At 39.8% G+C, this 144,179-nt stretch overlaps 1 protein-coding gene across 1 annotated transcript; it reads right to left on the reverse strand.

Moving 5' to 3' along the window:
* Window positions 1-3,446: 3,446 nt before the first annotated feature.
* On the reverse strand, window positions 3,447-114,776 carry WLS (Wnt ligand secretion mediator). The gene is made up of 12 exons (XM_079133549.1): window positions 114,415-114,776; window positions 78,021-78,293; window positions 50,819-50,943; window positions 45,620-45,781; window positions 44,377-44,513; window positions 41,212-41,380; window positions 39,708-39,805; window positions 39,087-39,150; window positions 36,989-37,132; window positions 35,278-35,361; window positions 28,637-28,790; window positions 3,447-4,409 (listed from the first exon to the last, which is right to left on the reverse strand). Exons 1-12 carry the CDS (start codon window positions 114,518-114,520, stop codon window positions 4,300-4,302), a joined length of 1,626 nt encoding a protein of 541 aa, XP_078989675.1. The 5' UTR covers window positions 114,521-114,776; the 3' UTR covers window positions 3,447-4,299.
* Window positions 114,777-144,179: the final 29,403 nt, after the last annotated feature.

Consider the following 144,179-nt stretch of genomic DNA (forward strand, 5'->3'; position numbering starts at 1 on the left):
ACTGTTGAGTGCTTTATTTCAATTCTGAGAAATGAATTAAAACCACCTGGGGGTCATGCTTGGAACCACTTATTTCATTATGATGAATATTTTCTTCCCCTAAGGGAGAACATAAGAATAACACAGAGTGAAATCCCAATGAGATTAACCAGTATGAAACTGATTATGTTTTCTATTTAAAATAGCAATTGCACTTTACTTATTTGTTGATTTATTGGTGAATTTTATTTTTTTTAAAAAAAAGCAAATAATTAGAAAATTTTAGATTTTTTAATATCCTTCAAAGCTATAGGAAAGGATTCTAATGGTAGTGTATATGTAATGCTGGTATATATAGCTAATAATTTTTTTCTGTAACTTGATGGTCCTTAATAAAAGCTCTTTCTCAGCTCTTGGGGAGTTTCCATCTTACTTTTCTCAAATGCAACTGGATGTGCTCTGTCTTGGAGCTGGGGAACTTTTCTTTTGATGGAACTCCAATACTCATTTCATGTTTGTGGGAGAAGACAGGACACCCAGAGGGACAGGCTGGACCCCTATCCTTTTGACCTCCATCTTCTCTTCCACTGTTCATCTGTCATTTCTCCTGTGTCAGGATATAAGTGTCCCTTTATTCCCTCAGAGCTAACTTGTCATCTTGGGTCTGAACCCCAAGTCTCCGACTTCCCTTGTGGCTTGTTACCTTACTGTCTCCTCTCCCATGGTTGGACCTAAGCCCTCTGGTTCACGAACTCAGTCCTGTTTTCTCTCGGACTAAAACCCTAACCCTTGCCTTTACTCTGGTTCCACCTTACTTCCTCCCTTTCCCACTATGACCATGAACTGACTCTGCTCTGCCTCTCCATCTAGTGTCTGCCCTCGTCACTTCAGAAGATCATACACATCCAAACCCACCAATTCCAATAGGTCTAACTCAGTCTGTTGCTCAGGAGCTCTAATGCTGTTCTGTTTTCTTTGCTTTGTTTCTACGAATCTTTCCTTCCATAGCTTCTTGGACAGCCTATTCTTCTGATTAATCTACCTCATTTTCTTTTTCTCCTGTTGAGTGTGGCCATCCCTGGCTTGCTACTCCTCTTGGTGATTTTCTTTGATGCTCTGCTCCAAGTATACTTCTCACTCTCAGATAATGTGGATGGCTTTTAAAACTCAGTTCAGACAAATTCAAGCACCATCTTGCCTGTGGTACTAGATCTTTTCTGGTTGCTTTTCTAACTTAAAATGGATTCTTCATTCATTGGAAACTGACTCCAATTCACAGGGTGAGCCCCTCGCCACCATTTGATCTGATTCCCTCCACAAGCTTAATGGCACAGGGTCATCATTCTCTGTCTAATGGTTTTGAAGTGAGAGACAAAGACCTGAACTAGCTGGAAACTAGTTGGAGTAGTAACTTGAGGCAAGTCCATGAATTCCTGGTGTTGGGGTCCCACAGAGCTGTTCCCATTCCCACTATTTCTCAATAATTCAGCTCTTCCATGTATCCATGATATATTCCAAGAACATTCTAGGTAAGCCCCCCTTTCTACTACGCTTATTAGAGTTGGCTTCCAGTACTTGTGGGCCCACTAGTACTTCTCATGGAGGGATCGCTCATTTGGTCAGAGGCCCTCCCATTCCTCACCCTGTAAGGGCTTGAAATTTGACCCTTGCTTTCTGTGAAATCCACATGTGGACCACTCACACAATGTCTCTTTTTTCTCCAAAATAACCTTCCTCTTCTACTCTTGCCTGGTTCTGGTCTTTGTGATTTTTTTTTTTTTTTTTTTTTTTGGGCTGGGCTTATCTAGCCTGCCCATGCTCCAGTGGTAATCCTGACCATGTCACTTCTCTGCCTAAAATCTGAGGCAGTCTTGTAACTCTTACCATGGCACTAGAACACTGCTTCTTCTGATTCACAGAAGCACAGGGCCCATCTTCTGTTGTTGTACACTTATGTGCCAGTCAGGTTCAATGACCAACATGATGCAAACATTCTCTGTACTTCACTCTTTCTGTGATTTTTGTACTGTGGGTCCCTTTGCCTTTCGACTCTGAGAAAACCTTGCTTCTTCTTTAAGACACTCTCAGGTTCTTGCTCCATTGCAGAGGACAGAGAGACACTTTCTCTATCCTCTGGAAGATATCACTTTAGTGTTTGAAGTCCATCTTCCCGGCTAGACTGGGAGGCAGGGGCTACATGTGATTCCTCACACCATGGTGGATGATCAGTAAGTGGATGCTGAGTGCACTGGATCATGCAATGCACCATCTAATGCTCACCACATTAGGAAAAGGCCCAAAGAGAACAGTCAAGACCAAAGTATTTCCTGCCATCACTGTTTCTCATGGTTTTAGCCAAAATCAGGGGAAAGAAAGGGTAGGGGGAGCTGGTGAGTGGATTAAACTGTGTAACACAGACCTTCAGGCAGCAGTATCTGAGAAATCGCTTTTAGACTCCAGGAAGAACATACTTACGTGGATTTATAGTTGATAAAGTGCTTCTATGTACATGAAATGATTTTATTTTCACTGTGACCCTGTAATGCGGACACGTTTATATGGAGACCCATTTGTAGGTGAAGAAACAGCTAGGTCAGGTGGCTTGGGCCAGGTGACACACCTGGCAAATGACGGACCATCAACAGTTTGTTCTCTCTGCTGTGCCATTTTGCCTCTCCAACAGAAGCATTCAAATGCGATGACACAGGCTTTTGAGGAAGTGGGACTAAGGTGTGTGTGGCATGGGGCAGTGTCTACTTCTGAAGTGCACGACTGTGCCCCACCCTTATTACCAGATCTGTAAGAATCCTTTGCTGGTCTGGGAAGGTGTAATGATTTGGATGTGAGGTGTCCCCTAAAAACTCATGTTGTGACAACGTTAAGAAGGTTTAGCAGAGAAATGACTGGATTATGAGAGCCTTAACCCAATCAGTGAGCTAATCCTCTGGTAGGGATTAACTGAGTGGTGACTGGAGGCAAGTGGGGTGTGGCTGGAGGAGGTGGGCATTGGGGGTATGGCTTTGGGGCATATATTTTGTATCTGGTGAGTGGAGTCTTTCTCTCTGCTTCCTGATCATCATGTGAGTCAATTTCCTCTGCCACACTCTCCGGCCATGATGTTCAGCCTCACCTCAAGCCCTGAGGAATGCAGCCTGCTGTCTATGGACTGAGACCTCTGAAACCTTGAGCCCCTGAATAAACTTTTTCTCTTCTGGTTGATCTGGTCAGGTCTTTTAGTCAGAGCACATAAAAAACTGACTACAAAAGGTGAGCCGCCCAGTGCAGTAAATGTTATCTCATTTCCAGGAGTGGATGCTGTCCCCAAATGCTTTGCTTTGATGGCAATATATTTTAATTTTCTCATAAAGTTATTTCCCTCAACCAATGCCCACTTATAAATTCAATGTGGAATTGAATCTGCATTCATATACATTGGTTTGAGTAGGCAGAGGGTGTGCACATACATGTATGCATATACATACTGGTTTATTTAAATGATTGGATCTACACTTTTGGAGGCTGTTTGAAGCATCTTATCAAAAGAAAACACATTTTAAGCAAGAGGTTAAAAAAGCTTTTCAGACCCAAAGGCCATTTAATACCATAAATCCTACCTGGGTAGTTTAGCAAACATTTTTTTTTTTTTTTTAAACCCACATCCAATGCACTGGTTAGTATTGGATACACAGATTTGGTTTCAAAGCTGAAATGCCTGTGGTGGAATAGACCTTCTCATGAAATTCAATTATTTTATATTAAGCCATAAAAAATAGGGACACATATCTATTGACAACTTAAATATTAACTCCGTGGGCTAGGCTACTTGGTGATATAAATAGGGGAAAAAAAGTGGTCATGGACGAGGAGTGAGACTATGACACCAGCGTACCTTTAACTGCAAAGAATGTTAAATTCTATCCCAGAATCTAAAGCAGGAGAAAAAAAAAAAAGAGTCATATTCCACTTGATATAGACCCCATCCAACCCAAACCATCCCCCAAGGAGTACACCCCCCCCAACACATGAGGTTTACTAACCACCTGCTACAGATGTTACTATGTCACTAATCAACAATGATCACAGAAAATGTGTCATACCAGAGTTTTTGTTATCATACACAATGCATTAGTGGCTGCAAGAATTCTCCTCCAAAAGCTACCGTCAGAAGGCCATCCAATAAACGTCCAAGTCGCTGGTCTAAGAAACTGCAGCCAAAAGACATGAGGCAGCGTTTGTACATTGAGCACTGTCTGGCAGCCTCCCTGCTCCAGTGAGAGGGCCTGGGTGTGGAAAGATGGTCCCAGCCGGGCGCAGCATCCTCTACTCCTGAGCCTCCTTGCGGGTCAGCTTGTAGATCTCGGTGGGCCCATCCACGTGGGTGATGGTGGTGGTGAGCTGGAGTTCTTCCCCACTGTGGACGCCCAGATCACCTGAAACAGGGTTTTTGGCGTTAGACGTGTTCAAGAAGGAAGGGGAAACAAACAATCTGGGAGTCATCTCCTGGAACAACTGCTTTGGGACTGGTCTTCTTTCACCTTCTGAACTCCTCGGCTAACACCCCACCCCTTTCACTTGGAATTTGCAGTATCTTTAATATCGTTTTTGGCTCTCAGAGAAGTCATTAATGATACATGAGTTAGCTCACTGCTGGTATTATTCATAGTAATTATTAACATTTAATGAGAGCTTACTTTGTGCATGACGCTATTCTAAATGCTTTATGTGTGATCTTTTTTTTAAAAAAATGTTTTCATTATTGCACTGTAGTTATTCATAATAGCAGTGGAGTTTGTTTTTACATAATCATAAATGCATGGAATAGAATTTGTTCCATTTCAATCCCCAGTGTTTCCTCTTTCTCTCCCCTCCTCCCTCTACTCTGCTGGTCTTCCTTCTATTTATTTATTGTTTTCTAAAACTGATACTTTATAGATAGAAATAAAGGTGGGATTCATTGTGGTATATTCATAAATGCACTCAGCATAATTTGGTCAATTTCATTCTGCAGTTCCTCCCTTTTCCTGTTTCTCTTCCCTCCCTTCAATCCCCTTCCTCTGCTCTACTGATCTCCCCTCTACTTTGGGAGGATCCACTCCCATCTTTTTCTTTCCCTTATTTTTCTCTAACTTTCACATATGAAAGAGACATTCAACCACTGACTTTCTGAGTCTGGCTTATTTCACTTAGCACGATGTTCTCCAGTTGTATTCCTCTACTGGCAAATGCCATAACTTCATTCTTTTTTTCTTTTTTATGGCTGAGCAATATTCTACTGTGTACATACACATTTTCTTTATTCATTCATCTGTTGCTGGGCACCAGGGATGGTTCCAAAATTTAGCTACTGTGACTTGTGCTGCTATAAATACTGATGTACCTATATCATTAAAGTATGCTGATTTTCAATCTTTTGGATAAATACTGAGGAGTGGGACAGCTGGGTCATATGGTGGTTCCATTCTTAGTCTTTTGTAGAACCTCCATTCTGCTTTCCAAAGTGATTGTACTAATTTACAGTCCCACCAACAATGTATACACTCCCACACATCCTCGCTGGCATTAATTATTATTTGTATTCTTGATGACTGCCATTCTAACTGGAGTGAGATGAAATCTCAAAGCGCTTTTCTGATTGCTAGGGTTGTTGAACATTTTTTTTCATATGTCTGTTGGACACCTGGATTTCTACTTGTGAGAAATGCCTGTTTAGTCTTTTGCTCATTTATTTGTTGGGTTATTTGGGGGGAGATTTGGTGTTAATTTTTTTTAGTTCTTTCTATATTCTGGCTATTAATCCTCTGATGGAGATCTCCTATTCTGTAGACTGTCTCTTCATGCTTTTTTTTTTTTTTTTTTTTTGCGGTGCTGGGGATTGAACCCAGGGCCTTGTGCTCATGAGGCAAGCACTCTACCAACTGAGCTATATCCCCAGGCCCCTCTTCATGCTTTTAATCATTTACTTTACTGTGCTGAAGCTTTTTAATTTGATGCTGTCCTACTTATTGATTAATGGTTTTACTTCCTGAGCTTTAGGGGTTCTGCTAAGGAAGTTGGTGCCTATGCCAATGTGTTGGGAGTATTGACCCTATGTTTTCTTCTAGTAAGTGCAAAAGTTCCTGGTCCAATTCTGAGGTCTTTGATACACTTTAATTTGACTTTTGGGCAGGGTGAGAGAGGGATATAGTTTCATTCTTATACATATAGACATCCAGTTTTCCCAGAACCATTTGTTGAAAAAGGCTATCTTTTCTCCAACATATTTTTGGCACCTTTGTTGTGTATCAGATGACTGTTAACTGTGTGGGTTTGTCACCATGTCTTCTATTCTATTCCACTGGTCTCCAAATGTGTTTCAATGCCAATTTCATGCTATTTTTTGCTACTATATTTCTGTAATTTAATTTGAGATCCAGTATTGTGATGCCTCCTGCATCACTTTCTTGCTCAGTATTGTTTTGGCTATTCTGGATCTTTCATTCTTCCAAATAGATTTTAGGATTGTTTGGGGTTTTTTCCTAATTTTGTGAAGAATGTCATTGAGATTTTGATGAGGAGTGCACTGAGTCTGCATAACATTTTTGGTAATATGGTCATTTTGACAATATTAATTCAGCCAATCTAAGAATGTGGGAAGCTTTTCCATCTTCTAAGGTCTTCTTTGATTCCTTTCTTCAGTACGCTATAGAGGTATTTCACCTCTTTGATTAGACTTATCCCCAAGTATTGTATTTTATTTCCATTACTGGAGTGTAGGAAAGTTCTTGGTTTATAATGCTGATCTTGTATTCTATATATGTGATCTTTTTAATCCTCAAAGATGCTCTCAAGGATGTGGGCACCATGATTCTGCTGTTGCCAGAGGAGACACCTGCAGAACCTGAGCCAGGCACTAGGGAGATCCTGCCTAATTCTTGTGTCCTTGCTTGAGAGGATTTCACACTAATGAAGTTATTAGAGTAGTAGTAAGAGGGGGAAAGGGGAACATGCTTGAGGTAGCAAGTGAGTGGTCTCAGAGAGGAAAGGGATGGTGTACCCATCTTGTCCTCCAGTTTAACTGGGAATTCCAAAGTTTCCCAGAGAGTCCTACCCAGGTCCACCTCTTGACTTTTAACTAACATCAGGACTGTATTGACTTCTAAGTCCCCACTGTAGATGGTAAAGGTCCAAGGCAACTCTGGTCACTTTGGCCCATGTTGAACAGTTCTAACTGGAACCTGTTCTTACAGATTTCTATGACTAGGGAGAATTATCATTATCTCCCTGAGGTCTGGAATTTGGTCTGTGTGAGGGTCACAGAAGTCCCCTTCTTCAGGGTCATGTCACAGGCTGGAGCCTTTTGGGTCTGCATTTCTTCCACAGATAACAGGTTGTTTGCTGAGAAGTGTAAAATATCCTATTGAGTAAAGCCTGGCAACTTTACAGATAAATTACTTTTTAAAAGAAAGCATGTGGGAGCCAAAATAGTGAGCCCATTTTATAGAATTATTCCTTTAACCTCTTTTTTTCCCCATGTGTGTCTGTTGCCTATCATTCCCCTGCAAGCACTTTGGAATTCTAAATTCTTTTAGGGTATTTAGGTATCAATTCAGTTTAGCTGAGAGAGAATGAACTTGTGGGGAGTGACCCAAAGTCCCTGTTTTATTTGGTGGGGCAAGAACAGTGAAGGGTATTTAGCATCAGGGCAATCCAGAGATCCTTGGTGGCAGTGGTAAGTGACTGGATGAGGCATACATAGAGCAGGGACCATGCCAAGGCAACATTAGACCAGACAGCGAGGCATTATTTTTGCACGCAATTAGCATAAAAGCAATTAGTATTATTAGCCAGGAAGACAGTAATGAAATATATATGGATCATGTAGTTTTGTAGTGGTGCCCCTGACCACCCCTCCTTCACAATTGGCCCTCGGCCCTCTGGTTAGCAGACTCAGTCCAGTTTTCTCTTCTCCCTTACATGGGTCCTGTCATTCCCTGGAGCCTGGCTGACCTTAGATGGCAAGGGCCAAAATATTAGTTACTTTTGTCTTAGTCCTTTTACCTCCTTGTTGTTGGTCTCTAAGTTTTGGCTTCAAATATTTAGAAGGTCAGTTTCACCAGCCTGGAAGTGGGAGTAATGGGTTTGAATTTTTAATGTCTACAATTTTACAATTACTTCTATTTATTGGGGGTCAGTATTAGTATAGGGAGTTAGTATTATATATCCACTGTCCTGTAATCGTGATGGCTTATTATCTCAAATTATCTCAGATTGTTAGAATTAGTATTTCTGCAAAACACTAACATGCAAAATTATAAAGGTTTACAAGGAAAATAAAAATGAAAATGAAATTAACAAGAGCAAAAAACATGTTCATTTGCATAATAGCTTTGAACCAAGAAACATAATTTTTATAGGAACACTAATATATCTTTCTAGCTTCTGCAAAACCTAGAAATTTATCAATCACATATGAAAATCTTTGTTTTACTTTCTCTTAAAACTCTTTTATAGGGGTTTCAAGATGGCGGCCTAGAGGGTGGCTGCATTTCATGTTGCTCCAGGACTCAGGATTCAAAAGAGGAGATATTGAGACACTTGGGACCAACTCAAAGCAGCCGGGTGACTCTCACCCGTTGGGAAGGCGTCCCGGATGGGACGGTGGTCCCGGAACGCAGGAAACTTTGTGAAGTAGAGCTGCCGGCGAGACACCCCTCCCCCAGCTGGAGCAGTGAACTCGGACAACTGGGAGCGCCGTAAGGGAGGCCGCTCGGCACAGCGCTGGGACTCGGAGCAACCACTGGGGCTCGGGCGACTGCCCAGGGGAGGAGTGGCAAGGAGAGCTGTGTGGACTCAGAACACCGGGGCCTGCCCTGAGGAGGAGGAGGAGGAACGTGGCCACTTGGATTTGGAGTGACTGCACCGGAGCTACAGGCGGTTGCCAGAGGAGAAGCTGCGCAGCGAGCTGTTTGGACTCAGAACGACTGCTTCTGAACACCGGGGCCTGCCCTGAGGACGAGGAGGAGGAAGAGGAGCGCGGCCGCTTGGATTCGGGGTGACTACACCAGAGCTACAGGCGGTTGCCAGAGAAGGGGCTGCGTGGTGAGCTGTTTGGACTCAGACTTCTGAAACCCGGGGCCTGCCCGGAGGAGTAGGAGGAGGAGGAGGAGGAGCGCGGCGGGTCGTGTGGACTCACAGTGACTGCATTAGCGCTCCAGGCGGCTGCTTAGAGGAGAAGGCGACTGGTGAGTTGTTTGGACTTAAAGTGACAGCACCTGAACACAGGGGGGCTGCCTGGAGGAGAAGCGGTGGGTCACTTGGTCTTGAGTGGCCGCACCAGAGCTCCGGGTGGTTGCCCAGAGGACCCGTGCAGCGGGTCACGTGGATTCAGAACCACTCAGAGCGACCGCTCCTGAACACCGGTGGGGGGGTTATCTGGAGAGGGAGGAGGAACGGGGAGGGTCACTTCGACTCGGAGTGATTGATTGCCCAGGGCTACGGTGGTTGGTGGGAGGTGGAGGCACGCAGTGAGTTTTTTGGACTCCTAGTGACCGCACTGGAATACTGGGCGGCTGTCTGGAGGAAGAGGCGTGTGGCGGGTCTCTGGGACTCAGAGCGATTGTACGGGGCCCCAGGTGGCTGCTCAGAGGAGGGGCCGCATAGCCAGGCGATTAGGTGCAGAGCAGGGTCCCAGGATCTAGGAGGCTTCTTGGTGGAAGAGCCGCACAGAGACAGGCTTAGGGTGGAGCGAAGGTTCCAGGCCTGCGGGCAGATTCTCTTATGAGGGGCAGCCTAAGGAGATTCATCTGTGAAGGGTGAGGCTCCCAGGCCCAGGAGGTAGGGCCGGGCCCCTGAGAACTTTGCAGAGGAAGGCAGCCCAGCCCAGGCGGTAGCTGTAAATTGAGGGGAACCTCTAGGAGGGAACTGACCAGCGAGACCTCCCCACCGGGTGAGTCGTCCCTGCTGGGTGAGGTTTCCCCACAAGGACGGTGAAACCAGAGACTCAGGCCCAAACAGGCCTTGCCTCAGCCCACAGCCTAGGTCCCCTTTGGATGACCATTGGTCAACAAGTGGAGGCACCTCTGCCCACTAGCAGGGATTATACCCCACCTGAAGGCCACCACTCCTAGAGAGGCAGCTTCCTTGTGGAGCACCGCATTATCAACTTCCTCCAAGACTTCAGCCTACTGAAGGCTAAGGGGGTATATATATAGAAATCTTCAGGGACATTGTAAGTCAATAGAAAAAATCTGCAATATCTCAGCGGTCCACTGATACCTGAACAATATGAGAAAACAAGGAAAGAAAATGCTGCAAACAAATCTAGATGTTACATCAATAAAACCCAATGACAGCATGGCAGAAGAAATGACAGAAAAGGAGTTCAGAATGTACATAATTAAAATGATCAGGGAAGCAAACGATGAGATGAAAGAGCAAATGCAAGCATTGAATGATTGCACCAATCGACAGTTAAAAGAGCAAATACAGGAAGCAAAAGATCATTTCAATAAAGAGTTAGACATATTGGAAAAAAACCAAACAGAAATCCTTGACATGAAGGAAACAATAAACCAAATTAAGAACTCCATAGAAAGCATATCCAATAGGATAGAACACCTGGAAGACAGAACCTCAGACATTGAAGACAAAATATTTAACCTTGAAAACAAAGTTGAACAAACAGAGAAGATGGTAAGAAATCATGAACAGAATCTACAAGAACTATGGGATATCATGAAAAGGCCAAATTTAAGAATTATTGGGATTGAGGAAGGCCTAGAGAAACAAGCCAAAGGAATGAACAATTTATTCAATGAAATAATATCAGAAAATTTCCCAAATCTGAAGAATGAAATGGAAAATCAAGTTCAAGAGGCTTATAGGACTCCAAATACACAAAATTACAACAGACCCACACCAAGACACACTATAATGAAAATACCTAACATACAAAATAAAGACAGAATTTTAAAGGCTGTGAGAGAAAAGAACCAAATTACATTCAGGGGGAAACCAATACGGATATCAGCAGATCTTTCAATCCAGACCCTAAAAGCTAGAAGGGCCTGGAACAACATTTTTCAAGCCCTGAAAGAAAATGGATGCCAACCAAGAATCTTATACCCAGCAAAACTTATCTTCAAATTTGACGATGAAATAAAATCCTTCCATGATAAACAAAAGCTAAAAGAATTTACAAAAAGAAAGCCAGCATTACAGAACATTCTCAGCAAAATATTCCATGAGGAAGAGATGAAAAACAAAGAAGCAAATCAGCAAAGGGAGGAATTATCCTAAAGGAATTGTCAAATAAAGGAGGAAACAAGTTGTGTCAAACAAATAAATAAATAAAATTTAAAAAATGAACCAAATGACCGGGAAACCAAATCATTTCTCTATAATAACCCTGAATGTTAATGGCCTGAATTCATCAATCAAAAGACATAGACTGGCAGACTGGATTAAAAAGAAAGATCCAACAATATGTTGCCTGCAAGAGACTCACCTCATAGAAAAAGATACCCATAGACTAAAGGTGAAAGGATGGGGAAAAACATACCATGCACATGGACTCAGCAAAAAAGCTGGAGTATCCACCCTCATTTCCGATAATGTGGACTTCAAGCCAAAGTTAGTCAGAAGGGATAAAGAAGGTCATTTCATACTGCGTAAGGGAAGCATAAATCAGCAAGATATAACAATCATAAACATCTATGCCCCAAACAGTGGCTCATCCATGTATGTCAAACAAATCCTTCTCAATTTCAGAAACCAAATAGACCATAACACAACAATACTAGGTGATTTTAACACGCCTCTCTCACCACTGGACAGATCTTCCAGACAAAAATTGAACAAAGAAACCATAGATCTCAATAACACAATCAATAATTTAGACTTAACGGACATTAATAGAATATACCATCCAACCAAGAGCGAATACACTTTCTTCTCAGCAGCACATGGATCCTTCTCTAAAATAGACCATATATTATGCCACAAAGCTAATGTTAACAAATACAAGAAGATAGAGACACTAGCATGTATTCTATCAGATCATAATGGATTGAAGTTAGAAATAAATGAAAGAGTAAAACACAGAAACTATTCCAACATCTGGAGATTAAACAATATGCTATTATATGATGAATGGATAACAGAAGATATTAGGAAGGAAATTAAAAAATTCTTAGAGGTAAATGAGAACAAAGAAACATCATATCAAAATCTCTGGGACACTATGAAAGCAGTACTTAGAGGGAAATTTATTTCATGGAGCGCATTTAATAAAAGAAGTAAAACTCAACAAATAAACGACCTAACACTACAGCTCAAAGCCCTAGAAAAAGAAGAACAGAACAGCACCAAAAGTAGTAGAAGACAGGAAATAGTTAAACTCAGAGCTGAAATCAATGAAATTGAAACAAAAGAAACAATACAAAAAATTGACAAAATAAATAGTTGGTTCTTCGAAAAAATAAACAAAATTGATAAACCTTTAGCCACACTAACAAAGAGAAGACGAGAGAAAACCCAAATCACTAAAATTCAGAATGAACAAGGAAATATCACAACAGACAGGATTGAAATACAAAACATAATTAGAAGCTATTTTGAAAATCTATACTCCAACAAAATAGAAAATTTTGAAGGCATCAACAGGTTTCTAGAGACATATGAATTGCCTAAACTGAACGAGGAGGACATAAACAATTTAAATAGACCAATTTCAAGTACTGAAATAGAAGAAGTCATCAAAAGCCTACCAACAAAGAAAAGTCCGGGACCAGATGGGTTCTCAGCCGAGTTCTACAAAACCTTTAAAGAAGAGCTCATTCCAATACTTCTCAAAGTATTCCATAAAATAGAAGAGGAGGGAACCCTCCCAAACTCATTCTATGAAGCCAATATCACCCTGATACCTAAACCAGACAGAGACTCATCAAGGATAGAAAATTTCAGACCAATATCCTTAATGAACATCGATGCAAAAATTCTCAACAAAATTTTAGCAAATCGCATACAAAAACATATTAAAAAGATAGTGCACCATGATCAAGTTGGTTTCATCCCAGGGATGCAAGGTTGGTTCAACATCAGGAAATCAATACACGTAATTCACCATATCAATAGATTTAGAGTCAAGAATCACATGATTATTTCAATAGATGCAGAAAAAGCATTTGATAAAATACAGCACCCCTTCATGCTCAAAACACTAGAAAAAATAGGGATAGTGGGAACATTCCTTAACATTGTAAAGGCCATTTATGCTAAGCCCATGGCTAATATCATTCTAAATGGTGAAAAACTGACAGCATTCCCCCTAAAAACTGGAACAAGGCAGGGATGCCCTCTTTAACCACTTCTATTCAACATCGTTCTTGAGACTCTGGCCAGAGCAATTAGACAAACCAAAGAAATTAAAGGGATACGAATTGGAAAAGAAGAACTCAAACTATCCCTGTTCGCTGATGACATGATTATATATTTAGAGGAACCTGGAAATTCCACCAGAAAACTCTTAGAACTCATAAGTGAATTCAGTAAAGTAGCAGGTTACAAGATCAATGCCCATAAATCCAACGCATTTTTATACATAAGTGATGAATCTTCAGAAAGAGAAATTAGGAAAACTACCCCATTCACAATAGCCTTGAAAAGAATAAAATACTTGGGAATCAATCTCACAAAAGAGGTGAAAGACCTCTACAATGAGAACTACAGAACACTAAAGAAAGAAATTAAAGAAAACCTTAGAAGATGGAAAGATCTTCCATGTTCTTGGATAGGAAGAATTAATATTGTCAAAATGTCCATACTACCTAAAGTGCTATACAAATTCAATGCAATTCCAATTAAAATCCCAATGACGTACCTTACAGAAATAGAGCAAGCAATTATGAAATTCATCTGGAAGAATAAGAAACCCAGAATAGCTAAAGCAATCCTTAGCAGGAAGAGTAAAACAGGGGGTATTGCAATACTAGATCTTCAACTCTACTACAAAGCAATAGTAACAAAAACGGCATGGTATTGGTACCAAAATAGAAAGGTAGATCAATGGTACAGAATAGAGGACACGGACACAAACCCAAATAAATACAATTTTCTCATACTGGACAAAGGTGCCAAAAATATGCAATGGAGAAAAGATAGCCTCTTCAACAAATGGAGCTGGGAGAATTGGAAATCCATATGCAACAGAATGAAACTAAACCCATATCTCTCACCATGCACGAAACTAAACTGAAAATGGATTAAGGACCTCAGAATCAGACCAGAGACCCTGCAGATTATAGAAGAAAAAGTAGGTCCTAATCTTCACCTTGTTGGTCTAGGATCAGACTTCCTTAACAGGACTCCCATAGCACAAGAAATAAAAGCTAGAATCAACCACTGGGATAGATTCAAACTAAAAAGCTTTCTCTCAGCAAAGGAAACTATCAGCAATGCGAAGAGAGAGCCTACAGAGTGGGAGAATATCTTTGCAAATCATACTTCAGATAGAGCACTAATCTCCAGAATCTATAAAGAACTCAAAAAACTCTACTCCAAGAATTCAAATAATCCAGTGGACAAATGGGCTAAGGAAATGAATAGACACTTCACAGAAGAAGATCTACAAGCAATCAACAAACATATGGAAAAATGTTCCAACATCTCTAGTAATAAGAGAAATGCAAATCAAAACCACCCTAAGATTCCATCTCACCCCAATTAGAATGGCGATTATCAAGAATACGAGCAACAACAGGTGTTGGCGAGGATGTGGGGAGAAAGGTACACTCATACATTGCTGGTGGGGCTGCAAATTAGTGCAGCCACTCTGGAAAGCAGTGTGGAGATTCCTTAGAAAACTTGGAATGGACCCTCCATTTGACCCAGCTATCCCACTCCTTGGCCTATACCCAAAGGACTTAAAATCAGCATACTACAGAGATACAGCCACATCAATGTTCATAGCTGCTCAATTCACAATAGCCAGACTGTGGAACCAACCTAGATGCCCTTCAATTGATGAGTGGATAAAGAAACTGTGGTATATATATATACAATGGAATATTACTCAACCATAAAGAATGATAAAATTATGGCATTTGCAGGCAAATGGATGAAATTGGAGAATATCATGCTAAGTGAGATAAGCCAATCTCAAAAAGTCAAAGGACGAATGATATCGCTAATAAGTGGAGGATGACACATAATGGGGGGGAGGGAAGGGTTAGTGTTAGGGTTAGAGTTAGGGTTAGGGAGGGGGGCAAGTATGGAGGAAGGAAGTACTGTATAGAGGGTAAAGAGGGGTGGGAGGTGTGGGGGGAAAAAATAACAGAATGAATCAAACAACATTACTCTATATAAATTTATGATTACACAAATGGTATGCCTTTACGCCATGTACAAACAGAGAAACAACATGTATCCCATTTGTTTACAATAAAAAAAAAACAAAACCTAAAAAAAACTATTAGTTAGTTTCGTATTATATCCCTTTTTATTTTTGGATCACAGGAATCTTTCTAAGGATCTCTTTTGAATATAACAACTAGTGAGCTTAATTCTAGCTTACTGTGGGGCCATCCTAATATGGAGTAGGATGGATGGCAGGGCCTTGTCTCAGGTGAGGCTGGCCTTTTGACAGATCTTAGTTAAAGTGCTTTATTTTTGAAGTTGACCTTTACCCCTTTTAAGATATTCTATTTACGAGTATAAGAAAACAAGGTTTTCATATATTGCTTCCTGAGTCTATCTGAATATCAGTTAACATAATAAAAATTACATCTGAAATGTGAATCAATCAGAAAGGCTAAAAGAGCTCTTAAACTTCCTTTTTGTGGAAAAAGTGGCAGAATGTTTCCACATTCCACATGTTTAACCCTTAAACAAATCAGGTTCTCCTTAATAACTTCCAAAAATACATTTAAAATTCCCATCCCAGCATAAAGAGCAACATACAAATTTTATATGTAACTTATTGACAACTGATTACCTTTATTAGTTATAAAACATTAAATGTCATAAACAGATCACCAACCAAAATTATTATTTTTATATAAGTCTGAAAGAGGCTATCACTACAAACAGCTTTAGTTTGGAGAATACCAGCTTGGTAAAGTACTCTCCTAAGTGTTACATTTAAAAGAACTTATATACTTGGAGAAAATAAATACACCCAATATACAAAAAAGCCAGAAATAATTAGCATCACAATTACACAGATGTCTATGTATTAACTTATTTTTAGCTTTTAAAGTAAAATTTAGAATCTCTTATAAGTTTAGGAAACAGTGTTAATAATTAGAAATAGACATTATCTGATGTATAAGTGCATCTCATTTATATAACAATAAAAATGTATGTACTTAAACAGTTGTAAGTCAGGTTTTTAAATGGCAGAGTGGACATATTATATATTTAAAGTTTAGTATAAGTTTAAGTATAAAGGAGAACACATATTATTTACCTTGCGTATATTAAGCCTACATAGTTTTCATTCTATAAACTTTAAAAACCATTTGGACAAAGCTCAGACAAACATATTTAGTCCTCAGATATATATTCATATATATTAAGGGCCTCAAATATACTATAATAGCATAAAATAACTTGTTTATTTAACCTCACTTAAAAAGTAATCATTTAAAAGACTTTAAAACAGATAGGTATAAAAGAATAATTACCTAACTCTTTTAAAACTTAGTTTCCCTAAGTAACAAAATCTAATAGAAACATGAAATTTTCTTGATAAATAGGAGCAGATCAATGTTTTAAGTAAAACCTCGTTTTGGGAGAGAATTAGACTTCTATATCACTACATTGAATTTTGACCTTAGAAAACTCTTAAATACATTTAATTATGTTAATTAAAGCCAACATAATCACCTATTCATATTTCTTAAGATGTATATTCACAAACTTTCTGCAACTTACTTAGACGTTCTACAACTTGTTTACATCCTTAGGTTTGTCCTCTCTCTTTTATCTTCAACTTTAGGACAACAATCTTATTTTAATACTTTTTCATCCAAAACATTCCTTTTTTATTTTAACCTTTTTTACCAAAATATATCCTCATATCTATAATTTTTTTTATATCACCTTTTCTTCAATTGCTGACTCTTAAGTTTACAATTGGAAACAATCCTTAAAATTTTTTTGAATTTAGGCAAATTTCTCCTTTTTAATGAAATGAAATACTTTATTTTTAGACTTTTCCCAATCCAAACACAGATTAAATCATTTTTTTAAAATAAAGTTACATCTGTTAATTAGAGGTTTAACTCTTAGTAATTTTGCTTTTAGTTTAGGCCTGGAAGCAAGGCAGTCTTTAACTCTTTTTCCATTTACCATCAATTTATAAAAATGCATTTCCTAAGAGACCATAATATAAATTTATTTTCTTATAAAGCTGAGTACTTGAATTTCTATCTAGCAGTAAATGTGTTTGTATTTTAACTTGCAGATTAATCAGATGTCTCCTCTAACAAACACACTAATAAATGTTTATTCAACTTATATTAAACCAAATTTACCCATGAAAACCATGGTTATCACACAAGCCTAGTTACCAATTTTCCTGTCAAAAGAAAAGTCCTAAAAACAATGGACATTATACTCCAGACATTTTATAGAAACCAATACTCTTGATTGCCAGTCACCTAGAAAAATGTGGGTTAATAATTTTAAAGACATCTTTACTTTTATCTCCCTACTTAAGACCAAAGGAGAAGATTTCTATTAAAGCAACAATTCAAGATGGGAATTACTTACTTTCCCAAGTATTGAATATAGAGAATGTGAAAATAAGCACATGAATCAGCATGATTTTGGTAAAAATCAGAGGTTCCAGAATGCTTTCTAGCCTTTCTAGTTGACAGCATATCACAATACAGACTCCACATCACATTCCAGGTTTAGCTGGAGAAATGAGAGGCTGCAGAGACAGGTTAGAGAAGGGGGTGAGGGAAGACAGGAAAGGGGTTGTCCTCAGGATTTAGATTCATAGCAGAAGTTTAAAGATTAACAAAGTCAGCCACTACAGTGTCCAACTGTATATGGTGATTAATGGTGTAGCTTCCTTGACTATCACACCAGGTCAGGTCCCTCCGACAAGCTATCTCAGGTCAACCCTGTGTTTGAGGGGATGCTCAAGACATGGGAGACCAACCTCTCAGGTATCTTCTGGATGAGTCACTTAAGCTCTTTCAGACCCAGGAATGGGGTATATTGCTCTAAGGGAGTCTCTCATCTTCTAAGGGAGAAAAGGGCCTTTGACCAGGGAAAGGAGGGGAAGAAGGAGAGAGAGGAGGGGAGAGGGAGGGAGGGAGGGAGGGAGGGGAGTGAGGACACACATGAAACAGGGAGAAAAAAAATAGAAATATCATTCATTTAAGTCCTGGTGTGTCTTTAGTTTAGAAAAGTAACACTTTCCCCTCACCTCTCTGGTCTCAAAGAGTCTGAGAGTTAATCATTTCAGCAGCCAAGCCCTAGTTGAGATAAGCAACCCTGATAAGAAATCATCTTGATATCTGTAGCAGGAGAGAGAAGCAACAAGTATTTAGCTTGGTATGTGAGTAGCTTACAGCACTACCTTAAGAGAAAGCTCTCAAGAAAAAAGAAAGCCAATCCATATCTGGGATCTCCATTTTCCTTCCCTGTGTAATTGTTTCTCATCTGGACAGAAGAGAAAAATGTGTGGGAAGTAGGGTGTCCCCTGGAGTTTCCAAGCCTATCATATCACCTTCCTTTCTTATGAAGTTGAGTCGCTGCATAGCAGGACATAAGATCTCCTGAGTGTCCTCAGAAAGATCTGGGACGTAATGCATCCAGGCCATATGGATCCCCTCTCCCTCTGTCTCTCCTCCCTCCTCTGGAGCATAGTCCCTAGTACAGTTTAGGTATCATGGAAGGAATGTATACAGGAGAGCAGGAACCCATCTGTGTAAAGTCAGGAAGTGGCAAAGAAGTACAGAAAGCTGCTATTTGAGACTGAGTGGCAAAGTTTAAATGGGGGATTCATACAAAAAGGGATAGGGAGTGCCCCTTTATCTCAGATGTGATTTAGAGTTCCCACTGATTGAGGCCTGAGGTCCCATGACATTCTGCTGGTAAGGAGATAAAGATGAAAGGGTAAGAATAAAAGAAAATAGGTATTTTTACCCTCAACAAAAGACCAAAAATAGTGTAGAGTAAAAGTTCAGAAAAAGGTTGAATTGGGAAGGTAACCAGGAAAAAGCAAACAAACAAACAAACAAACAAAAAAACCGAGTTCCCTAGCCAATGAACTAAGATTTTGCAGAACGATTCATCCAGGGAACCCAAGAGAGCAGTAAGGAAGGTCCTCACCTAATTCTTTTGTTATCTCTTGAAAGGATTTCAGGGAAATGAGTATCAAAACATGCTCCAAATTTTCTTCTCCCCTAGGGACGCCACAGCACCAGGGTCTTGAACTTATCCTCAGTGGATAGAGGGGCAGTAATGTGGCGGTTCCTCGGTTAGCAAGAAAAAGTTTCTGCAAGTTAAGCCCTTAATAGTCTGCTATTTGCTATTAGAATGTAAACTAGTGAAAGGAAAATGGCAAACAAACAGAATCAATAACACCCAGTTCATTTGTGTGTTAGGGTGCACATATACATGAATACTTGTAGATAGGCTTGCTAGGGAATAAAAAGTAAAACTTGTGTCAGTGCTGTGCACATATGGTATTTTTGGAGACTGAAATTTTTGTTTCTAGCATTAAAAAAAAAAAAAAAAAAAAAAAAAAAAAAACAAGCTGGGTTTCTGTATCATAATTTGGAAGAAACCCTGACCCTATACTTAGGACTAATATCCTGGGTATCAGTGGATCCTAAGGTTTTAGATCTTAGGGGTTATCCACATGCCCTTCAGAGAAGCCACATGGTATTAGTTTTCCATTGTAGACCTATTTCTCAGTGTTGCACAGCAAAATCTGTCCTATTATTAAACAGCAGCCTATAGCTGTTAGGACTTGGTCAGAGAAGATACTAAAGAGATAGTAACCCGGCTTCCTGCACATCCAATACATCTGCCCTTGAGCTGGAGTTAGGTGCAAAGTAAAGCTGGTCAAAGACTTGACCATGACTGCCTACGGTCAAGCTGAACCTTTCCTTGTACAATGGGCAGATTTTCTCAGGTTGCTAACTTGTATTCTTGCCAGTGCAACTTGTAGTTCACGCCTCCATCAAGCAGGTGAAGTATAAGCTTCCCACTTGTAGATCAAAGAAAGTCAGGTCTAGATTTGCATACCTGGGCAAGCCATCAAAACTTCAGAGCCAGTCTCATGATCTGCATGTCTGTGTGAGTCATCAGAGTTTCAGACAGTCCTGACCCCCCCAAGTAGCAGTGTTTACCTAAGGAAACCCTTTACCTGTGACTTCCTAGAAAGAGACACTGAAATGGAATTCTGCTCAGCTTTTGAAGGAAAGATTTGATTCTTTAAACCCAAAATGTGCTTCTAATCAGCAGATCCCAGGAAAAGTGTATGATTCTGCAGATCACTTGAAGAAACAGTGAAAATAGCTGTGATTTTTTTGGATAACTATATAATAGTGCGAATCACATGGCTGACACAGATTTAAACAGTGCACAAATATTAGTGCATTAATCCTCATGCAATCCTCAGACAGAGACACTACTATCATCATTCTTGTTCTGTTGTGGAGAAATTGAGGCACAGAGAGGTTAAGTAACTTGCTCAAGGTCCCAGCTAATCAACAATGATGTGAGATTCAAACCAGAGCAATGCAGCTCCAGGATCCACACTCTCAGTCTTTAGGTTCTGCCATCTCTTCCTCAATATTCAAGTTTCTGACAGCCAAGGAGTCTGCCAGTAAAGTATGAAGTCCGCATGCAATGTGTTACAGTTAGAAATATACAATAATTTGGACCAATGTTCAGTATATTAATTCTGTTTTTATATCTGATAAATTTTTAGTGCACAAATCAGTGCACTGACAGGAGAGCTGTTATTTATGAGTATTTGCCATATGCACTGTTGGGGGCTTAGCATGCCCTGGATTTCCTTGTAAGATGGGAAGCCACTGAGGTGTAAGTAATTTCTCTAATGTGCTGGATGAGGACCCAGATCAATGGGATTCTGTGTAGCAAAATCTATGATTCTCCTGTGTGTTTATTGTACCTTGAAGGGCAATGTCTCCTCTCAGGGAATGGATGTGGGAATATGGCAGTAACTTAGAGGAGTGGGGATCCCTCCATTTGTCTCCAAATCCCATCAACTCCTATTTCTGCCAAGGTCTTGCTCCATCTGTTAGTCTCCCTCTCTCTTGGCTTCTAGTGCTCAGTGCACAAACATGCTCAAAGTCTCTTCCCAACTAAGACAAAAAGAAACCCTTTTAAAAATGTGATATGCTTCCTATTGGAGAGAAAGAGAAAAAAAAAAAAAAGGAAAAAAAAAAAAAAAAGCAAAGCAAAAGAGAAAAATAAAAGTATTCTTCCATCTGCAGTAACCTTCTCTCTGGTTACAATATCAGCTCATCTCAGTTTTTGAATTACAATGAAGGCTACTTTTTGATAACCTTTGGGTAGTGACCCAACCTCTGGCTCCCATTTCATCTCAAAAGACTACAGTACTGGATGCACATCTGTAGTGTCACATGCACAGATGTGTAGTGTTGCTTGGTTCTAATTGCCTGGAAGGCCTGATGAGGACCAAGAAAGCCACACACATTGGGTACAGCTTAAAACAGGCAGCATTTTATGACAATCATTTGTGTACCTATGGCCACTTCAATAAAAAGAAGGAATAATGCTATGCCCACTCTGAGGTTTATTAACAGATACTGAGAGAGAATAAAGGTCTATTATTAGCAGTTCCTAATTGTATCCTCACAACCATGGAGGCAAACTAAGAATCCCATTACTCAAGAGTGGAAGCCAGAGTGTTCCCACACCATGAGTTCAACTCTTTCTCAAGGTCATGTACAGGCTTTGCCGGAGCCAGGATTCCTAGCCATCTGTGTCTATCTCCAGAGCATATGTTCTTTCCTTAACTGTATTCTTTTTGGTGGAATTTTCCCTAGGCCCACAACAACTTCTCTTTCATTCACCTCCAAAGCTAAGCTTGAATGATGGCTTTTTATAATGATGTCCCTAGTTTACAGTAAAATGAGAAAAACAAGAATGGTGTGGTCTTTGTAAAGCTTAATTATCTCTATGCAAAAGACTGCTATTTCATGTTATATTTCCCTACAGTTTGGGTATTAACAGAATTAACATATTAAAAAAATAAAATGCTGAGCAGTATTATTTTTTATTTTATTTTTTCTTTTTTAAAGAAAATAAATACCCAGCACAGCATCTAGTGTGTAGAAAATGTTCATTAAAACACCCATCAGTATTTATCTGTTGCAGGAAGCCCTGCTCCTCCCTGCTCTGCCTGGCTGGGTCTAGCCTAGCATATCAGCACTGGTATTCCCCACCAGGATTTAGGGACAAACTCTCATGCGGAGAGCACATGTGCCTTGGGGTTGCTCAGCTTTGAGGATCCTTCCTGGGACAAGTGGTTTTGGTGAGACAAGGTTTAGAGACCCTGGGTCCAATCATCTCTCAATCCCTTTTAAACACAGAGTTATACCAGGCAACAGGGAGCCATTTCCTATCTACCTTCATAGCACCTCCAGACACTCAAGACGAAGAACTGACTCCAAGGAGAGGGACAAGATAAAACTTAGAAGTTTGGAGTGAAATCCTAGTATCATTGACTGAATTGTACCCCCGATGCAAAGTCATATGTTGAAGTTCTAACCCCCAATACCTCAGAATGGTGCTGTATTTGCAGACAGGGTCTTTAAAGAGGTAATTGAGTAAAAAATGAAATAATTGATGTGAGCCCTAACCCAAAATGATTGGTGTCCTTTGAAAGGAAGGGGACTAGAAGATAGATACACACAGAGGGAAGACCATGTGAGGATTCAGGGAGAAGGTGGCCATCTCCAAGCCAGCTGTCAGAAGAAATCGATTTTGTTGACTTTTTAATCTCTTTCTTTCAGCCTCCAGAATTATCAGAAGATAAATTTCTGTTGTTTAGGTCACTAAGTTTGTAGTATTTGTTATAGCAGCCCTATAAAACTAGTGCATTTAAGGAAGTGAAAAGTTCTCCTCAAGAAGGCAACTGAAGTTCCCCCAACAGGTTGGGGTGGCAGTAATTCTAAGACACAGAGAAGGTGATTTTAAGTGACAGGGGTATGAAAGTTCAGGTCACTGATAGGACAATAGCCCTGGAAGAGGCAAGAAGAAGAAAGTACTTGACCTCAAAAAGCAGAGCAGGTGGTACAGGCTGGCAAAGGACTATTGTGTTGTTCCCACCTTTACCAGGAAATGGGAGAAGGCTGTTGAGAGCCACTTTAGAGTCAGGGTCCAGCCTGGTGATAAGAACAATTCCATCACCACTCACAGACATCAAGGGAAAGCGAGGCTGGCCTAGGGTGGATCATCCAATATAACACCAGGGGGTGACAGCAGGGGTGTCAAGCACTGTCAGGATCCATGACTCAATCCAAGCATTTATGGAGACAACAAAAGCTAAAGCCACCATTCCTGTGAAACAAGCAGCAGCTTCCCAAAGTAATGCTAGCAGCCCACAGTAGTTGCCTACCAAGACACAGGACCTGGGAATACTGCTGTTGCCTCCAGGAGATTGAGTGCATCAGACATTAGATATTTAGTGTGAACAGAAACAGGAAGGACAGAGTGGCAATCAGGGCATCTCTTGTTCCCTTCCCTGTAGTCATTCACTCAGGAATACTGTTTCTCATAATTCTTCCAAAACATTCTGTCAAGAATTGTGCAGGCAAAAGAACACAAAAATAAAAGCTCCAATCAAGAAATTTCTAACTTCATGACTTTCTCTAACTTTATTTTTCTCACATGGATTGGTGACCTACTGAGTTGGACAGTTTTTCATGAGTACAGGGCATTGCTGTTGTACCCCTGGGGGACAGTGCTTTTGCTCCAAGAAAAGGGTTAAGATCAGCTCACTCCAGTTCATTTCTGCCTGGGAAGCCATCCAGAATGATTCGCAAATTGGTTATGGCAACAGGTGAAAAGAACAGCTTTAATGAAAAGTCAGCAGCAGGAAAAAAAGAATGTAAATGCTCCTTGAAGGAAAGAGAACATCTTTGTTAAATTTTTAAAAATGGTCTTTGGTTTTTGGGATTGGTTTATTTCACTTAGCATGACATCCTCCAATTCCATCCATTTATCTGCAAGTGCCATAAAATTATATATATATGTGTGTGTGTGTGTGTGTGTGTGTGTGTGTGTGTGTGTGTTTCACACAAGATGCACATATAGATGTACACACATGTACACACAAGATGATTACACATATACAGGTGTCTCTTGGTATCCATGGAAGGTTGGTTCCAAGACCTCCTAAGGTTACCAAAATCTGTAGATACTGAAGTTCCTCATATAAAATGCCATAGTATTTGCATAGAACTAAGTAATTCTCCTGAATACTTTATATCAGCTCTAGATTACTTATACTACCTAATACATTGTAAATGTCATGCCCACAGTTGCTATACTGTATTGTATAAAAACAGATGACAAGAAAAAGAAGTCTGTACATGTTTAGTACAGATGCTTTATTTTGTTTTTTAGGATATATCTAATCTGTGGTTGGCTGAGTCTGAAAATGTGGGACCCAAGAACACAGAGGGCCGACCCTAAATGTTCAACAATTCATGTGAATGTGTTGCACTACCACTGTAGCTCTGGGAAATCAAGCAACAGGAGGAGCCCCCAATGTCTGCCGTGCCCATCAGCAGTGAGCACACTGGCTTGGAGATGTCCTGCCAGGTCCTGTATTTCAGGACACAGTTGAGGATACCTACTCCCCCAGACCAGGCTAATGTCTCCTTGAGAGCAAGGGCCATCTTTGTCCCTCCATCTTATCCAATGCAGCACAGTGCTAAGTACTGTGGTTCTCAGTAGTTCATTTGTCAAGGGTCACTCTCTGATCCACTCAGTGAAACAGAAACAGAAACTCATGAGGGGAAATGCTGTCTGGAAAGTGACCCTCAATTGAACCTGCTGCCCATTTTGTTCTTCTCTGTGCATTCCATGACCAAAGGGAGAAGCAAACATCTATTTCTTTCCGATCCATCTCCTTCTCTTGTTTCTTGGCATCTCTCCACCCTTAAACAAAAGAACACTCCTCTATAGTTCTTTCCCTTTTATGTCCCCTTTGGCATCAGAAACTGTTTGTCAAGTTCCTGGAAATGGTTTCTTTCCCCCAGCAATTCACCAGGATCTATCTCACGAAGAAAAGAAGCACTACACACCTGGGATTCACTCTCCATAGCAAGAGATCTGAATTCTTGGCTCTAGGCCCTAGAAGTAAGCGGGAAGGTGTGTGTGTGGGGGTAACCCAAGCTAATTAAAAGGGAACATGGGAAGACTGAGGGAGAGGGGAAATGCCATTCAGACACCCAGGAAACTTTAAAATGCAGCATATCCTCCTGAGGGTTCATGTTTAGGTTTCCATGGAATATTCTGAAATCTTTCCAAGGAGTCTTGGCTAATGCTCCATAATTCCTAGGATACATTGTGCATCCTGGTGACAGATGAAGAGGTACAAAGGGAAAGTGTTCAGAGAACCCATTATGAACTGCATAAGGTCATGGTACCATACCAGAAAGCACAGGGCACCAGCTGCCAGGGTTCAAGCCATGAAGTCACAGTGAATCATGCCACCACTGGAAAACTACTAAAGCACAAGGCTTTCGTGTTTATTATCAGCATAGAGTCCCAAAGCAGTATGACCACCAAAATGCTGGAAGAACATCTTTTACCAGGGCTTTGCTGACATTAGAGGTAGGAAAATTATTTATTGCAAAAGCCTATTTTTCTCATTGCAAGACATTTAGCATCTCTAGAATGTGGACACTAAGTGCCAGTGGCACATTCCAATGACAGTGTTAATCTAAAGCAACCACAAATGCTTCCAAAAACCTATCAGGTCATCCAGGGATAAGGCCTCCTGTTGAGAACTAGTTTTTGGGCTTTCTTGGAAAATAACTCAAACTGTCTTCAACAAAAAACTGATTGAGTTCTGATTCTCAATTGTAAGATTTCAAGTCTAGGTGAGCTGTTGTGTTTAGGTTTCCATGGAATTTACCTAAAATATGGCTCTGCAGGGCCATTGGCCTAACTGAGCTGGAACTAGGCATTCTTGCCAGTATTTGGATACTCCTTACCTGTGACAGATCTCATCACCTGGGTTGCCACTCAGTGACAAAAGATTCCAAAGACTTAAGAGAGACCACTTACTGTTGGGAGAAGTGGTGCACAGAGGGTTAAGAGGTTTGCCAGTGATCGTGAAAGTAAAACAACCAGAATGGCTTATGTGCATAGAGAATGGCAGCACACAGTCAGTACTTAACCACTGCAACTCATTAGTGCTATGACACCATCCAGGAAGTGCAGGCATTGCTTTATGTGGAATTTCCTTGGAAGACAAGAACTCCATCTACTTAAGTCAAGGACAGGCCATGTGGTTTGTCAAAGTCCAACAGGATGACTGTGAAATGAAATCAAGGTTCTTGTCTGCAAGCCTGAAATCCCTTCCTGCTGCCATTGTGGAGGTCCGTGTTCCAGAGGCTGCACACCCCTACTTCCCATGCATATGGCAACAGTACTGAGTGCTAGCACTGGAATGGAAGCTGGTGGCTGTCTAGCTTACAAACCTTCTAGAAAGACAGCTGGTCAAACTGAGAGCAGAACAGTGGGTAGTTAGGTGAGGTCGTTACTCTTACTCAGGACCCATGGCCAGAGATGGAACTAAAACTATCACAAGTAGTCTTGAATCCAAATAGATGAAGGTATAGAAGGGATGAGAAGTCTCATGTACAGGATGCTGTCAGTTGGAAGTGGTCAGAACAGTACAAAGACAGAAGGTAGCTGAGGCTCCTCCATTACACTTGACCCCTCACCCAGAGGCCCTCTTCTCTGTCTTCCTTTTTGTTTCTATCTCTTTTTCTTCCTCTTGTTCTCAAGACCACAGGCCCATGTGTGAAAGACGAAGGCTGATCTAGAACTCTTAGTTATAAAATATTACTTCATACAACATCTTTCTAAACCATTCTAAAGCATCTTTAAGAACCATCTTTACTGCCCTTCAGGAGTAAATGTTGCAGCAAAGAAAGCAGTGGCATGGACAAACTGATCTCACAACTACCAAGTTAAAACTGGAGCCCTGCTCCCTGGGATGCCAGTTCCAAATGACATACTGTCAGGGGAAAGGGCTCCAGGGACAAGTGATTTAATAGTTGAAGGAAATGCTGTTACCCCCACCTCTTCTAAAAAGACTTATGGTACAAATTAATGTACTAAAGGCATTTGGATGACTTAGAAGAAAACCTCATTAATGCTGTTCAACCTAACTGGAGCTTATCTGGTTGAGTAAACCTACCAACATCCCATGTAATAACATTCTGTAAGATGTAATTTGCTAGATTTTAATTGGGTTGATCAGGAGGTTTCAAAGAGAAGGCAGCATTTTGGCTGGACCCAAAAGATGGGTAGGGGTTTCATCAGGACCAGATAAAGGCAGAATATGGAATCCATTCCTTCAACACACCCATTAAGCAATTCCTAAAAGTGAGGTCAATCCACTTCACTGCTACCTTGTTCTCTGCACCAAGATAGAGTTACATTACATTAGTCCATTTGAGAAAGTTCACTTATGTTTGGGGAATAGCAAATACATAGCTAAGGTAAAACAGATATGAAAAAGAGATGAGTGAATAAAGTTGGAGCCAAACCTCAAAGATCTGTTAAATCAGTTGCTTACCCAGTCACCTATCCCATGTTAACAGCACTGGCCTGGGCAACAATAATACCTATTCTCTGACAGGGCCAGCCAAGAAATTCCTGGCAAGCGCTTCTCTTTTAGTTTCTTCGTCTCTAACATGATCAGAGAGGCTAAATACTCTAAGGTTTCTTGAGTATCAACATATCCAGGTTCTGTGATTATAAGACAAGAAAAGATAGCACACAGTAGTACTGAAAGATAGGAAAGTTCTGGAGACAGGAGAAGGACCACTGGCTTGAATGTTTTCAAAAACCACTTTGGAAGGGTTGGGGATGTAGCTCAGTAGTGGGAGCACTTGCCTAGGATGTGCAAGGTCTTGGGTTAAATCCCTAGTGTGACAACAAGAAAGAAAGGGTGGGGGTGGGGTGGGGGAATACCCCATAAACCTTGATGAAATCTGAGCAGGAAAAATGAGACCATTTCATCTTCCACTCTCAGGGCCCAGACTTCCTCTATGTCATATTTTAGGATCTTTTCAAATTGGAAGAAAAAATGTAATACTATTTCCAATAGTTAATTTTGCTTAAAATTTGAAGAGAGCAAATTTGATTTTTGTACTAAATTGGGACCTATTTTAGAATAGAATGAAATATTCCCAATACATTTTAGACATTAAGAAATGAGGACCTGAAGTGTCTGAGTTGTGCTGGCTTTTGCTTTATGTCTCTAGAGTTCCTTGGGGGTGCTCTCATTCACTATATCTCAGTATTAGGGAGACACTTGGAGGAAGATGGTAAACCCAGAGCTTCAGCCATTTAAATCTTGTAGAACAAGCCTGCTTATCCTGAATGAAGCTGTGCTAAAGAGGCTGGGACTCACCATTGGATTGGTCTTCTCCATAGTTCTTATGGGATGGTGCATATAAGAACATCAAAGCAAAGACATAGAGGTTCCACATCCCATAGATGCCTGTGAAAAAAGCACTGCTCACTTGGACTGTGACGCCGCCCCATTTCCAATGGCCTTCAGTCACCTGCGGAAAAGGAAAGTGACATTCTATTGGAACAAAGAAGAAACATAACACTAATACAGAAACCAACCAACACAAAAACCAGGACTCTTTTACATATGGAAAAAGCCAAGGGCCATGTAAGGCTCCATATTTTAATGTGAATCATACCAGTATAAACTGAGGTCTACTGAGGGCTTAATGTGCATCAGGAACAAAGTCAGTAGTTCTTCTTTTGGCTACATATTAGCATCACCTGGGGAGTGTCCCTTCCTACCAATAACCATCTATTGTGATCTCTCAGTTAAAGAGCCTATGTCTGAGCCTAACTCCTCTCCACAATCACAATTCCTTCTCTGTGGACTTCCCAGCTAGATGTGAACTCCCTGTAGGCAGGCATCAGCTCTGGATTGCTTGCTGCCTATCCTCAGTGTCCAATGCACCACAGGTGTGCAATGAACGCAGGCTAATGCACAGCAAGGCCATACCACTCATTGTTTATTAAGACAAGTAAGATGAAAACTCTGAGCTTTAGTTTCCTTAAGTGTAAAATAGAAACTTACAAGGTCATGGAGGAGAATCAAGTAAAAGTACTCCTAGAAACTGCCTGGCATACAATAAGCAATGTCTTAGATATTTATAAAATGTCACTCTAGGTAAGTCACTCATAAAGGTAATTATGAACCTTTCATATGCTTTACAATTCTGCAAGAGATGTTTTGAAGCTGCTTTTGTCTGTGTTAATGACGTGGTAATTGTTTTAAAGGTGGCCTGAAGACATATGGATTACACCAAGAACTGTCAACAGAGCCGTTGAGCTGAGTGACTAATAATGTGTACCAGCTGTGAGGTCACTGAAATGATTCTGACCACTTCTCCGTGCTATAGGACTTGTAAAATGGGAATAAAAGAAAGTACTAGATAAATGTTATTGTGACAGTGCAATGAGCCCGGATTATATAAACCTTCTCTAGGAGTTACTTCTCAGTTGTAAGATGGCGAACTGAATCTAAATGTTACTGACTTGAACAAGCAGGTTGATCTCACCTCCTACTTATGATACAGTGAGCAGGCTTCCCACAGTTCTGTCTATGTTCCCCATGACCTATTGGGGCTGTCAGCCTGGTAAAGTGCTAAGTGCAGGCTTTTCCTTTTGCAAGACCTGGAGTGTCAGGGAACCAGGTTACCCAACTAATAGACTTACCAGTTTTAGTTTGGCTTTCATGATATATAAATGTTCATTTTTGTGAGTCATAAACAAACCACCACTATAAAGTCTTCTTTATTTTGGAAAATAATTCATTATATAGAAAATGTTCAGGAGTGGTTTTAGACAAAGAAGGATTTTTATCACCATTCCTGATTTTAGGTCATACATCAGCATTCAAGTGATTTAGGACTTCTTAGAAACATCTCTGAATGTCACTCTTCATACTTTTAAGTCCCATATAGCCTAATTTACTAAAACCCCTATGGTACTTAGAGCATCTTATGATGATTTTTAATGCTTATAATGAAAGGGGAAAGGAAGCTTTAAGATAGTTCCTGCAAATGCATAGACCCACCGTCCTAACAGAGGGAACTCCCCCATGTGGGTTTAAGTGGGGGGGTAGGCTGAAGGAGCTGTAAATAAGATGGGATATGGCTGTTTTTATACTCTGTTAGCTGTTAGGGCAGTCAGCGCTTCTGCAAGCAGAAGGGCCTGTAAGAGAGCTTACGTCCTGTGTTCCGAGTTGGGAACACCCAGTACTGACAACTTTAATGGAATTAATTCTTTCTAGGATCAGATAACTGATCCATCTTTAGAAACACCAACTTGCATGCCTCATACTCAGTGATGCTCAACTGACGTTTGCAGAATGAATGGGGTAGAAGTACATGAAAATGCTAGGACACCAGTACAACCACATGGAAACGGAAAGTGGGAGCAGAAACAGCCACTCAAGAAATTTCTGACCAAAAAGTAAAAAGAAAATACTGCAGTCTGTAGTCAGTCATAATAATTGCATTTACAAGTGAGAGGAGATGCCCAGGGGTAACAAGCATGAATTAATTTAAGTATCACTCTCTGTTGTATTCCTTTATTATCACTTAAAACAAGCGGTTAACACAGATATGAGCAAAGCTGATTCTTTTAATGCTCATACATTTAATGTATTAAATGCTCATTCCATCCCAGGTGCTACACCAAGCATTTATACAGAAGTATCATTTAGTCTGAATGCAACTCTGTGAGGTGGGTAGGTAATGTTTCTACTCAACATAGGGGTAAATTGTGCTACAGAGAGGTGTAGTATCCTGCCCAAGACTGCTGGGTTACAAGTCATGGGTCTGACTCCAGAATAAGGTGCTCTTAACCATCATGTGACACAAAAGTAAAATACTATTGTAAATAGGGTCAATCTGTGAAGGCATCAACTGCCATGTAGGGCCAAATTTCTTTTGGAAATTCACTTCACTGTTTATTGTTTGTGTGTGTATGTGTGTATGTGCATGCATGCATGTGTGTGTGTATACATATGTGATCTCCATGACACACTGGGACTGTAGGCCTGGTAAGGTATATATACATATATACCCTCATGCACATACATTCATGTAGGTTTGCATATTCAAATTTGTATAGTAGCATATATCACTATATTCTAGATCAGTAATGTATGGCATATAATACACTGCATATATATACAAAATATAATTTCACCTTAGAACCGCAGAATGAGATGCTCATAGTATGTGGGCACAAAGGAGCTTGGCCTGACTGAGGAGACAGCAGATTCATGTCCCCTTCTTTGCTCTGGGACATGTATATTGTTTAGAATGGAGTTGTAGAATCACCAATCTACTGAATTTGTAATCTATAAATACATTATTTCCAGCCATGGCAAAAAGCTGAACTGCATAAATGAACTGTCGAGATAGTGTACCTCCACTGTTCAAAGACTGGAATGTGTTTTTTTCCTGTTTTCTCTCAGTTACTCATGCCTGAGATATCCTGAGCTCTGAGCACATTCCCACCAATAGGAACCACAATTAGTAGCCTCACCAGAGCAAGTCTTGTAGACCCAACTATAACTAATATTCCTTTCCTTTTAAACTTTCAGAGAGAAAAATCAGGTAGCCCAAACCATTTTTTTTTTTAATCATCTAACCCTCTGCATAAGTCTTATTTCTAAAAGTTCCTGTTTTTCCTGATTTTACATCTCAACAAGTTACTTTTGTGTGAAACCACCCAATTATACCCCTGGAGCCAAGTGAAGGTCAAATCCTTTACACCCAGTAGTCTTGACAACCAGCATTCCACTTAACAACAAGATTTCCAAATCCCAAACACAGGCTCTCTTACCGGAAACATCTCCTCTATAAGTCACAGAATGAAGTGATCACACATACACACAAAAGAGCTGAAGACAGGCTCTCTGGGAGTTTGCCGCATGTGGCTTGACCTGAATGTCAGGCACCTGGGGGTCCCCTCAGTGAAGACCAGTGACCTTCTCCCCTGCATTGCACTTCTGTTCCCTACTGCCACCACCTCTGAACGGAACGCCTCTTTCTTTTCCAGAGGGAAAGGACCGAAAGACCAGACTGTGATGTACCATCTCTTGGTTGCTATGACTGAGGCCATTAAAATGGCAGGCATTAAAAGACTGCACCTCAGTCCCCAGCTACAAAGCCTCAAGGTCACCGCATTCCACAGCTTCCTGTGGGTCTTTCATTCCCAGCCTCACAGCTTCAATATCCTGGCGAGATCCCCTTGCATTATATTTCAGGGGGCTTAAATGCAAGCTCTCCCAGCAAGCCTGAGAGTATAATGGGGGTTTTAAAACATTCCTTTTACCTAGGGCTGGGATCCATTTCAAAAAGTTACCCAATAGGTTTTCTTTCAGGTGAGCTCATTGCTCTGACATTCCAAAATGACATTAGAAAATAAATCCTCTGATGACTATATTAATACAGTACCTGGGACACCGAGAGTTATGCCGGAAAACGTCTTAGATGTCTATAAATAAACCTTAAAAAAAAAAAAAAACCCAGCAGGAGGAATGTGAGGAGCTAATGGAATTCAAAAGGCCTCATTGCTACCCCCTCAGAGTTGAAATCCACTCCGGGCCAACTATCGCAGTGGATATAAAAAGCCTGCCACAGGCTGGAGCCGGATACTGGGGCAATGGAATATTAATCTTTTTCTCCACAGAAAAGCCACAAACTATGCACCTTGGAAGATGGCCTCCCCTGCTTTTAAAAGTACACTAATTAAACATGTACAAGGTTAAAGTCTAGCAATGTGAAAACAATTTAAGGATCAGATCCCTCTTCACTTCAGGTAGAAGGCACTCTGGAGACAAGACAGTGAGGTGGGGGTGCACGGAGAAGGACCCCAGCTTTCTAAAGTGGCAGAAGCATTCCTTAAGACTGAAGTACCCTTCCTTTCTGCCTTCCTGGGAGCAGAGAGTAGAAAGTGCCCTTCATTCCTCAGACCACTCTCTTCTTCCCCTCTCTCGGCCTGGCAGACCTGGCCAGTTGTCACGATGAGAGACTGGAAGAACCAGAAAGCATTTTGGTCACATAAGGGAATTGGCCAAGGGAGGACTCAGGCCTCAGACATCCTTACTTGACAATGGGTGTTTGAGTCTTAGCTGGTTGAATAAAAAACTCATTCAGAATTGGAAACAGTTTATTCAGAGTGTAGAGCAAAGTTTCCAACATTTTATATATAAACACTGATACAAACATAGCACTGTTGCAGGTCAAAGCAGAAGTGGTGAACTGAACATAGGAGGAAATACAGGTTATTGTTTTATTTATTTTTATTTTTTATTTTTGGTACCAGATTGAACCCTGAGCCACATCACCAACCTTTTTTATTTTTTTAAATTTTGAGACAGGGTCTCGCCAAGTTGCTTACGGCCTTTGAACTCGTGATCCTCCTGCCTCAGCCTCCCAAACCTCTGGGATTATAGGCATGCCACACTGCTCTTGGATTACTGTTTTATTTTTAACCACAAGTATTTTAGCCTTTAGCAGAGCCAGCAACATCAACATTCCCCAGTAGTCAACAGCCAACAGCCTAATGTGGGGTTCCCTTGGACAGAATTCAAGGGGCTCAAGAACTGTGATAAGAAAAAGTTCTCTATTTTCACCAGTCTCTAGCTGAAAGCATTTCCTTCAATTACAAATGTAGAAAACAAACCAGTATGATATTAGTACTACCTGTGAATCATCAATAGAAATCATGATATTGTCACATTAATTACTTTTTGAAGATATAGATCTGTAATATACTTGTGATATCTGTGATATGTATAATCATATATATATGATATAAATAGTTTGGATTTTAAAGGGAATGTATATGTATGTGATTTCCTTTGAAATCTAAGATTTTAAGCTCATTTAGAAGCATTCTAAGAGACCCATAACCTTCACCAGGTTGCTAGAGGAGTCCATTTGGAGTTCCTGTACTAGAGGAAACTTGCTTAGCAGAATGAAATCAGTCTTATTCCAAAAGTCTACCTGTCTCACCAAATTCCTTTCTGTTGTCCCAACACAGAAATGACACAGCACTGGCAAAAGAGTCAGGAGGATGGAGTTGTACTCCCTGACTTGCATGTACTTTGGCAAGTCAGTCAACCTTCCTGCCATTCACCCCAGTGCAGCTAATCACGCTCACTTAGGATGGGGCTCTGCTAATCACCTGGCAACATTACTTCCTGTGATTCTTACAGCAACCTTCTGTGGGTGGTACTGTCGTTTAATAAGATAAATTAAACCCCAGAACTGTTAAGGACTCTACCCATATATCCACCCAGCTGGAAAACAGAATAAATGGGGAATGTCTCTAAATCCCTTAGACTTCATATTCTGGAAAACTGGGATAACAATTCCTACCCTACTTATCTCAAAGAGTTTTTGTGAAGCTCAAATAAATATAGATTCAACTTAAGAAGTACTTTCCACCTTCCAAAGCAAGTCACCACCAATATTCTAAAGTTATTATCATTATCATTATTGAAATTTTCAAGTAGAGCAAAATTTCGTGTTTGGGAAATAACCAGTGGAAAGATAAGTTTCTATCAATGGGACTTTTGAATAACGTTTCATGTGGAAATGGCAATATAATTAAGGAATGGCAGATTGTAAAAGGATCTATGTTAATGCTAGATAAGGATTCAATCAAATTAATACTTGCTTGTTAGTATTGTGCTGCAGGGCTTGAAAAGTTTATTTCTCTTAGGTAAATGAAACATGCGCCCTTCGATCTGCTGCAGGCTTTTAATTTACTTAGCATCTTTTACCGCCTGCAAGATTGTACTAAAAGGATCAATCAGTCCATGTGATCAGGGGATGGATAACAAGACCCAGAGTAGAGTGATCTAAATAAATAAAGCTTGACCAGCTGTCCAGAATGACAGACTCTCTGTTCCTTTCTTCAGCAGCTCTAGAAGTTTTCTTGCAGTGTAGAGGTACCTCTCCAGGGACATTCTCCCTGGACACTTCAGGGTCCACTTACCTGACTAACGATGAAGAAGATGACAGTCATGGCAGCACAGGCCAAAGTGATGAGCATGAGGAACTTGAACCTGAAAATTAGCCCCTATTAGGAAAAAGAGTAAGAGTCATTTACTATCTCACCAATCCTTTTCTCAATATATAAATCCAAGAAAAGCTTTTTTATTGGTACTGAGGATTGAACCCAGGGCACTCAACCACTGAGCCACATCCCCAGTCCTTTTTATATTTTATTTTGAGATAAGATCTTGCTAAATTGTTTAGAACCTCACTAAGTTGCTGAGGCTGACTTTGAACTTTTGATCCACCTGCCTCAGCCTCTTGAGTCACTGAATTAAAGGCATGTATCACCACACCCAGCTAATAAAAGCTATTTTTTAAAACTCTGTAAAAGTTGGCCACAGTGGTGCACACTAGTAGTCCCAGTGACTTGGGGAGCTGAGGCAGGAGGATTGTAAATTCAAGACCTTCCTGTATAACATAGGGAATCCCTGTTACAAAATAAAAATGAAAAAGAGTTGGGGATGTAGCTCAGTGGTACAGTACCTCTGAGTTCAATCTCCAGTGCCCACAAAAAAAAAAAAAAAAAAAAAAAGGAGAAGAAAACAAAAGAAAAAAGAACACTCTAAACCAACTCCCTAACAAGGACAGTAAAATAATTTCACATACTAATATTTCTCCTGTCAAGGTGAATGTGACTGAGAAATTTCTTAGGCCAAATACTTCCTGTGTTCTTATCTCTCAGGACACCAGGGCCTGGGAAGTTATATTCACAGCATGTCATGAGGCTGCTAATTTCCCTGCTAAGCTGGTTATGCTTCTCTGCAAGGGTTCAAAGTTACCAAATCCAAGTTTTCTGGGGCTGTAATAAAATTCTGCTCCAGTGAACAAAAAGAAATATGCATATTAATCAAATCAGTGGATTTGGTTGAATTTCCTTATGTATCATTCCAGCTCTAGAGACAGGCAAAGACTCAGACAGCACACAAGGTTTCCTAAGAGCAGGATTTGGGGGAACCTGTGTTTCAGGGAAAGATGCCTTTAATCAGGGGCTCTTAGGTACAGAATCCCTACACATGTAAGCCCTGGGGTTCTGTGGTTTCTGTGTCTGTGTTCCCAGCCACTTAGGTATGAAACCACAGTGTCCTTGAAAAATCACAAATGTGTTGCCTGCATTAGGGATGTGAGGATGCTAAGCATTTCTTTTAAATAAGGAATATAATCTATAAACAGATTATTGAACTCTATCTGAGCGTATGCTGGCTATTTTAAGGGAATGTGGACTCTGAGAGTCTGGGAAGCAGGTCACTTGGGCTGAACCTGTTTTAAGTTTGATTCTGGGTAAGGGAAAGTCTTACTCCAAACCAAATCTCCATTTAGTGACAGCCCAGTCTCTCATCTAGTATGTACCTACATTCCATAGAAAGCTGAAGAACCTGTTGAACAAGGGTACACCTTTCTGAGGAAGGAACAGATTCATACCACGAAAAACTTCCTGATCTAGATAGCCGGTCAGGTGTCTCTCATAGTCCATTGGCCTCAGAGCAACATTTGCCTCCAGTTCCTACATGAGAATCCCTCAGTGTGCACTGCAGGGTGGAGCCTTTCACCCTCCAGGGCTGCATGTTTACGCATAGAGCAGAGATGATAATGAGCAGAGGTGAGCAGAGAGCTGAGTACCAGGTCCTGAAGAAGCCAAAAGAGCTGCTCACCTCATAGTGTAGCCGTCGGACCTTGCTCATGGCTGGCAGACTAGACTGCTTCCCACTGATGTTCCGAAACACCTGGAATACCATGAAGCACAGAAACAGGAAGTAGAGGCAGAGGCAGATCCCAGCCACAATGATGAAGGCCATCTGATGGTGTCCAGTAAAGGAAACAGCAGGCTCGTCACGCTGAGAGGGCACAAGCACTACCCCTGCTCTGCGGTGATACTCATTTTATTTCCAGGTATTTAGAATATTTTGAGGGAGATAAAAATATCAAACCCTGGCATTCTAATGAGTGATACACAGGTTTTCTGACACAACAGTTTCAGAGAGGGGAGTGTTCAGATTGCTTTCTAAGCCAAGTTAGAAGAGAAACTGTGCTCTGGTTATTAAACATATAGCTTCTACTCTAGACCTACTGAGTCAAAACCCGCCTTTCAATCGGGTCCCCGGGAAATTCAAATGCATCATAAATTTGAAAAACACTAACACAGTGGCTCTTAGTTACTAAATACTGATCAGGTGAAAAGCCACATTAAAAGCACTGGAAAAAGTCAAATGAAGGTGCCCAGATCCCACACTAGATGTATGGACTCAGACTTCCCAGGGCTAGGAAACCAAGTGTGAGCATGTTTGGAACCCACTGGGCTGTCCTTGGGCTTCTAAGAATGAGACTGAGATGTCCTGCAACAGAGGGGAGGGAACAAGTAAGAGCAGGTGCAGCAGCAAAGCTGCCAGGGCCACCGGCGTGGGACTGAAACCCTGAGGTCAAACAGAGGTGCAGTTCTGTTTGCAATCTTCGGTCACCACAGGAAATCTTCCAAATGGGATGAAGCTGAAGGACAGGTGGCGAAGGCAGGGGCTGGGACTGAGGACAATGAGACCCACTGGGGAGATTGAGACCTGCCATTACAGCAACCTGAGGACCACCAAGGTTTGGGCCAGCATGAGCTGGCTTGGAAGATAGGTGACCCAACTCCAGCTCCTCTCTGCTGCACACCCAAGCTGCCAATATTTCTCAACATTTTAACAAGCATGAACTCAGCATTCATATTTCACTAAATGGTACACTTAATGCAGTTTCTCCTTTCCTATGGCCAGTAGGACCCTGGAATAAAAGGGATGTGGTTATTTGCTGCAAGACTCGAAATCTTATGTACTTCCCTAAATCTTCATCTCACCAAAATAAAAGGTTTGAACTAGAGGACATTATAAATGTTCTTCATGTTATGCAGATAACATTTTTTGGTGGCAAGGGTGTCGGTGGAAGGGTGGAGCTCAACTCTCTGATCTTTAGGGTAATAATGCTACCATTTAGTTTATTCACAAAATTCTTGTGACACTAAAAAGCCAATATTAACATCATGGCTAGACAAAGCACATTAATGGGCATGTGGCAAGATATGAGCCATCAATAAAAGGTACAATCCCAGTCTTTCTCTCCACTCCAGAGGAAAGTCTTTCTTTTTTTTTTTCTCTCGGAGCACTAAACATATTATTATTCAGGAGATAAAATATTTAAATCCAGCATCCTTAAAGGGATAAGCTAAGACTGTCACTTCTGCTTCATGAAGATGACTCAGACAGTTTAAGTGAACCAACCAGAAGCCTCAGCACTCTTCTGGAACTAATCACCTTAGCCTTATCTCCACTCGGTCTCAGAAATGAAGAGCAGCAGCATGGTGTGCCCGCTCACCAAGGTCACTGTCAGAAGTCTTGCACACAGACAACTTCAGAAACTGGCTCTCCCACAGGGCCCAGCGATGAACCTCTGTGGCTCCAGGGAAAAGCTAGTCACGCTTCAGTCTGCAGTAAACAGTGAATAATAGATAATTTAGACAGGCTGTGGTAAGACCTGCAGCTCTGATCCCTTTGCCATGGGGACAGGCACAACCTTCTCACTTTGCCTGCTCTCACCGGGCTTGAAAGCAAGTGGTAATTCTTCTCATTACTTGCCTTAATTGTGCTGTTATCATTGGTCTGGGGATCAAAGCTCTGGCCGAGGACATATGCAGAGCATCAGCTGAGCCTTAGAAAATGATCTTGGGGACCAGGCAGCTGGGGGAAGATATAAAACTCTGAGCCCATCAAGGAAGGATACAGCCAGCTCTGTTCCAACATCTGTAGTCCAGATACTGTAGAAGGGATTTGTGAGTTGTACTCCTCTACAAAACAAAAACGAAAACAAAAAAATCGAGGTGGAAAGGAAAGACAATTAATGCAAAGGCAAGGTGGAACTTTCTTTTGTTTTGCAGCTGGAAGGATAGGAGCTGAATTCAGACTCAGAAACCTCATAGAGAGCCTAAAGTAAAACAGAGATGGCAGAATATGATCAGCCCAAACATTTTGTAACTCTAAAGGGCTAGTCCTAGTCTCTTTTTTTTGGTACTGGGGATTGAACCATCCAGGGGTGCTCAACCACTGAGCCACATCCCCAGTCCTTTTTTATATTTTTATTTAATGACAGGGTCTTGCTGAGTTGCTGAGGCTGGCTTTGAACTCATGACCCTCCTGTCTCAGTCTCCTGAGCTGCTGGGATTACAGGTATGCACCACAGCATCTGGCTCTAGTCCCAGTCTTTATCTGGGGATATGAACATGTTCCATGCTTTCAACCCAGGCGCTCCCAACCACCCTTCTCCCTTTCAAACACTCCTCCTAAAGAGATGGGGGTGGGCACAGGGATGCACCTTTAGCTCAGAGTCCCACGGGCACCTGCTCACCTCTCACACATGTCAAAAATGAAGAGGCAGAAAGAACCAACAGCGATTGGGCCGACTTGCTTCCAATACCCTGCAATGTGATTCCGCTCATGCTGATCCTAAGGAAAAGCCAATTAAGAAAGGAGATCAAGACCGAAGGAGAGCAAAGCAATTCTACAGCTGAGCGAGGCTTTCAGAGAGTCTTGCTGGCCACCTGTTGTGCATCCAGAGCCTTGCTAGAGTCCAGGCATTCAAGAATCGAGGAGATAAGAACCTCCATTCTGCAGGGGCTTGCTTCTGTTGGGAAGGCTGGCGCAGGGACAAACATTACACAGCCCAGCCGTGGGCTCCATGGTAATAAGAAAGAACGGGAGAAACGGGAGCACAGAGGCCTCAGGCCCTGGGCAGGGGCAACGTCTGTGGTCCACAAAGGAACTCTTGGAATTAAATTCCTCTGTGACTAATAACCCGTGTTTGTAAAGGGGGAGCACTCCCCGGAGGATAAAAGAAAGACATAAAGGCATTGAAGTAGGGTGAGGGAAGAGATCTCTTATGGTTAGGAAACTAGACATATTTTCTCTCTGTCTTCATTAACACCAAGCATGAGTCTTCCTGATGGACATACCAAGACACTGAGAGAAAGAAAATGGAGGTGGGTAGGTAGGATGAGAAAATGGGAAAGGCAAAGACATATCTCAGTCTGCAGGCCAGGGCGCAGAGGGAGCCTCTGCAGAAGCTCATTCTAGACTCCACCCAGCCCTACCTCCCAGGGTGAGCCCTCACGGGGAGTCTGGCCAGGGGCAATGGTCTCCCTCTCCTCTCACACTGCTCTCCTGAAGGGCAGCGTGCTTCAGAGTGTTGATTTTTTTTTTTTTTTTTCATGATCAAAATGCAATAGAATCTAACTGTATCTTCTGTAGGGTGACATCTGTGTGTGCACTTGAGGATGAGGTCCAGCTGGCCTATGTAAGGCACCATTCTTATTTTTATTCGTGGTACCTCAATCCCTCTTGAAATATGATTTGACATCTGTGCAAGGAGGTCAGTATTGCCGGGTAACGGGGGTCACTAGGTCACCTGGACAAACTGCCAGCTGGAAAGAGTCAGGCCCACATTCTTTAGTGGTTAATCTGTTCCTGGGTACAGGACAAGCAGAGCTGAGACCAAAGGACAAGGAACAATACTAATCATTAGAATCTGCATGTTTATCTTCTCCAAAGGCACTCAAATTATCCCGTTTAGTTCTTACAGAAACTTATGCACTAGGTAGGCCTAGAAATCCCATTTTTTAGAAGGGAAACCTGAGATTCTGTGACTTGTCAAGGCCTCTCGCTAGTCACAAGGTGAAGCAGGAATCTGACCCTCAGGGTTGATTCCAGAGCTCCCTCCTAACAAACCCACTGGTTGATTCTGCCTTGCCACAGTGGCCCAGAGGCAGAGGCAGTGGCTGCCAGCTCAGCAGCCCACAGGCCACTGCGGCATGTACATCAGTCCCTTCCCCAGGGGTTGGGGGGTGGGCTCTTACCATCATGTGTTCGCCACAGAAGATGATCCAGAAGGAGAGAAGCATTGCGTAGAAGATGCCCTGTCGGATGTCACCAAACAAGAGCATCCAGGTCCAGTCAAATCCGATGGAAAACCACTCCACCGGGATATTGATGAAGGTCATAGAAATCCCCAGGGCAAAGATGACTCTAAGGGTGAGAAAGTGTCAGGAAAGTCAGGTTATTCAGCAGGGAGAGCAATTTTCAAAAATCTGAAGCCACTTTTGAAAAGATTTTATGTAAGTAACTGAAATGTTACTCAACGGGGCTGAAGCCATAGGGTGGGTTTCTCAGCCCTCATCCAGGTCTCCACACTGAGATGCAAATGTCCTAGCTGGCACTCTGCGAGTTGAGGGGTGCTACCCCACCCTCTCGAGCTAACAGAACCTACCCTCGAACACCCACACTTTATTTTACTACTGGTTAGGTTTGAGCTTCCTGTAATGCTTTTACCCCTGCACCTTCTTCAACAGTCCTCACCAAAGAACTCCTCTTACCTACTGGGGTCTCCTTGACCCTGATCATTAAGAACATGCATGACTGTGATACCCTTAGCAGTGATGGATCATGTAGCATATTTGTTTCAATAATGGAAGACCCCAGACACACGGGAGACATAAATTATTTTGGCTGCTTGGTTAGATTTGATTTTGTCTTTCCTCATCACACTGTTATCTTCCATTTCCCTATTAAAATGTCATTCTTGTGTCACTGATTTATTCACACTTTATTCATATTCACAAAATACACACACTTTATTATTATGGGCTGTGGACATGGTGTTGGGGCTACAGATATGAATAGAAATGAATAGAAAGTTGTTTCTTTTTTAAACTCATGGGATTGCATTCAGAAAAAAAAGGTAATTGAAACCAGGTATGGTAAGCAACGTGACAGCAGTAAGAAACATAGAAAGCTGCTGCCAGGACTTGCCTCTTAAGCAGAGACGGAAATTGGGCCAACAGTGATTTGAGATGAGGGAGGTGGAAATGGTATAGCTGAGGGCAGAAGCTGATGGAGGAACAGAGGCCTGGAGGAGCTAAAGTATCTGGGCATCTCCATGCAGCACATCTCAGTAAACCACTGGAGACTGAGCTCAGAGAAACAAAGAAGAAAGAGCTCATGAAGCTATGTGCACCCTCATTAGAGAGAGATTTTGAAATTTATCTTCAAGAGACCAGGAACCCAACAAAAAGTTTCAATAATAGTGACATGATTCATTCATTCAATAAAATCTTATTGACTTCCTGTGTTCCAGTCTCTTCTCTGGGCATTGAGGATACAGTGGTGAGGAAAATTAGCAAGGATCTGGCTCTCATGATACCTACAGTCAGACAGGGTGAGGCAGGGAATATGGGAGGAAAGATGTAAGTAAATGACAAATGTGCATTATGAAGAAGAATAAAACTAGATAAGAGAATGGAGGTGAGATTTTATATTAGGGAGACAGGATAGAGTCTTTAAGATGAGAAACATCAGAGCAGGGCATGTGGAAAGAAGGAATTGAACCACAAAGATACCTGGGGAACAGTAAGTGCAAAGGCCCTGGGGTGAGACCAAGCCAGGCATGTTTGAGCACCATCAAGGGGACTAGAAGGAATAGGAGATAAGATCAGAGGTGGCAAGGGGCCAGAACTTTAAGGGGTTCATAATCAGGGAAAGAAGATGAAAAACCAGTGGAGAGCTTTGAGCAGAGGAGTGACATGATCTGATTAACACTTAAAAGGGAGCACTGAGGTTGCTGTGTGAATAGATTGTAGGGAGAAAAAGGCTGGAAGCAAGGAGAGCAGTTGAGAAGGCTATTTTCAATAACCCAGGTGTGAAGTCATGGCGGGTTAGTCAGATTTGGGTGGTGGTAGTAGAAATGGTGAGATTTCCCAGTGGGCTGGATATGGGGCATGAAAAAAATAAGAGAAGAGAGGGCGATTCCTCCCTTTTTAGACTGAGTTAAAGAAAGAATTGAGTCAGCACTTAGAAAAATGGGAAGAGGCACCATTAAAATAGAAGGAAATCAAGTATTGTTCTTCCATGAGTGCTATATTTTCAATGCAAGTTGAGATGGTTAAATAAATAGCTGGGATATTTGGGTCTAGTTTCAAGAGGTGGAAGAGGTAAATTAAGAGTCATCAGAGGGTAGATGAATTTTAAGACCATGAGATTAGATGAGATCACCTGGGAAAGAGTTAACAAAGGGAAGAGGTCCCAGAGGTTACACAGATGGGAAGAAATAGCAATAGAGACCAGATGACAGTTAAGAAAGCAGAGCAGCCAAGAGGAGGGTGAAGGAAGTTGGGTGAAGATAAAGGGAGTGATCTGACATGTCAAATGTTGGTGATCAATCAAGGACAGTGCAGACTGAAAAATGAACTTTGGATTTTGTTTTGTTTTGTTTTGTTTTTGGTACTGGGGATTGAATGCAGGGGCACTTAACCACTGAGCCACATCCCCAGCCCTTTTAAAAAATATTTTATTTGGAGATAGGTCTCACTGAGTTGCTTAGGTCCTAACTAAGTTTCTGAGAGTGGTTTTGAACTTGCAATCTGCCTGCCTCAGCCTCCCAAGCTGCTGGGATTACAGGTGTGTGTTACCATGCTTGACATGATCTTTGGATCTCTGATCCAAAAAAGAGCAGTTTCCATAGCGGGGTAAGGATGAATCCAGACTGAAATGGGCTCATTCCAGAGAACTGGAAGAGAGAATATGAACAAGTTGAGGATTCCTGCTTTAGAGAGGAGTCAAAAATGGTATTGTAGCTTTGGAGGAAAGTGGGAAAAGGTAGAGTAATGAAAGATGGCAGAGAATGTTTTTATATTAATGGAAATGGAAGAGAGCAAGGGGTGTATCTGCAAGAGCATCATCCTACTATGGGGAGAGGGTTTGGGCTTAGGCACTTGGTAGCTCCTCCACATGCAAGTGAGAAGTATCTGATTCTGGCATGGGAATGAAGAGCAAAGACAGAGATGTGACAGAGGTAGAGCCCCTAGGATTTAATACTTTGCATGTGAAATGTGAAGGCGCAAACGAAGTCCAGGATGACTCCAGGTCAATCACCCACCCCACAGTGGCTGCTTGAGCTGGACCCCAGTGAGAACTGGAGAGTGGCAGAGCATGGAAGCCAGTGTTCCTTAAGAGTGTTCAGCTCTTACTTTTCCAGAAGCACTGGGGGTCGGGACATCATGGTGATCCTCCTCCAATACCACACCATGATGATGAAGATGCTGGGTGTCAGGAAGGTCTTCATGGCAAACCACACCTTGGTGAAGCCTCCATTTTGGTGGATTCCCTAGACAAGACCGATGTTGAAGGTGAATAGATCTTAGTTTTATTTTTTACCATCAAATGCATTTTGGGGACAGATAAGTAAAAAGTATTTCTGCTGAACTTTCAAGATCAAAAGTATTCATATTCACAGCATGTACTGCCCTAATAACCCTCTGACCCCTCCTCAAGCACTGCAGAACTACATACTAAAAGGCTTAAAAGTGGGCCATGCTCTGCTAAGGGAATGATGAAGAATCATTTCATTGAAATGTTGGAGATATCCCACATGTCCAATACGCTGAGATTGGTAAAATGCATTCAGATAAACCTCTGCAATGGAATGATAAGCAGTATTGGAAAGTAGATTTATAATATATTCACAATATACCATTAATTGAAGGGGGGAAAGCAAGAAACAAAAGTCAGTTGAGCGTGATCTCACTTTTTTACAAGGGAAGGATTTATATAAATTGTGCTGTCTGTGTGTGTGCACTAGAAGAGGCAGACTTGAAGGAAATACATCAAAACCTCAATAGTGATTATTTCTCCAGATGGTGGAATATTATAGGCAATTATTATGCACTCCTGTGTTCTTACCTGTACTCTGTGATTTCTACGTTAGATATAAATCTCTTGTATAACTGTTTTATGATTTTTAAAAAATGTCTTCCTTGCTCCAAGTTCTACTATTTCCATGATTAAACACATAAATTGAAAAAAGAACCTAAAACACCACTTTTCCCTTTAACATTTGGGCTTGCAAGGTGAGACGTGTTAATTTTTCTTTTTTGCCTTTATCTTCTTTATGCAATCACAATCACATTATCATGAGCTTATAATCATTATAATAATCTTAAGGATCTTAAGACCACTGAAAATGCTAAGCAGGCACAATAATTTCATTGTTTTCCATTTCTGTAATCTCTCATATAAATCAATTCACTTGATGATCCCTGCCAACATAGGTAAGTTATTATTCCCATTTCTCAGATGAGACAACAGAGGCAAGTACAGCATAGAGATGCCAAGAGAGAGATGGAATTTCCTTCCCATACACACACTCAAGAATTGGTGTTCTTGGGCAGTCGCTTAGTGTCCCCATCTGTTGGATTAATTACATTCACTTACCACCAACCGAATATCCTTTATCTCCCCAATCCCAACGTTGATTTTCTTCTTCTCATTCACAGGCAGTCGGATGTTTAGGAGGTAATACTTGTGAGCTACGGACCCGATTTCCATGAATGGCAGGACATCACACTCATAGTACCGGCCCTCATGCTCTGGGGTCTGGGGAAAAGCAGAGGGTTTGAGGCAGGTCCTTATTTCCAAAGGACTGTGTCTGAATTCTCATACACTGGCCTCATATCACCAATTTTAAAAAGCTGATATTTAAAAGTACACACTAGAGATGAAAATTAGCAGGGAACACTGGAGGCCAGGTTTCCACCCAGCTACCCTCACCTCAAAAAAAAAAAAAAAAAAAAAAAAGAAAGAAAAGAAAAGAAAAAAAGAAAGAAATCAGTCACATTTAGGGTAGAACAAAACATTTCAGGTAAAAAGCAGCAATCTCTCTCTTAATATCTTTCTCAGCTTTTGAATCCTTGGTGGAGTCTCTGGTCTAGACCACCCTGGTCTACCAAAGTCTAAAAGAGCTTTTTATTTGTGCCACATCATGTAAGACCTCTATGGCTCTGTGGGACAGTCAACTCTTTAAATATTTGGGAAGAAGCCCTTGCTGAAGTCCATTACACTCTTTATAATGGCTGATTATTTTTATGGTGCAGTATAAAAAGCCGAAAAAATATACATATATATTTTTATTGATGTGACAGGAAAAGAAGTAACCCAAAGAACTTTTGGGATTTGGGGAAGACAGAAAATCTAGAAAGGTACTAATGAGATTAGTTTGCTAGTGATGGCAACTCAGAATTTTCTGCCTCCCAAGCTTCCCGACAGACAAAGAGGAGCTGAAAGTTTTCTTTTTTTGTGTGGTGCTGGGGTTTGAACCCAGGACCTTGATGCAAGTAAGGCAAGCACTGTAGCAACTGGGCTATATCCCCAGCTCAAGTGAGCTGAAACTTTAAAAGTAAATGAATTTGGTTTCTGGAAAAGCCTCTTGGACTTTCTAGCTAACAATTTAAAAGAGGACTGCCCTGCACACAGAGTTATAATCATTATAATAATCTTAAGGATCTTAAGCCCACTGAAAATGCTAAGCAGGCATAATAATTTCATTGTTTTCCATTTCTGTAATCTCTCATATAAATCGATTCACTTGATGATCCCTGCCATCACAGGTAAGTTATTATTCCCATTTCTCAGATGGGACAACAGAGGCAAGTACAGCATAGAGATGTCAAGAGTGAGATGGAGTTTCCTCATCTCCTTTGAGGGTACAGGGTACAGCTTCCTTTGAAAACTAAATTCTGCCCTACCTCTCCAGGGCTCCTGGCCATGTGTGCCGGTCTAGAGGTGGGGAGTAGGAGGTAAATGTAGGTGTGCAGAGGCAGGAGTTTCCATAGGAAGGGTCTTGCCCCCCAGATAAGGCAGGTGAAGGTTTGCCATCAACGCTGGATTTATATGCCAGCTACCATGTTTGTTTGGTGCTTCCTGATCAAGAGAAAGGAGAGACCCTAAACCTGAATTAATTCACAAGACCTCCAAAATTTGTCATAAAATTTCAGAGCAAAAGATCCAGTTGAAAGTCAGAAGGAAGAAGATAGCGAGGAGTCTACACGGTAGCATGTAAAGGGCTCTGCCCCTGTGTGATCTTGTGGGTTCCTCAGTGGACAATCAGAGCTTAGAGCACAAGAAATAGGCCTTTGTGCAGGCAGAGACACAGACCACTGTGGCCCATATGGACACAGGCAAACACCCTACTTAAGTGCTTCTTCTTCCCTTCTCTGCCCCATGCAGACATCACTAATCAGTCATGACAATCAACCTTCTAAGGTGTGTGGGGCTCTTGGCAGACACTATCAATTGATTGAAGTTGACAGATGAGATTAAAAATAAAACAATAACAGAGTTCTGTGGAAAGAATTTTGCTTCTATTTTAAACTTTGGATGCAGGTTGAATGATTCTTCCTACATCGATGGTATTTCTCTCCTCTCCACTTTCTCACTTACTTACAAATCGGGCAAGAATTAGGGCTCTGTTGGAACTACTAAAAATACATTCCAGACTTTAATTCAGCCTTAGATTAAGCTGCATTAAGGAAGCTGATTACGCTCTGTGGTAACAGCAAGAGGACAGTTTTCTGTCGTGTTTCTAGTCAAGGTCTTATTTTATTTATAGAAACTGAGAATTGAGAAGGAAGGTAACAAAACATATTGGTAAGATGCCATTTGATGTGTGTCTTGCCAAGGTCTCCAAAGTAGTAGCAGAATTGGGCTAAGAACCCAGGCCTCTCAAGTCCAGTTGCACCATTTTGCCACCTCTGGTTCTGATGGGGAAAGGTACTTGAGTGTGGCAGAAAGAAAAAAACGCCTGCCAGGCACAGGGCCAAATGCAGGCACTGGGCTCTCACTGGGCTCTCATGGCAACAGTGCTGGGTTCTAGGCCAGAAGGCTCTAATTCTAGTCCTGACTGTCCCTTGCAGGGTACCCTGGGATATCCCACCTCATTTGGCCTCACTTTTCTCCAGGTTAAGGAAGAAGTTCAAATAAGATGACCTCTGGGGTCACTAATTCCCTGCTGAGGGTCTCTGGATATCTAAGAATTCCCTGTTGCTACAGAGAGGGCAACATACTACCCAGGAATTACCCAAGTTCAATAAATTTAGAGGAGATATACTCTGGCCTCTGGGAGCTGGTCTGCCTACCTGTGTTGGAGACAAATTCACTGTATCCTGTTAGGGCTTTTCTTCCTACACTGAAGTTCAGCTTCTGCCAGTATTTAGGGCATTTAAGAAAAAAGACTCCTCTCTCTCTCTCCCTCTCTCTCCCTCTCTCTCTCTCTCTCTCTCTCTCTCTCTCTCTCTCCTTCCTCTACCCCTTCAGTCCTCCCCTAGCTTCAGCATGAGACTGGCTAATTAGGACAAATTACAGCAGGTGGCAACTTGACTTTTTTTTTTTTTTTTAAACTTCACAATCCACAAGGGACTAAAAAGCTTTAAAGCAATTTCTCATTTAATCTTCAGATTCAAGACTAAATTTCACTGCAATCAAAAAGCATGGATTTGATGATTCATTTCCTTCACACCTTACAAGGCTTAATGTCTTTCTCGAAAGGGATCAACACAGTCTAAAGATAATTAAGCAACTGTCATTAAGAAGCAGTCGCAGGGAAACACCCCTCCCCCTACCAGCGTGTAAGGAAGACGAGAAATGACATTTCCCTTTTCTGTGGATGAAATTCCACATCCAAAGCCCTCTAGCTTATATTCAACCCATCTCTCCTCTGAAAGATGCAATCAACTTGCAAGGACAGTGAGAAAGGCTTTAATTAATTTCCTCCATTGCAAACAAAGATCCAAAAATTTTAGCTATTCCTCTTACCAGCTTCCTCTGGGTTCTCTCTCATCATTGTTTTCCTATCGATTGGCCAGAACAATGCCAGGTGGCTGTTTTTTTTGTGGGATACCTATGTTTGGCACTTGGCAGAGGGTCTAGGGCAGTGGTTCTCAAACTTTACAGACATTGAGGAAATGACTGAATTCCTGTTGAAACTTGGAGCCCTTGGTCCTATCACCTGAGATTTTGATTCAGGTGATGCTATGGTTTGAATGTCCCTTTTAACACTCGAGCTGAAATTTTTTTTTCTTTTCTTTTTTTTTTTTTTTTCTTTTTTTTTTTTTGGTGCTGGGAATTGAACTCAGGGCCTTGTGCTTGCAAGAGCTGAAATTTAATTGTTATAGGATCTTTGGGAGGTAATTAGGTCGCCAGGGCTCTATCCTCATGCATGGGTCAATGTCGTCATTGTGGGAATGGATTAGTTATCAAGTTTAACCCTCTCTTTTGGCCCCATTTTTGTCCCCTCTCTCTAGCTCACACATGCTTGCCTGTCCTATGCCACATTTTGGTGCAGCACAAAGGACTTTGCCAGACTTGGGTGCCATGCCCGTGGACTTCTCAGCCTCTAGAACTGTGAATCAAATAAACTCCTCTTGCTTATAATTTACCCAGTCTGTGTTATGCTCTGCTATTAGCAGAAAATACACTAAACAGTATGTTTGAGGTGTGGTCTGGGAATCTACATTTCTGACAAGCTCACACTTGATATGGATATTGTTGGTCCTCAGCTGGCACTTTGTGTATCTCTAGTCTATGAAACTTGGGGGCAGGAGACTTTGTAAAAGCAAGGTCAGAAAAGGCCACTGATAGGAAGGGAGAGGGACTAAATTGCTCAGTGGAGGAGGTATTGCAAAGCTATCCAAATCTTTCAGGAGCAATTGATTTGAAGATTTAAGATGAACCAAGAATGTGCTTCAGTGCTGAGTTTGGCCTCTGCTGTGCTTCACACACAAAGAAAAGGTCAACGTTTCTCACCTGAGGGGATGTTGGAATTCACCTGGCTGGTGACACCCTTGAGGAATAAGAATAATGGTAACTGTGGCTCCATCTCACCTTCATGCAGACTTTCAAAAGTGAGAGGGTTGGGGAGGAGGGACCTCAGGGAGGTGTGTGCAAGGGCAGCACTTGACATTTGAAAAGGTCTCCAGCTAATTCCACTTTGGTCCTTATACCACTGAGTCCCACTGTCCTCTGGGGCTCACTGAGTCAATGCATGATGAGGAATCTAAGACTTTTGTCCACAAAAAAAGGTCTCCCTGTTCTCCATGTAGGACAGTAACCTCTCTCTATGTGTGATTTAGTTTTCCTGGAAGTGCTAGAGAAGGGAGACTCCTAAAGATGGATGAGATGACCAGGAGTTATTAAATGAAACTGAATTTCTCCCCTTGGGTCCTTTGTTTGCCTGTGGTGTCCTCTGGGACTGTTGATCTTCACACCTGCCCATTGGCTATGGTGGTACACAGATCACAAAAATCACCACAAACACCAGGACTGGTGTAATATGAACAGAATCTCACCCCTGAAATAATTTAGCAACATTCTTCAAACCCTTTCAGCTATATACCAAAGAACCGAGAGTTGTTTTATGGAAGCATTTCAGGGAAACAACTAAAGTCTTTCAAACAGACATTCTGTTGTTTCCTCCTTTGTAGGGACATGAAATATCTACATTGCCCTCTCTACTAAGACAACTTGTGGCTCAAGTTGGTTAAAAAATAAGGGACGCATCTGTGACGTGTAAGCAAATCATTTCACATACCCAGAGACCAAATATAAATGCCATCAACTTACGACATGAAGGTGTCTTACCTTGGGGGAGGTGAAGGTGCATTTGAGTTTACGCGGCACTCTCTCATGGGCCATTTCAGTCCATTCAGCAAACATGTCATCACGGTATGCCAGGGAAACATCCATGGAAACTTCTGCATTTTCTTCTGCAAGTGAAAGGATGCACAATTCAGAAATGGTTTTTAGAAGGATAGTTTGAAAATAGTTAAAAATTCTTAAAAAAAAAAAAAATTCTTACAGGCTGTGCCATGAAAACTGACAAGAGAAAAGAGCTATGTTAGTTCCTATCAAATTCCAAAACTGAAGACCTAAAAGTCATAGGATTAAATTCTAAGTGGCATGTCGGGTCCCCTCCCATAACCACTCTTCCAGAGTCAAGAGCTTCCACTTAAATGCTTCTAGAGACAAGGGCCTCAGGCTTTCTGAGATAGCTCCAATAGTCAGATTATGACTCACAGTCAGAACTCATCCTTCCGTAACTTGTTCTACAAGGACTAGGTCTACTCATAAGAGCCACATGGAAGGTGAAGTCCTTCCTTCTTCCACCAAAAGTGCCTTGGGTATGTGAAAACCACACCTCATCTGCCTGTGTTTTCTCTCCTCTCTGAAAAACATGACCAAGGATTTCAAGCACGCTGCTTTGGTTTGGATGGGGTTTGAGTATGTCCACAAAGGAACCCTGGTGTGATGGTGCTATGGTGGTAGAACCTTTAAGGGGTGGGGTCTAGAGGAAGGTAATTAGGTCACTGGGGGCTTCACCCTCACAAATGGATTAATGTTGGTCTTATAGACTGGGTTAAGTCTTGCAGAAGTGTTAGTTCCCTTAAGAATGGGCTGTTATAAAAAAGAGAGCCTGGCCCTGCCTAGCCTTGCTTCCTGTCTCACCAAGTGATCTCTCTCTCTCTCTCGTGTGCTCTCCCACCCCAGGATGACAAGATGACATCCCCATCTTGTCATGTAGGTAAGGTCTCTCACCAGAGGCTGAACAGATGGGGCTGTCCAACCTTGCGCTTTTGGTCTCCAAAACTGTGAGTTAAATAAACTTCTTGCTTTATTTGTTACAGAAACAGAAAAGAGACTGAGACCCACCCAAGACATGACTTATTTCCCCTCAGTGCTCTCCCCTGACACACACTAGTCTGAAAGATCCTTCTTAAAACCATACCCAAGCCGGGCATGGTGGCGCATGCCTGTAATCCCAGCAGCTCGGGAGGCTGAAGCAGGAGGATTACAAATTCAAAGCTAGCCTCAGCAAAAGTGAGGCACTAAGCAACTCAGTGAGAACCTGTCTCTAAATCAAATACAAAATAGGGCTGGGATGTGGCTCCATGGAAGAGTGCCCCTGAGTTTCATTCCTGGTACCCCCCCCCCCACCAAAAAAATACACTATATTCAGAGGTTCTCAAATACAGGATCTGCTACTTGTCTAAAATTCAAAACCCCTTCTTCATATTGTGGAAAAAGTTAATGTAGAAAGCAAAGGGCTTTTCCAAATTTAAAGACTTATTCATGGACAGAAATATAATAATGAGCACATAATTAAAAAATGAATGTTCAAATACTTCTGTATCAATAAGGACCACGAATGGGTTTACCTCACTGCTCTTCATTAGGGAAAGCAAATTAGTAAGAATTTCATCTATCCATTTTATCTATTTTTTAGTTAGCTTGTTGAGCAAGTTCAAGAATGGAGAGGACTTAATGAAGAGAAAAAACAAACAAAAACAAAGCACAAACCACATTCTAAGATGAGTGAAGAGCCAGCTACCACTGGGGTTAAGAAACTGCAATCAATTCTTGGCTCTGACTATTCAGCCTTTAAGTCAGTCTGCATATCCAGATTCCTGAGTTTGCTCATCTGTAAAATAATACCCACCTCCAGGGTTGAATAAGGACTAAAGGAGGTCAAGTTGGTGGAAGTGCTGCACGCTACATGACAAGCATTAGGTATTTAATAAATGTTTGCTGAACTTGAACACTTACAAGTCACAAGGGGAACAGATAAAAATAACTGCTATCTGGAAAATTAGGGTTTTTCTATGAACTGCTCTAGAGAGGCTGCAAGCTGAATCATTTTCATGATTTTATAGATGAGAAATAGAAGACATAGGATTTCCTGACAGCCACATCCTAAACTGCCACAGAGGGAACATTCTGGAAAAGTGCACCAACATGTATGAAAGAGCCCCAAGTCACTCAGAATTTGCAAGCGCTTGCACTGCAGAAGGCAAGTGACAACAAGGTGGCTGAGGCAAGGCCTGCATAGAGAATAGCTGGGCCCTTGGTTCTTCTGCATCTTCCCATCTCTGCACAGGCCAAGAAGAGACTGGGTTTCAGGATGCCAGCCAGCAGTGCAGACCTGTGACAACCTGGGCAAGAGTAAGAGTCTGTATAAGAAACTGTGACCCCCAAAATGGTAAAAGCAATGCTCAGCATTTGGATATGCCCTTGGCTAGGGGCCAGGCTGGTTACAACTGCTCCCCACTTAGCAGCCTCAGTGATCAACAGGAAGAATTGGTGGAAGCACTCTTCTGTGAGTCAAATATTAGGAAGGAACATATTCTTTGCTTCCAACACCAGGATTAGGAACTGGAAATTTTGGTGGTGTTGAAGGAACACTGGGGGAACCACTGGACTCAAGTACAGACCGGCTTCAGCAGTAATCCCTATATTGTACTCCGTGGGATGTGGGGTTTAATAAGAACAGTACAGGTCTTTGACACAGGCAGGATGGGTCCTTAATCTGGGACCCCCACTTTTGAAGGGTCCTGCCTCTGTCTGGTCCTCTTCATCTCTGCCCTTCCTCACAGGATCAGAGGCCCTGAGGTGAAGGGGAAGTGCACAACTAGAGTCTACCCATGCCCACTTCTAGCCCATGTTCCAGGAACTTGGAGTCCCAGAATACTCTTCCCAGACAGCTCTGACCCTACTTCTAAGACCTGTGTGGCCACTTTCCCAGATCTGGCCTCCAAGAGGCACAAAACAACCACTGTGCACCGTTGTGTGGTCAGGAGTGATCAAAAGGCTGCTATCCCTAGGAAGATGCAAACAGGGCTTGAGCTGGGAGACTGGGGTGTCTGCACACAAGGACAAGCCCCTCTCGTGGGTGAAGCCACGGGGAGAAGAAGAAGACCCCAAAGTCCCACATTTCTGGTCAGTCACATTTTGGTATAGAATTCCCAGGACTCTAAGAATCCCAAATTCAAACCTGGCCTTCTAGTTCATCATGAAGGCCTGATTTATCACTTTTAAATATTTAGACATATGGTGGGCAGCCTTCCCTGACACTCTTCCCCTGGGCCCCACAAATGTTCCTGGGGTCTGGTTAGGTCTCAGGGAGAAAGAAGGCCACAGAGGCTTACTTCCTGGCCTGGTCCCAGCTCCAACAGTTATTCTAATTTGTTGAGGATACTCAAAGGAAAAACAAAACATTTTAAACACTCTTTTAATGTACAATTACTTTATATTAAGCCCCAGTGGCTTCTGGGATTTCATTTAGAATACTTCATTCAATTTTCCTAATAACTCTATGATGTGGGCACAGTTATGTCCTTTAAATTAATAAGTGGGGTTCTCAGGTATTAAGTGCATAAAGTCACATTGCTGCTAGCAATACGGAGAGGCCCATTCAGAACTTCCTCACAAGACAACAACCCGTCTGTCCTCTCAGTCACCCATTTCTTTTTGTTTTATGTTCTTGCAGCAAGAGTAGCTATAATGGTTAACTTGTTTCACTACAGTAACTGCTTTACTATCTATATGCACTCTATAATATCAGGTTGTATGCATTAAATATATATAATAAATTTATTTTTAAAGAGTCATCTTTTTTGTATCTTACTAACTTGTATCTTACTAACTTGTATCTTACTAACTAAAAGCCCCTCACATCAGTCATGAAATAAGAATACTTAGAGTCTTTAATAAGATCACTGCTTCTGTTGTCAGGTGCTAACACATCTGTATTCCTTCCTTCAGTCTCACACCCACCCTTTGAGGAGGAGGTTATATATAAATTGCCCAAGAACACATGGCTAGTAAATGGTAGAGGTTGGACTTCAACTTCCATCTGGATCATTCCAGGACCTGACTGCCCTCCAGTACCTTTGCTGGTAGAAAATAGTAACACTGAAAAGAAACGCACAAGCTGAATGAAGCTCATGTCCTAGGAGAGCCACTTAACTCCACCCAACACCCTTGTCAGCTTTCTACAGGACAGAGATAGGCAGGGTTCCTGAGAGGCTCAAGGAAAACTCAAAATCAAGTCTAGAATCCTCTAGTGGTGTTAACACAGCACTTTTCCATAAAGGGCCAGAAAATGATGACATGATCCAAAGAACTATGAGGTGGAGGAGCAGAAGGCCAGGGCTCCGGCTGTTTTGCTCCTAACTAGGCACCAGGTCATGGGCAGACTTCCAGGTGTGAGTGAGCCCTGTCAGAAGAGGTAGCTGCCATGAGTTAGCTTCTGTCAAGAGCCGCCAAGAGGTGTATGGGGCAGTCTTACCAGATCTTCTCATTTCTTGAGAGGCCAGAAATTCAGATTTTTATGAAACATCTTCCAACATTTTAGTGTCAATAACTAATTCACTAAAAATAAAATGAAACAGAAATCTCTGCATAGGTGACCTCAGGGTTACTCTGAAGAGGAGACATCAAATTTCTTCAGGCTGCCTACCACATTACCATGTTTTGTTTTGTTTTGTTTTGTTTTTTCTATTTACCTATCAAGTAAAGGTCCCTCTAACGCTTTCTATGACTGTCCAGTGAATTTCTGGCATGTTCTGCCTGATCCTCACTCACCACCTACCCATTCCCTCTGTCATCTGGGGTACAGGCATTATTAATTTCCATGTGAGGAGCAAAGGCCAGAACTCAGAGAGCCCTCAGCTAGGAACACTCCACTCCAGTTTTACCTGAATCCCATGGTCTCAGAGGCTTCTGCCATCTTTCATGGTGCACACCAAAAATAGAAAGAGTAAGAACAGCCTGTTCCAGTGACCCTCCTGTCTCCCTCACTGGACTGTATGATATCATTCCCTGGTTGGATGCTCAGCTTTCTTCTCCATTCGAATAGGAGACCGAGACTTACTGTCTAGGATTGTGTGATCATCAAATTAGTTACTGCATGAAAATTGCTTCAACTAGTATAAGAAAACATCAAGGATTAGGGTTTTGTTTGTTTGTTTGCTTTTTTCTGGTACTGGGAATTGAATCCTGGTGTGCTCTACCACTAAGCTACATCCCCAGCTCTTTTTATTTTTAATTTGAGACAGGGCCCAAGGCTGGCCTGAAACTTGACTCAGTCTCCCAAGTGGCTGGGATTATAAGCAAGAGCCACCATGCCTGACTGTGGTTGTCATTTTATCAGGAAGTGAATCTGTTATACCTACGTTTCACTCAAAATAGTTACCAGATTTCAGGAACATGGAAGTTCCCACTATGAAGCCCGAATCTAAACCTGGAGCAAAAAACTCGGAAATAGGAAAATAAGGGATAGAGGAACCCAGTAAAGATTTGCAATCGGCTGCCTGAATCATTTTCTCTTCGGCCTCCAATAGACTTAGAAATAAAGTTCACCTTTAATGACTACATTGCACGTAATAAAACACCAGTTTCTCTACTCCTGGGATACTGCGTGGGCAATACTTCCCCCTCACAGCCTCTAGAGATAATGAAGGCCATGAATCCAATTTGAATTCCCTGGGAGAACCACAGAAAGGCCAGGGCTACATCTGGCACCTGGAGAACCTTCCCTATAAAATAAAGACACTGGTTATACCAGTTCCATGGGATAAAGTGTAAGGTGTCAGCATAAGGCACTTAGGGATTTGAAAGTCCATGATTTTCCAATACCAGAGCAGCAGCTTTGGTATCTAAGCGCTACTTCGTATGTACGGAGTAAGCTTCACCTTTCTCAAATGGTTTTGGAGACATATTTTGTTTGGTGGAAAATTCGTTCAGAATACTGGGAAGGGAGGTGTGGAAAGGCACTGTGGTTCACTACACTTACTATTTCCATCCTGTTATGGGGGCGGCACTCCGACCTGAGGAAACCTGCACTCCAGGATTCTGTAGGCGCAGCCGGCAGAGTGTCATTGCAGGCAGAAAGATCCATGTTTTTCCGTACTGGGAATCATCAACTACCCAGTGTCCTTAGGGAATCTCTACTAATTACACTTCCCTGCCCGTCTGAGCAGATGGAAAGTCAGAGAGAAGAGCAAGACTTTCATATAAGAAAAAATGGTGGGAGAACAAATAGCTAGGAAAGAGACTAGGCATCCCTGAGAAATCTAGGGCAACTGCTTAATATAAATATGGTCCCTGGAGTGGGCGAGAGCTGAGGGAAGGTGACTGGTGGCCTCCCTGTAAGGTCCCCAGAGTGCTTCTCACTTATGCTTCATGCCCTCTCCATGTCTGTAGTAGGTACCAGCAGCCAGGATAGTACAAAGAGCAAACGTTTAGAGTTTTTAATTCTATGTTTAGATCTGAGCTACTCTGGATATGTGTTGGTTTCCATCTTTGCAAGATGCAAATAGAGGACCTGACTGCATAAGGCTGTTGACCACCTGGCACATAGCAAGTTCTTAAAAACACAAGTGCTCTTTCTGGCCAGTCCCAGGATGCTTATATTGTTGAGCAATTAAGTGAAAATAAAGGGGGAAAAGAGGAGGGCAAGTTTATATTCGGGGAGATAAAGAATTATTAGATAGTTGTGAGAAGCTTCCAGGTTCCTAGAGAAATCTGGACTTTCCTGGTCCCTGGCCCTGGGAAAAAAATTAAAGAGGTTTCAAAAGGCTCATGCACATTCCTATGTTACATAGGGGAGCTGCCAGTCACACAGTTTGTTTGGGTAACCTCAGAAGGAGGCCTCATAGACCAGCCTCCTCCCATCCTCCAGCAGACATATAATCTGGGGTTATTTATGCAGCATTCCTTCCCCAATCAAAAACTCTCTGACCTGGCTTGTATTTTCTTGACGCTTTCAATTAAGGAAATAACAAAACCAACCCTGTCCTCTATCCAAGGTTAGGTCTGGCCAAAATGGCCTCAGCTAATTATAAATTTGGCCCTGGTTGTGTTCTTAAGATGCCCTACAGGCCTGGGTGTGAGCAGTTAAACCAATGAATGAGTGCAATTATTTCGTAAACCAGCCTAACAGTTTAGTTCACATTACCTCTCTCATCTCCATCATGTCAAGCATTTGCATTGTGGAAAAGTACTTTCCACGTATACAAAGACATGTTTCTAAGCATCATTAAAATGTTCCCTTGCTGTGTTCTGTTGCATTATCTCCTAGTTGAAGTCAGTTATCTGTCAATGAAACATGAGTAGGACAAAGGAAAATATTGTTTACATCAGGTCCTTTGCAAAGTGACTGCACTTCTCAGCTAGAAAACATCGACTCATCCCTGTTGTAACCAAGACTACTACTGTGTCAAAGCTGCACAACTGGAAAAGTAACTGGGACATTGCTTGCTCTGTAACCAAATGAATGTGAAAAAAACTACACCTGTTGGTGTTTATGAGGTTGTAGGTTAGATCTTTTCTCTTCTGATTTTACATACTCAGAGGGATTTCATCCCCTCCTGGGATTCAAATCTCTCTTTCCAATCCAGATTTCCCTCCTGAGTTTTAAATCCATATGTTCACTCTCCACTGATGTCTCCTTTCCCATGATTCATAAAGCCATATGTCCCATTTCGGTCATTCTCTCTGCTAGGTGGCTTTTAGATTGATCTCCTTTCTCTTCACTAACATTCCTAATGTTTAGGCCACCATCATCTCTAGCCTTCAGGACCAAAATGCTTTCCCATTCCTAATTTTCACAATGCCATGAGAAAGCTGATTTCCAGAATACTTTATATTTCAACACCTTTGTATTGTCCTTGATCTAAGAAGATTCACTTAATGGCATAATAGGCTAAGATATGGCTCCTGTTTGGCACCTTAGTTACATCATATCCTAAGAGATTTTCTCTCCTTTCACCAGGTTGTCCACCTCAAATACAGCTCTCATACCCTCCAGCCTTGGAAGATAGCAAGAGCTCACCTCTGGAGATAGTCAGCCAGCCTCACGGTGCAGCCCACCTTGGTGTTTTGTAACACTGTGCAAGTCACTGAAGTTTTCCATCTAAAAATGGAGTAATGGTAAAGTCCAGCACTGAAGGTTGTGAAAAATAATCAGCAGAGGCCTGGCATACAGTAAGCACTCAGTAAATGCTGGCTGCTATATCAAGTTTCCACTTCAGGTTACCGCAATTCTTGCATTCAGCGTCTTCACTAGCACACCAAAGTTTTAAAAGATAGCCCCCTTTGGAAAGTATGAATTACAAAAGGTCTTCTTTGGGACTGCAGATAGTGCTTGGTATCCCCACAAGTATAACTCCTGCTCATCTTTTGGAATTCTATGCAGATTCATTCCTGCCTTCTTGCACCCATCAAAACTCAATACAGCACCCCTCCTCTTGCTCCTGCAGTGCTAATGGCCCAGAATTGTACCACTTATCCTTCTGCAGCGTACCTACCTCACTATTTATCTGCCTCTCTCTCCTACGTACCTCCCGAAGACTGGAGGATGCTGATCATCTCCCATGTCTTCACAAGAGAGAGTCATTAAGTACTTACCAAATTAATGAACAACATCCTTTTTTTTTCAAATATTCTTATGACTCCAAATTTCCTGTCACTCTATCATCTCTATACCAACCAGGTGATTTGCTCTATTGTAGTGACATTTATGCTTGCTTCCGTACTCCTACTCCCACATAATTACACACACACACACACACACACACACACACACACACACCCCTACCCCAGCAAAAGAATTTTCTTCAAATTTGGCCCAGAGGTCCCAATGGTTCCAAAAAAGAACAATGTACTGGGTTGTCGGATGGAGGGGGAAATTTCGGGAAAGTGATTCTGAGGGAGGTGCTATCTCCTTCTTCCTTTTTCCTTCTGAATGTGGGAACATACTGGTGTTCTCCCTAAAAGGTCTAAGAGGTGAAGAGAGGAGGCAGGATGCAATTGTAGGGGCTAGAAACCAATGAATTCTCTGGCCTACTTTAGGGTTTGAGGCTTAAACAAAAATAGGCTAGAACTTTAATGTCTATATCATGTCCCTCAGTCTATAGGGATAAGAGACTAGAAGGGACTTCTGGCAAGAGATTCCACGGAATAAGCTAAAACCTCTAATGCTGGATGGACTAATGAACCCAATTCATTCTTCCTCTACCAAATATTTTTAAGTACTTCCTGGTTCCCATACACATTAGTGGGGATAAAAAGACACATGAGGAAGGTGTCATTGTCCTCAAACTGTTTACAGTAAAGTGGGAAGGGCAGGCATATTCATAAATAAGTATGCGGTTAATACTGCATTTGTAGTACATAGAAAGTAGAAAGCATACAGGTGGCACCACACGATCAAGAGTACTGGGTAAGGACTCCAGAAGGCAACACAGAAGGCATGACCTTCTGCACCACTTCATCCAGAAAAGGTGATGTTTCCCTGTGAACCACAGGATTAGAGTTCACTAGGCAGCCAAGCAAGATAGGAGAAGAAATTACGGCTGGGAGAAGCTGCATGCATAAAAAGTGGGGTGAGCACAAAACAGCAGGGAGCAGTCAGGGAAAGCAACTATTCAATATGGTGGGGGAGTGCCAGAGGGACTGGAGAGAAGGGGAAGGGTGAAGAGCAGGAACAGCCTGAGGACAGAGGGACAGAGCTTGTACTGCCTGCTGTGGCATTCTGTTTTGAATGTCTAAGCAAGATTCTGGCAGCTTTGTGAAAAGCAGACTGGCATTTGAGGGCAGTGGAGGGTGGCTAGAGAGCCACGGGGAGAAAACTGAAGCCTCCTGCACACCATAGTTCTCAGTGCACTTAACATGATTTCATGTCATAGAACATACCACAAGATATTTTCTAAGAAACTTATTTTCCAAGGAATTTGAACTCCACAATGAACCTGTCTTTTTCCAACAAAGCCACCGAAATCAGAACCATCCAAACTGACAAGTGTTAAAGCACAGAAAGCAAATGTGACCACAGCTCTTTCTTATTTGACCATAATCAACATAAACGTGGAGTGAAAACCAATCTGAGAGCCAAGGGAAGAAAACACACAGTGGGTGTCTTTTCTTTCTCCCCAGGACACCTTCAGTACACAGAGCATTTGGAATAGCTGATTTGATGGTTGTGAAGATCTACCTGCCCCCCTCCCCTCTCTCTGAATGCAATTAGAGAAGAGAGCTTCAGTTCACACTGAATCTAAAAATAGACGATGGCAGAGTTCACAGACTGACAGCTGCCTTCTCATACAGCAACCGGGAAAGGAAAGGGATGGCTAATTTAACTTAACAACTTCCAAAACAAACAGTGCAGAAGGAGCACAGGGTAAAGAGAAAACACAAAGGTCAGCCCTTCAAAGGGTGGAGGAGGAATGGGGGTCACTCTCTGGCAGTTTATGAGTCCTCCCAAAATTCTGATGAGACCAGTTAAGTACTCTGCCCAGATTTGCCCAGAGTCCTTCAGGCAGGAACTCTGGCAGATGGAGTTGCTACTGGAATCCAGGCAAGACCAGGCAGAAGGGCCAGGACTTTCCCTCCTAACTTTTTCAGGCATCTCCCGGACACCTGGAGCTAAGAGTCATACTGTTTTTCTAGATAAGATAAATGTAAGCTGTTTTTTTTTTTCCTCCCCCTTCACCGTATCTAAATCATATTCTGCCTCGCCTGCAGCATTAGAAAAGAGAAAAAAGTGATTCAGAAAATAAACATGAACCATTAAGGGGGAGAGACCAGGTGTCTAAAAAGAGTGAACCAGTTCTTTCCTTCCCTTCAATCCTAAAACCTTTTCAGTTTTCCTCCTCAGAGTCTGCCTTACCCAGGGAGGGGATTATGGTTAGGCTTCAAAAGAAACATGGGAGTGTTGTGGACAGGAAGCAGATTCTCTCCACAGCTCTCCCACAGATCTGTGCTGGCTCTCAGGTCAGCAGCCAGCCAGCTAAATGTCAGTTCAGTGTACCCCAGCAGTCCCTCACCACACTACCTCCATCTCCTGGTGACTAAGCTGTTTCAACAGCTGTGTTATTGCTGGAGTCAGGCCAGTGTTATTCACACAGAGCATTTGTCTCATATGGCTTATGTGGAGAATTACTGCACTCAGGATTTGGGGTTCTGTGGGCAGAGAAGGTCCTCCCCTTGATCAATCAGCTGGGGCATTTCCTAACGCTGAGCTCTGGTGGCAATGGGATACTATTCTGCTGCTACTCGGGCTTCTAGAAGATGGACAGATTCATAACATTCTGAGGAGGGCGAGGAAGGCACACGGATGTGAGGGAAAGGGGCATTATGGACAAGCATGACCATTGAGTCCCAGAAGATCTTTACTGCCTCTTCCTCAGTAAAACATACTCACATCAACAGAAGTACTAAGCAGGACTTCCCTTCCATTCTTCGCCCCCAGTCACCTCCCTGTATTTCCCCTGAAATTCTTTCTCTGCACTTCCGCTAATGTTAGCAACTCTTCACCTTGGCCGGCCTCTCTAGGCAATCTCTCCACACTCTTGCCCCTCAACACCATCTGGGGCAGCATCCTCCCCTGCACACCTTCTTTAGTTAGCCTGGAGCTTCCCTCTCATGCCATTTATGTCATTTATGTCCATGTCAATTCCTTAGCAAGTGGGGCCTGGTGGCTTGTCATCTCCTTTGCTATTCCACATTCCCAGCCTCTGACTCTACATTGAGTACAGGAGGTAGGTGCTCCATTACTCATAGTTGAATAAATCAACCCACACCACCTTATGTTGAGGGGTGACAGGAGACAGGAAAAGGTGTTTCCTGTGGGTGGAGCCAATTTCTATTTCTAGTCCAGTTAAATCTGCTTTCAAGAGCACTATTGGGGACTCTGAAAGTTCAGAAAATAATCTAAAGAATTAATCAATGGGATGGCATTGAATTAAAAAGCTCCTGCATAGCAAAGGAAATAAGAGCATGAAGAGAGAACCTACAGAACGGGAGGAAATATTTGCCAGCAACTTTTCTGACAGAGGATTAACATCCAGAATATATAAAGAACTCAAAAACAAAAACAAAAACAAAAAAGGAACCCAATCAAGAAATGGGCAAATAAGCTAAACAGATACTCCCAAAAGAAGAAATACAAATGGTTTATAAATATATGAAAAAAATGTTCAACATCTCTAGCAATCAGGGAAATGCAAATCAAAACAACATTGAAATTTCATCTTACTCCAGGTAGAATGGCAATTAAGAATACAAATAATAAATGCTGGAGAGAATGTGGGGGGAAATGAACACTTTTACACTGTTGGTGGGGTCACAGCATGATCACTATGAAAATCAGTATGGAGATTCCTCAGTAGACTAGGAATGAAACCACCATGTGACCCAGCTACACTGCTCAGCATTTGTCCTAAGGAACTAAAGTCATCATGCTATCCAATACATGGATACCTGTGTTTACAGCAGCATAATTCGTAACAGCCAAGCTATGAAACTAGCCTAGGTGTCCATCAACTGATGAATGGTTGTGGTATGTGTACACATTGGAGTTTTGCTCAGCCATAAAAAGGAATGAAATTATATAATTTGTAGGAAAATAGATGGAACTTGAATGCATGGTTAAGTGAAATAAGCATAAATAAAGCAGAAAAATCAAGGATCACATGCTTTCTCTCATCTGTGGAAGCTATAGAGGAAAAAGGAAAGGGGGGATATCTCCTGAAAACAGAAGGATGGCTGTAGAGAAAGGGGACTAAGGGGAGGAAGGATGGGAGATATTAGAGGACAAAAATGACCAAATTATATTGTCATATTATGTGCTGGTATGAGGATGTAACAACAAATTCCACTATTATGTTTAATTATAGTGTACCAATAAAAAGTATAAAGCATTCAAAAGAGAAAAAGGATCTCTCCCCTTCTAAGTTCTCACCAAGGGCCCACAGACATTGCTTTTCGATACTGAATTGACCTCAGAAATGTGTTTTCTAAAGACAGCATGGAATTTTATTTGTTTACTTATTGTTTTTGGAATTTTTAAAATAAACAATTCTTAAAAGCTTGCATTTTTGAGTGCCTACTCAGTGGAGACATTTTCACCTGCACAAATGCCTGGCAGGTATAAATAATCATCGGCAACCTCAAAACAAGGAAACTGAGGCTTGTGGTCACACTACTAGTGTAGGAGGGAGGCAAAGTATGAAAGAGACTAGTGGATTTGGTGGATTCACAGCTGAAACTCTTTCTGCTTATGTCAGTGAGTCCTGTGTTAGGAGAATTGTTCCTCCCTCTAGGAAGGCAGTTATTCACTATACAACAAAAGTCACTTTATATACTGTATTCTTTCACTGTGTGTTGAAGTTGGGTTATATGATTATGAAGGTTCCTTTTTATTCTAAGATCTTACAAAAGTAGAAATCAAAACACCAGCAGCTGTTTAACTGCCTTCTACTTCTAAGGCACTGGGGCCAAAATAAAGAACTATAAACCATTCCTGCCCTCAAGACACTTACAATGGCCTTGGAGTGATGAGGGACAAGAACATGAAGTTAACAGTTAACAAATGCAAAAGTCCTGAAGCACCAGGTACCTGTTAGTACTTGAGAAAAAACACTGTCGTGACTATAAAAAAAGAAAAGTGAATTTCAACAGCTCCCCTCACCCCAACCCCAGAAAACATTTGTGCTGTTTGCAAAGAGAAAAAAGAAGAGGAGATAGAAAGTGTATGCAGGAAGAGTCACCTACTAGAAGAGATTCCGTCTGTCTCATGGAAAAGCTTTGTTTCTGACAAGTTTCGCAGAGGAAAAAATAGGCTAGAACAAGCTTTTTATTTCCAACCCACCTTTTCTTCCTTCCCATGAATGAGGAGGGGATACAAATGAGAGCAGGCAGCCAGGGAGAAAAATAATATGGCTGGTGGATCCTGACCTCTTGGATTCCTGCCAACAGAGAAGCCCGAGAGGCAACATTTAATTGTGGAAAAACCAGCCTGGCTCTCCTCTTATCTTTTTCCTCTGTGACTTAAACCCACAATTACTGGCAACCCCTGGATTCCGAGTCACTCAGCTGGTGGTGGCGCAGTGGCTGTGTCTGTAGCTAAAAAGCAACAGGGAGTGGGATTTTACCTGCCCGGAAGCCAGCCCAGGGTGAACATGGCCCTAACCCAGCTTTACCGCTTCTCCCATTAAATAGTTCATAGATGCCTTCCCATCAGAACACCTCCAAGTGAGAAGTCCAGACAAGAAAAGAGAAATGTGATTTCCAGCTGCTGTATAATTCAAAGGACAAGCAATGAGTCTCCAATCCTGAATTCCACCATTTCCTTTCAAAACTAGATATGTGATTCTCAATTCCTTTTCTTAAGGATTAAACTTCCAATTTCTTAGTTTGGTCATTAAGGCAACTCACTGATGGGACCCTTTGTCTCTCAGGACTTCAGCTTTTCTCTCTCATATGGACACTCATCTATAGTCTAACAAATGAGTTTACTTTGCAGACAATGTATTATTTTGCAGCATTTCATGGTGAAAAAATATGGGTCCCAGTCCCGACTTTCTCACCTGCAAATCAGGTGACCTTGGACAAGTCACCTATCATTTCAGTCTGCAGAGTTTTAAAACTTGTTCTCCATTAATGACCTCACAGAGAATAGGAGAGTTAACCTTGAACATCAAGTGTTGAGCATGCATGCATAATAAATATTTCTTCCTTCAACCTGAATGCCTTTGCTTGAATTTTTATCTTCATCCAGAATATGTTCCCATGGCTTTTGCATGTCCTGTTCTTTCCTTCTAGAGTGTCTCCAATATACCTCTTCTCCCACTTGAATTATTATTCTATTTCAAAACAGCTTACATGTTAATATGTTTACAGTCAAATATAATTAAATTATGCCCTGTGGGCACATTTTCCTAAGGATTCTGGGACTTTCTCTGATCTAGTATTTTAGGATGTTCTTCAATTGCTTAGTTGATCACAACACATAATTTGGTATTCATGGGGCATACCTAAACTATGAATGTGGGGCTTCTACTTTTGGATTTAAAACTGAATTCTATGCATAAACTAAAGGTCTTAGGATGAAATCGCTTAAAATAAACTAAATGTATAAATTAAGGCCTATGCACACTTTTCTTCCAAGTTTAAAGTCCTTGACCTGAAATTAATAACCACTGTCTTGAAGTGATGAAGGACTGTGACCAGCATCCACCTGGGGCTTTGTTCTAAATACTTGGCCCTGCCACATGTTTCTGGGCTTTGTACATGTTTCTGCTCTCTCCAGAGCTCATATTTCTCTTTTCTATTCAAGTCCAAGAATAATAACTACTCTTTTTGACTGAACATGTACTATGTGCCAAGCATTTACAAGGTAGAAGTTTTACATGTATTATTCTAATTTAATTCTTACAACCCCCCTATATAGGTAGCACTACTATTATCTCTATTCTATAGATGAGGAAATGGAATTCACTAAAGTTTTAAAAACTCACTTGCCAAAGGTCACATTGTCTGTCAGTAGCAGGTCAAGAATTCGGCTCAAACCCTCTGGTTTGAAAATATTTAATCTCTTGCTGTCATTGTTGCTCCAAGTTCCTTCACTTCCCAGAACAAAATAGCCTGCCTTTTGACTGTTTGCCTTCGCATGATACCACAGATTCCTATATTACCTTTAAAACTCTATCCTTCAAGACTCAACTAATAAAATTACCTTTCCAGAGAGTTCATCATTTCTGCTCTGTGTTCACAGAATACTTTGGGCATGTTAAGGCACCGAACATATGGGTGCAATTTTTTTCTTTCTTTCTTTCTGAACTAGACTGTGGGCTCCTAGCTAATTTTTCTGAAAATATCTTGAGTATTGACTGTACCTGGGACAATGCTAAGTACGGGAACCTAAAGATAAACAACATGCTGTCCCTGCATTCAAAAAATTCAGTCTTACAGGACAGAGAGAACAAAGAAGGGCAGTGGCATTTTTTTGAAACTATGTTATAAGGGATAAGGGTTTATCTTTCTTTCTTAAATCCTAAGCAAAATGCTAGCGTATATAAGTTCAATAAATAACAATTGAATGAATGAATGAGGTTGGCAAAGGGGCTACAGATGCTGGGACTGTTAAATTAAAGACCTACCATCCCATCATGAAAACTCTTTGAGATTATTTATACACTGACTCACCTAAAAAATGCTTCCTGTGTTGGTGTCTATGATACATTTTTTTTAATGTCAGACTAAAAATACACTTCCAGTACACCAACCCTGTCTGCCTACCCAAGGACTAGAAATGAACACAAGGTAACACATCACAAAATAAAAATACAAAAAAGTCACTCATTCCAACTCTAAGTCTATGGCTCATCCAATAAAGAACTATCTAATCCTGCTGAGCAGTGTCTTCTAAAGAGGTCACATTTGAAGGTGTCTAAAGTCACTTATTTATAAAACCAAAAGGATACTAAGGACATTTTTAAAGTCAAAGAATCCTGAGCAAGTCCTGGACTCTGAGCATCAGAGAGTTGGAACAGATGGGACCTTAGGGGTCATTTAGCCGAATTTCCCACTAAGAACAGGAAACCATTCCATAGCACTATCCCTAGATCCATGCAGGATCAAGTTCTGACATTTCATACATTTATAACCACTCTACCGCTCAGCTAGGCATCTTCAGATAATCCTTTAACCTCTTCTACCTTCGGTTTTTTTCATTCTGCTACAGATAATTATTAAGATGATAAGAAGAAATAAAAGCGAATTCTTAATCTGAGATTATTTGGTTGCAAATAACAGGATTTCACCTATACTAGCTAAAGGAGAAATAAGCTGAAAGAATACTGGAGTACCTCAGGAAAATCAAGGGCAGAATGTGCTGATGAGCTTGAGGGAGTACACGTAGACTCAGAAAGCTGTTGGAGGAAAGTCATCTCCTGTGGTCTATTGTAATTATGCCACATAGTCCTTTGTCCCCACTTTTCTCTTTGCATCTTGTTTTCTCATCTGCCAAGCAACTGTTTCTGCCATTCTGTGCATATGGGGAATGATGGCTGCCCTGATGGCCCTCAGGACTGTCCAGTTTAAATGCTGATAAAAGTGGATCATGAATTATTGAATTGAAATTTTTTATAAGAAGAATGTGATTGATTCCCCTCGGGTCAAGGACCCATCCCTAATTCGATCAGCTATGGCTGGAGACTGATCACATAGCTAGCTTGCCGGCTCGGTATGGGTGATGGAACACTCAGGGAACGGAGTTCGGCAAGTTCTCCAAGAAAAGGGCATGAGCTAAAGCCAAAGCCAACAACTGGCAACAAAGACAACCGCGAACATCTCTGGCACAGAAGTATTTTGTAAGGAAAGCACCACCCAGTGCAAGCTATCATTGTGGTCATCTAATGATCCCCACCAGCCACCTCCTGCTTGACCACCATTAGTGAAGGAGTGCTCACAATTTGCAGAGACCACATTTTTATTACTGAACACCTCCAACTATTAGAACTCTTGTCTATGTGACAGCAGTATTTTTTTAAGAGACTAAATTTAAACATTTGCAATCTTCCCCCACACCTTACCTTTAATGAAGGCATAATCTCACTTTTTAGGTCAGGCCTGGACCGTCCTTTGAAGTTCTGATATGAATAATGGTCAAAGCCAGAAAGAGTTTTGTCGGACAATTGAAAAAACAACCTGGAGCAGAACAATTTAAAAAACCTAGAATGTCTGCTTTAAAGAATTATTACGACCTCTCTTACCAACACCATTACTATTAACTAAAGAAAAAGAGGAATTAGAACTATCTAGCATTAATGCAGAAACAGCAGGTAGATACTGGGAAAATGTTTTTTTCCAATGTAGAGTCCTTACCACTTTTGCTAGTAGAATTCTGCCTTGCCTAACAAAGGATTTTCCTACTCCTATCTAACTTCTTTTTGCTTTGAAAAGCATAACTCAGAAAATAATTTTAATTCTCTTTTTTCTTAAGTTAACCAAAATAAAGGTGCGATTTCCTCATAAAAGAAACTCACATCAGCTATGTTATATGACTGGCTGGAATTTAAATATAGAAAAGAAGACCCAAAGTTAGAAGTTGAGGTAGAAATGCAAATACATCTTCTATATATTAGGGGGTACCATTACACAATCTGCTGCTGGTGGCTGCTCTGCCATTCACATCATGAACAGCAATGATGTCACTAGGCTTCTATTTTAGTAACAAGAGTATACTTGTTATGGATGCAAAGAGAATCTCCTCTTTTATATTCTAAACTCAGAGCAGGAAATGAGACAGGTGGGTGATCTGCAGCTGTGGCACTATAAACAGGACCAACCTACCACCTGGTCTAGATTCTAGACTGCATTACATTCTCTGCAGTACAGATGGGGAGGTTTTAAAAAACTGAAAAAATACCATTTTAGAAAGACCAGTACAAGAATATGAGACTGTCCAAGAATATGAGTCTGTTATTTGGTAGATGACTAGCTGACCTGTATTGCCAGGAGCCATCCCCCTACATGCACTCTTGATGTACAACCAGGAGATCCTGCTCTGGCTCCAGCCAACCGTGCCACAGTGGGCAGGTCATCACACCCTGAGTTAAGAGGTCCTTTAACTTGGGCCAAGCACACATTTGCAAACCTGACAAAAGCCATAAACACTCTTACTCCAAAAATGAATATTAAGAAAAATGACCAAAAATTTATATAGAACTTCAGGGGACTCATGTAGCTCTGAACTTCACCCACTGAACTGCCTAAAGATTACTAGCCCAAGAGCCCTGTAATATTCCTGCCAGTGTTCAAAGCCTCCTACAATAGGATAGTTGATGTTTAGTAATTATTTCCAAACTACTCAACAGTATGGATAAGTGTTAAGATGAGACCAACTTCATGCAATCTACTTCCTAATGTAAAATTGACAGGTAAGCCAATGGATACCTGGAAGGAATGTAAGGGACTGGATATACCAAACTATAAACATTACAGACTGGATATCCCTTATCCAAAATGCTTGGGACCAAAAGTGTTTTGATTTTTTTTTTTTTTTGGATGTTTTATATGTTCATAGTGAGATATGGGATGGGACCCAAGTCTACACATAAATTCATTTTGTGTTTTACATACACCTTATATCAGAGCCTAAGGTCATTTCAGACAGTATTTTTAGTGCTCCTATGTTTTAACTGGATTTGTCACAGGAGGTAGGTGTAAAACTCTCCACTTACAGTTTCATTTTGGCACTCAGAAAAGTTTTGGATTTTGCATCATTTCTGATTTTAAAATTTCAGATCAGGGATACTCGGGCTATAACAAAAACATTCTAGAAAGATTTTGAAGGAGCCCTTTTCTGCTTCTGGATTGAATTTCTTCATTTGAAAATAGATAATATAAAACCATTGAGCCAGAGAGAGCTCCGTAGTGATGCTAATAGACAGGGAGTTCTGTAGTGACTTTGTCTAAGTAATGTGCTTACAATAATCACACCCAATGAAAACAAAGCCAAAGGTTCCCAAGAGCCTGCCAATATCAACATGTTCACAATGGTTAATTCCAAAGGAAGAACTGTACAAATGTGCCAGAAGATTCCCTCAAGGGAAAGATAATCCATGAGTGAGAGTGAACAAACATCATGTCCCTAATCTTCTGTATCCAAGGTTAAACATCAAAATACAGTCTTTTCCCATGATGTTAGTTTCTTTCCTTCCCAAGTCAATCAGACTGACACAAACCAGGAAATTCGAAGGTGCTAACCTTGGCTTGAGGGGGCTCACAATTTTATAGGAATCGAGGGAGTGGTCGTGAAGCCCATCTTCAACCCTGGCAACCACCCTCCCTTTTACCCAATCCTGAAAAATATCCTATTCCATTTAAGTCTCCGAGATCCTTCTGGTATATTTTGAGCTTTTACAGCTTATCTTTTTGGGGAGGAAAGGGCAGAAGAAAGCAGAGGAAGAAGTAATTTTTTTTTTAAATTTCTGACTGCTGACTCTGATTGTGGTAGATGAAGAAATTTAAATATAACTTTAAAGATCTTGTGATGTTGATCTGCAATGAAAATGGTCCAATTAGAAATATTTTTTATAATTAGAGACTGTAACAGGCTCATGAATCAATCCCTCTTTTAGAGGGAGGGGAAGTAAAGGCTGATAGAGTAAACTTAGAATTGCTCTTCAATAGTTACTGAAACATGGAAATCCAGTTGAGTGACACACTATGGATGGCCTTCTTCATCATGGTATGGCATTCCATAAAGTTCTTTCAGAAGTATCAGAAAACACAGAATTAAGAACCTTGACTCTTGCTGAGGGCCAAAAATTAGTTCACAAAAAAGATTCCCTGACTTCCCTCTTTCTAAAAATTCATCCCTCATCTTAGATAATGTGAGTTTATTTTTAGTAATCAATAGATTGCTTCTTTTTTCTGTCTGATGGTATCTACCTAACATTCCATACAGATGCACAATCACAGGGCGCTTGATCATCTAATTTGAAAATGTCTTGGTTAATTTCAATATCATTCTAATTACTTTTTTCATTAGAAATGCTTCCAGTTTGGAGAAAGAAAAATCACTTGCCACTTACAGAAATAATTCTATCACCTCATTTAGTCATTCACAATGATTGTAGTATCCAGCCCAGGGCTCAAGGCAAAACAGAATGACTTCATTATGTAAGAAGAGAATGTGCCTAGCTTTCATCATATTACCAGCCTGAGGGATTTTTAGACCTTTGAAAAATCCCAAATTTGCTGTTCAAAACAGATCCCTCTATGTAGAAGCTTTCTCCTAGTGACTCCATTCTTCTACTTCTATCTATGTGGAGATCCCAAGGGTTGAAGGGCTCAGTCCCATAGAGACCACCACGCTTTAGATACCACTTCACATACAGGAGCAAGCACAGGTTGTGGCCTACACTCTGACCTCCTGCCAAAAATCCAGGTTCCCAAGACCCTCTCCTCAGGTTGGACTAACTTGCTAGAGTACCTCACAGGACTCAGGAAAACACCTTACTTAACACTTACCAGTTTATTGTAAAGGGTATTACAGAGGCCAGACTCACTCTTAAAATTTGTTCCCATGGGATCTAAAAAGGGTTTCATAAAACTACAGGAACCTCTTCCAAGGGTGAGGCCCCCAATGACCCCATCACTTCTCTTCCATGGGCAGGAAGAAGAGATGCACAGGGCAAGGGCTATGGGGGGTGTGCCCTGAACCGCTATGCTCTGCCCAGGTGCGCCCTCTCAAGGAACCTTTGCATGTTTGGCTATGTGGAGAGAAGTGAGTCCTTTTGGGTTTTGATGAAGCCTTCATTATGTAGCAGTGATTAGTTACATTGTTGGCTACTGGAGATCAGGTCACCTTTCAGCCCCTCTGCTCTCCCAGAGGCTGGAGGATAGGGCTGAAAGTCCCAACCCTCTACAACACTTTTTTTCAAATGCGTATTACTTTTTTGCATGATATGTACTCTTAAATGTAATACACATATCACCTATATATAATACGCAAATTAGCTATGTAATACATACATTACCTAACCATTTTTATTACTATATATCATTACTATAAATTCATTACTCTAAGTTACCCTATATTGCCATTGTTTTCCTCCCAAAGACACCAGTCTGAGTAAATTCTGGAACTGATGAAACAATGACCAGTTTTTATTATGTAAGTGAATGCTTTTCTATATATCTAAGTTTTTGTTAAGATCTCAGATCCTAGCTAAAGCCAGGATCACCTTTAAGTTGAATGATTTAAAAATAATAAACATTTAGCTCCAATATTTAAAATATGTAATCAGATTATTTTATCTGCTCAATGACCCTTCAAAGGCAAGTAAAAACTCTAACCAGCATGTATGGGAAGTCCCAGCTTTAATTCACAGCCCAAATATGAAATCTCCTTTCATTGTTTAAAATCTAAACTCATTTCATAGACTGCCTGTAAAAGTTTGCTTTTTTAATTAAAGAGGACTGGTCGTGACTTCCTGCATGAGAGGTAATATTATTACAACCGAATCTTTGATAAACAGGAAGCCATTCACATATAATAAGATCTTGTTTATCACACTCTGAGACTCTTTTCTCAAGTCTCATTTCTTGCTGTCAGAAAGGAATTCAAGTAATGGTAAAATATAAAAGTGAACAGAACACACAATTCCATGCATTCTTAACACAAGGATCAGAGGAAAATGTAGAACTGTCTTAAGTATTAATGTAATTAAAATATCTGTATTCATATACATATCTATCAATGAAAAAAGACAATATCATTTTTTGACCAATATCCTGCTCAATAAACAAAAACAAATGTACAGAGAATAAATTTAAGGAAAAAAAAAAGATTCCCACAAATCCAACGTGTTACCTCATATTAACATCAGCAGCCACCAAATACTGCTACTGCTCACAAAAAGCACTTTTTAAAATCTGATTTTCTTGGCAGCTCTATGGTTTCAATTATTTCACACATTTATTGAAGGCACCAATAGTTGTATATTTTGTTAATTTTTTAGTATGTTCCTATTAAGTACAGGCCCTCATGTTATAAGAAAATTAAGAGTGATTTCTAGATAAGAAACATTGATATGATCTTTTTTCTAGATGAAGGTTGTCTTAGTCCATTTTCTGTTATTATAAAAAAATACTCACAGCTTGACACTTTATTTTATTTTTTTAAAGAGAGTCATTTACTTCACAGTTTAGAAGAATGAACATCTAAGATGGGGCCCCTGGTGAGGAAATTGTTGGCTACATCACAACATGGTAGAAAAACCGAAAGGGAAATGAGTATGCATAGAAAAGATACATGGTGAGACAGGAAGCCAGAGGGAATCAGGGGTCAGGCTCGCTCTTTTAACAACTTGTTCCCATGGGGCATAACAGGGTTTCATAAGAATGACATTCATCTCCTCTAAGGGTGATGCCCCAAAGCCCTCATCCCTTCCTACTAGACCCTTCCTCTTAAAGGTTCTACCACCTCTCAGTACCCTACACAAGGAACCAAGCTTCTGACACATGAATAATCAAATTATATCCAATCCAAAGCAAAGATAGTATGTATTTTGGAGCCTTAAAACAGATGAGGGAGGAAAAAATTAGATATATTCATATTTCATTTACATATAGAAATATTTAGTAAAAGCCTCACCAACATGGGAAATCTGTCATTTTGGGTTAATATTAGCTGAGAAGTAATTCATCTATAAAATTATTAATGTAGAATTATTTCCTAGTTTCTGGTTTGAGATAAATGCTCACTACTTGAGTTTAAAAATCATTTTATTTATATATTTTAAGCTGATAATTGTGAAAACTGAGCTATCAATACATTTCAAATGAGTATGGAGAATTCTAAAATAGTCAATACATTTATAGTGAACTGGTAAAAAATGAAGTAGCAAAAGTACTTGAGTTATTTCAAGTTATCAGTGATGTTTTTAAAAATACAATTCTAGTTATAAAAAAATTTCACTAAACATACTTAAGCATCTTTTCCAAATTTTGGTTGTGTAATTAAATTTTAGAAATGTATCATCAACTTCTAAAATTTCACATGAACCCACCTGAGGCTCTAGATTATTTTACTAAATAATTTTGATGCCAAGTTCTGAAACAGAATTACAGGTCAGTCACTTTCAAAAATGCAAAAGGCAGAATGACAAAATCCTCCAATGTTTCCCTCACAACCTGCAAACAGAACATGCTGCAAAATACCTGCTCAAGAGTTAGACTCAGCTTTCAATAGTAGCCTATCAGAGCAACAGGCAGCTGGAAAATAGAACACATTACCTCAGAGTCAATTCTAAAATCTTAACTACAATTTAATCAGTATAAGAAATATATGAACAACTGGAACCAGAATCAGTGGGTCAGTGTTAATGATTACTGAAATGTTACCTAAATAACAAAAACCTTATTTGGATTAGGAAGAGAGGCAAACACCTCGATCTTTACATTCCTATTTTGGCAGAATGACACAATCCAAGAAATGTTTTCATCACAAAGCTGTGAGTTACATAAATGGAAACAACACATAAGCCTCCCACTGCGAGGTCACCGACTAGCCAGGAGTCATAGAAAATAAGTCGGCAATACAGACTGAGGCTGGTAGAGTGGATATCACAAGCCAGTGATGAGGGGTGTTTAAGGAAGATGAACGGTACCTAGGAGGGAATGGAGGAGGGGAAACAAAATACTTGGGAAGGCTCCAGGGGCACATGACAGTTGGGATGTCTTGAAGGATGGTTTTCAATAGGAAGTGCTTCATTTATGTGCAGGTCAGCAGTGAGGGATAAGGGATAACTCTCAATGCTGAAGGCTTATTTGTTAGTTATTAAAGGTGTTTTATAGAGAGGAATGATAAAATTAAAGTTACGTTTCTTTTACAAGGTTAATCTCACGAAGCAAGATGCAGAAATTAAAATTGGTAAAGGTGATGAACTTTGGGAATGATAATTAAAATAGCTACTTTTATTTTTTAATTTTTAAATAATACTTATGCACTAAGACATTACATAAATTAATTTATTCCTTATAGTGATTTGGCTAATTGGAAATTATTATCTGTGTTTTACATTTGAGGAAATTGGCTCTGAGAGATTCTGTAACTTGCAGGGACTTAAACCTTTTGCTGTGGGACTCCTGAGACCATTCTCTTAAAATGTAGATTCTATTACTTCTTATCTGGACACACCTAGACAATCACCTAGAGGGTTCTTGATGAGCCCATCTAGATTTCATGCCTTGTTAATTGCCTTCCTAGAGCGTGGAATGGCCCTACCAGTTCTTCTCTAACCAACAGACTACATCAGCAGTGATGGGATGTCACTTCTAATACCAAATGGCCTCTCCTGGAACATGATCCCCATGGTCCCCTGGTAAGAGTCCCAGGGAGAGGCCAGCTGCCATGCTGCGGGGCAGCCCCAAGGAGAGGCCCACACAGGGAGGTAGAGGATCCTGCCAGAAACCAACAGTGAGGGTGGAAGCAGATCCCCCCACCCAATAGAGCCTACAAGCCTTCTGATGAGACTGAAGACCAGGACAACAGCTTGACCACAGCCTCAAGTGGAAAGCTGGTCCAGAGACTCTCAATCTAAGCTGTGGGTATCTTCCTGATCCACATTAAGTGTGGAGATAATAAATATTTATTGATTCTGAGCTCCTAAATTGTGGCACTAATGTAGCCAGTGGATAGAAATGATTTCAATTATTACAGAATAAACATTTTCCTTTATATTTGGAACTAGGAATCTAAGAGCTTATACCTGAAATAAATCACAAGCAACCATGCCAGGCAGCAGAACACTGTGTCGCTGACATTTTTCATCAGGCAATCTACCTGTCTTATCCTCCTAGAACTCCTGTTACTACCCTCGTTCTTCTTTTATTTAAGATATTTTTGGAACTAGGAATACTAACTCCCAAACATTGAGGTTTGCAAAATCGTTATAGACTCATCCCATGACACACTGTTTCCTTCCCAAAGCTAACACATTGCAGAGCATAGTCCTTTTATTAAAGTACCTACGCATTCTTTCTCATTCATAGTTTAAGTGTCTTTTTCCAGGCACCTTCTCCCCTACCCCCTGACAAAAAATCATGTCTTGTACAGTCTTATGTTCTTGGTACCTAGCATTCAACATATGGTTGGGACTTTGAGTGAGTCAACAGACAAGAAACTGGGGTCCTGGGAAACAATGGTTGAATGCAACAGCCTCTTGTGTGAGTCTGGGGCTTCCTGTTGGCCATTTCCTCCTATCTAGAATGCTCTTCCACTTACTTCCATACTCATGGCCAACTGTTTTCAGGCTTTTCTCTTTAACTCTCACCTCTAGTATGTCTGCTAGACATACACCACTGTCCCCACAGACACCCAGCCTGCCCTTTCCTTGCCCTAAAGTCTTTTCTTTAGGTTGCCACGGTCTCCCAGGGCCTACCTTGGCCATAGCACCCCACACACAAACTCTCATAATTGGTTATTTGTCATTTTAACTTTACCCTAGCCTTTAACTTTACCTTGAAGAAAAGCATCCCCATCTGTGCCTGCACACCCAGCCAACAGGGCAGTGCCTGGCCATGGCGGACACATGAAAACAGTTTGAAAAGGTAAGAGACTGAATGAATGGGAAAAAGAAAACTCTGCATTCTAGAAAATTATCTCAGCATAATCTCCTCATTTCAGATAAGATGTCAGTCAGGTACATAAATGGCTCTAATTCCTAAAGAGAGTAAAATGAATATAACTGTATATCAAGATTATTGTTGCTGTAGAGAATTATAATTAGACGAAGTGCTTCAGTCTCTGGACAGGCCCAGGCAGAGCAATCTTCAACACACCTTTGCCTCTTTCAATAAAAAACATTTTCTTGCCAGGCACAGTAGCATATGCCTATAATCCCAGCAGTCCCAGAGGCTGAGGCAGGAGGATCGCAAGTTCAAAGCCAGATTCAGCAAAAGTGAGGCAGTAAGCAACTCAGTCAGATCTGGTCTCTAAATAAAATATACAATTAGGGCTGGGGATGTGGCTCAGAGGTCGAGTGTCCCTGAGTTCAATCTCGGGTACCCAACCCCTCCTTGAAAAAATAACCTTTTCTTCCTTTTCAACTTAAGATTCCCTACACTATCCCCAGATGCCAAACATGTCTCAGTCTTCCAGAAATCACTCAATAATCTCCTCCCCACAAAATGTTTATGCATGCAGAGTTTTGAAATGCAACAAAACTAAAAAGGTAAGCTATTTTAGTTGGAAATGGGGCTCATGAATTGGCGTCCCCACTTTGTTAGTAATCTTTTTCTAAGGCCATGGCTTTATTCAAAGCCCCATGGGAAATGCCACTTTTAATAAAAAGAACTTTTGAAAGCCCTTCAGTCACACTGTGTGGGGGAGCTCTCTCCTAGAACTGGAGAGGTGAAGACGACCCGGGTTAGGGCAGCTTTCTGAGTTAGGACTCCAGATATTCCACTCTCTGGTCTTCTGATCTTGGGCAACCTCCCTATGCCTAGGTGATCTATTCGCAAAATGTGATACTAATAAGATCTATCTCAAGGACTCTCTGGGAAAATTCAGTGGGTTAATATAGGTAAAGTACTCAGAAAGGGCCTTTAAGCAATCAGCAGACAATCATAACCAGCTGCTATCATCATTGTCCTGTTACTGTTGTGAGGGCCATTCCCAAAGGTAAGAAGGGCTGGAAGAGGGTGCACTTACTGATCTGGTTGTTCAGCTTGAAGGCGATATCCAGCTGTAGGATAAACAGCATGAACTGGAACCAAGGACTCATCTCCATGGAGGGGAGAGGAATGTGGACAGAAAACACAATGTCGTTGGCTTCAATTTCCCTTGGAATTGCTTCTTCAATGTCTCGGATCTTATCACACTGATTGGGACCCCAGGGCATTAGCCATTTTGTCTTGTGATGGTTCTTGCGGACGTCCACACATTTCACTGACATGTAGGACACTGCCGTCGTGGGCCCTGGAGCTGAAAAGACAGTGGTTTTCTGTTTTAGAAGATAAATATACTGAAGCTATCATTTCTAGTTAATGTTCTTTCCACTCCTGTCTTCTGTCCAGGTTCTTCTGTACTGCTTTCTACAACTTGAGGTCAGTAATTCCTAGGGATTTCCCCAATCCAGGTGAGGTTCCTTCGTTTACCTCCAGAAGGGCATAAAAGCATCCCCAAAAGGTGGCACTGTTTTCAATCACTGGTATTTAAAGCATACATTTATAAGCAATCTAATGTAGTCACCTCCTGGCTCCAGACCAAGGTCACCAAAATCCAGGATAGTATATGATAAATAAACTCAGTTCTGCAGTCAACCTATCTGGTGTCAATTACATGCTCTCCCATTTCTAGTTATGCCACCACTATCCACATAGGAATTACTAACCTGTCTGTATATTTGTTCTTCTTTTAAAGAGCAAAACACATGGAAACCATAAAATTGGTATTAGCAATTATAAACATTTTTCATATAATTAAAAAATTTCAATTGCTGTTTGTAAATTAGTCAATCAGATACTAAAATTAGCTATTCCTTTATCAGTTTGTAAAAGCTACCTATAAATGAGAATAATTCTAATTTTTTGTTAATAGTTTCTCCTAACTGCTATCTAAATTTGTTTATGGCATACTTCAATTCATAAAAGTTCCACATTTTACAAAGAATCCCTCTTTCCCTTTATAATATTGTTCATGCTTTTGTGTTCTGAGATTACCTTCTTTATCTCTAAATTCGGTGAATTCATTTCTAATTTATATATTAAATTTATAAATTGATGTGAGCAAAATTAGCATCCTCTTTCAATATTTGGGTTTTTTAAAAAAATTTCTTTAGTTGTCAATGGATCTTTATTTATTTATATGCAGTCCTAAGGATCAAACCCAGTGCCTTATTCATGCTGAGCAAGCACTCTACCACTGTGCTACGACCCCAGCCCTCAGACAACATTTGGTTTTCCCATCCAAATGATACTTGTTTCTCCATTATCTGGAATCTGGTTTTGGATTTCCTTGAAAATATTTCACAGTTTTTGTCATGTGGGTCCTTATAGTATAGCATAATTTAAAAATACATCCATAAAAATTTTCCCTGAAAGGTGACAATGGAAGAAAAACATAAAAAAATCATGGCTTATGTGTGTGGTTTAAATATGCTTAATTCTGTGCATCTGATATTTGTCATACTTATGCTTACAGATCTTTTCTTAGCATAAATTATCTCTTATTTAATAGAAATTAAATGGTAACTACAGGAATATGTAAGGCAAAGGGAGAGTCTTATTAGAAAGCAAAAGTGTGTCTTATTAATATGCTGCCCTACTTCTAATGCTCAAATCCATATTTTTCTATCCTGAAATATCTATCCCAAAGTTAAATTCTGAGTAATAAAATGTTATGTTTGCAGAAAGTTGGGCTAAAGACAATTAAAACTTAATAAGAAAACTCAACACTACCAAAATACAGCTGAAAATCCATTAAGACAGCAGGCTGACCATGCAACAGGGAGTCCCCACTAACTCATGCTAGGGAACTATTTCTCCAAAACTGTACCATGAGGATGTTTTTACACCTAACCACCTAAAATCCATCATCTTCTCATTAGTAGAAACATGAGTCAATCAAACTTTGGTTATCCCAACTTAGCTAAATAACCCCTGACATTAGAAAGACAAAAAGGCACATTTAACTGGAAGTTTTTTAATGTTGTTGGAGAAATAAACAATGAAATAAAAGTCATGAATTCATGAATTCTATTTCTGACTAACATACTCAAACTATGTGTTGCAGAAAATAGTTACTACATTTTAAAATTTCTATTCTACCAAAATGAACTTAACTTTTTTTCATTTCTTTATCTCCCCCCGGCCACCCCGCCACCTTTGAAAAACAAGTCTCTCACTCCTCAGACCAAAATGAAAAATAACTACCCGGGTTCCTCAGCTAAGCTCCAAAACCACATTCCAAACTGAACAACAGAGAAGCTGAACACTTGACCCTCACAGAGGCTGCATTTTTAATGGCCTCAGTGAACGCTGCCTGTGTGGTAGCCTGCATTATTTTCATTCTTTCACTAGTCTGGTGTTTTTTTCCACAAAGAAAAAAATCCCAGGAATACTAATATTTTTATAGAGATCATGGCAATGAACTTGGAGAAGCCTCAAGTGCATTGTAAGCCAGACTGCGAGAATGACAAATATTTTTCTTCACTTGAATAAATTAGTCCTCTAGTCCAGTTTTCTTTCTTTCTAGTGAAAAAAAAAAAAAAAAGTCCTTACTTTTTGTATGACTTAAAAACCTGAAGATAATTCAACATTTTCAATTTTAGAAAAACTGAAGTAGAAGTAGTGCTCAAAAGAAAAAAAAAATGCATGTATTGTTTGAGCAAGTAAATAGGCATCCTGATTCAAATATGAACAGTTAGTCTTCATCCAATAATATCTTTACAATTCAACTTCCTACTGCAACTAAAAGTGAATTCCCAGATATTTCTTAATGTAGAGAGCATATCAAGTAAACAAAAACCAAAGCTAATATTTCATAGCTGGTGGCCTACCAGTAGAAGGTGTTTTCATAAGTTGTAGCCAAAACTGTGAACACCCCAACCATAAAACTGCGTCTACTACCAAAAGAAGTTTGATCTGGACTTAAATTTTTTAAGTGAATTTATTGTAAGAGAAAAGAAGTAAAGGCAGGAAGTTGAAATTATCATAACCCTTGAACAAGCCACAATCAACTAAAAGCTATTTGTAATGAAGGCCTTACTTAGTCACTAGTGTGGTTCTAGGGATTAATAGAGTTTGTGTATTTAAGAAGGGGCTGGATGGATTCAGGTCAACAAACTGAGTCATGTTTGCTCAGGTGAAACCTAAAAATAACCACCCTTTGATATTCCTAGGATAGTAATGCAGGATCGCCCAGCTGCCTCAGCACATAGTATGAATGTCCCCTCTCCCATCCACAGCATACAATTTAGCTGAAAATAAGTAGACCAAGAGCTAACTTCTACATCAATATAATTTAGTAGACCAGAGGCATTTGGCCAAAAATGAGTGTGTCCAGTCACTCTGAATTAGTTAACTTATGTTATGGTAGGCTAACACAGTACCGAAGTTGTACACCGAAGAATCACAAGCCACTCTTTGAAAATGCTGGCCCATCCTGAGCTGGGTTCTCATTACCATGTCAAACAGGCCATTTTTCTCTTTCCTTATCTGTATTTCAACTCAATATTTTTTCCACTTTTCCACTACAGTACTCAAACTGTAAAATGTGGTACTAGACAACATTTAATTTAAAAGTGATATGAAATCAATAAGACTTCTGAGAAATCCAGAGCTGTATGAAGACATACACAAACACAAAAGGACATCTTTTTGAAGATTTAGCTATCCCTCAATACTACTTTCACTATGCCTTGAATACCTACTATGTGTTAGATGCTGTTAGGTATTGGAGTGAACTTTTTGGACACCAGTTGTGTGGAACATACAAATAAAGAAGATGGATAATTAATAATTACAGGAAAAATTTATTATAATTATGGTAAATGCTGTATTAAATATAATACTACCTGTGAAAGGGCAACAAGGGATATTTGGGAACAAAGGGCAAATGAATACACTAGAATGAGACAAAAATTCCAGTCATCATTACAATGTAACTGAATAAAAATGTAAGTGAACAATGACTAAACCTATACTTCTTTTGGAAGAATATTCATTGACTCCAGGCAGCTTCCTGTTATCTCATCTCAAATGGCTATTCAGTCTACAAATTACTATCTAGCCAACCACTACCATTTCTCATGCTCAAAGGTGAGTCAACCTCAAATCATTAGCTCCTACTCCTTCCAGAACCCACAATTTAGAAGTTGGATAGAGACACAAGACTCGGTTGCCTCCTAGAAAAGTTAAAATAAAACTAAAACAACACGCTGACATGACACATGGTCTCCATTGAAGCCAACACAGACTATTTATTTCTTCGCTTTATCACAAGTAACAAAGATTCCTTTAGCAGTTACCTAGCAGTATTACCATTGTGCAGACTCTGTGCTAACTAAAGATAGAGACAAATGACAGTCCCAGACGCTAAGTTGCTCACTGTCTAGTGTGGGAGGCTGAGAAGTCGGCAGAGAATTACATCCTGATTGAAAATTGCTCTGGCAGGGTTTGCACAGGATACTCTGGTTGGATACTCTGGAGCTTAGGGTGGCTTGCATGACCTAGACTTGAAAGAGGCAAGGGTCAGCCGAGGGAGGAAGGGGACAGCCTAGTAGGGAAGGCTCTGAGGAAGGGCATGTGCCTGGGCACAGGAACCACATATTCTGCAGATGCCTGCATTTCAGTATTGAAAATCAAAACAAGGTCATTTAACAGGCAAAAGAAGGACCATCTCTCCTACCTTTGTCTGGTTTTGTTCCTTGCTTTTTCTAACAGTGGCACGATTCTACTGAGGTGTCCTGGTTCCTAATCCCGATAGTCCCCGTTCTGCTCTCTAGAGCATAAAGGAATAACATGTGACTCACATTTAACAAAGGATTTTTATTTGGGGAATGTTTCCTTTCAAAACACCTATCCCTGACCTATAGCTAGCCACAAGGATAGACAGGAGATCTGCTGGAAGAACGGGGAGCGAAGGGTGGTCTGGGTGGGAATGGAAAAATTCTACCTCCTATTCCCTAGTCAGCCCCCAGAGAGCCTTTGAAGTCTCAATCATCAGGTAATAACAGCCTTCCCCTAAATTAGAGGAAGAATGTCTGCCTGCTACAAAGATGATATGTGAAGATTAATCTGCTTTGGGCTACCAAGGAAAGGAATGTGGGGAACAGACTAGTTTGGAAGGGTAATTCATGTTTACAAGCATTAATAAACACAACCCTGAAATTCAAGAAAAAAAAAAAAAAAGTAATGACTCTAGGTAAAATGGTCAAGGATTTCAGAAATACTTTAAAGAATTATTTTTACATTAGCACTTAGCTGACAAAGAAGACAGCAAAATACTGATACACATTACTTTAAAAAAAAAAAAACATACAATTGCTAGCAGATACTTTGTTCTAATGAGCCAAGAGGGAGGCTGATTTAACTTTTGAACTTAGTCTCAGTTAAAAATCTATCATTATCTCTGTGCCTGCAAAGATGGTACAGAATGATTTATTTATGTTTTTATAATTTTTATAATTTTATTTATTCTCAACCTTGTTTTGACAGAAAATTGGGAGCTTTTAGAAGTAAATATTAACCTTAATTAAAGAAATAATAATTGGGGATGATTTAAAAATAGACTTAATGGGGGGGCACTAATAATTATTTGGCCTATTTCTGCATCTTTGAAAGTATAAAACAAAAGCAACATCCAGATAATGTAAGCCCCCCAAAACTTTCACCTTAATTATGAAAGTAGTGGCTCAATGTCCATCTCACTTGGGAATGTAGCAAAACCTCCAATGCCTGGCTATAAACAGAAGTTATTAGAAGTTAATAAAAAAGTATATACCAAATTGGATCTAAGCTTTGCTTCTGAATATTTATGCTTCCTTAATATAGTGGGTATTTAGATCTCTGGACAATTTCAGAAGTTTCAATGTGCAGCAAGGTAGGAGAGGTGGAGAACATGGGGACAGGAAGTGTATGTGGCAGCATCAAAGAAGACTAAATAAGTTTGTGTTATTTATACAACTACAATTTTCATTCAAGTGACCCCCAAAGCAATTCATTAAACATAAGTGAATTTTCAGCTAAATTTTAAAAGAAATTTTTTTTTGAATGTGTTCCATTGAGTTCCCTCAGACATTCCTCATGCTTTCTTGAACTCAAAAGCCTTAATCCTGGTTAAAAAGGAAGCATGTGGAATAAACTACCACTGAAATAGTGGCCAGATCACATTTTCTGGTTGAGTTGTGAGGTCTCAGACGAGTAATGATTCCTTGAGTCATTTCTGTATGCTGTTCATCCAAGAGCAATTTCTAAAAAGATTCCCTAGTGTCCTCCATAGCACCATCTAAATTATAGAATGTTTCATTAAAATGATGGCTTCAAAATTATAGCTAAAGAATCAGCAAATAATTATGTTAACCAGACTTAGGACTTGGGAATGAACTGACTCAGTCTGTTAATTCCTTGATTGAAATTGCTCTGAAGTATTAATGGTCAGACACATATTCTGCTCTTAACACGTACTTTGAGGATGAAATTCTCCTACAGTTTAACCTTATCGGTTAAACATTATACTAGATTACTGGAGGAAATATTATTTCACAATACAATCTCAGTTACTGAAAAACTGGAAGTGTGTCTGCAGGGACTAGACCTGGAGAAGCAATTTCTGGAATTATAGATAGTTCTGTCCTTACATGTAAAAACAGGGTACACTAAGTGAAATGCAATTCATTCTTGCCAACAATTTTCAGCAAGTCATTAATTATGTTCACATCTGTTCTAGGAAAGCTAACATTTCTTAATACAGCAGTACATTCCTCTACGCTAAACTACTACTACTGAAACACACAAATACACACTCCCCACATAGACAGCTGAATGCAAAGTAACATGTACCCTACACACAAAAGTTAGGCACGTACTTAAAATTAGTTCCCTATGACATAAGTTTGTGAATAAGTGACACAGACATTTTGACAGCAAATTTTCAGAAACTGTAGCAAAACTCACGTAATCCATCCTGTCTCAAAAAATACTGGAAAAGAAAATTACATTTAGATCTTCGGCACAAGATGATTTTAAATGGCTGGCCTGCAACCTCAATTGTTGTGAAACCAAAGATGTAACAGCTTTGAAGAATAGAAGAATTACTTTATGTCAGAATCTATGCAGTAAACAAGCAGTGCCACTTGGCTTATATTATTTGCCTGGCTTGGATCCCATGAAATTGAGAAGCATTGGAACCAAGGGGAGAAAGAAATGAGAGTGCTTTGGGATACTGAGCCAAACTCTTACATAGTATTTGAAATGCTGTGGTAAACATGAAATAATTTTAGGTTCAAGATTGGTGCCAGTTTTTTTTTGTTTTTTTTTTTCCTTTTTGGAAAAATAATAAAATGCATGTAAAGGGTCCTGCCAGAGGTTCACCATATAAAATCTGCCAAACATTAGATGTCTAATGAGAATAGCAATTCAGTGGCCTGAATTCAGATGAAAAAACTGACCCTCACCTTTAGTGTCAAGCATTAAAGAGAAACTAGATCAAGAAGCCTAACAGAAGTACATCATATTACTAATTCTAACCTCCATCCCTGAAAAATGTCTGCAATTACTGTTTCTCCACTCTAGAAATACTCAGAACAGCAAAAAATTAAATACACATGAAGTGAACACAAAGGCCTCCACAGAAAAATCAAATGGCTCATCCAATGACTGTTACTCATTGCTCGGCAAACTAGTCATCTGGGCTAAATTTTTGACTTTGTGCCAGAGGTTCAAAATCAGCAACCTTTCAGCCAAAATACTGTGTGGAATGTAGCCAAGACCACCTATGGAAATTAGCATCTCATAATTTACTACCCGGGACTATGATCTCATAAACCCAGCATGGAGGGCACAACAGGCTTTGTGTGGGAATCTCCTGGAGTCCCCATGGAGGCCCATAAAGTTGCTCTCGCAGAGCTACAGGCACAGGGGTGATAAAAGGCAGACAACTAGCTCTACTTCCTGAACGAGTTTACCACAGGCACACTTTCAAATTAAAATATTAGGGTTAGGAAAGCCCCAAATTAAATCTTCTAGGAGAAACAGATGCTTTTTACTAAGTACAAATTTCCAAAATTTGTTGTTTATAATTTATTACCAGTCATCTATTATTTATAAATTATGCATCTTCTACTTCTGTCAACATTATCAATGTTAATAATAAAGAAGAAGAATAACTAATGTTAAATGCAAAGCATTTTCACACATTGATCATCTACTCCTCCCAGTAAACAAGCCATTGCAACCATCTACATTGCATATTCAGAGGGTTAATGGGTCCTGTCCCACCAATAAATGGCGGGGCTAAGCCTAGAACCCAGATGTGACTTCATGTTCAGGACTCTTCCCAATATATTGCTTTTCAATTATCCATTTACTTATTGGCTCTCACTATTCTCTCTCTCAAATTACCTGAGAGGTAACATGGAGAGCAGAAGGGTGGGTGAAGATGGTACCATTGGAGCTTCCTGGAGCCCTATAGGTAAGGCACCAACTGGCACAAAGGATACCTCATAGGGTCAGGGGCAGAGTGCTTTGAAACGTTCCATCAAGGGATGGTAGAATAACAGATTCCTGAAAACGCACTGAACTCATCTGAATCTAATGGATTCACTCCCAGGTTTCTCTGGAGTCAAAAGTCTGTTACAGAGCTGGTGGGCAGAATAAGGGACAGAGTCATAACTGGAGATAGGCTGACCCTCTGAGCAACCCAAGGAAGAATTTACTGATAATTCAGGTAGGCAAACAAAGGCATAACTTGACTCAGGAAAGGGTGAGGTCTCCATCCATGGAAACATTCAGGAAGTAACTGCACAGACAGCTTGAACTGCATAAAATTTTCTCTTAGTCACACCAAAATGATAAAGTCTCCTATATACGAACAGTGTGCTATGGAAGAGAGAATTTAAGGCTCAATGAAAAGCTGCACATAGTTTACTGATTTATTTTTCTCCATTTTCTGACCAGTTTCAGATAGACAGATAAAAGCAATCAAAGGCTGGGTGTGGTGGGGCACGCCGATAATCCCAGTTACTGGGGAGGCTGGGGCAAGAGGATGGCAAGTTCTAGGACAGCCTGGGCAACTTAGTGAGATCCTGTGTCAAAAAATAAAAAGGACTGGGATGTAACTGAGTGGAAAAGTGACCCATGGATTCAACGTCTAGTACTGGAGGCAGGGCTGGTGTGGGGGTGGGGCAACAGTTAGTAATGAAAGGAACAAAATCACAGAGCTTTCAGAAAAGTCCAAAAAATGCAGTAAGCCTAAGGGCAAGCTAGGTCTGTTCATGACTTTATCTGAAATTTCACAAATGCCAAGAGTAATCATATGACTTTCCCTGATTCCTCAAAGACAGGCCCTGATAATTTGTAAATTCCTTAGAACTGAAGGTAGAGTAAAATTTAGGTGCCATCTTTGGTTTTTAACATCCACATTCTTAGGAGTTGTTTAAAAAAACTGAAATAACGAAATTAAAAGAAGTCACTATGCAAGTGTTAAGTATTTTAACATTTTTATCAGTTCTAGATTCTAGTTCAAGTGCCATCTCCTTCATTCACTTTGTTAAATGCCTATAAACATGCCAGCTTGTGACCTTTTTTTTGTTTTTTCTTCAGTAATAAATGATCCTTGCTTCCCCTGGTGCCACTATAACACGGTTTGTTTTTATTATAGTACTCTATTTGCAAACATAGTTTCTGAATCCTACAATGGTCCTAAAGGAAGGGACCTTCTTTCTCCCTGTGGCAGTAGCACAGAGGCTTCAACATGTAAGTCCTCCAGCCCCACACTGAACTATTTATATTATGGGGTCTTTATGTCATAAAAACATATCAATATTAATGTGTGCTTGATTTACTAACAAATTTTTATCAATCACCTATTTAGCATTATTACCATAATGCCATAGTGGATTAGATTCATGCCTGCTTGTACCAATGTACCCTTAAGACTGACAATTGGTCTGGGTGTGGTGGTGCATGCCTGTTAACCTCCTCAGGAGGCTGAGGCAGGAGAATGGACCACAAATTCCATGCCAATCTGGAAATTTAATGAAACCCTGTCTCAAAATAAAAAGGGCTGGAGATACAGATCAGAGGTTGAGTGCCCCTGGGTATAATTCCTAGTATCAGGGAAGGAAGGAAAGAAGGGAGGGAGGGAGGGTAGGTGGGAGAGGCTGCTACTCAGAGATGGTCTGGAGAGAAGCCACGTCTGCCTTTCATGCCAACATTTCAACAATTCACATGTACCCCAACAGAGGCCCACTTCCTACAAATAGTTAGGGTGGTCCCCGCAAATCTGTGTTGATCAATATAAAAAATAAATTCTGAGGTTTGAAGATGAAAATAAACTTTTCCTAAACTATCACCCCAGTTCCCAAAGGGTTGTGGTCAACATTAACATTACCAGAGCATGTTTAGATAATGACTTTCCAGCACAGTTCCTTGAAAATGAGGTTCTCACAGGCAGGTCTTACAGTTATTTACCTTATTCCAACACTGCCCTGAGGGTTATAAGGCCCCACATGGATGGAAAACAGGTGGGGGAGCAAAACAAGAAAAAATGTTCACATCTCAGTCTTAAATGTAATCCACTAATGGCTGTGTATTTGAGGATTTTTATGACAAAATCCTTATTTTGGGGGGGGGGGGATGAGAAGGGGTGGTTCCAGGGATTAAACCCAGAGGCTCTTAAGCACTGAATCACATCCCCAGTCTATTTTTATATTTTACTTAGAAACAGGGTCTCATTTAGGGCTCGCTACGTTGCTGACATTGGCCTTGAACTTGTAATCCTCCTGCCTCTGCCTCCTGAGTTACTGGGATTATAGGCATGCACCACTATACCTGGCCAAAATTCTTATTCTTAATAATACACATATAGAAAATGCTGAATTTAACATTCTACAAACAAGCCCTACCAGAGAAATAAGCAAACACCCCTCCCTAACAGCATCAATATCCTACTAACCAGGCTCTGAAAGAAATATGGGCAAAGGAATATTCCGCTGCATGTACTCAACCAGCAGCTAGCTCCAAATGAGTTTCTCTCTGTGCCCCAATAAATTACAGAGGAAAGTTCTCAATTAGTGAAGCGAGGCAATGAAAGGTTCTGGTATTGAACGATTGTGGAGTGTAAGGAAAGTATCAAAAGTCTTGAGATGACACAGAGCTTCAGAATAGTGATAGTCACATTCTACCTTGTGCCTGGAGGGAAAAGTTATTTAGGAGGAACAATCTGTAAGCCCAGTGGCTTCAGGTGGGATGAGAACAACAGATTTCTTGTATGGGTAGCAGATGCATGGTAACGTCATTCACTAAGAGAAGAATTAAAGAAAAGCAGTATGCCATGTCCCAGAAAGAATCTGTAGAAGCTGCAGGTGTATCGTTTGTATAAAAAGGAACTTAAGGCGTGTGAGGAGGTACAGATACAAAGCCAAATACATAAGTGATTAAGACGTGAAGAGGAGTTAGGTTTATCCCAGGTAGTTCTAATGTGACAAGTTCTAAGGATGGAAATTTGCAATCGAAAATTCAAACTAGTCCAAAGTTAACCAGACCAGTTCAAGAGAAAGCAAGCTGCCCTGCCTTCAACAGCAAGGAATATCTGGTGGGTGCAAAAGGTGCAGAGGACACTGGAGCATCAGACGGTGATGGAAAGGTAATCTGTAAGGCCTTTGCCATCACTTTCACTCTATGAGCACTTTTCATTTATTTAGAGCTTCAATTCTGGGCCAGGAATTGGTCTGTTATCCTGAACTTCAGCAAAGTTGAGGATAAGAATCTTGGCAGTATGAATTATCCCAGAAATCAAGGTCACTGAGTTCTTTGCCTCTTAACCAGGCAAATTATTCAACCAATCTTGGGCCTCAGTTTCCTCAACTATCAAAGGCAACATTTTAACTGTTAGACACTTCTAGCAATTTTATGATTCTAAAGGGAATTTATGTACTATATATTATGATGAAAATTAATCTTTCAAATTAAAAAAAAATAAATAAACCTCTTAAATCGGGGTCAATTCATATACCAAATCCCTGGCTGCTAAGACTTCACCATCCAGGCCCCTCCTCACATTGGGTAGATCCCCTTCTTCCCACACTGTTCTTGCATTTTTACATCTGTCAGAGGAGCAACACTTAATGGTCCTGTCCTACCCTTGTCTGTTACCATTTGGGATCTGAATGGGTTTGAGTTTTCTATCAGCAATTGGTGAGACCGAAGAAGTCTTCCAGAAAGCAAGGGTAAGTTATAGCCAGTTGTACGTAGAAAATGTCACACTGATGTATTCAATACTGTGAAATATGTCCCCTATAATATTTACCATGAAGGTAGTTCTAATCCAATCATAATGACAACACAGGAAAAAGTATCAACAAAAAACTTCATTCCATGGAACCACCATTTGACCTAGCTATGCCACTCCTTGGTCTATACCCAAAGGACTTACAATCAGTATACTATAGTGACTCACCAAATCAAAGTTTATAGCAGCTCAATTCACATTAGCTAAACTATGGAACCAATCTAGATGCCCTTCAATAGATGAATGGATAAAGAAACTGTGGTGTATATATACGCAGTGGAATTACTCAGCCTTAAAGGAGAATAAAATTATGGTATTTGCAGGTAAACGGATGGAGTTGGAGAATATCATGCTAAGCAAAATAAGACAATCCCCCAAAACCAAAGATCAAATGTTTTCTGTGATATGTGGATGCTGATCCATAATGGGGGATGGTGTGCAAGGGAAGACTGGAGAAAATGTGGATTGGGCAGAAGGGAGTGAGGGGAGGGGAAGGAGCATGGGGATGGGAAAGATAGTGGAATGAGATGGACATCATTACCCTAGGTACATGTATAATTGCTTCAATGATATGACTCTACATCAAGTACAAACAAAGAAATGAAAGCTTGTGCTCCATTCATGTACAACAAATTGAAATGCACTCTGCTTCATGTATAACTAATTAGAACAAATAAAAAATTTAAAAAAAACCTCCATTCCAGCCTCTAACCAATGGCCCTTACACTCACAGACCAATACAATGCAAAGACATTCCAATACAATGAAATATTTGGATCATTTTCAATCTGTGTTTTTTAGGATGACAGAAATAAGCCCAATAGAGCTAAGCCAATTATTCAGAAGAAACACAAGTCATGGTATACACTGCCCTCAACCAGGAATTACTGACAAAATTTGCTAATGAGACAACAATTCATAAAATTCATTAGGATTTTTAAGATTTTAATTTGAACTACTGGGTTTCTAATGTGGTTCAAAATGTATCCAGATTATTCTCTACCAAAAAAAAAAGTCATAAGAGAAAACAACAAATGCAGTACAGTAAGGGAATTACTGTCTCAGAAATGGTTCCTTATGTTACTGAAGACTTCTACAAAAACAAGAGAAAAAAAATTTAAAGCAAGAGCTCTAGACTCAAAAAGAACTTGGGTTCAAATTATAGCTCTATCACTTATTAGCAATTTAGTTGGGCAACTTAACTGGCCTTATAGAATGCATTTTCTCATATGTAAAATTATGCTAAGCGCAGTCACTTTATAAGTTCAAGGTGAGGAGAAAATAACTAATATAAAAGGCCTATTATAGGAGCTGGGGTGTGGCTCAGTGGTAGAGTGCTCACATAGCACATGTGAGGCCCTGGGTTCAATTCTCAGCATCACATACAAATAAAATAAAGGTACTATGTCCGCTTACCACTAAAAAATAAATATATTTTTAAAAAGGCCTATTATAGTATCTTGCACTTATTAGGATCTTAGTCAGCTATTGATGATGACAATGCTGCCAGAAGATGGAGAAGAATAATATGATAGGAGATGAACACATATTCCCCAACGAATTAGACCAGACAAATTCCCAGGCCCCTTGAACAACTAATGCACATTTTTCCCTGAGAAATTCCAAAGGTAGCCTATGCAGACTGTTGTTTGGGGGACACAGGTTTGAGCCTTGGTTTCCTCCTAAGTGAAATAGAATTCCAACATCTCTTTTAAGTCATCTTCACAATTTTAAAATAATTATGATGGAGCCAATATTATTAGCAGTGTAATGCATTTTTCCTTTCCCTCCATCCTGCAGATGCAGAGAATGTTGGTCTTGCTTGTTCTGTTCAACTGTCACCTTTCCTCAGTGAGGATTTCATTATTGCTAGATAGATTCTTTGACTTTACATAATATACAATCAAAAGAAAGGGGACAGGTAGAAGCAATGGACTTGGATGGGGGAGGCGTTTTATCAGAGGAGGTATTGGGGAAATTTGGGAAGAGAAGGGTTAGAAGCATCAGTGATGGAAACAAAGATTTCTAGAAGTCTTGGTACAGATTATACATCCCCTTCACCATGTTCTAACAGTGTTAATAAAGAACAGACAATATTAGGTCAAATTTGGTTGACTGCCTGTTTTTCTAACAGAATTGCCTCTTAGAGAATGGGCCAAGTAGTTCACATTTTAAATGGGGATAACAGAAGAAAAGAAGATACCAAGTGGAAAGTATCATGCACTTTAGGCAGGATGTATTTAATTAGTACATGGCACGGAGAACATTGAAGAGTCAATATCTTTGTTAGGATTATGGGTTAGAGCTATGGCTACATTCAACCATCATTCTATTTGAATATCTTGTCCAAAGTCTGAGCTCATCAAAATCAGAGAGCTGTTCTAGCTAATTCTCTCTTAATACTCTTGGCTGCCCTACCTCTATCCCTCTCCCCTAAGATTTCTCAACCTTAATACTATTGACATTTGGGGCTAGATAAATGTTGTGGGGCTGCTGAAGATCTTTGGCAGTTTCCCTAACTTCTACCCGCTAGTTGCCAGTAGTATCTTCCTCTCTTCCTTGGTAAGATATGAAAATTAAAAATGTCTCCAGATATTGCCAAATACCACTTGGGGCAGGGTGCAGAATCAGCCCTAACTGAGAGTTCCTACTTTACCCCCAAACACTCAAGGTTAAAAGAAAAATTCATATTGCACCAAGTCATTCTCCAGCAACATTTCTTTAACAGCTACAAGGATTCCAAATTCTCAATCATCCATCACCCTTACACTTTGCTTGCTGCTAGACTGACTGCATTGGGCTGTGTTTTAGTAAGCTTTTTTGTCTCTATGACCAAAAGGCCTGAAAAAAACAATTTATAGGAAGAAAAGTTTATTTTGGGGCTTATGATTTCAGAAGTCTCAGTCCAAGATGACTGACACATTGTTCTGGGGCTGAGGTGAGGCAGACCATTATGGCAGAGGAAAACAGCATCACAGATGGCCACCAGGAAGCATGGAGAGCTCTGCTCACCAGGGCCAAAATATGTACACCAAAGGCACATCCCTAGTGACTCACCTCCTCTGGTCATACCCTGCCTGCCTGCAGCTAACACCCAGTTAATCCATATTGTTGGATTAAGCCATCGATTAAGTCATACCTCTCGTAACGTTCTCTGAACGTTCTTGCATTTTTTCACACAGCTTTTAGGGACATCACATATCCAAACCATAACAGGTCCATATACAAATTACAAATGATAGTAATGGTTATCATTTGTTGGCAATTTCTTATGTGCCATGCCTTATGCTAGTCATTGAACTGATTTTTGTTCTCATACAGAAGTAAGTAGTAGATAATATTCTCTCCATTTAGGGATGGGTAAAAAAATAAAAATAACGTATCCAAGTTCACAGTCAATTTGTGACTAAACAGGGGATTGAACTTAATTCCATCCAAGTGCAGAGTCTTTCTTTGTCTTAGGCCACAGTATTTCTCCTCATGAGAAACACTAAATGCAGAGATACTTAAGAAATGCATTTGCCATACGTTTCAGGAGATAAAGTGGAGATTTCAGTGTACAGACTATTATAAAGCTTGGTGTTCTCATATGAAGCTGACCAGCAGTATAGATGTCTTTATTCTAAAGATACCAACAAGCCGATTTTTGAATTATGGATTCAGGAAAATGGTGGTTTTTCTCTAAGTAGAAACAACAAGCAGTCGCTGGTTGCCATGGTAGCAGAGGTAAACTTAACCTTGACTGCAAATACAATCTCTAGAAAGGGATGGTGAGTATGATTAGAAGTCTAAACTAAATGAGGGATATATCACTGGGAGGAGAGAAATGATATATTTATCTTCAATTAGCTGAAAAGCCACCACCATATAACAGAAGGAGAGCACATGTTCTAGATTATTTCACAAGGAAATAATGCAGGATTCATGAGTGGAACTTAGAATGAAGTAATGGAAGCAGTTTTCTACAAAATGTTAAGAAAGGGTATTTGCCCATCAAAGTATTTCATCACATGGACTGAAAAATTAAGCAAGTGGTCTAAAGAACAGCATGTAACGGGAACAGAAAGACACTCACAGGGAGGTGGTTTCTGTTAGGAGACCCCAGTGGGGTGAGATTGACAAAATTCCCAGGTCCCTTCCAAAACAAAAAAAATCTGTTTCTTCAAACAATTAGTTAAAATATGGATTCCCTGTTGAAAACATAAACCTGGAAGGTGGGGGTGGCAAGGTCCCCCTTGGGCAGGAAGGGCAGCTCATTAGTATAACCAGGGAGGTGAACTTGTTTTGCCAGGGAAGAAAATGTCATTAGGTGAGATCAGACACAAGAGGAAGAAACTTGTGGAAGATAATTTTCCTCCTTTGTTCTGAATGGATGATCGGGAGATAGTGAAGTTAAGTAGGGGGGAATCAAGCAGTTTCTTTCTGCTGTTTTCCAAATCTAAGACCCTCTGGTGCCTCCTCCCTGGAATTTACAGCCACATTTCACTATTTTGGTGTGAAAACTCCATTTATTTTTAAAAAGAAAAACAACACCCAGTTGGGGTTACCTAGGCAATAATTCATCAGTCTTAGCTAAGTACTAATATTGCCTTTGGTTTCATGACTCTTAATTGCCCTATGCCAATAACTCATTAAAAAATATTTCACCAGCTGGGTGCAGTGGCACACACCTGTATACCCAGTGGCTCGGGAGGCTGAGGCAGGAGAATCGCAAGTTAGAAGTCAGCCTCAGCAATTTAGCGAGGTACTAAGCAACTCAGTGAAACCCTGTTTCTAAATAAAATACTTTAAAAAAAGGGTTGGGGATGTGGCTCAGTGGTTAAGTGCCCCTGAGTTCAATCCCCAGTACCAAAAAAAAAAAAAAAAAAAAAAAAAAGAGAGAGAGAGAGAGAGAGAGAGAGAAAGAAAGAAAGAAAACATCTCCCCACTAGATTCAGTGAATGGATAGGACAGTGCTAAACTCAAATTTCCTTCTTGGAAAACCAACCTGTGAATTTTCAGGGCATGATCTGGAAAATTAACTTGTGACACAGTTAACCTCTAATAACCTTCCTTGCAAAAGAGAGAAAAAGAATAACTGGTTTTCCTTAAAAAAAAAAAAATACTATATGGATTCATCTTTCCATATTAAATGTGAATAATACTTAAGAGAATTTTCCCTATCTCTTCATCTCCAGGGCACTCAAAGCATTTATACTCTCATTATTTTACATAACACCTATTAAGTGGGCACCAAAGGTTTATTATCCTCCTTTGATTTCTAAGAACACAACTACAGAAAGATTAAACAAATTGCCCGAGGTTGTTCAGTAAGTTGAGATGCTTGGATTTTCCATTGTATGCTTGTTTTAGGAACTTGGTGAAAAGTAGCTAAATCTGGTAAACTCATCAAAACTCCCAAGTCTTGCAGATTCCATGACAAATTTGTCATCTAAGTATAAATTGGCCACCACATAGATCTTGGACAAGGGCAACCTAGTAGGCTAGTGCCATGTCTCCAAGGAGCCTGACACCATACCTTACTTGGCTTTTGTTAACCAACTCCTCCCTCAAGTGAAGCTGATTCTGCCTGGCTGCCCCTGGAAAAATTTTAACCCCTTGATTAGCTATTGCACAGTTGGTTTAACTCAGACGAGACAGTAGACCAAATAGTAGTGGTTTTAAAAATTCCTCCCCTTTCTGATTACAAAGGAGGCATGATTAACGAAGTTCCCTTTGTGTCCAAGCTCCATTCTGAGAGAAAGAGCTTTCCTTCCCCCTTTTATGATGGCTGAGTCTTTTCCTACTTGTCTCATCACCCACACAATCTGTTCACAGCCCCAACAGACAATCCAGCCAGTCTGTGGAGAGTTCCTAAAACATTTATGTCCTGAAAGCAGACAGGACGAGCAGGACCTCATCTCAACAAAGGATAAGGGGACATTCGGCAGAAGAGTTCACAAAGGGAAATAAAGACAGAGACCCTAAGCTGAATGGATTTGCCCACAATGAGTAACACAATGCCAGTCCTTACAGAGGACTTGTCAACCTTCTGGTCAATTTACAGCCACCTCCAGTTTTGGGTCCCTAAACTTCATTGCTTTTAGAACAGAGGATTTTCAAAGAAATATAATTAACAAGTTAAGGAAGTCCACTCAGTGCTTTAAGGATCCTTCACTTTCTCTAGAACTTTAAATACAAAAAATAGCAAGTTAGGCCATGAGTCTAATTCCAACTCAGGGAGTTGAAATAATGTACCTGTAACACTTAGCACACTACCTGGTATATACTAAGTACTCAAATATTATTACCTAATGTTTTCATAATATGCTGCTATTTAATTAATAATATTTTTTATACTTGTCCTGCCTATTTACTGAAAATAATTCTACCTTTTCTGTCTTTGATTCATTACAAAAGATAAGTGCTTCATATATATTATCTTCTTTAAGCCTATGGCTCTAGAGTTAGTTATAGACATCAAAAGCATGCTTAGTTCTGATGGTTGGCAAGTGGCAGATTCCCTGATGGAGATCAAAACTCTATAATTTCACATTCAGTGCTTTCTTTCCCTGATTCCACAGATAAGCAGATTATCGTGTTCTATGTCTGTTGTTTGGTACTAGGAATTGAACTCGGAGGTGCTCTGCCACTGAACTACATTCCTTCTTATTTTGTATTTTCAGACAAGGTCTCACGAAGTTGCTGAGGGTGGATACAAGCTTGCAATCCTCCTGCCTCAGCCTCCAGAGTTGCTGGAATTACAGACGTGTGCCTGGCTCTTATGTCTCTTTATATTCTCTAGAATTTAGCAGACTAGTAAGATATACCACCTGAAATAAATTTTTAATCAGGAGGTCCTGGGTTCAATCCCTAGCAGTGGAAAAAAACAATGATCACCCATACTCTAAAAGTCTAGGTCAAACTCATTATTCAAAAATAGCTTTTTATCTAATCTAAAATATGCTTAAAACTTAGTCTTTTGCACCTATTTCATTTTATTGATCTTATTTCCAATCAAATTTAAGGTGCCCTAAAGGCAAGAACCATGTGTGCACCCCTTCTGTAGCTCATGGCTAACCCAGTTCAGGAACTGTAGTAACATGCTGGCTCATTGCTTGTTCTACCTTACCATCTTCTGGATGATGTCCTAAAGAAACCTCAAAAGAATCGTGATATCTAATTAAATTATCAACCATCTCCAGGAAATAGTGCTTGGCTTGGTCAATTATTAAAGCTTCTCTTCTGTCTTCTAGAACCTCAATTTAGCTGCTGGGACATCCTGTGGCCATTCATTTCACAGACGTCCAGACCAGCAGGAGCATGTGGTGCAATGAGCTTTGCTTCAAAGTTGGCAGCCTCACCAAGTTCTGGGAATTGTCACTAATGATCTGTACAGGGCACCTGGTGTTCAACAGAGGTCCCTGAACACATTCACACATACAAACATACACACACACACACTCACACCATCTCGAATACTGCTCTAATTAGAAGTGCTGTGCCTAAAAGAGGGTGGTTCCATACTGATTTTATTTTTGTTTCAGAAGACCTATTCAGATACACCATTTGCAATACAGCTATGGTTTCCATCAACTTATCTTTAGACAGAAGACAAAGTAAATGCATCAGTCTCTTTTGGTTGCAAGAGGCAGGAAATTGCTCCAAGATACTTGGGCAAAACAATCAATCATCAATCAATCCATCAGTCAATAAGATGAAACTGAAAAATGTCCAGAGCCTGAGTCTTTCGGTGGTTAATTTGAGACATCAAATTATGTCAACAGATCTTGTTTCTCCCTATCACTGAATTCTACCTTATACTTTATTAGCTTCATTCTCAAGCTTCACTAGAAGAACTTCAGCAGTTCCAGGGTCATATTCTCAGAGTTCAAATTCAGTAAGAGAGAGAAGGTCCCTTCCTGGTAGCTTCCATGCCCATCTCAGAATTCACTCAGATTAGATCAACTTGAGTCACCCGTACACTGTGAACAGCACTTGGTTTGGTCACGTGCCTACCACTAAAACAGAGGCAAAAATTTTCCAAAGCCACCTGAACTGAGAGCAGGAAAAGAAGTTTCCTAAGGAGATTTAGCATACTTCTACCAAGACAGGTTGAATAAATAATGGACAGCTTCCCTACCCTGAATTTCTTTTAAAAACCTGAAATCATCCTCACTAATAAATCCTCCCACTTTTTTAATATCCAAGAAGTTGCACTACTGTAATGATCAACTTTGAAAATAGGATATTAAAGGAAAGAACCAACCAAACAGGTCATCAAATGAAACAGGTTCCTCCTTACAATTAAAGGAAAGCACATTTAAAAAATAAGATGTTGTTGGCACATTGGCAAGAATTATAAAAATTTAAGTAATGCCCTGCACTGGCTAGGAGATAGGGAGACAGACACACCCAGATCTGGCTAGTAGATTACATGGTGATTATCACTGATCATCAAAATTTTCAAAGATATATTCACAGAAATAAAATTGCAAAGGAAATATGTAAGAATGTGAATAAGAACTACAAGGAAAGTTTTTCCAATATTTTTTATAATAGCCTCCAAACAGGAAATATTGTGAAAACCCAACAAGTAATTAAGTAATTTAATCATGTTCTTGCTATGGGATATCATGCCAACACCAAAAATGGCCTTCCAATGCATGTGTATTGGCCTGGCTTACATAATAAGAAAGGCCACTGCCAAAGAATTATCAGTGAACCAGTGAGAACATCACTTACTAGCTAAACCTAGGAAATTAGCTTGCCCCTTATTTCCTAGGTGCTCTCTGGCTCCTCCTGTAAGATTTACCAAGGGTTCTAAAGACCCAGATTCTGCCCAGGGAAAGAGCAAAATATCTGGATATCCTCATGGGCTACAATTTATCGAACAAATATTTAAAGAAATATTCAACAATTGCTCATGGAAGCAGCTGAGTGTTACATGGAGGGAGGTGGACAGACTTTGCTTATCCTAGAGGACTGGTCAAAATTGCAATGCAATGTTTGGTTAATATACATGGTTTCTATAACAAATAATTTTATATTTTGAAAAAAAAAAACACTTATTTTCTTCTTCTTCAACCTATAACCTTGTAGCAATTAATCTTCCAAATCTCCAGTTCTTCATACCATAAACAAATCTACTGCCTTCCCCAACAAAATCTATTAACTCTCCATCTCGTTTCCATAAATTTAAAATGTGAATATCCCTGTTGAATTGGCCTATCTTAGAGTGTTGTTGGTAAGATCAAATGAGATGATTTCTACAAAAGTACTTTGAAGAAGGATAAAAGCACTATACAAATGTGAGGTATCAGGAATATCAAATGCCCTGCCTAGATTTAACACTCACCCGACAAAGCATCAGAGAGTCTGTGGCAAGCCTTTGGCTTCTCCATAACCTCCACATTCTTTTCCTGCAGTCATTTCTGAAAACCAGATATTCACTTGCAAAATTTCCCTGTAGCAACAGGGCAGGCTCTTGCTAACTTTCAAATTGACTGACCAGTGATTATAAAAGCATGGTGTTTCTAGATGTTGAAACATAGGTAATTAAATAATGAGAGGAGATGCCAAAAATAACCCCAAAGGAAGACAGATGTGCCTGGCATAGACTAGAACCCTAAAATGGAGAAGCACAGCACCCTGGACAAATACAGAGTTAATGGTTTTCACGTCTCGATCAAGCATGACAATCCAAAATCCTAGAAGATGTAAACTTCTGAAAATGAGTATTCTTTAGAGTTAGTACACAGTATTCCTACCAGCAATATTTTACAGCACTCCAAACAACTTCTAAAAGGAAATCATTACTTTAAAAAAAAAATTAAAAGTTGTTTCTTAGTAGGGCTGTGCCTCTATACTATCCATTTGTATAGCATTTCTTCAATAGACTTCTCATTTTAAAGATTGTTAACATTTTAAATAAGACATGGATAGGTCAATAATAAGTACACCAAGTTCTTAAATGCCCTTCTTTTTAAATCCCCACCCCAATTACATCCCTCCCTTGAGGATATTTACAATCCTCTATGACACATGCTCTGTACCTTCTTGGTTCAAGGAAAACACACCTACAGCATTTCAAATTAACTACTGACCCTTACTCTCACACTATAAACAAACCCTTTTCAAAATCTCAATTGCATTGTGTCCACATTGATTAAAGCTTGAAGCCTGGTGACCTCACGTGGTGTTAACTTCTCCCATGCACCAACAGCATTCTGCCTTTCTACTCAATTACCCCCTTTGGTGCCAGAGGATCGCTACCCAATGAACACACACAATGGACTTCTGCTTCATTACACTAACCAACAGCAGGATAGAAATAAGCAGAAGAGGAATAAACAAGCTAATTTATCATGAGGACAGAGCCAGCTTTCACCAGTCTCGCCATGGAAAACTTCAGTGGTTAACGGGAATATCAATAGTCTGGGGGTGATGTTTATGATCTTACAGATTATAGACAAAAGCCACAACAGAACCTCACTGATTAAAAAATTCTGCAGATTAGCAGGTGTGAACACACACACAAACCCTGCCTTAAAACTTCAAGGTCCTACATAAAACCTACTCAATAATTATTTGGGGACACACAACCCTGGGCTTTGGATAATGCGGACTGACACCCTGGTAATTTGCCCCAAGTGTTCAACCTAACTGTGGGGCCTCTGTTATTCATCTTGGTCAGGAGGGACCCAGCCTCTTTGTGAGAAGGATCTGGTTGCCCCCCTTCATTAGGCATGGCAGGGACACAGCGGTTGATTAAATTAACAACTTTAGAGGGCTTCAGTCCCAGTTCCCAGACATTAGCACCATCATCCAGAACAAATTAAAAGCCTCACAGCAATTAAGCAGATTTTGGAAATGAATTTCCCATGGTTCAATGGTTCAACAGCATTCTTGAGTTAAGCAGTAGAGAAGAGCCTAGAAGGAAAAGAAGAGGAACTGATGACTGATTTTCCAAAGTAAACATACAAACTGGCAGAAGCAGCATAAACAATAAACTTCTGAGCGAGCCTCTGACAAGCAAGACTTTTCCATTTCTTTTATATAAAATTGGAAATACTCTGTCACCAAAGGTAAAGGGATAAAAATTTAGTGGAATTATTATATTAAAATGATAGATTTCAGAAGAATTTCTTTTTTTTTCTATTTCTTTGCTTTTAATTACTGCATTGTACTCTTGTTCAAAAATATGAATAGATATTGAGAGGGAACCAAAAATATCTGTGTCTAGTCACTAGATTTTAAAGTCAAACAAGCAATCTTTCCCTGACTCTGACACTGGAACTATCCACATTACTTGGACCCAGTACAGCTAGGCTTAGAGCAGAGTTTAGTTTTAACCAGTATTTAGAGCAATGATGGGCCCATAGTAAAATAAAATAATAAAGTGTCAACATTTTAAAGGAGGGATTGCATGGTGTCTTTCTTGCAAGTCCCTGTTTTCTCCCCACCTCCACCACCCCAACCCCTCACTCTGTGCCCTGTCCCATTACTCCCACCTCTAGCTGGAAGTTCTGACCAAGAAAGAAGTCTAGCTTTTGTGTGGCTTTCTCCTTGGCTTCTGCTTCCTTCTCTTTCAAGCTGACACATGTGCCTCTTCACTCTGCTCCTGCCTCACACCTCTGCCGGGCTCCATTTGTAATGTTCCTCCTTGCCTGCAGGCACATATTTGGCACAGCATGTTTCAGCGCCGTTTGGGAACCTGGAGGAATGTGTGGATGAATTCATTCCCACCCACCAGATCCGAAAGCTGAACACAATGGAATGCAGAGATGGTTATTTGCATGAATTACGTTTTCTTGATATCAAGGGCATTTATAAAAGCTGACATCATAAATACATTATTGGTCTCTAAGAACAACCATAAATAACTCTACAAAATTCTTAGAAGGGAAACAGAAAAATGAGTTTTTCATCTTTAAGAGCTCATAGTAAAATGATGGAGTCTTCTAAAAGAAGTACCTTCAATATAGCCTTCATGGAACCAAAGAAATATATTTGCTACTTAAAGATCATAGATCTCAAAATTTCCCTTATCCTTCAACATTTACATTTGAAGAGTCAAAATTTGGAAATATATGCACCAGTGTGTGTTCCCTTCCTCCCACTAAAGTTCTTCAAGCAGTCAGTCAATTCTCTGCCTTTACGGCCAACTAAAGATCAAAATACATAGATCAGACATAGTAACAATTAGCACAACAGCAGGCAGAGGGAATGAAACCCTCTGCAAGTGGTCAGGAGGCTTGGAGCAAATCTTCTATCACTAAATCTTCTCTGAGCCTTAGTTTCCACAATATACCAAAAGTTCCCTTTCTTTCTCCAAAAACTGTGCAATGAAATAAGTATACATACCAGAAAGTGGTACCATCTTATATGGTCAAATAAAATAAGAACCTTCTCCTCATTTAAATAGTTAAAAAAATAGACTGGAATTTAGCATTACAAATTTTAGAGTTGACCTTGAAGTTGAAGCATTTAACTACCTCTGTGAAAGGTCCAAAATGCAAGGCATTTATCTAAGCTTTTCTCCAACAAATATTACTGCTTAGCTATACTGCACGAGTCTGGGGTAACAACTCCAGATACAGGTGAGCACATCAAACCATCCTTGTTCGGGGCTGGGGATATAGCACAGGGCCCTGGGTTCAATCCCCAGCACTGCAAAAAAAAAAAAAAAAAAAAAAAAATTCCTTGTTCTCATGTAGCTTATAGTTTTATAGAGGTTAGATTTTCATCATTATTTTTTGTTTGACATTTCTCATACAGCACTAAATCTCTAGGTAATGTTTCAACAGTTAATATTTTACAAGCAAAAGATCATCAGTTTCTCCTCAAAGTTTGACTTTCAAAGGTCTTTGTCATGTATTATATGTCTAGAAGGAAAAAAATTTCCCCAGTGGATAATGACTCCAATTTCATAATGTTAAATAGAGGAACAACTGGGAATCACTTTGCAGCAAGCAGAGATGGAACAGATCTCTTCCACACAGTGAGTGATAATCATTTTTAAAAAATCTTGCTATCATGGGTTTTCTAGGCTCTAAAGAGCCATGAACACTGACTTAGAATTTTAAAAAGGCAAAAGTTTAAAATTCAAGTTCAGTTCTGTGAAAACAACCACTAAATAAAGGAAAAAGTAAATTAATCACTTCAATTCACCAAATATGTGAATGGCATGCTTCTTGGACCATTGGTTTGCATAGATCATGCCAATAGGAAGGTCATCAAGCAGGATGGCTGGATTTCTATTTTTATCTAATCCATTAAGAAGCAGAAATAATCTGTGATGGACCTAAAAAACACAGAATGACTCAAAACTATATATTAACATAGATGTTAAAAAGTTACTTAGTGGCAACTTCTAATTCAGGGAAGTGGCTCTCCTACATTGACTGCTCTAACACCTGTAAGCAGGCACATAGGAAGTACCTGAGTTTTTTTTTCTCATTTAAATCCCACAAACTCCCTGTGGAACAGATTTTTTTAGATGAAGAATCTGAGGTTCCTGCATATAAATGGTTTGTCTAGGTTACAAAGCAAGTCTGATAACAATAGACAAACAGGATTACTACCATTGATAAAATGACATTCCTGCAGTTAGAGATCTGATCACTTTGAATGGAGGGATTAGTAAGTTTTTCAATGAACAAAAACCATCCTAGGGAAAACCTTCAGCTAACACTTTGCTGTTTTGTAGAGTGACTCTTTCCTAGGAATTCTATAATATGCCTAAGTCATCAACAGGTACTTATCAAAACTGCTGTAACCATCCCGCTTTGTAGGAAGAGTTTATAATGTACCTAAACAGAGCTGATACAAAAATATCCTGTCCATGTCCTAATCCAGGAAAAAAAGAAAAAGAAAAAAACAAAAACTGTCTTACATACATACTAAATCTGGCTTTGTTAAAATCCCAACAATCCTGCTCCAAACCACATTTTCTTTCTTTCTTTCCCTTTTTTAACAAGTGGGTAGGGCAGGAAGAAGTTAATGACAGAAACTCCTTGGATAATTGTAAAAAAAAAAAAAAGAAACGAATGCTAATTAAAAGATAAACTTAGTGTCCTTTTAGTTGAAAACAAATCTACAAATTGTCTATCCAGGTTTTTGAGGATTTTTTTTCTCCTCTTTCATCAGCTACCATGTTCTCATACAGTGAAACTCTGTTCTGTTGAGGCGTGTTCAAAAAATGGAGCTGGGGATTTAACACTGGCAGTTTCATGAACCTGCAAATACTGTGAAATCAGGGGGGAGGATCCCCCTGTGAATTTGAGGGTCTCACAGGTGCCTGTCACAGCCAAGTCCCCCACCACCAGAAAAATCTTTCTCAGTAGAGATGTGACAACAAGGCTCTGGTGTAGTCTGTTCAAAGCCTCAGCAAAAACCTTATCTACCACTTCCTTAACCCAGGCAGGCAGGGGCTAGCTAATGCAGCAGCCTGGTTCACACAAGTCAGTACTAGCTCAAGAGAACAGAGAAAAGAATGTGGGGATGTGTCTTTCCCACATTGAAGGCATTCCACTCTGGGGTGAGTTACAGCCTAAATGAGAGCAGATAAAACATATAAGAACCAAAGTAAAAGGAACCAGACCTCAAAATGGTCCAAACTGCTTTGAGAGGGCTGGATTTAATAAAACATGGAACCCAACATTTTGGTTATGATCACCTGAAGGCAAGCATGCTGAAGAGACTTGAAAGCCAAGATTTCATTCCAGCTAAATTAGACATGCAAAAGAACATAGAGCTTTGTGACTGTTGAATTTCAACAAAAGGAAAGGGGGGGGCAGTAGTTTACAGTATAAAACTTGTACCTCTCAAAACACAAATGTACTTGTCAGTTGCAATGGCTGGGGCCCTCAATGTTTTAAACCCTACTTTGGCGGATATGAGTTTTCTGTTTGCAGTTACCTTCAGAGTGAAGAAAGGGCAGAGAAAAAGGAGAGGGATTTTTTGGTTTCCTTTGTATATAAGTCAGACCCCTCAAATATGGGGCTATGTAAGTTTCCCCGAAACTCACAACTTAAGAATTATGCCTGTAAAAATATCTTCCAAAGAAACAAAAATTGGTCATCAATTTTTAGTCAAGGAAGCCACAGACTGATAAAGTCTTAAAACCAAACACAAGGACTGTGCTAGAGGTTGGATATATAAGAGCCATACTACATGTCTGTTTTATTTTTTTTCCATACCACATGTCTCAGTTTTGTATTATTTTATTTTATTTTTGTTTCAAATTTACATTTCCCCAAGCAGGAGGGAGGGAATGTACCACACCCTCAGCAAGCAAGGAAGGAATTCAGAATTTGTGTTCTGTTTTGCTTTGCTTTTTTTAATGCCATGGAATCCTTTAAAATCCACACAGAACATAGTAACACTGTATATAATTCTATTGCTGCATGAGAGATTAGCTAAGTATCCTAAGTATACAAAGACAAAAGGGAGAAGACTATTTTATTTTCAAACACTGTAACAGAAAAGTCAATCAAGCTGAATGAAGCACAAGTTGGGAATTTTCTGCATATTAACTGTCTGAGAACATCAGACAGAAATCAGATGACCTCTAGGTGGAAACCCAGAAGGAGATGAACTTTGGAGCAGTCCTGCTGCCAGCTTCACCTCCAATCCTGTGAACTGAGTTACTTCTTTTGCCCAGGTCTCTGAATCCTGATAAAGTGAGATGGAACAGGATGGTCTCAGAGACCCTTTCATCTTTATAATTTAATACTGAGAAGCTCCACAGCTTCTCTTCAGGCCAAACACCACCAAAGCGTACGGATAGGTGGACCCACACAGCTGCACTCACGGAGAGTAACAAAACATGCAGCAGGAGGGATTCTTTGGGGAGTTATGTGTGCGTGCTTTCAGAGAACAACTTGGACTCATGTTATTTACCTGTTCCCTGCAATGATATTAATATCCACCACTTGTGGAAGACCTATAATGAGATGTTTCCATGTAACATCAACATTAATATGAGAAAGCCAGGATGCTCTCCCTGAATTTCAAAACCAGACTTAGTAATGCTTTAGGTCATTCCCATTTGGTCTTCCTCCATAGATTCACCAATCTAGGGTGTTTGATAAAGTGGTGGTGACTCAAAGAAGAAAAGAATGGATAACAAACAATGTCATGATCTAAAAGCAGAGAAAGAGGAAAAAAAAAAGAGGAGAGATGTGGTTTAGTGGCTGGTATTACTGAAAAGTGCTTTGGAGATCATAGCTCTGGCAGCCTTGTTCAAGGCATCAACAGGTGCCAAGTCCTTTGGGGTAGTTCTGGGGATATTTAATCCTCAGCAACCCTCCATGAGGTGGAAGGCTTCTCCTTCCATGTCACCACTGAGGGAGGAAGTCAGGAAGTTTTGTGCTTTATTTGACATCACTGAGTTTACCCCTGGCCTGCAGAGTCTTAGCCACCACATGACATTGTCTCAAAACCAGGAATTCTCCCTTTGGGAGGGGTCAGACAGAATTAAGGCAACATTAACTGCCTCCAAATAGCTTTCATGAACTTGGTGTAATTTAGGACTTGAAGAAAACTGAGTCAACTATTTTCAGACCAATTACCTTCTTTCTAAAGAAAAATCACAATGCCTTGCCAAAACAAAAGTAATAACTTGGTCTTTTCTTTCAATAACCTCTGCTTTCTTGGAAATGTGTATCTGTAAAGTCCCTGAGCTAACCTAGAGAATTAACCAGAAGTTTTAAGAAGGCCCCATAATTTGTGTGGGCCAGTGATTAAAAAATATACCATTTGCCAGGAATACTAAAAGAATGGAGAAATAGGGAGCACAAATGTGCTTGAAGACGGATATAAATAGGCATAGTGGATGGATGGAAATGCTAGCTCAGTTTGGGGATAATGAGTGGCATTAGACATCCAGGCCCAAGCTGTGCCCTGATAAGGTATCCCTATTTCTCCTTTCCTCAGCCCATCTTCCATATCCACAATGCCCTCTGTTTTCTTCAACAGCTCTGTCAGGACCTAATGTGTCTGCTAAAGCCAAGGGCCATTCTGTGGGTTTGTCATTTCAAGAAGTTTTCTATTTCAAAGCTCAGCCACCCTTGGCTGTGTGTAATACTTTCTTTTGGGGGGGGGGGGGGGGGCTGGCTTGTGATGCTCTCAGGTTCAGCCCTCCCCAGCGTGGCCTGCAAGCCCTAGTCAACACTGACACTGGCTGGCATGGGGGTTATTAAGTATTAGGAGCTGAGATTGTTTGCTCAGAAAGTAACTAGGTCAATGATCAATGATCACGCAGTGATGGGAGTGCTCAGTCTGGGAAGGGTGGGAGCAGAAAAAGGGGAGTCTGAGCTTTCATCTTCTATGTAATCTGTGTAGAATCAGTTTCATCACACTCACCCCTTTGTCTCCCATAGAAACTGAAGGGACAATGGGTGAAGAACAGCATTAGGCTTAAGAGCATGGCTCAGAATTCAATCAAGGATCAGGGGCTTGGGTCAGCCCTCTTACTATCTCTGTCACCTCAGAATAGTTCCTTAAATGAACCTGAGATTCATCTGAAAATTGCAGAAAGTCATTGTAACTGCTTCTCTGGGTTGTTATAAGGATTAAGTGAATCAACACATGTGAAAAGCTTTCCATGGCCACTCAGTAAGTCCTCAAAGCAACATCAAAATGGTAGTGAGTCAAATATCTGGCTCCTGTCAGATATCTACTTAGCCACTGCTTCTGTTCCCCAACAAGACTCATTTAGGGGTGGAATGTGGTCATCGGGTGAGGGTGGGGCAGTGGTAGTACACAGCTAAGGAAACTCTTCTGAATTCTAAATATATGAGTTGGTCTTTTCTATAATTTAACAATCTTTTTAGACTAGTCCTTTTATGAAAAGGAAGAGTCAGAAAACATTTCCCAACCTTCAGGTTTGAGAATTTCAGGGTCTCATGATTCTCCTTTCCTCTCCCATCTCCATCTGAGTACTTAGAGAACTGTCCATATCTGGTACATGTGTCCATTTAGGTCACCATCACAAAACCTCAGTGAAGAAATGAGACCTATGTGAAATAGATGTGACCCATTTCATTACATGATGCTCCTTGTCTCCCATGATCCCTTACAGTTTCTAAGTAATGGAGAATTTCAAATCTTTCAAGGAAGAAAATCTATCTGCATTTTTTTCCAAAGAATAAGATGTACCTATTCACAGGGTCAGAAGGTTGCTCCCGGGACCCTCTGGTCTGGGATGCCTTCACTATGGTGCTTGGGTGTGCACATAAACAAAACTGTCCTTTGGGAAGGGAATTTTCAGTTTTCAGCAAGAGGCTCCCCTCTCAACTGTTCCACCATCTCGGCCAATCCAGATCTTCGGAAACCCTCTCTAGCCTTGGTTGATTCCTTCTCCTCTTTTCCTTTGAAATAGTCCAGACTTATTATGTAACTATATAAACATGTTAAAACCACTAGCTAGGGAAAATAATGTCAAGTAATCTTCCTTAAAGTAGCAAATCTCAAATACTTTAAGGTTAATGAACTTGGCTGCTCAGACAATTGGATGATTCACACAATTATGGAGATGTGTTAGAACCTGTAAGAAATCGGTTGGACTAGCAACTTCTCAGAAGGCATCCTCCCTTAGCCTTGGTGAGGTACTGCTTCAGTCTGTATAGCTGGACTCCATTTACCATCACAAATGGACCCTAACTAAGCTAGGCAATCTTGAGCAATTTTACTAAATCTTTCTGGAATCACATAGTAAAATGGGTATAAAAATACCAATTTGACATCACTATGTGTGGATTATACTGTACAAATTTCAGCACACACTGCATATTCAATACATGTTAAATACTACATATACATTTGTGTATATATACATATATATAATGTATATATAATTTTATTCATATATTTATTTCAAGATGACATATTAACATAATGATTTGATGGTATAATTAGCAGCGCTTCTAATTTCATACGTTCTCAAATTCTTAGTTAATTAGTGGAAATTATCTTTACCCTGGGATACTTCATCAAAGGACATCTTTTGCTGGTAAACTTAGATTAAGAGGGGCTCTTCCCTACCTATAACTTTTCTGGTTTACTCAGTTTCTAAGGCCCTTCTTTTCTAACTCCAGTCAACATGCAGCCCTATCCTGAGCACACAGTAGGCCCTAATAAATACTTTGCATATTAGGGAAGTGGGTACCCTTGAGCTTTAAACAAAGGACCTTCACATAATCTCAACATATCCTAAGTCTCTGTAGAAACAACCTGAGGAAGATAAGGTAAGACTCTTTCCTCAGTCTATTTGATTTTGTTTTCAATTCAAAGGCCAAACTATTGTAAAATGTCAACTAGTCAGGGAAAGCTTTAAGTCTATATCTGTGTTCTGGGCAGGGGACTTGAAAACTTCACAAAGTTACACATATATATTATGCTCTCAAGGAAATGTTTCCCACTTTTATAGGGAAAGGGAAAGTCTCAGTAGAAGTCTGGACAGGCAGTACTGAAAGAACACAGAGATGAAAGAGCTTTGAGACTGTGAGCACAAGCATTATTTCACTGCAGCAGCCAAGCAGATGCATTAGCTTTTTATAAAGTCAAATAATGTCATTTTGATTACTGTAAAAAATTATCACTTTTAAAAAGATCAATTTGTGAGCTTTCATAGTACTTCCACAAACCACATTAAATACCTCAAATAGTTACCAAAGAGAAAAAATGGCATGGTTTAGTCAAATGTAAAATTTTATAAAATAAATAGCAGAATCAAATAAGAAAAATGTGTACTAACATCAACCCAAAACCAATTAACTAGTGCTTTTCAAAATTCTCAAAAGATACCTATATACTACAGAATTACAATGACATCACTGATATGTAGTAAAATAAAATAAAATAAGTGCAAGAAGTTCAAAATCAAATATACTGGGGAGCAAATACATGTATTCTGGACTAGCTGCAATGTCATTTCTTATAATTCTGCAACTTCCAGATGAAGACCATCAATAGTTTCCACTTAAACAATAACAGTATGTGCCATATCATTGAAAGTAGATAAATGTGTACCATTTGAGAAAAGTGATTATACATGTGTGTGTATGCACGTGTTATATACATTACATTCTCAGCATTATAAAGCAACAAAAAAGGCCACTCACATAAGTGAGCTTTTGAAAGAAACGGTGACCCCCTCCTAAAGAAATAATACTTGGCAATTTTTTGATATTTATTTGGAAATTAAGTTCGGAATATTCTGATTCATGGGTATTCTTGGAACAATGCAATAATTTTCTATTCATTCAGTTCCAATCTTCATACTCGTAACAGTCTTAGAACAGGTGGGAACAGTGACCTGCTTTTTCAACCATTATATCCCCCAGACATGACTAATTCGAAGCTGAGAAAATTGCACATAATGGGCCAGGGATTCAAGTTCATGATTTTTAGTGGCTGCACTCTCATTGAAGGGCACATGGTCTCCTTCCCCTCCCCCTTCCACCACCCCTGCAGCTGCCTCTCCATGAACGAAATTCACCAAACATGAAAGCAAAGGAACATTATTTTAAAACTTTTCTGCAGGCTTATTTTTCAGGAGGATCAAGATTAAGCTATTTCTTTTAAAATATCTTAGTTTCCTTCAGGGGTTCTTAAAGTTTAAAATGAATTCTAAATACCTAAAGAAACCAGGCACTTAATAAGACTTCTGAATACATAAAAAAACATTCAGATACCTACTTTTATAGTGGCTCAAAGTTTTCACAAAAACATGATATAGATCACTGAATTTAGAAGTACTCCAAGTTCTATCATATAAGATATTGATTTCTGAGCCTTTTTACAAAATCCTGTCAAGGTTTAGCAGTACATAGACATTAGCATAAGAAAAAAAATTAACACACATGGAGAGCAACAGACAAACAAACTTGGGAAGAAGGTCACTGGAGTAAAGGAGTATTTAATCTGGCTAAACCAAAACTCAATTCTTCATGTTTGCTTTTATGGCTATAATGTTTTCTCCATCAATTCTAGAAGGCTACACCAAACTTCAGGCCAAATGTCATATTATAAAACTCTTGTGAGTACTAAAAGAGTAATACAATTGGAACCGAAAGAGACCTTAAACTCATTTATCTATCAGTGAGGACACAAGTCTATTGATTTATAGACTTGCCTGGTCACTTTGGGGCTCAGGGTTTGTCATTACCTTTGGGGAATGATGGTTGTTTACTTTTGTGTTGTATACAAGTGTGGGGTACCCTTCCAATCCAATCAGGAGCTTTGATGTTTAGATCCTCCCTTCCTAAGTTGCCACATATACTGTGACCTTTTCAAAATGGACATTTTCTTTCCTCATTTGACCTACTGCAGATATATTAGAAAAACACTCCACACCCAGGACACCTGACCCCTTAAGTAGCAATGGCATTAAGTAGTGAAGTTCTCTTCTCATTGAGGAGAGCAGGAGATGGTTTCTGAACTTCACCTTGACTTTCCAGTCTACAAACTGTTCTTTCAGCTCCTGATTTCTCTGTTCACTTCACTGAATTTCTGTTCTGTGCTTGGTTTCGTCTACTTCCAGTTTACGCAAGTGGAATGGGAAAAAGTACCTTCTGTTAATGTTCATTTTCCATGGGTCTTATACCATATTCAAGTTCCTAGATTTGTTTAAGAGCAAAAAGAAATTACTCCCCAAAAGTAAGAAGTAAAGGCTAAGACACCAATCAATGTGGACTGGATTCAATCTGTCTGGTCTGGACTGGGACAGACTCTGCAACTGAGGAAGGAGGAAAGCAAACCAATAAACTTCTACAACAATTTCCCAAAGACATGTTACACATAGATATTTTTCTTTTTCAAGGCAAGTTAGAACAAAAGCAGTTTATTAATTGAGGGGAATCTGGTTATGGTTAGGACCTGCCCCTGCACTTTTGATATTGTCCAGTATGGTCACTAACCAAGTTCTATGGAAAAAAAAAAAAAAAAAAAAAAAAAACCCTTGGCATTACTTACTCCAGACAAACCCTGCTTTGAACAAATAACTGTTCTAGTCGCATAGTAATTCTACCGCCTAACAAACACTCCTTGCCAATAGTGAGATTCCAGAAATCAAACTAGTTTCAAAAGTGCCCTAGGAAACCTACAACATGGATAAAGGGCTCTCCAAGCCCAAGAGATCAGCTTTAGAAAAAGAAAAAGAAACGCACACCAACAAACACCAGGAAACTATGTGTAATGGTTCGCTGCTTGTGCAAAAACCTCAAAGAGGATGAAGGTCAGACAGGGATAATAGGCCAATTTAATTCTGAAAGCACAAGGTGCAAGAAATTTTAATTATGGTCTGCCACTGAAATCACACAAGATCCAATGGCATCTAACTGCAACTGCTCATCAAGGGAGACAAGAGGTGTAATTGTAACCGCTGCATAATCACTGTGAGGGCACAGAGAAGGCTGTCTTCAGCTCCCAGCAGAGAAGGTATTAAGGGCCTTGAAAAATCCAATACAAGGAAACATGGAGATTGTAAGAAGCCAAACAGGAGCCGGGAACACAAAAGCCAAACCCGTGTGTGCACGTATGTGTGCATGGTGTGACAGTGGGTTTCAGAAACAAAAAGACGACGCTGTTTGGCCCACATAGAATACAGGAGCTTGGAAAACTCGGAGCCTTTTCCGCTTTGTGGATACGTGCATACAGAAAGGCACAGCTCCTCCAGGAACTTCACTCCTCGTGAAGCTTCTCCCACTCTCCTTTGTTTAAAATAATTAGCTTGGATGTTACAGTGATTAACAGTACCAGACTCCCGGTAATTTGTTCTCATCAAACCCGGGTCTGAAGACAAAACGCCACGCACACGGTTGAAGGTGTCCAGTGCAGCCAGTGCAGCCAGTGCAGCTCCCGCGGCTCGGCCGCCCGCGCCTCGGGGCAGTTCCTCGCAGCCCATGACGCGCGGGCTCCAGAAAAAGGGACGCGCAGAGAAAACTCCTCTGTGGACTCTCTCCACTAGACAAAGTTTAACAAAGCCTCGAAGTAAGGGGACAAACCTCCCATCCGCGCCTGCTGCAAAGTTGGCGCTGAAGTTTGTGCCTGGATGTCCCAGTCTTGAGAGGAAAGGGGACAAGAGTGCGACGAGGCGGGAGGATGGATGGAGATGGAGAGACAGCGAGAGAAAGTGAGTTTTTTTCGAGTGGACTGTGCATGAGACGATCTTTTTCACCCGGAAGCCTATTTGGCCCCACAGGTCCAGGAGGTGCACGCCACCGGAGGTCTCCAGGGCGGACGCCGTCGCCGGGTGGGGGGCGGTGTTGGGAGCTGTCACCTGCGGGGAGCCTTGGCAGGAGCGGAGACGCCCTCCTAGGCGCCAAGGGAGGGCTGCGGGCTCAAGACTCACGGATCTCGGGACTCTAAGAAGTGGGGGAGGGGAAGTTCCCGAGAGGGCAGGAGGCCAGAAGCAACTTTTCGGATACGCTTTTCTCCTCGGACCTCTCCAACTTCCCGCAGGGTCCGCTAGATTGTTACGACCCCATCCCACCTCCCAGCCCTCGGTTCCGACCAGTCCGCCGCGGACTGTGGAGTGGGGGTGCAGCGAGGAAGCCGAGGGCACAAACGTTGGGGCCCGAAGTGCAAGTCTTCACCCCCTAGCTGAGACAACCAAATTCATTTACACACGCAACCACCTCAGCCTTGTAACTGAGCTCCGGGTTTGCGCTGGGCGCAGTTCCCCGACTCTTCTGTTGTTCCTAATAAAGTCGACTACGTTGCCTTCCCGGAGCCGATTGGAAGGAAACAGAGAGGAAAAGGGGGGAACGCGGGAAAAAGCGAGGGGGGGCGAGCAATCAACTTTGTAACCCGGAGCTTCCTCGCGCGATCCGTCGCCATGCTTAAGATTCCCACCCCCGCACCCCCCTCCTGCCTTTCAAGTGGATACTGAAACTAGGCCAAAACTTTTTCCCCTCCTTTTCTCCAGCCACTAGACTGGATTGTGCCCCACAGAGCCCCATGGAGCTCTGCTTTCTTAAGCACAATAGCCGGACTAATTAGATCATAGAAGCAAGGCAGTGATACTGTAACAAGTAGCCCAAGAGGCAAAGAGGGAAGGGGCCCGAAAAGAGAGAAAGGGGGAAAAGTTTGCAGCTCTCGCACTTACCAATCAAGCCTCCCACCAGAAAGGCGATGATTTGGAACACAAGCAGAATCCCACCAACAATGCACAGCTTCTTGGTGCTCATGTTTTCTATAATTGCCCCAGCCATTTCTGCGCCCCCCCCCCCTTTTTCTTTTCTCCTTGAAATAAATGTTTTAGGGTGTGCTTTTTGCTCCCTTCCCTCTCACACTCCCTCCTCCCTCGCCTCCTTTCTGGGCGCAGCAAAACTTCAGGGGTGCGGGAGCGCAGCGATGATGGGACCCGGACCGAAGGCGCCCGCACGGATTCCCCCGGCGCAGCCGGATCGGGCTCCCCCAATGCCCGGAGCTGTGATTGTGGCCGCTCCGCCGCCTGTGGACGCTTAAAGGAGCAGGGAAGCGGATCACATGACGCCGCCTCCCTCCCTTTCTTCCTCCCTCCCTCTCGCGCTTCCTCCCTCCCTCTCCACCTCCCTCTCTTCCACTACCCCTTGCCCGCCAGTTCGTGGATCCGAGCTCTGGCCAGCGCTGACGTCCCTCTCCTGGGTCTAGCCTGCAGCCTGTCCCGCCAAGGGCTGGTAGCTTGGGGGGTGTATTGTTGTTGTTATTGTTGTTGTTAAATGGGTTCCCCTTACCCAACCGCTCACACGTTTCCTTTTCCTGAAGTGCGAGATTTAAATCACCCACGGACGCTTCCCAGACCTTCAACTTATGCGTTGACTTTAGGAAATGGTCCCCACCCCCACCTCCAACTGCTAGAACTCTCTTTAGGAAAAAGGAGATAATTTTAAAAAGAAAACCAGTAGATGCTAAGTCACAGCACAGAGATGCGGAATAAAGTCTCAGCTCGGCTTCCTTCTGCCTGGTCTCAGCCTCCGTTATTGAATTATATACTCAGCAAATTCCCCCCTAGCTCCTTGTGGAGCCACGAAAGACCACGATACCTTACTCCACCCCGTGGGCTTCCAGAGCCTTGGCTCTGGCTATTGCCGTAAAGAACACATGTTCTACTGATTCAAAGAAACAACTCCTCTAAAAAAATCTTTATAATTTCCCATATCACCTCCATGTTGTATCTCTAAGAATTGAACCCCTACAATCCAATCGTGTGTTTACATTTTCACCTCCTATTAGAAGGACTTGTATGTAAACACGTCTCCACCACTGAGCAGTAAACTCCTGGGGATAGAGACGGAGTCTCATTCATCTTTGCACTGCCCTCCCCCATGGTGCCTAACAAAATTCTAGCTCTAGTAGGTCCTCCATTAACTTGTGGATTGGATAATTGAAGGTGAAAGTGAGCCTAAAGCCTTTTGCATTTTAAAAGCCTAAAGAACCTTAGTTGGTTTAGATGGTACCTAAACTAAGCTGCAATGTTTGTTGACTCTTTGTGAAGATATATTTGTATTTACACATAACTTCATGGGAAAGGAATGGGGGTGGTCTTAAGAGATTTCCTTCTCTATCAAGTCTAAATTCCTGGCCATGGTTTTTCCATGTTTTAATCAACTGTCTACTTGACCAGTACAACTCACATTACTCAACAGTGCCTTGGTTTGATAAACACCCCTCCCCAACACACACTACCACCCTCCTCCCCTCTGTCCACACCCTCCTCCTGCCAAGAGGCTATTCCACATCTCTCCTCCTCTACTGTGTTCCTAAACTTTCATCGCCCTTATAGAAGATACCATATATGTTACATTTAATAAACTTATTCCTTTCTACCTTCCAGCTACTAGACTGGGCACTCCTTAAGACAAATACCATATTGTATGTGTATAAAACTTCAACTCCTTGACCTCTAGCAGTTCTTGATAGTTCCGAATCTTGGTTTCTATTTATTCATACTTTGACTCAATCCTTTATCTAAACAATCACTCAATGAGCACTGAACATGTTCAAAGTTTGCTTTCCTAAGCATTCAATGATACCAAAATGTCATGACTTGCCCTTGTTCTGAAGAAGCCCCAGTATGGTTGTTATTCACTGAATAGTGATTAAATGCCTGTGGTTTGGACAATTCCATGAACTTTCTAAAGGATAGAAGCAAGGGAAATTGTTGTCAACAGTAGTAGTTGGAAGTGTTTAGCTGCTCTCCAAACCGAGGTAGATCATTTAGGTGATTTGACTTCCTTCTTTATCATTCAAAAGTTTTTATCCTTTTTTTTCTGATTATGTCCCAGGGTATCATAAAACAGAGAACCAAGTTTGCCCTTCTCACCTCTGGGGCTGGTTAACTCCCTATTCTGTGTTCTTATCTCAGCAAGCTGCTGATTTCCACACATTTTAATAACAATGGCACCTTTGGTTAGAACTTCCTTTTAATACCAATGGCTTTTAAAAAAATAAAGTTGAAAGGCTGGGAAGTAGCTCAGCAGTAGAGTGCATGCTAGACCCAGGGTTAGGTCCCCACCTCTCCTTCCCCCAAAAGTAAAGTTGATAGGATTCAGTATACTCTCCATTTTATACTACATTTCACTATTTAACAAGAGATGGTGTTGCATGCACTTCAAGCAAGAATTGGATCCTCACGAAATGCCTTGGGTGGTTGAATTGATTTAAGATCAGTGAAATCAACTCGTTTTCCTATAAACCACTACAACACAGCCCACCCACTATGCTTTCAAATATACCTCTGCAGAGTAGGTGGCCTAATTGCTTAGGTTTCAAATTTTCTTATCTAGAATAGAGAAATATTGGGGTTAGGGGTTGCTGTTTCCCCATAAAGGTGATGCCATATTTCAAAAGGGCACTTATTGTGTAACCATTTTTATTAATCAAAGATATTTCTAATTGCAAATCTGTGTTTCTAACTTGTCCAAGATCACCAATATTGTCAAACTGTGTGAGGTGCTGACACTTGTCACATTATTCATCATATCGATGAACAATAACAATATCCCAAAGCACTGGCAGGCTGTGTACTTTGAATAAATGTTCTTGGAAGATCTCAGATGCACCTTCTGAACCAAGTCCTCTCTGCCCTTCTTATGCCCTTCTGTCTTTAGTACCTCATTCTCCCCCAAAACAAAATCATAGAAACTAAAATTCCTCTTCTGGTTTTTAAAATTCTGGTCATAGAAACCAGAACCCCTTTTTTTCCTCCAAAATATTGTTCCAACTTTCTCTGGAGTTTTTATGTAAACTACTGGCCATAAAGACATTAAGACCCTCATTCAAGCAGGATCCTGCCCCACACCCCTGAGGAAAATGCTACAACTGAAGGGCTGAGAAGAATATCAACAGAGCATCCTTGCTGGGTTTCCCCATCAGTCTATATCCAGTAGCTCAACCCCTTTCGTCCAATCACATTTCTATATGGCTGTCCCTGCCTCATGGAACCTATGCTCAAAAATCAAAGAGCTTCCCTTGGATCTTTGGTCTTCAGTCTGAGGAATCTGTGTCACTAAAACTTTGATTAAACGAATGTGTTATGCTTATTTTTTTCTCTTGTTAACCTGACTTTTTGTTATGGAGTGTTAGCTGTGACCCTTCAGGGTGGATAAGGAAAGAAAATCACCACAAATGCTTTTAAAAATTACAATTTCTGTTATGTCTTTGTAAATATTAAAAATGACTATTGAACCCTCATTTCCAGAGGTAACACAGAGGAACAGAAAGGAATATGAACCTTTAGCCAACTGGACCTAGATGTGGCCCAGACTCTTGCCCTTGACTTTGTGTGATCACAGCCCTACACAGTCCATTCTAAGACTCAGTTTTCTCACCTATAAAACAGAGACAATATTAGCACCTACCTCATGGTATTCTTGAAAGATATGAATGTTTATCTTTTTATTTTTATGTTTAGGAAACATTAGGGAAATCAATGACTAATAAAACTGACAACTGAGTAGATCATTCTCACCTTTAAAATTTTGTCAGGTTATTAATATTTCTTAAAGCATGTTTTTTGGAGGTGTTTGGGAGTTAGCTTCACTTTGTCCTCATTAGGGTGCTAATGAGGATAAGATCTAGTACTAAAATCCAAGTGACACTAATTTTAACAGAAATATTTTATTCTAAAAACTGCTTTTAGTCAGACATGGTGATACAAGCCTATTATCCCAACAACACAGGAGGCTGAGGCAGGAGGATTGCCAATTCTAGGCCAGCCTCAACAACTTAGACCCAGTCTCAAAATTTAAAAAAATACACACACACACACGTATATATTATACATAAAAATATATTTTTATTTTTTTTTTAAAGAATTGGAGGTGTTGCTTATGGTAAGTCACCTCTGGGTTCAATACATAGTACTGCAGATAGATAAATAAATAAATAAAATTAAAATTGCTCCTAACTGCCAAGGAAATGTCTGTTTTGAGTCATCAGATAGATTACCCAGAGGTTGGAATAATCCAAGGGCACAGTCTAACTCTGCCAGCAGAAACTGACCATCTTCACTCCATTTCATGAGATTTAAATTGAACATCCTGATTCATCATCAGTTCATTTAAGTGTTTGACATGTGGAAAGTCATAATGATGTCCAGTGTATATATGTCGAATGATGAATAAATGAATGAATGAATGAATGAATGGACAAATGAATCATCTAACTGAATATAGTTAAAATTCTCTCCTACTCCTAATTCCAGGATAGAAATTACTGACCTGGCACTATACACTGGGCTCTATTTTGTGCATGTATCTACATATATGATGAATTGCCACCCTAACTGGCTTGGAAGCTCCTTAAGCACAAACAGTGTGGCCAAAGCCTTTGTTTCCCTCACCTCCTCCACACGTACCTTGCACAGAGGAAGGCTCAGTTCCTGGAGTTAAGAAAGGCTCCTCTGGGAGCCAAAAGCAGCATGTTATTATTGTCATTGCCGTAAATGTAATGTAGAGATCTAAAAGAACTGAATACACCTCCTTAAACACCTAATTTACTTCCCAGAGGGACCTAACAAGAGCAATAATCCCACTCTGAGGCTTCTCATTCTCATAAATAGCTTTTGTTCATAAATGGCATCCCTGTGGCTCCCTGGTCCTTGGTATTTTCTTGTAGTTAGTGCTTGTGAATGCGAGCAGGCACTGTGGGTTCACACTCTATTATTCAGTGTCACTTTTCACTATATACATACCCACACAAATGTGAACAAATGTGTGTGTATGTGGGTCTCTTTTTCATTTACTGCTTCTTTTAAAATGATTCCCGCCCCCAAACAGAACTGCCCCTCTCTTCCTTCTCTGTGGGCTCCATTGTCTTTTTTCCCCCCATATCTTATTTTGTGTGGAAACACAAGACCATTCCTGGCACCTCTGTTCACACACAAACCTCAGATAGGAACTATTCAAATCCCAGGGCTGGGAAGACCCACACTTCAACCTGATCCTCAGATGAAATTGTTTCATAAACATCCCATGGACTCCTCCCTCTTCAGACATGACCCCTCCCTGCAGATCTCCTTTCACGTTTTCTTTCACATCCTATGCACAATTTCAGACATTAGGTTTAGTAAATACCAGCTTTATGTTTTAATGTTTGTGTAAATAAGTTTGGGAAGAATACTCGCCTTTTGAGTGTTTTCAAATTTCTTAAAAAAAAAATAATACTGAACTCATAGCTTATGATGAGCATTAAACAAAATAGTGTAAACAGTTTTTTGCACAATGCCTACTACAGAGTGGGCACTCATCAAATATGACAAATATTATAGGGAGGAGGTTTCTGTTCCCAGAGAGCAAAACAAAACAAACCATAAAACCCCTAATTATAGTCTCTCTTATGAAATTGCCTCTTTGAACCCAGGCAACCTGGAAGGGCAGGTAAGAAACTTTATAGGTTTCCAGAAGACTCTAGTGGAGGCAGCCAACATGAAGCAGCCAGTCAGCCCCCTGCAGTTCCCAGTCTCGAAAGACACTGCAGTGGAGACCCAGGTGCCTCCAGTGTTTAAATCTTTCTGGTTGTGTGTGTTGGGTTCCTGGAGCAGAGATGGGAGAAGGGCCTTTACTGTTCTAAAGAATGAGCCAGATAGGTCTGAGCAGACTGCCTACCACGTGTCCTCAGGACTGCTCTCCCTCCACATCTCCCCTTACCTCATCATGGTCACAAGCTCTTCTCTGCTTCTCTCCATGCAAAGTGGCAGTAGGAGACACACCTGCCCAGCATGGAGATCCTGTGATATGTCAACAAAGGCTGTGCCCTGGCACAGATTGGCACACAGATTTTGTTGAATGAATGAATGACAAATGGAAACTGAAGAAATTCCAGTTTCTGGCTTGAGAAGACCCTCCACAGATGACCAATGGCAGGAAGAGACTTACACTTAACCTTGCTTAGCCCTAGGTAGGATGAGAATAGGCTCTGATTCAGGCCAAGACTCGCTCCTTATCCCTTCAGTACCATTGCACATTAACTCAGAGTCACTAAGTAGCTTAACATGAAGGACAATATCCCATAAGAACAGTTTAGAGTACTCAGTGTGTTGGTATGTGACTAGTCCCAGCACTTAGGAGGCTGAGTTATAAGGATTACTTGAGTACAGGAATTGGAGATCAACCTGGACAATATAAAAAGCCCCCATCTCAAAGAAATACAAGAAAACAAACAAACAACAGAAATAACTTAGAGTATCTATATGTAAGGCCAGCATTCCATAAAAACAGTTTAGGTTGTCTATGTAAAAAGTGGAAAAACAAAGACTGAGAATAAAATACATGAAAGTCAAGGACTTCTCATACTTCTACTTTGCATTAGTTAAAAGAAACTTGGATGAATGGGAGTTAGGGGGAGCAGTTAATTCCCCAAATATCAGATACAGTGGAAGGTAATAACCCCTACTCGTAATGCCAATGATTACAACAGTAACAGCAGTAAGAACTCATGTTGATTGCTTTCTAGGTACCAAGAACTCTGCAGATGCTTTACATGTGCTCCTATCATTAATCCTTAGCACAATCCCATGAGGTGGGTACTATTTTTAGAATTCTCAAAAGGGTAAAGTTGGTTCAGAGATGTTAAGGCGTATTCCCTGGGCTAAACAGCTAGTAAGCTAGGGAGCTGAGATTCTAAGGTAGTTAACATACGATTCATCCGTCTAATCACTCAATATAGTCTTCACTGAGCCAGGAACCAATCTAGATGCTGGGGAAGGGCAGTGAGCCCAACAAAGTCTTGACTTCAACAAACTTACATTAGAAAGCCAGCATCATGAACTGGGGTTGTGACTCAGTGGTAGCTTGCTTGCCTAGCACATGTGAGGCCTGGGTTCAATCCTTAGCACCTCATAAATATATATATATATATATATATATATATATATATATATATATGTATTGTGTTCACCTATGACTGAAAAAAAAACAAAGAAATATATGTGTGTGTGTGTATATATATATATGTATATATATATATATATATATGAAAACCAGCATCAGAGCCTCAGTTTTTATCTCCTTTATGTCAGCTCTGTCCTTGAACCTACCTGGGGAAAAAAATCCAAAAAAGAAATCTGCAGGGCTTTGGAAGTGAGGATACATCAAGTCCTTGGCATTCCCAGGCAGGCCCTCCTGCATGAGCCCTAGGACACATTCATTCAGAAGTCTCTTTTCCTGCCAGTTCTCAGACAGGCATTGTTTTAGTGTTTGCCGGCTTCGCCTTTGTTCCTACCTTCAACGCTTGTCCCCTCCTCAGTACCTGACTCACCCAGAGCAAACTCCCTCCCACTAAGTCTTAAAATCTTTGCAATCTTTCTTTGCTGGTAAGATCTACTGCTAAGGGCTGTTCCAAGTCGGAGATCAATTTTCGAGTCAAATGACTCATGAGAATAATTGTTAAGCATAATTTCAGAGTGTATTGAGGACACTCTTGAAAAATACATGTTAGCAAAAGACATGTAGTGCATAAAATTAATTTCAGCTTAGGTAGTCCTCAAGTTGATTCCTAAAATATTTTTATGTGGTTGTTTATTTGCTGTCATGATATGAATCCCTAATGAAGACCCTCTTTGTTGAAGAATTCAAGGTATTTCATAAATATTGTTCATCTTAATGTGATAATTTCTGAGGGAAAATATTTCTCTATTTCTGATAAATATCTTATGTGATACCTGAAGCTGGAATTTGTTTTTTTTTTTTTCCCTCTTTTTTTTTTTTTTTTTTTGTGCAAAACTGGTAGTTGAACCAGGGTAATCTACCACTGTGCTATATCCCCAGCCATTATTATTATTATTATTATTATTATTATTATTATTATTACTATTATGCTTTCTTTATTTTGAGATAGGGTCTCACTAAATTTTTCAACTGGCCTCAAATTTGTGATCTTCCTGACTCAGCCTTCTGAGTAGGATTATAGGCATGCGCTATTGCCCTTGGCTAAGCCTGAATTATTGGACAATGCTTCCTTTCATTTAGTTCATTTTTGTTGTTTTCTTACCATAAGCCAGGTATCTGGCGAATGCTGGGATGCAGATTTTAAAAAAGGATAGTTATGCTCTTGCTCTCACAAAGCTTATAATCTCAAGTGTGTGAAAGTTTGTGGTGGTGTGATAACTCTACTAGCTAAGGGAGTAAATCCTAGAGAATCACTGGTGTCAGAGGCAGGGGAGAGAACTGAGACGAGAGGAAGGGAAAGTACAGAGTGCTGGAAACCCCCTGTAAGTTAAATACAGTATGAGCATCAAAAGCAAAACTAATTATTTCTCTCTTCTCCCACAAGGGTATCTTGAATCCTATCCATTTAAAATATTTCGGTAAATCCCCAAAGCACCACATGTTGCTGGACACATATTCATTAGTTATAATTACTATTTAAAAAAAAATATTTTTAAGTTGTCAATGAACCTTTATTTTATTAATTTATATGTGGTGCTGAGAATCAAACCCAGTACTTCACACATGCTAGGCCAGTGTTTTACCACTAAGCTACAACCCCAGCCAATTTTATTTTTAAATTCAGGGGACATCCCCTATGTGCCAGCTACTGTTATGTAACCATGCCAGTAAGTATGAGAAGCAAGGACTTAGGATCAAACAAATCTTGATAGAACACCGGTTCAACTGTGAACCAGCTCTGAGACCTTAGGCAAAACAACCTCTCAGAGACTCAGCTAAGTCTCTTGTAAATGAAGACGATGGTATCTCCATGGAAGCCATGTCGAGTACTGAATACATCCGCTGTTTAAAGAGCTTAACAAAATGTCAGACATTGGATAAGCACTCAGCAGTGAGGAACTACAGGAAGTGGTAGAGCAAAAGAAGTGGGATAATCTTTGAGGTTAACCATTATTAAGAAAACTGGGGTTCAATTCCCTCAACCTCTGTCCTTCCATCCCACCCAACTAAGGGACTCTTTCCCCTGGTCATGTTCCTCTCAATCTCAGTTTCCTGTTGTCTTCCTAAACAACTCTGTCATTGAATCTCTTAGCAAGTTCTCTGTTAAAAGAATCAGATACTAAGTCACCTGGGCTGCTGTTGAAACCTTATCTTTCAAATATGACACAGACATTGAGTCCTCCTACTCCATAAACTGGTGCAGTGTCTCCCTTGGAGAACCCTCTTTCTATATCTCTTGTGTCCCTTCACACATGCTACCCCATAGTACAGTTACTGGGGCATTCGTCATATACACTCCACTAGACTGCACATTTTTTAGGATTGAGGGACTGCATTTTACTCAAAAGTCTTCTTATTTAATGTTAGTAGACTCCACTAGGTCTTTGCTTGCTAAACTTCCATGCCTCTTCATATCCCTCCCTGAACGGATGTTCTATTTTGCTAGGGGATGAAAAGGTGGGAACCAGGAGAAGGGGGATCATCAAATATAAATGCTCTCATCCTCCAGACTGACCAGCACCTTTTCATTTTTTTTCTCTAAGGAAACAATGAACTGCATTGGGTAAAGTGTATGTTAGACCCATTTTAGAGAGCTGGTCATGTGCCTATTAATTAAGTGCATCTGCTTTTCAACCACACACCTGGATTTGAATGTCTCTCTCTGCTGTATACTGGCTGTATAAGGTTGAGCAAGTTATTAAGCCTATCTGTAAGTCTGTCCATTCCTTGATTTCTTATTCTGTTTAAAAAGAACAATAATAATAATCCCTACCTCCAGGGTAACAGTAAATATCATGAATTAGTTTGTGAAACCTACTTACAGACAGCACTTAGCACATGGTAAGTACTCAGCAAATGTTTGCTATTATTATTCATCATCTTCCATTATCTTCTATGACTTGCTTCTTCAAAGATCTCTTTTCATATTTTTTTTTTTGGTCTTATTCTCAAGTCTTTCCCACTTCAAACAAGATCTTTCCCTTAGCCCCAAATTCTTCTTAACGTGTGCCTTCATTGGTTTCTTTCCATTATAATCAAACTTCTGGAAAAAACAGTTCCCATTTGGTGGCTTTATAATCTCACTTCCAATCCCCTGTCTGACTGTCTGCAGATAATCTGGATTCCAGACCCAACCATTCCATTGCTCTGACAAAAGTCACAAATGATTTCTTTGGTGATTATTTTTGATGTCTCTGAAATGTAATACTCCTTTTTTTGGGAAAAATACCCTCCTATCTCCTTGGCTTCTCTCATGGTTCTCCTATTACTTTTCTAACATCCACTTCTCTCTGAAATGGGTTCCATTTCTTCTTCCCACTCTCTGAATGTTAGTATTTCTGAGTATTCTCTCCTTTACCCCTTCCATTCTCATGGGGTCTATAGACAAAAATCAGTATCTCCAGCACCAATCTCTTTCCTGAACTTCAGACTCAGAACCACTTTCTTTCTAGACTTTTCTGCCTAGATAAAAAAAGGTGTCTCCAAATCAAATCTTCTCAGCTCTCCAACCATTCCAGTCATCCTTGGTTCACGACCAGATTCTACCTCCCTTTCAGTGAGCTAGCTCCATCACTCCATCTTCACCTCTCTGCCAAGTCTGAAACCTCATCATCTCTCCAATTTGGCCTATCAAGTCTCCAATCTTCCTTACAATAGATAATCCAGTCTGTACAAGGTTTCCAAAGAATGATGGTTATAAAACACAGATCTGTTTTCCTTGCTTTCCCTATGTAACCATTGCCTATAAATAAAGCCTAACTCACTGAGGATTCTAAGATCTAGATATTTTAACCTACCTTTTGTTCCTAGCCTCACCAAGGCACTTCTTTGTCCTCATGGTGTGTAATTTACAATGTATGCCAGGTCTTTCTTCTTGTAACATAGTCCTTGGAATAAACCAGTTGACCCCAACATGGGGTGCCACCAAGCTGTGATCTTAAGGGATTCCTACTCTTATATTACCTATGTCAGAGTGCTGACTATCCAGGGACACAAAATGAAACCTAGAAAATCATCCTAGACTTCTTTATTAAGGCATTCAATTATATTGAGTATATTATAAGTCAGGCTTCATAAATAATACATCATAATAACAACAAACTCATGCATACTACAACACAGTCACTGTTCAAAGTGAGATAGAATATATAAATGCATAAGATATAGAACTAAAATAGTATGATACTATGATATATATGATACATAGTATGATACTATGTATGTCAAATAGTTGTTTTGAGGCTTAAATGTCTTAAATATACTCATATATATCACTTAGAACATTTATCCTCACCACAATCATTGAGATACATACTATTGTTATTTTACTTTACAGACCATTACATTTTATACCCTGGGGAAATATCAACTCAGAGAGGATTCATACCTCAAATCACACAGTTCATCAACACTGTGCTGAGCTTCAAACCTAATCTGTGCATGAAAAGATTCAAGGCAGAAATAAGAGGTCATGGGAGCTCTTTTAAGATAGGTCTCAGTGGAACCCCAACATTTGGCCCAGTCATCCCACTCCTAGGTTTATACCCCAAAGACTTAAAATTAGCAGACTACAGTGATACAGTCACATCAATGTTTATAGCAGCTCAGTTCATAATAACTAAACTATGGAACCAAATTAAGTACCCTTCAACAGATGAATGGATGAAGAATCTGTGGTATATATACACAATGGAATATTACTCAACATTAAAGTAGAATAAAATTATGGCATTCGCAGGTAAATGGATGGAACTGGAGAATATTATGCTAAGTGAAATAAGCTAATCCCAAAGAATCAAAGACTGAATGTTTTCTCTGATATGTGGATGCTAATTCATAAGAAAGGGGTGGGGAGGGAGAATAGAGGTATTTTGGACTAGACAAAGAAGAGTTAAGGAGGGGAGGGGGCATAGGGGTAGGGATAGTAGTAGAATGAACAGGACATATGTGCATATGTGATTACATGACCTGCATAACTCTACATCATGCACAACCAGATGAATGAGAATTTATACTCCATTTATGTATGATGAGTCAAAATACATTCTACTGTCATGTATAACTAATTAGAAAAATAAAAATATACTAAAAATAAAAATAAAAATGTATAAATCAAAGTCTCAATTAAAACATCAAAGTGAAAAAAAAGAGTGTTCATTTATCTATCTACCTGTTTCAACAGATATTCGTTGAGTACTCTCCTGATCTGTTTTCTGTTACTATAATGAAATGTCTGAAACCAAGTGGTTTATAAAGAGCAGGAATTTACATTGTACTGAAGACTGGTGAGTGTAAGAGCTTCTAGCAACGGCCTGGCATCTGCTGAGGGTCTTCTTGCTGCACCATAACATGGCGGAGGGTGTCAGTGACAAGACGACTAAGTATACCAGCTTGGATCTTTCTTTACATATAAAGGCAATTGTACCAACATGCCCCCATCATGACCTCCTCTAATCTTAATTCCCTTGGAAGGCCCTACTTCTAAATATTCACGTACAAATTTGGGGATTAAATGTCCAACACATGAACTTCCATACAACACTTTCAAAGTGTAGCAAGAACCTTCTTTAGATACAAGTAGGTTCAACCTACACAACACTGCAAGACACTAGAAACATTAGAGAATGCTTCCCCCTCAAGAAATTAAAAGTCTAGGGCTGGTATTATAGCTCAGTGGTAGAGTGTGTGAGGCTCTGGGTTCAATGTGAAGCTCCAATAAATAAATAAGCAAACAAATAAATAAAAGTCTAGAAAAGGAAAAGGAGATTAAAATGAGTGAACATAACCAAAGTGTGCTGAGTGGAATTGCTGAGAGTTTAAGAGAATAGACACTAGAACCAGACAGAGTTTGCTCTAAGCCTGGCTCTGGCACTCACTTCCTGTGTGACCTTAGGAAATTCATTTAAACTACTTATGCCTCATTTTTTTTTTTCATAGTACCAATGTCATATGATTGCTGTCAGGATTTCAAGTTATATTTCACATATATAGCAGTGTGTGGGACATGATGACACTAAGTAAAGGGCAGTAATAGTAGTAATAGTAGTAGTTGTCATATTACCACACAAAGCTTTGTTGCTCTGGAAAGCAGGAAAAAGGAAGGACAAACCTATGTTGGAGAAAAGGAAGGCATTTAGATAAATCTTTAGAGAAAAAGATAACTCTAAATGAGTTTTAAAAGTGTGCAGATATTTTCCAGGTAGGTAAAAAGAAAAAGTAGAGGTGGGTTTTAAAATCAGAGAACAATAATATTTAAAGACCATACATCTGAGTCAGGCATGGTGGCACACATGTGTAATACCAGTGGCTCAGGAGGCTGTGGCAAGAGGATCATAAGTTCAAAGCCAGCCTCAACAATTTGGTAAGGCCTTAAACAGCTTAGCAAGACCCTGTCTCAAAATAAAATGAATAGATTAAAAGGAATTAAAAGGATTGGGGATGTGGTTCAATGGTTAAGCCCCCCTGGGTTCAGTTCCTGGCACAGAGAGAGAGAGAGAGAGAGAGAGAGAGAGAGAGAGAGAGAGAGAGAGAGCGCATACATATGGCTGAAGCATTTGGGTATGCCATTATGTCCCTGGCATATTACTTTGGAAACATAAACCTATGTGAGATAGGAACATAACAAGGGTGGAGAAATGATGTTCTCATTAAGATTATAGATCTTTGAAAGCTATCATTTGAAATCATGTTTATTACTAGACTGGGAATAATGACACCTTCTCCTGTATTTGTATAACATCATTTCTATACAATTTTAAGATGCTATCTCAGTAATAGTCTCAACCTTGGAGGTCTGGCCAATTATAATTATCACCATTTTCCAAGGGAAAGCAGAGGTACAAGGAAGGAAAGTAGATTCCAGAGCTGTTCTAAAAGTGTTGGTAGATCTAGAAATGAGACCCCAATTTGCAGCTCACTGAGGTGCTCCAAATAGCACGATCAAGCTAATTCCACGCTCTCCCCCTTTTCTCTCCTTGTCCTTAGAAACATAAATGAAAATGCTGTAACCAAACAGGTTAGAATAAAGTTAAGATGATAGAAGTAGTGATGTGTCAAGTAGGAAATGCTGCGTGAACCATTAGCCAGGTTTATGGTGAGGAGCAGGAAGAATGTGCTGAGTGTAAGCTGGACTGTTTGCCAGAAGGAAACATTATTTATTTATCTGAAATTTTTTATTGCTGTTAAGTTTCATACAGGATTGTACACAAATACTGTATTAGTTTGCTCAGGCTGCTATAACAAAGTACCACACACTGGTGGCTTAAATGGTAGAAATTTATTTTCTCCCAGTCCAGAGACTGGAAGTCCAAGATCCAGGTGGCAGTGTTACCACCTTAGAGTCCTCTAAGGGTTCTCTCCTTGGCTTGTAGGAGGCCACCTTCTTGCTTCCTCTTCACTCCTATTGTGTCCCCTACTCTTCTTATGACATTAGGACCTCCTCTTCAGTGCCTCTTTTAACTTAATCAGCTGTTTAATGACCTTATTTTCGAACAGGGTCACATTCTGAGAGTTGGGAATTTAACATATGAATTTGGGTGGGAGATACAATTTGGCCTGCAACAAATAAATAAATAAGATGTAGAACCACTTAGATCAATATTTAGAACATTTCCACTATCTTAAAAAAACTCTTTCCTGCTAGCTCTTGGTTAATTAATCTTTCTTAAACCCCCAAAGTTAAAAATGTACTAAAAATCCACTTTTCACATTTATCAGCATTGATACAATTTTTCCCATTTTTGAATTTCATAATGTGTGTTGGTATTTCTCCTCATCAAGATGTCTGTGAGATTTATCTACATAGCAATATTTTATTCATCTTATTGTATAACTATATCACAATTTATATGACATTTGAATAATTTGGGGCTATTGTGAATAGCCGCCATAAGCATTCATGTATTTGTCTTTTGGTAGATAGAATCATTCCTTTCTGTTATCTATATATGTGTATTTATGTATGCAAAGGTGGGGCTACAGCTAAGATGTATTTGCTACTACATACTGTACAGCAATTTTCAAAAGTAGATATGCCAATGCATACCCATTCTAGCAACATCAGTTTCAGTCATTCCACATCTTTACCACCATTTAGCACTCATTTTTTTTAATTTGAACCATTCTGGTGGAGATGTATAGATTAACATTTTGGGGGTTAGGATTATAGGGATTGAACTCAGGGGCACTCAACTAGTGAGCCACATCCCCAGACCCTTTTTTGTATTTTATTTAGAGACAGGGTCTCACTGAGTTGCTTAGTGCCTTACTTTTGCTGAGGCTGGCTTTGAACTCAAGATCCTCCTGCCTCAGCCTCCTGAGCTGCTGGGATTACAAGCGTGTGCCACTGTGCCCAACTGGATTAACATTTTAAATTCATATTTCTCTCATGACTAATGCTGTTGATTTTTTGTCATTTAAGTATCCTTTTTTGTAAAATGTCTGTTAAGTCTTTTTTCCATTTTTAAATAGTTGCTTTTTTTCCTTACACATTTGTAGAAATTCCTTGTGTATTCTGGGTGCAGATTCTTTACAAGGATTTGTATTGCAAAAAGCATCTTTTGGTATGAGGTTTATCTTTTCTCTCTTTCATAGTATTTTTCATGAGCAGATATTCTTAAGGATAATTAAGTCCAATGTATAAAACTGTCTTTTTATGAATTGTGTTGATCCATTTTAAAAAAATCTTACTTCAGGTTCATGAGATAGTCCCATTTACATCTTGAAGCTTGTTTGCTTTGATTCATCTAAACTAAGTTTCTAATGCATCTATGACTTTACCCAGTGCCATTTTCTTTCCACTAATTAGCAGTGGTGTCTGTGTAATAATAATAATAATAATAATAATAATAATAATAATGTGACTGTATTTGTGAGGGTCTGCTTCTGAACTCTGAATTCTATCACATCTGCTTATCTATCTCAACTTGTGCTAACACCAGACTGGCTATTTTAGCTTCACAGTGAGCCTTAATACTCAAGAAGTCTTAAAATTTGGTTTTCTTCAAAATTGTCTGTTCTAGATTCTTTGAATTTTATATACATTTTAGAATGTATACATTTTGTCAATTTTCACTAAATAATTTACTGGGATTTTGTGTGGGATTGCATGAAACCTGTACATCAATTTGTCAAGAATTGACATTTGCATTAGGTGTGGTGATGTGTGTTTGTAGTCACAGCAACTTGGGAGGCTGAGGCAGGAGGATCACAAGTTCAAGGTCAGCCTCAGTAACTTAGCAAGATGCTGTCTCAAAAAATACACCAACAAAAAAAGGAGGTTGGTATGTACCTCAGTTATAAAGGACCCCAGTGTTCAATCCCCATACCAAAATAAATAAATAAATAAATAAGACACTTGAGTGTATTGATCTAATAAACATTTTATTTCTTTCATTGATTTGGATATTTTTAAATTTCTCCTATCATATTTTATCATTTTTATGAAAGATTTCTTACATGTACTTATTTTCAAGTATTTGGATTTCTGGTGCTATATAAATGGTTTTTAAAAATGCTTTCTAGTTGTTTGGTACATATATATGAAAATAACATTGATTTTGTATGTCAATGTTCTATATTATGACCTCCAAAATTGAAATTTTTCTTCTCGTAAATTATTTTAATTTTTTACATGAACAATCATGTCACATATGAATATGGTAATTTTACTTCTTTCTTTTCAAACATTATGGCTTTTATTTTTTACTGTTTTGTTTTCTTGCCTAATTGTATTACTTAACTCCTTCAGTATGATATAGAATTGAAATGTCCCCACTATTATTTGGTACTTGGTTTGGAGATACTAGCCATGCTATCGAAGGGAATAAAACAAGAAGCAAGAGCTGGGTATGTGGCCTACTGGTAGATTGCTTACCTGGCAGTTGTGAAGCTCTGGCCTTCATCCCGAGCACCACCAAAAAAGAAAAAAAGAAAAAGAAAAAAGAAAAACAGCATCAAAAGCAGCAACTTAGAAATGTTTGTAATGGATTCAACTAAAAACCTAAAATACAAATAATTTAAGTAAAATTTATTTCAAGCAATAAGATCATGAATCTTAATTTAATATAAAAGTCAGTTACTTTATTTTAGAATACTGATTATCTGTCAGAAAATAGAATGAAAGGAAATATTCACAGTTACTATCAAAAGTTGAAATTCTTAAAGTGAATGTAGCAAGAAGCACAGAAGTTTAAATTCCACTGAGCAAAAATGTATAGGTAAATAAATAAAAATTTATTACTTATTTGGATAGATAATATTTAAGAAGCCATTGGTTATCTTTGAATTAGCCTGAAATATAATTCCTATAAAAATGAAACCAAGAATTTTGTGGGTTTTGAGACTTGAATTCAGTAATGCTAAAATTCATATGGGAAAACAATCACATATGAAAAAATTCTAAAACTGAAGAATCATAGGGTGCACTGGGTGCTATCAGTTGGGTATTTAAAACTGTTCTTTGCTGATCTCAGAGTAGATGAACAGATCCATAAGAGGGGTGAAAGAATCCACAAATGATATCAAATGTAGTAAATAATAAAAGTCAATGTTTTAATAAGGAAAATATAGACTGAAATAAATAATGCTGGTAAGAGTGGCTGAATGTTTGAAAAAACATAAACTGTATTTTCCTTCTGTATTAAAATGTGAAAAAGGAAATCATAAATTAGAAGAATATTAGGACACATGGAATAATGGTAATTCAAAAATAATTTCAGCATGGGAAAAGCCTTAGATTTTGCAAAGTCCTCAGTTCATATGGGAAAGATAAATTCCTAAATTCATATCTTTACATTTTAATTTTTTGTAGCACTTAAGATCAATTAATATTTAAAATTTTTATCAGTTGTAAAACCTTAGTCAGTAAATAGGCCAAAAGGAAAGACAAGAACATGTTGGGGAAAAAATATTTGCAATAAATGTAACAAAGCATCCTTAATAAACTAAAAATTCTTACAAATAAGTAAATAAGATAACCCAAAAGAAAAAATGACCAAGGGAATTCAGAGAAAACATATTAATGGATAATTAACATGAAAGGACATTCAACAGGTTCATATTTTACAATATACAAATTAAAATAAGAATAAACTATCTTTTTTTTTCTATCCAATTAAAACATTAAAAGGTTAGATAAGCCTAAGGCTGAAGGTAGAGACAGGTCTATGAAAATTGATAAATTACTATAAACCTTTTGTAGGAACTTTGTCAACATATATCCAAAATACTAATGAGCATGTATCATTTAATTCTTGTCTTGAAAATTGCCTAACTCATAAACCTACAAAAGTTATCAGAGACATATATATTGGAATTTTATAATTTTGTCATAGTATTGCTTTTTATACTGATGTGAATTGAATTGTCTCCCCCGAATTCATAATCCCCAGTACTTTAGATTGTGACAGCATTTAGAAATTTAGCTTTTTAAAGGTGGTTAAACACTGGTACAATGGTGCACACCTGTAATCCTAGCTACTCAGGAGGCTGAGGCAGGAGTATTACAAGTTCAAGGCCAGCCTGGAGAACTTAGTGAGACCCTGTCTCCATATAATAACAATTTTAAAAAGGGCTGGGGGTGTAGTTTGGTGCACAAGGACCTGGGTTCAATTCTTAATACCTAAAAAATGAAAAGTGATTAAACTAAGACAAGACAGATTAGGGTGAGTCCTAATCCAATCCAACCCTTGTCTTCAGAGGAAATGAGGACATGGGGGCACCACATTGGTTTTTTTTTTAAATAATATTGAGGCTTACTACTGCTATAATAAACTAATAATAAAAAGTGATAGAGAATCTGTGTCAATTGTTAAAGTCCCAGAAATCATTTAGACCATACAGACTTCCTAATGTTTTCTTTAGATTTGATTTGTTATTTCTTCATAATCTAGCTTTAAAAACATTTAGTTTCTTTTGTTTGGTTCAATTGCTGGTAATTTCAGCAGTATTCTCTGCTGTTTTTCTTTCATGAAGCTTTGGGTTAATTCTGTTTTCCTTCCAAAACTTGAGAAAGCATGATTTTGTCCACTCAAGAACTGTATTGGGACATTAAGATGTTTAGAAAAGTCCCTCAATTTAAAGTTGAGTTCTTTATTAATGACTAGGGAAGTAGTCATGTTACAGTAGAGACTGTAACATGGAACAAGTAATAACCATGTGGTTGTAGTAATGCTGTCTTTTAATTATATTCTAAGCCAGGAAAGTTAGGGATAAATATATAGTAGATAGCACTGTTATTGGGCAATGTTCCACTTTAAATACAAATCCACAACTCTTCTTCAAATCTCTTTAGAGACATGATTCTCAGATAACTGAGGGAATAGAAGAATACTAAAGTCACCAATTACTTGACCTTACATGTTAGTGTAATTTTAATACCAACATCGTTTTTCTTTATTAGGAGAATATTATTGATGTCAAAGTAATGATTATATTTTGGTTAACAAAATGGTGGTATAAGTATTTAATAAATGAAAAAGGTGAAGTTTTACCTCACACCTGCAAACTGTTAAGAAGATCTTTAAGCAGAAAGGCTATAGAGTAGGAGTGGATGAAATGCAAACACAGGGACAGGATGGTACATAGGGCTTCACATCCTCAAACCTAACTCTTGGCTTGCACTAGGTCTGTGGGCTTCACTGAACAATGACTTCAATTGAACAATTACTTTTCCTATGGACCTCTAGTGGGGTCTTGAGCTCATATTAGGTTCTGTGGGTGTAACAAAGGAAGTATATGAAACAGCTTAGATGTCTTGGAGGGCATTAGGAGTCAGGAGCAAAAGTTTCCATCTGCCTTGAGCAGAAGGAAGGCTATCTTTAGTGCACCACTTCATCTCAGGAGCTGGAGTTGCAGACTAAAGGGACAAGGGAGGAAATGCCACATAGGCTTGACGGAAGTTTTATAAACTATTACCTTAAAGTTCATTTTTAGGATGCTTTAATTATATGGAGTTTCTCATTTGGTTATTCACTTTGCTTAACCAGTATTTACTTGGTGCCCATTATATGTTAGGCATATGCCGAAACTGGAAGTGAATAACATATCACATGGACTTCCTGATTCTTAGGAGCTCACTAACAAATTATATTGGTGATTAGTTTTTTAAAATCTTAAAAGGTAGCTGGAGCAGTCCTATATTCATTTGAAAATATATGTATTGTTGATACAATGTTGAGAAACTATTGTTGATACAAACTAACGTTGAACGTCTTTGTGTCTACAAAAGTGGTTGGCACAGTGTTAAGAGAAAGAACATGAAGATGGCTGTCCCCTACATTTGAATCCCAAGAACATGAAGATGGCTGTCCCCTACATTTGAATCCCAGTTCTGTAGCTTCCTAGGTATGTGATTTGATTAAGGTTTAATATTACCAAATTTTCAGTTTCTTTAGCTGTAAACTGGTGTAACTATAGTGCCTAACTCACTGAGTGGTTATGAGAATTAATTAGCTAATATACATGTGAAGAAAATAGTGCCTGGCTCATACAAAAAAACCATGATACATTGACTTTTTTTTTTTTTTTTTTTGTCCTTTTTTTGGTACTGGGAATGGAACCGAGAAGGTCTCTACTACTGAGCAACACTCCCAGCTTTTTAAATTTTATTTTGAGACAGGGTCTTGCTAAGGTGCTGAGGTGGACTGAAATTTGCAATCCTCCTGCCTCAGACTCCCAAATTTTTGAGATTATAGGAGTTCACCACTGTTTCTGACTATATTTATATTTAAATGTTTCAGATTTAAGGATATATTTTCAGCTTCAACAATCAAAAAGAAAACTCAAACATTAATTAAAAGTAATAAATGTTCAGACATCATTATAATTTAGAATTATGTCATCTAATCAATAGCAATTCGATTTCACTCATATACTCAAGTGGGGATAGAGATGCATTTTAATATGTTTGGCATGACATGGGGAAAAGCTTTCAATAGTTGAGTCTCTAGGAACCATAAAAATTGTAAAACATTCCTGAGCACAGAAAAAAAAAAAATTTATGTCAGCCACTATGCGGTGATCTGACTAAATTGCTGAGTGTCTGTCTTATCTGCAAATATCAAATCCAAAGTATTCCAAAAATCAAACTATATATGGTTATTTATAATTTGTGTTTTTCCAATTAAAGGTGAATACATTCATATGTTTTACTGAAGAGACATTAATATGTATGATAAACTTCAGTATTTTACAGCAACAAATTGCTTATTTCCTTTCTCTTGGAAAGAAATATATTCCCCTAACTTTGGACTTTGCCATATGACTTGCTTTGGACAATGGAATGTGAGTGGATTGAAGAGAGCAGAGCTTGTGAGATTTGAGTTTCACTTGCCTCTGACCTTCCTATCGTTTACCATGAGAAGTCCCGATCCAAGAAATTGGTGATCCATGAAGAATAAGAAGAAACACAGAACAACCTTCCCAAATAGGTCTGACTCACCTGGGCTACAGGGCTATGAGCAAGAAAAACACATCTAAATTTTTGTATTTTTTGTAAAACAAAAACTTTTTGTTTTGTTTTAGATGTAAGGATTTAACCTAGGGCCTTGTGCATGCTAAGCACTCTCTCTTCCATAGTACCTCCAACCACAAACCACTGAGTTTTAGAGTATTTTGTAATGAGGAATTATTGATGCAGTAGTTGGTTAATACAGTGTGATTGATTTTGCAATGCTTCCCCATACTCTTTTTAGTGTGTTGCATAATACACTGTGTGACCCTCATATTTCTTTTGTAAACATGTTATCTAAATTTGAAAATGCATTTGGAATTGAGGCCTTGGATAAGAAACTAGAGTTTTGTATTTCATCTAATCTTTTAACACTCCAGTGTAATAATGCCATTTTACAATGAGGTAATTGAGTCTCAGATGGATTAGATCATTTTCCCAAGGGTTTATCACTAGTAATTTCTAAAGTCAGGATTCGATTCCAGGATTCTGAGAATTCTTAAACATTAGGCTATGCTGCTTATTCACAGATGGTATCAATTAATTTCCAATAAAAATACACAACACGCAAAAACTCATTATTTCATTGTATTTGTGTCTAATATTTTTACTTAAATTAAAAAAAAAACAATTTCTATCTCCAATTTCTGGGAAAAAATTCATACACACTTTGTGTATGTTGAGCTAGCCTACAAAGGCTTTCTCCTAAGTGAGTGAAACATTAGAAAAAGGCTAGTTTACAATAGTCTATTTAATGGAAGGAATAAGTTAATTCCCTGAAAGCTAACATGTTTTAACTGTTGCCTGTTTAGAACTGGGTGTGGATCAACTGCTAATACTCAGAATTCACAGTAAACCACTTGTCTGACTTGGAGGCAAATTTTGATTTGAGTCTCATTCTTAATAGATTTCAAGAATGAAACCTAGGGCTGGGGAGATAGCTCAGTTGGTAGAGTGCTTGCCTTGCAAACACAAGGCCCTGGGTGCAATCCCCAGCACCCCGGTGGGGGTTGGGGGAATGAAACCTAGGAAGCTATTATTATCTCCTTTGAAGGCATGGTGGTGCATGCCTGTAATTCCAGCAACTTGGGAGGATGAGACAGGAAGATCCCAAGTTTGAAGTCGCCTCAGCCATTTATCAAGATCTTGTCTCAAAATAAAAAAAATAAAAAGGACTGGAGATGTGTGTGCTCAGTAGTAAAGTGCTCCTGGATTCGTTCCCAGTAGCAAAAATAAAAAATTTAAAAAAGGATAAAATTATCTGGTTGCTAAATAGTTACACTACTATCTGAAATTTGAAACCGTACCTTGTTTAAAGCAAATGCGCCAAGTCTTTGTTTTATTTCGTGATCAGGATTTGACGTTCCAGTCTTCTTTAAACGGACGTAAAGTACATAAAATAGGTATAAGACAAAATTAAATAAAATTATAAAATTTAGCTCTCAGTTTATTCAGGCTCTTTCTAGGTTGAATAATTTGGTTTGAGATTTTATTGTATCAAAGAGGCAGTTTTCATGAAGATTTTATGGAAGTACACTGACTTTAGGATTAGAGTATCAGTATCATGCCAACAAAGAAATATTCCATGAAAACTTCTAAGATCAATTATATTGAACAGTAGAGGACAATAGCAAAGTCAATAAGTATTAATTCTTACATTTCACACTTCTTTGAAACTTTGCAAAGCAATGGGATCAAAATTTTTACACAAAAATGAGCATTCTAGTTTTAAGAATGATTTTATAATTTCTAATTCATTTTTCTCATTATAAAAGTAATGCAAAATATTTAAAAATTGAAATTAAAAGAAATTAATCACCAAGAATCTCACTCCTACGATGTAAAAGTGAATATTTCAGTTAATTGCATAAGAAAAAATCTATAGGAGAATAACTTAATGGGTGGAGTAATTTGAACCTTATTCTTAATTCATTTAAGCTATGACTAGGCTTGAAAATTTTATTTTTTTGATTCAGTCATGATAGAAATGATTAAATTCACTAAATTTCTTGTTTTCCTCAACCTTTGTTTGTTATACATCTACGTATCTGGTTTCTACATGTGCAAATGACAAAAATAATTTCTGAGTTTTCTGGTTTTCTCTTACTGTCTTTTTTTCATGTTGTATAAATAAAAGGACAATTATAGAGGCAGGAATTATAGACACATTCTTCTAATGTGTCTGAAGAAGCTAAGGAATCTTAGTTTTATGAATCACTACCTTTCGAACTGTAAATCCACATTTACAACAGTACCAACTCTTAAGTGCAAGTTGATAGCAAACTTGTCAATGATACTTAAGGGGGAGTTGAAAATATATCTGCCTATTATTAAAATTTTCCACCAAAACAAAATAAAAATGTTTTAAGTTCACCCTACCTTCATTAGGAATGAGTTGGCTTTTAATTTGACTTTTTTTTTTTTTTTAATAAAAAGTTTCCTCTTAGCATTGGCAGAGCTATAGGAAGAGATACCAGATTCCGAACACTAGCTAGGATGCTAGTGATTCCCACTTATCAGTCCTACCTGTTAGGTGACTTCAATTTATTACTCTTTTTTCCAAATACTAGTAGCCTAAAAAATCTTCAAATAAAGTTCAGCACTAAAAACAGAACTAATAATTGAAATCATAACAAAAACAGAAAAATAAAAAACCATATTGCCTTTGAACTGAATCTGAGATCAGAATGATGTCAGAAAATTCATGTGTATTTGTTCTTTCGCTAATGCAAAAAAAATTCCCAGGACATTTCAAATCTATAGCCTGAAAATTGCTAAGTTCGTAAAGAATGATGAATAGTAAGTTTTGGTCTACTATTTTTTATTGTCTTTTCCCATTTCTCAAAATCTTTCCATAATTCAGAATTTGTAGTTTTATTAATGCTAACATCAATGGTGCATAAGTGTGTTTACTCTTTTTGAATTTAGGCATTATTTAAGTAGTCTAGTGCATTGATAGCAGGGCCTTGAATCTTCTCTTGCTCTCACTGATTTTCTCAACTCTGAGATTAATCCTCCAGTCACCATGAAGAAATTCAGGTGTGGAAGGCTAAGTGACACGCACATGTGTAGAAAGCAGTGGGACTGAGTCTTGAAGACAGCACTTCTGCCTTTCAGCACAAGGGAACAGACAGCCTCAATTCTGAATGATTTAGGAAATAATGCAGTGCTCCTCCCTTCCCCCATGCCCCACCTGTATTGGCTTCTAGCTAGCAAAAAGACTGTGGAAGCCAGTCTTTTGGGAGGAAGTAAGTTGGGGTCATGACAAATATTATCAGCTTGGGCATCAGGGTTGGTCTGTGGACAGGGAGGGAGAAATTGGTGCCAAGTAGCCAACTCTGGTGTTGAAAGGGCAGAGATGGAGGGAATTTGGGCCTTTAACACTATGTCACTGCCTTATTGTCTCATATTGTTATGATATTATATGAGAGATAGTGCATACTGTAATGCCAGCGGCTCAGGGGGCTGAGGCCAGACTCAGCAACTCCTCTGTCAAAATAAAAAATAAAAATGGGCTGGAGGAGTGACTCAGTGGTTTAGTGCCCCCAGGCTCAATTCCTGATACCAAACAAATAAATAAAATAATGTTATATGAAAGAGAAATACACTTCAATTTGAGACTACTTTTGATAAACTGGGCTTTTACTTGCAGTAGAAATTGTAGAGTTGCAAAGGAAAACCAGATTTATTCTTTTTTCCCCAACTATAATGTTTTAATTAACCTTTCTTTAATTTTCCATTTCAACTATGTGTACTCTTTTCCTCTTACATGGAACTGATTTTCTCTGTATTTAAAAAAAAAACAAAACAAAACACATGGTTCCATAGTAGGAAATCATAATCATGAACTCTAAGCATACTCTAGTTATTACTCAGAGCTTGCTCCTATGGTTGCTTTGTCACCAGGTAATTATTTGTGTGCATGTTTTTATCAAAACCACAGAACTGAGTGTTCTTTGAGTGAATGGGTTATGTCTCATTCATCTTTTTATCCACATAACATCTTGCACAGAGCCTGGCACATTTGCAGATGCCCAATGAATAAATTCATGGTCAGTGCGCTTATGATGGAGAGATGGAACAGCTAGGTAAGTGAGATAAGAATCCTGCCCTTTGGCTTTCCTAAATCTTATGGCAAAGACGGGGATTGAAGTCACCCAGCTAGACCACTAGGGTGGTGGCGACAGCAATTAATTCAAAGGCGAGCATTTGGCTGAAGCCAGGTCAATCAAAAACAATTGTTCTAGGATTTTTGTTTAAAGTTCTGGTAAAGAGAAACTTTCCTGTTGGAGTGGTCTTGGAGCTCCCAGCAGAATTTTTGCTATTAGAAGTGAAGAATCTGTCCAAGAATGGAGCCTGCCCAGGGGAAAGAGCAGTGGGGAGAATAAGCAAGGCCCAATCCTGATGATGTTGTCTCAGCCTTGAGATCCAGCTCACTCATAAATTTTTCATTCAAGTAAGCTAATAAATTACTTTTTGGCTCAATGCAGCTTTAGTTAATCCTGACTAATAAATAGCATATGTGTTCTATTACTAGATTCATCTCTATCTCAGTGTGTAGTCTTTAAGGATCATTCCATCCCTCTGGGCTACCTTTCTGAATAGTGATAGTTGGATTTGGTGATTTCTAAGGTCCTTTTGGCTCTAATTTCCACGAGCCTTTCTTTATGTATATATGAATCCAGATAGTGAGAGGCTAGGTGTTGTAGGAGATCGATGGCTTAATAAAAATGTTTGTTCCTCACTCATACAAGTCCATATTTCTGATTGGCAGATTGCTCTCCTCCAAGTGAAGACTTGGAGGTGCAGACTCTGCCGTCAACCTGTGACTTCCCAGGTCACCATGCTTACTGTCACTATGCCAAGGATATAGAAAAGAAAACAAAGATGTGCCATGGGGGAATGGGCAATTATTGGGCAGTTCTACAATTGGCACACATCACTTTGATTCACATTCTATTGTCTGAAACATCATCACATGGTCACATTTAGTTGCAAATTCGACTGGAAAATACTTTGGGAGAATACAAATAAATTTGGTGAATAGCTATTCAGTCTTTGCCATGGAAAGCCCTTGATCCTTCCTTAGTAGTTGAGTTCCAGATCTCTCTGTCTCTGGTTCAATGGTATGTGTTCTCTGGTGAATGGTATGTGTTCCTTCTTATATCCTGTTACTGTCTCTAAAAGACAATATGACTAAGAGAAATCACTGGGTCTAGTAATGAACACATTGAATACATAATAAGTTATTTAGCTTGTGGAAAATACAGAAAGGAGGACTGGGGTGTATAGTGCAGTGGTCTGACGAGGTAGAGGTCTTGATGAGTACATGAGAGGCCCTGAGTTCAATCCTTAGCCCTGGGGAAAAAAAAAATACAGATAGGAGTTCTACTCCCATTATCTTCTAGGCTTGGCGTCTATAATGTGAAAACAGGAAAGTTTAGACTTTTAGGCTATGTTTGCATTCAAAGTGGGGAAAGAGAAATAAAGAGTCCAATCACTGGCTTAGCTAAAGAAACTTCCTTTCAGGTCTCACTCTTCTGGGTGGTGGCACATTTAAACCAGGGAGTTTATGCAACAGAATTCCAATCTCAAGATATGCTTTGTAGTTCCTTGAAATGAGAAATTCATCTTATTTGATTCCTTTCAATTTTCTTAACTATGTCCTACCATAGTGAAACAAACCAAGATCCCCATTTAAAAATTCTTTTGCAGATGTGCAGTATTCTAGAAGTCATAGGCAGAAATGCATGACCCTGACCCCTCACCCCTTTTTCCTCATTTTGTGCTATTTTCTGCATTACCATATTTATGCCTCCATCATAGGCCTATGGTTTGAGACAGTATTTTTTCCCCTTCTCTCTTTACATAATGATTTAAAAAATTAATCTCTAGGCTCTGTGGTCCTGAGTTAACACATTCCAAATAACATTCCTCTTCAGACATACCTGTTATGGTTTGGAGTGGTGTCCCCCAAAAGCTCATATGTGAGACCATGCAAGAAGGTTCAGAGAAGAAATGATTGGATTACAATAGTCTTAACCCAATCAGACAGTCACCTGATGGGATCAATTGAGTGGTACCTGAAGGCAGGTGGGATGTGGCTGAAGGAGGTGGGGCATTGGGGGCGTGGCTTTGAGGTATATATTTGTATCTGGTAGATGGAGATCTCTTTTTCTCGGCTTCTGATCATCATGTGAGCTGCTTCCCTCTGCCATAATCTTCCACTATGTTGTTCCTGCCTCGCCTGGATCCCTGAGGAATGGGGCCAGCAGTTTATGGATTGATACCTCTGAAACTGTGAGCCCTTAAATAAACTTTTCCATGGGTGCAGTGGCACATGCCTGTAATCCCAGAAGCTTGGGAGGTTGAGGCAGAAGGATCTCCAGTTCAAAGCTAGTCTCAGCAATGGTGAGGTGCTAAGCAACTCAGTAAGACCCTCTCTCTAAATAAAGCACAAAATAGAACTGGGAATGTGACTCAGTGGTTGAGTACCCCTGAGTTCAAGCCCCAGTAACTAATAATAATAATGATAATGATAATAGTAATAATAAAATAAACTTTTCCTCCTCTGCAGTTGTTCCAGTTGTGTCCTTTAGTCACAGCAGTAAAAGAGCTGACTAAAACACACACCCAGATCTGGGGATATAACTCGGTAGGTAGAGTGCTTGCCTCACATGCAGAAGGTCCTGGGTTCAATCCCCAGAACCACACACACACACACACACACACACACAAACCAACAACAACAATGACAAAAAAAATACCAAACTGTCCTCTAGCAGGGCAGCTCCTGCTTAAACTGCAGTACTATGAGATATTTTCCACAAATCCTACCACTCCATCAGTTTGTACCACTTGTCCACAGGGTTTGTATTTTTCCCTGCCCATCACATAACCCCTTTTCTTTCTTGTGGTAACAGAGTTGCTACAGAGAAGTAATCAAACTGCTTCATCAGTATTTTGGTCATATTAGAGTACTCGATCCCAATCAATTACACATTTGCTTAATTTAAAGCAAAAAGCATAAGTAGAATATACCAAGTTCATTTACTAGAAAAATGTGCATAAAGTTTTATTGCACGCTATAGTCACATTTATCTAGCAGCATTAACGATATGCTGCAAGTCAGAGGAAATGATCCTCTAGTAGTGTTTTTTTCCTATAGAAAGTCTACCTGAAGTTCACCTTTTAAATGAGCTAACCTATCCTTAGTTAATGGTGATTGGATGAGTTTGATGGAAGGAAAGCCAAGAGCCTTGAGAAGACCTGGCAAGATTTCTCTACCCAAGAGAGGCATGTGGAGAAGTCTGTCCTGTATCTTGAATGATGTTGAGCTCTAACCTGTTAGACTTTCATTTCTTAGAAGTAGGATTAGGGTCAACAGGGACTGATTGCACAGTTCCCTAGTTTATTTTATTTTATTTTATTTTTTTTGTGGGGATTGAACCCAGGACTATATGCATGCTAGGCAAGTGCTCTGCCACTAAGCTATGAATTCTTATCCCAACTTCCTCGAATTGTGCACTACTTTTATTACTTAAGATACCTGCAACAATCTCATTATCAATGGTAATCTGCTACTGGTTATTCATTACAACCTTAAAAAGCCTCACTAGTACAATAATTAATGCTCCCTACTTCTACCTGAGAATTGGCAGAAAAAAAGAAAGAGATAGACATGAGATGGGTAATACCTGGACTTAAAGTAATACACTCTAGGTCACTGAGACAGTCCTGGCTTCTATCTGAATTTACACCCGGCCCGATTGTTAATAATGCCCCTTTCAGTCTCAGAAGGGTGGTCATTCCAACTAGATTAAATACAAAGAGATCTTCCATAAGATAAGGATGCTGAATGTTCAAGTGGGGTGGAGAAACCAGAAAAGGTTACGCAATTTTCTTTGCTGGAATCTCCAAAAGTTTCTTGCTGAACATTCTGAGAAAACGTGTTCTAACCAAGGGGCTGAACAATGAATTTCATTTTTGATGTACTTAGAAATGGATAAAATTTGAAATGTATCTTGGATAAACTCTGAGCCACAGGGATAT

Source organism: Sciurus vulgaris (assembly GCF_902686455.1).
Source record: "Sciurus vulgaris genome assembly, chromosome: 1".
Classification (NCBI taxonomy): Eukaryota; Metazoa; Chordata; class Mammalia; order Rodentia; family Sciuridae; genus Sciurus; species Sciurus vulgaris.

Bases quoted from the DNA above. Each gene is read 5' to 3' on its own strand.
- WLS (XM_079133549.1), bottom strand. From the start codon at position 114,520: ATGGCTGGGGCAATTATAGAAAACATGAGCACCAAGAAGCTGTGCATT. The intron at 78,294-114,414 runs GTAAGTGCGAGA...CTGTCTTTTCAG, and splicing joins TCTGGTGGGAGGCTTGATTG to CTCCAGGGCCCACGACGGCA. The intron at 39,151-39,707 runs GTGAGCAGGTGC...TTTGTTTTGTAG, and splicing joins ATTTTTGACATGTGTGAGAG to AGGAGTACAACTCACAAATC.